Source organism: Lycium barbarum, chromosome 2 (genome assembly GCF_019175385.1).
Source record: "Lycium barbarum isolate Lr01 chromosome 2, ASM1917538v2, whole genome shotgun sequence".
NCBI lineage: Eukaryota > Viridiplantae > Streptophyta > Magnoliopsida > Solanales > Solanaceae > Lycium > Lycium barbarum.
In genome coordinates, this window is record NC_083338.1 from 57491520 (window position 1) to 57635698 (window position 144179).

General features: G+C 39.1%; 3 protein-coding genes and 1 long non-coding RNA gene across 7 annotated transcripts; 2 read left to right on the top strand and 2 right to left on the bottom strand.

The window, feature by feature from the left end:
- Window positions 1-25286: 25286 nt before the first annotated feature.
- Window positions 25287-29031, bottom strand: LOC132626530 (uncharacterized). Of its 2 annotated transcripts, XM_060341445.1 has the most exons (5): window positions 28905-29031; window positions 27580-27902; window positions 26315-27479; window positions 25997-26231; window positions 25287-25638 (listed from the first exon to the last, which is right to left on the bottom strand). In XM_060341445.1, exons 3-5 carry the CDS (start codon window positions 26618-26620, stop codon window positions 25586-25588), a joined length of 594 nt encoding a protein of 197 aa, XP_060197428.1. In that variant the 5' UTR covers window positions 26621-27479; window positions 27580-27902; window positions 28905-29031; the 3' UTR covers window positions 25287-25585. The 2 variants fall into 2 exon arrangements, with proteins under 2 accessions (XP_060197428.1, XP_060197427.1); XM_060341444.1 differs by lacking the exons at window positions 25287-25638; window positions 25997-26231 and having other exon boundaries at window positions 26750-27479.
- A 1920-nt stretch (window positions 29032-30951) lies between these two features.
- On the top strand, window positions 30952-31248 carry LOC132628594 (mavicyanin-like). The gene has a single exon (XM_060344362.1). It carries the CDS (start codon window positions 30952-30954, stop codon window positions 31246-31248), a length of 297 nt encoding a protein of 98 aa, XP_060200345.1.
- Window positions 31249-32964: 1716 nt separating this feature from the next.
- On the bottom strand, window positions 32965-80552 carry LOC132626532 (uncharacterized). 3 transcript variants are annotated; one of them, XR_009577373.1, is made up of 9 exons: window positions 80147-80552; window positions 69499-69570; window positions 68555-68605; window positions 55794-55865; window positions 53775-53861; window positions 41356-41438; window positions 34893-34975; window positions 34282-34334; window positions 32965-33355 (listed from the first exon to the last, which is right to left on the bottom strand). It is a non-coding gene; the product is annotated as an uncharacterized LOC132626532 (long non-coding RNA). The 3 variants fall into 3 exon arrangements; XR_009577374.1 differs by lacking the exon at window positions 55794-55865; XR_009577375.1 differs by lacking the exons at window positions 53775-53861; window positions 55794-55865.
- Window positions 80553-93055: 12503 nt separating this feature from the next.
- On the top strand, window positions 93056-93913 carry LOC132628595 (mavicyanin-like). The gene is made up of 2 exons (XM_060344363.1): window positions 93056-93200; window positions 93510-93913. The coding sequence occupies exons 1-2, from the start codon at window positions 93056-93058 to the stop codon at window positions 93911-93913; spliced, it is 549 nt and encodes a 182-aa protein (XP_060200346.1).
- The last annotated feature ends 50266 nt before the right edge of the window (window positions 93914-144179 follow it).

Consider the following 144179-nt stretch of genomic DNA (forward strand, 5'->3'; position numbering starts at 1 on the left):
GAGTCTTCTGATCTGAATATTCTCTGTATGTCTTAATGTTCTTTATGTACGATCTCGGATCGCTTAAAAGTCCGAAGAGGTTTCTGTATTTCAAATGCTCATAACTTCCTGATACTAACTTGGAAGAACCCGAAACCCGCTTCTGAGCCTTCGAATGTCGGCAAGTGTACCTATCCATCGAGTCTGGATTTATGTGCATATGGTTTCTCATGACTCTGCTCGTGCATGACTTAATGTCTCTTTCACTGCGTCCCGGGCCAGGTTCTGTTATCGTGCCTTTCTTCTGCTTTGTCCACTGCGTCCCGGGCCAGGTTCTGTTATCATGCGTTTCCTCTGCATTGTTCACCGCGCCCCTCGGTGGGAGAGCCGGGTTCTGTTATCTGTATATGATGATATGGGGATGGCGGCCAAGATGGCATATGATTCTGTTCACCGCGTCTCTTCCCAGAGGGCCGGGTTCTGTTACCGCGTCCCATATCACAAGGCCGGGATCTGTTATTTGCTATCTGCATATGTATATATTGACACATGATTTTGACATATGATGATTCTGTTTAACGCATCCCTTATCACAGGCCCGGGATCTGTTATCTGTGAAAATATTATATGATTCCGATATGCATAATTTGTGTCCGGAAAGTAAGCACTCTGGTATTCTGTACGTTCTGTGTTCCGTCCGATACATGACATCATCTGAGCATTCTGTAAGTTCTGTATTCCGTCCGATATATGACATCATCTGAGCATTCTGTACGTTCAGTATTCCGTCCGATACATGACATCATCTGAGCATTCTGTACGTTCTGTATTTCATCCGATATATGACATCATCTGAGCATTCTGTACGTCTTGTACCCCGTTTGGCGTGTGAAATCACCTCTGTACGTTCGGTACTCCGTTCTGTATTCTGTATTTTCTGTACCTCTTCGGACATGCGATCTGTAATTGTAGAATAAGTACTTTGGTACTATGGTTAACGCCCTTACTTTCTGTATATTTGCTGATATGTGAGACGGGTATGTATGTCTTGTGTCTGAAAAGTAATAAGCGTCTGGTACTCTGAATACCGTATTGGTTTGTTAGTTCTGTCTGCTTCTTTGTGATGCATGCTTTACATACTCAGTACATATTCCGTACTGACCCCCTTTCTTCGGGGGCCGCGTTTCATGCCGCGCAGGTACTCCCAGATGAGCTGAAGTTATTATAGAAGATGTTCCAGCGAAGATGGCAAGCCCCATTCTCCCGGAGGGCTGCCAAGTCAGAGTTTGTTTGTTATGATTTCTGGAATTGTGTTAGAGACTTTGCAGACAGCGTCGTGGGTATTGGTTGTCAGTCTGTAAGCGGCTCTGTCAGCCGATATGTCGGTCTTTGTTATGTACTGAATTTTGTATGATTATAGATTTGTTCGGCTTGGAAGTTACGAGAAAGAATATTTCTGAAAAAAAAATTACTATATATTTTATCTTAGTTGATTTAAAAAGTTTGACGTGATTTTATGTGCAGTAAGAGTCTGAGGGTTCGCTCGGCCCTAAGTAAGGGTCGGGTGCCCATCACACCCTAGTAAGGTCGGGGTGTGACAAACCCAAATAGAATCATACCTGCGTGGAGTGCGCGGTAACCCAACAACGAAATCCATATTAATCATCTCCCATTTCCAGGCTGGAATTTCCATCTCCTGTAATAATTCACCGGGCTTCTGATGCTCGATCTTAACTTGCTGGCAGTTCGGGCACTGACTAACAAACTCAGTAATATCTTTCTTCATGCCGTCCCACCAATACAAACACCTGAGATCCCGATACACTTTAGTGGAACCAGGATGAACAGAATACCGTGCATTATGGGCCTCGCCCATAATCTGCCGCCGTAAGCCCGCAACGTCCGGTACACAGAATCTGCCGTCATATAATAATACTCCTTCAGGCGAGATCTCAAACTGAGTCTTTGCTTTATTAAGAGCCACATCTTTGTACTGAATCAAAAGAGGATCTTCAAACTGGCGCTACTTTACCTCCTGAGTAATAGATGATTCAGCTACTGCACGAACAGAAATCCCAGAATCTCCAGAATCCGCCAAACGAACTCCGAGACTGGCCAGCTGATGAATATCACGAACCAAATTTTTCTTACCAGATGGTACATCAGCCAAGCTGCCCATAGACTTGCGGCTAAGTGCATCCGCTACCACATTGGCTTTCCCCGGATGGTACAGAATATCAACGTCATAATCCTTCAGTAACTCAAGCCATCTTCTCTGCCGCAAATTCAATTCTTTCTGCTTAAAAATATACTGGAGACTCTTATGGTCCGTATAAATATCGACATGGACCCCATATAAATAATGCCGCCAAATCTTCAAAGCATGAATTACTGCGGCCAACTCAAGATCATGGGTGGGATAATTCTTCTCGTGCGGTCTGAGCTGCCGGGAAGCATAGGCTATGACTCGACCGTGCTGCATCAATACACAACCTATCCCAATACCAGAGGCGTCACAATAGACAACATACCCGTCGGGTCCCTCTGGAAGAGTCAATACTGGGGCCGTAACCAATCTCTCTTTCAGCATCTGAAAGCTGCGCTCGCAGGCATGATGTCCACTGAAATTTTGCTGCTTTCTGAGTAAGCCTCGTCAGTGGTGCTACAATAGAAGAAAAATCCTCCACGAACCTGCGATAATATCCGGCCAATCCCAGAAAACTGCGCACCTCCGTCGGTGTAGTAGGCCTGGGCCAATTCTGTATAGCATCAATCTTCTGCGTATCGACCCGAATACCGTCTGCACCGACAATATGGCCCAAGAATGCCACAGAAGTCAACCAGAATTCACATTTGGAGAATTTAGCATATAACTTCTGCTGACGGAGAATGCCAAGTACCGTCCTCAAATGATCTGAATGCTCCTCGGCTGATCGCGAGTAAATCATAATATCATCAATAAACACAATAACAAACATATCCAGAAAAGGCCGAAATACCCGATTCATCAGATCCATAAATACCGCTGGAGCATTAGTCAGCCCGAAAGACATAACTCTGAACTCATCGTGCACGTACCGGGTCCTGAAAGCAGTCTTCGGGATATCTGACTCCCGCACTCGCACCTGATGATAACCTGAGCGCAGATCTACCTTCGAAAAATATTTAGCACCCTGCAGCTGATCAAACAAGTCATCAATCCGGGGGAGGGGATATTTATTCTTAATAGTCACCTTATTCAGCTGCCGGTAGTCGATACACATCCGCAGTGACTCATCTTTCTTTCTAACAAACAATGCCGGCGCCCCCCAGGGTTATGTGCTGGGTCTGATAAAGCCCTTATCCAACAAATCTTTCAGCTGCTCCTTCAACTCTTTCAACTCAGCCGGTGCCATCCTGTACGGGGGAATAGATATAGGCTGCGTATCCGGCATCAACTCTATAGTAAAATCAATCTCCCGCTCAGGCGGAAGGCCAGGAAGCTCGTCAGGAAATACATCTGGGAATTCACTAACGACCGGAACGGACTGAAGGGTAGGTATCTCCGCTGCAGTATCGTGCACACGAACCAAATGATAGATATAACCCTTCTGGATCATCTTCTTAGCCTTGAGGTATGAAATAAACTTACCCCTCGGCGATGCAGTAGATCCGAACCACTCTATGACTGGTTCCCCTGGAAACTGAAAACGGACTACCTTTTTCTGGCAGTCAACATTAGCATAACAGGAAGACAACCGGTCCATACCCATAATGACATCAAACTCAAGCATGTCTAACTCTATAAAATTAGCTTTAGTGCAACGATCATAAATAGTCACAGAACAATCTCTATAGATCTGTCTCGCTATAACAAAATCCCCAACTGGCATAGCTACCTCAAATGGCTCTATAGGCTCAGACACTATCCCAATTTTACTAGCAACGAGCGGGGAAATATATGATAAAGTAGAACCAGGGTCAATCAATGCATATACAGATCTGGAGAAAACCAGTAATGTACCTGTGACGACGTTTGGCGAAGCCTCCTGATCCTGGCGGCTGGTCAAAGCATATATTCGGTTCGAGGGACCGCTAGAACCTGAAACGCCACCGCGGCCTCGACCGCGTCCCGCCGGTGTCGGCGCACCTCGCCCTGCAGGGCGTGCAACAGATGGAGCAGATGATGAACCGGCGGCTGACCCTGTCGGCTGAGCCACACTACCAGAACCGCTAGCCAACGGACAATCTCTCATAAAATGGCCCTGACCACCACACGAAAAACAAGCTCCAGTGGCTCGATATCACTCCCCAGGATGAGACTTCCCGCAATGAGAACAACGGGGCCTGGGTGGTCTGGCCTGGCTGGGACCTCTAGATACCTGTGAACCTGCCGCTCTGGAGCTCTGACCGGCCCCAGACGGTCCCGCACTATCAAATCTCCGGCTGCCTGACTGAGTACTCCGGCCGGACGGAGGTAGCTGTCTACCTGACTACTGCTGCTGAGGCGGTCCGCCTCGAGAATCCCCGGAATAACCTGCGGACCTAGCCCTCTTGGGCGGCCTCCTATCCAGATCTCTACCAGAATGGTCAGACCTGTGACGGTCCTCCATACCCATCGCATAGGCCTGAAGTCGGGCAATGTCCATATCTGTCTGTAATGACACTACCATACAACCATCAATCAAATACCGATCCAATCCCATAACATATTTGTGCATCCGATCGGACATATCTGCTACCACGGCTGGTGCATATCGGGCCAGAGAATCAAACTCAAGATTATACTCGCGAACACTCCGACCCCTCTGCTGCAGATGTAAAAATCGGTCAGCCCGCGCCCGCCGTAACTCTGGGGGCAGAAAGTGGCGGGTGAATGCTGTCACAAACTGATCCCACGTAGCTGGAGGAGCGCCCTCACCCCTAGATAACTCTCAAGTCTCGTACCAGTGAGTGGCAACATCTCGAAGTCTGTGGGAAGCCAGTTTGACCGACTCGGTCTCTGAAGCCCTGACCAAGTCCAGTGAGCACCGCATCCCCCGAATAAAGTCATGGGGCTCCTCGTCGGGCTTAGACCCGAAAAACTCTGGAGGGCCACATAATAAAAACTACCGAACTCTCAGGCTGTCCCGCCTGTCATCATCATCATCGTCCTTCCGCCCGCGTCTGCGAGCCTGTCCTGCCACCAGTGTAGTCAACAACTGTACAGCCTCCCTCAGGGTCCTATCCTCCTCCCCTGGCTGAGGAGCTGGAGTCTCGGGAGCGGGTACACGGACCTCTGGAGCTGCTGAAGGTCCTGCTCCAGGCTGTACTAGTGGGGGTGTAGCAGACCCCTCAGAATGAGGCACAACCTCAGGCAAATCATAAACACGAGCCCGGGTAGATCGCTGTGCCTGACTAGTCTCTCCCATCCTCGCTTTGCCCTTCTGGGCCGCCGTTGCATTTTTCAGAGGCATCACTGCAAGCACAAGAACGGGTCAGATTAAAATCACCCTAATAGCACAGCTCTATCGCACGATCTAAGATTCCAAAGAAAGTAACATCCTAATTGCCCTGTAGTTCCCTGTTTATAGGTGTGGTGCACAACACATCGATAAACAAGACTCTACGAGACACGGCCTGTAGACATTCCGAGGACAAACTGCTCTGATACCACTTTTGTCACGACCCAGCCCCGTGGGCCGCGACTGGCACCCTACCTGGGTACCCAGACCAAACCACATATTCCTTTACCAAATCCGAGCATATTCCAAAATTCATAAAAGTCATATCAAACAGAATTTATATCAAAATATGTCTTAAGCGGTCGCACAAATCAAAATGTCATATCGAATTCAAACTGAGCGGCGGAATAGACATCGCCGGTCAAAAGTGCAAATATAAGCATAAGGGCCATTTAGGGCCATCATAACAAACGGACCGCTTTAAGACCAGAAAACAAAATCAAACAAACATATATAGGACCCTCGCCCCACATATATGACTACAGGCCTCTACAAATTCAAAACAAAGACATATGGCGAGACAGGGCTCCGCCGTACCCAAATAGTCAAATGCACAGAGTATATACATAGCACAAGAAGTCTGTACCAAAAGTGGACTCCGGATCAGAGGGAGTACTCCAAGATAGCAGAAAGTGAAGCCTACAGTGGAGGATCACCAATGTCTGTACCTGCGGGCATGAAACGCAGCCCCGAAGATAGGGGGTCAGTACGAAATATGTACTGAGTATGTAAAACACGGAGTACAGAAATATGGCCCAAACTAAAAGCAAATCAGATAACAAAGTGGAGTACAAATCGGTATGTCAAAATCCGTATCAAATCATATACATATACATAATGCAGACGAAATCATGCAAACGCTCAAGAACGTGGTCGCCACTCCGACGCTGGCGCCACACACAGCATAACACCAGAAGGTTTCAAATCTCCGTACATCCCCGAACACAAACATATGGGAGCGTATCGCATCACCAGCCATATCACAACATAGCTCCAAGCGGAATCCCGGCCCTATGGCGAGGTCTCGGGAACCGGAACACAGCATACGACCGAATTATCATAGGGCGCACGAATCATAACCGGCCCGGGAACCGGTGAACGAAGTCATAATAGGGCACGAGCGGAGTCGTGATCAAACAAATGCAATTCATATTTCAAAATAGCCTTTCAAAACATAATGAGTTCATATATCCTTTCATAAACCAAAATAGTCAAATCGTTAGTTGGTACGAATGTTCATTTCACAAAACGTTTCCAAAGTGGTGCATATAGCTCAAAAGCGTAATTTAACATATCGCAGTAATCGAAGCATATCTCATAGAGGAACGTTTCGAGATCAAAGGGTTCATATCAAACTTCGTTCAAAAGGAGAGCCCGATAGGACAATTAGGGCGTCTCGGGGTTAGCGGGCCCACCTCGGGTCAAATCGAGGTGGCGAACATAATTTATGAACATTTAGAGGCAAAATGGTCATACATAATGATTTTCAAGGTAACCCGATCACATTTCGATAGGTTTCGGGCATTGGGTCTCATTCTATCCAAAATAGAGCCTTTAGGCTTCAATCAAATTGAATGAATAGTAGTCGTTTTATAGATCGGGTTTCGAGGAGCAGAATTGCTCCGGAAGTTCCGATATTCACCTAACATACTAAGATATGCCAAACGAAGAAGTGGGAAGCTTTACATACCTTATAGACGTCTTATGCTCTCCCAAAAATCAAATCCCGTTTCGTCCGAAATCTGCAAATGGTCAAAGTTACCAATTTGAGATTCTTAGGCTTAAAGTTCCATTAACTTGATTTTTGTCTACCGAAATTTCGGCAGCATTTCCCCTATAAATCTAACATCTCCGAGACTTAGCTTGGCTCCAATTACACCAACAACAACAACCCAAACATCACAAACAACATAAATCACAATCAAATCATTCTAACTTCAAAGTTCTACCTTACTACACAAGTTGACAATCTTTCATTCAAACTTCACAATTCCAAATCTATATCCACATTATTGTATTCATTCACTCGTTCAAGATTATGCAATCACATCCCAAATATATTCCAAACCATGTACAAAATTTCCCAAAATTCATTACTTTCCATATTTCTTTCTAAACATCAAAACTTACAACGAACGTTCTAACTTGCGTCGTTTCATTCCGAATTCACTAACATCAACCATAAGTCATATTTAAAGTCTTTAGTATCATAAATATACAATGATATACACAAATATACCAAAGGTGTATACTTTCCGATAATGTTCCGAAATCCTTTTCCAACGCCAATTCAATTCATTAATCAATCATTTACGTTATAAAGGTCACAACGACGCAACTAACAAACTAAATAGAATGCAATTCGCCTTCCCTTCCAACTAATATGGCTCACGGCCAAACACACCCTTCTCACACACACACGCCATGCACAAACACAACACCATTCCTTAATCTTCATGCAACATCAATCACTATAACATATAAACCCATTTCATAACACAAAACATAAATTTCTCACCTTTTTCTTGAAATTCCGATTTGCCGCAAACGTGGTTCTTGTGCCAAACAAATTGTACCCCGTTGAAGAGGGTCTTGAGTACTTCACAACTATGTAGAAACTAAGATTTTTGGATTAGAATCAAAGGCTTGGGAATTTTTTTTTTCCTTTTCTCCTATTCGGCCTAGAACCCCTTCTTGGGTGTTCTTCAATTTTTCTTTGTGTTTATCTTGGTTTTCTTGAAAATTCAAAAGGAGCATAAGGATATATATCCAATTATTGGTCATGTGCATAGCACATGATCATTAAGAAGGGGCTTGGGCCTTGGCTATGGCCGGCCACCCCATCAAACTTTGGGCCTCATTTTGATTTATATTTTCTTGGCCCAATTCATAAAACGTCCCGTTTTGTAATTCCCGAAACTAATTTCCGAAATTCCAAATTTACCCTCGGCCTTCCCCAATGTCCTACCATCAATGATTTCATAACCAACATAGCCATATTCACTAAAATCACAATATTTCCTCATAAAGCACAAATCTTAATTATTTCTCGATTTCCACTTATACGAAAACACGGGACATAACACTACCGGGGCTGTGTAGTGATAGTTTGCAATCGCCATACCTTAACAGATTTGATTGAGTTAGACATGATTGATTTCGATGTTATTATAGGTATTGATTGGTTGGCTTCCTGTTATGCTAATGTTGATTGCAGAGCAAAGATAGTTCGATTTCAGTTCCTAGGCGAGCTAGTCTTAGAGTGGAAGGGCAATGCTGCTTCGTCGAGGGGTAGGTTTATTTCCTACCTTAAAGCAAGGAAGATGATCAGAAAAAGGTACATCTATCACCTGGTTCGGGTTCAGGATGTTCAAGCATAGTCACTGACCCTTCAGTCTGTTCCTGTGGTTAATGAGTTCCCAGAAATATTTCCAGATTAGCTCCCAAGCATTCCTCCAGAGCGAGAGATTGATTTTACTATTGATCTACTGCCAGATACTCAGCCAATATCTACTCTTCCTTATAGAATGACACCGGTAGAGTTGAAAGAATTGAAGGAACAATTGAAAGATTTACTTGAGAAGGGCTTTATTAGACCCAGTACATTGCCGTGGGGAGCGCCGGTATTATTTGTAAGAAAGAAGGACGGCTCTTTACGAATGTGTATTGATTATAGGCAATTAAATAAAGTGACTGTAAAGAATAGGTATCCGCTCCTGAGGATTGATGATTTATTTGACCAGTTGCAAGGCGCCAAATATTTCTCGAAGACAGACCTGAGATCGGGGTACCACCAGGTTAGAGTGAAGGAGGAAGACATTCCGAAGATGGCATTCCTGACTAGATATGGCCACTATGAGTTCCGTGTTATGTCGTTCGGGCTAACTAATGCTCCAGCTATATTCATGGACTTGATGAATCATGTATTTAGGCCCTTCTTAGATCTGTTGGTGATCGTGTTTATAGATGATATTCTGGTTTATTCACCGTCAGAGGCTGATCATGCAGAACATCTACGAGCAGTGCTTGGAATTCTTCGAGGTTGAGAGTGGTATGCCAAGTTCTCCAAGTTTGAGTTCTGGTTGAACTCTGTGGCTTTTTTGGGTCACATTATTTCAGATGAAGGCATTAGAGTGGATACTCAAAAGATTGAGGCTGTGATGAATTGGCCAAGGCCCACAACACCAACAGAGACATGTAGTTTCTTAGGCTTGGAAGGTTATTACAAAAGGTTTGTAGGAGGGTTTTCTTCTTTTTCAGCCCCGTTGACTAAGCTGACTCATAATTCAGCTAAGTTTCAGTGGACAGATGCTTGTGAGTAGAGTTTTCAGAAATTGAAGGACAAGTTGACTTCAGCACCCGTTTTAACTCTTTCAGAGGGAACAGACGACTATGTAGTATATTGTGATGCCTCAGGTATTGGGTTGGGCTGTGTATTAATGTAGCACGGTAAGGTTGTCGCTTATGCTTCTAGAAAACTGAAGCAGCACAAGAAGAATTATCCAACTCATGATCTTGAGTAAGCTGCAGTGATTCATGCCTTGAAAATGTGGAGGCACTATTTATACGGTGTTCATGTTGATATCTATACTAATCATAAGAGTCTCCAGTACATCTTTAAGCAGAAGGACTTGAACTTACGTCAAAGGCGATGGCTAGAGTTGCTAAAGGATTATGATGTTTATATTCTGTACCACCCTGGAAAAGCTAATGTGGTAGCCGATGGTCTTAGTCATAAATCCATGGGCAGCCTCGCATATGTGCAGCCAGAGAAAAAGGAGATAGTTCGTGAAGTTTGTCAATTAGCTAGCCTCAGAGTCCGATTGATAGACTTAGGCAATGCAGGAGTCACGGTTCAGAACACAATGGTGTCGTATTTGGCAGCAGAGATAAATGAGCGTCAGTATGAAGATCCTGTTCTATCCCATTACCGAGATACAACACCTTAGAAAGAAAAGACACCCTTTGTGATTACAGGAGATGGAGTACTCCGATATAGAGGTAGATTGTGCGTCCCTAATGTTGCAGGGCTTCGTCAGCAGGTTATGGGGAAAACTCATTATTCTCGCTATTCTATCCATCCAGGCACAACAAAGATGTACCATGATCTCAAGGAAGTTTATTGGTGGGATGGTATGGAAAGAGATATAGCAGAATTTGTTGCTCAATGTCCGAATTGTCAGCAAGTTAAGATAGAGCACCAGAAGCCCGGAGGTTTATTGCAAGCTATGGAGATTCCGACATGGAAATGGGAGATAATTAATATGGATTGTATTGCAGGTTTGCCCCATACTCAGCGAAAGTATGATTCGATATGGGTCATAGTTAATAGGTGAAACACCCCGTACCTTTAACCTAATCTTTGACCATGATCCTAGACTTACAAAATCAGATAAAGAATGTGGGAATTGGAATTTCCCTGTTCAGTTGTAAGATGGTGGTTTACGCCCATGAACAGTGACCGTATTTCAGTATACGGGCCGTATTTCAGGTCGTAAACTGTTACCAAGGATTTCTGAGCATTCTGGAATCTGGCAGTTGGATGTCATATGGTTAAATACGGACTGTATTTCAAAATACGGCCCGTATTTCAAAACCTATTTGAAATTTGGGAAAACCTCCTTCATGAAGGTTGTATAGCTTTGAAATACCTTTCCAACGGTATATTATGGGCGTCAAACGGACATCTGTCCAAAGAGTTATGACCATTTTACTGAAGAGACGCAGTGCAGTCCGTATTTCAAAATACGGTCAGTATTTAACTGGGCCGAAAATTTAATTTTCCAGAACAGTATATATTCGTCCATATCAGTTCAAATCATTATTTTTCATTCCTTCAAGCCCTAGAACGACCTCCTACCCTCCTCCATCATCAAGAACACCAAGGTAAGCCTACTCTAATTATTCCAAATCAATTCTAATACATATCCTTGTAACCTAAACAATAAATTATCATTCAAAAACTAGGGTTTTCAATAAAACCCATCTCAAGGTTCAAGAATTCAAGATTTTGGAAATCCTTTTCAAAGCTCAAGTCTCTAATTCAAGTTTTGGAGCGACTAAGGTATGTAGAGTTACTATCTACGTGTGGGAACATCATCGTTCTTCCCCACGCCTCATAATCCATAAATTATGATTCTCTGCGAAAACTAGGGTTTCTATACCATGCTCATGATAACCCTAAGTCCACGTCCATGATTATATTATGTATGAATTTTTATAATTCCATCATTGAGTTCTTAATATTTCTTTATGATTATTAAGAATATGTCCATAATCTATGAAAAATCCATATATCTCATTCCATGGATTCATGCATGCTAGTTTATCATATATTATGCTATTTTCAAGAAAATACTATACATGTTTTACAGGTTCATGCAAGCAAGCTATAATTTATGATATCCATGTACAAGCAAGTTATATTCATGAAAACCATGGGCAGCAAGTGCCACTTATTTTACATGTTCATAATTTTGGGAGTTACTTTAATTACCAAGGAAGGCTTCAGATAGCCTGAAACTACGTAGCCATCGTAGGATGAGGATCGCTCCACCCTTGTCCCGGACGATCTCTCATAATGACTGGATCCTTTCATATTTTATTAAATCTCATGTTCCCTGGCAAGGACTGAGTGTTCTGCTGGCAGGACGCAAGCACTAGACCATGGATCGGTTATAAGTTATTGCTCTCCCTACTTATGATATTTTTACAATGTTAAATATATATATATATATATATATATATATATATATATATATATATATATATATATATATATATATATATATATATATATATGTGTGTGTGTGTGTTCATGTTCATGACCAGGTTTCAGTTCCTATCATTATCATTTCATGTCCCATGTTATTTCATTCAGTTACTTTACATACCAGTACATTCAAAGTGCTGACGTCCCCTTTTATTGCCCGGGGGCCTGCATTTCACGATGCAGGTACTGATATACAGGACGACACATCTGCTTAGTAGAACAGCATTCGTATCAGCTTATTGGTGAGCCCCATCTCATTCGGGGTTTAGTCAACTTTTGTTTTATGATTAGTTATGCATCTAAGGTATGTTGGGAGCCTTGTCCCAGTAAGTATGCTTTCCAGTCAGACTCATGATAGAGGTTTTACAGACTAGACAAGTCAGTTATGTTATGTCAGACATTCGGAGTCGTATAACCATTTTGGCTCATTCATGTTATTTCCGCACTCATGTTTAAACAAGTATTTTTATTAAATATTATGACTTACTACGTTTTATAAAGGCTCATCATGCATTAACGTTATATTCCACTCATGTTATGCCTCTTGATGATTCAGCAAGCCATGTGGTTCGCTCGGTCACATGCAGTAAGGCACCGAGTGTTGTGTTTCGCCCAGGCCATGGTTCGGGGCGTGACAAAGCTTGGTATCAGAGCCATAGGTTCAAGTGTCTTAGGGAGTCTATGAAACCGTGTCCGGTGGGGTCACTTTTATATGTGTGTGGCGCCCACACATATAAACAGTTAACCACCAAGACATTTAAGATTGTTCTCACTTCTTTCAACTCTAGATCGTGCAATAGAGCTATGTTCTCAGAAATCATTCGGACTCGTGTGTTGTTTCCCGTTCTACCGAATACGCCTCATCTCAATAGATGAGGAAGATGTAAATCTAATCATTATCGATGTGTTGCTTTCAGATAGAGTCATCATGAATTATTCTAACTCATGCCATGAAGCTTAGAGCAGTAAGTAACATTCTTTTTCCATCAAATTCTGAACGTACCAAATGTGTAAGCGGCAAGAAGGAAATTCGAGACCCAAGGCTTGCCAAATAGTGCATGGTGTGTTTATCAGGTGTTAGTACCATTTGAAAGACGAATTTCGGTATGGTAGCACACGTAGGTTATATACCCTATAGAGTAAGTTTATTTGGACTCTTTGACCGTTGAGCTATAGTATAAGGGTGATGGTTCATATTTAAGACCCCACGAGGTAGGATGTTATGAAGTTAACCGCAGCAGGCATAAATTGTCCACGGTAGTTTTGAGCAGGAAATAGCCTAAGAGTCAACCACCTGTAATACTAGAAAGTCTCGACCTTTTCTAGGATATATATATTTTTGCCATATGATCTATGCACATGAATAGGAAGGGACTGATGCGATGAGAAAACCACGAGCAGACGATATTGAATTTTTTTTAGGGATAGTTTTAAATTATTTAAGCTTATCTAGATCAGACCTAGAGAGTATGATGCTAGTAAGTTACTACAAGGAGCAGATATTACTATGAGATAAAAGATATGACAATTCCCTCATAGGTTATGTGATTAAGTATTTATCCCTGATGTGTATAGTATGATATAATTTTGAAAGTGTATAGGGAGTTTGGGGTTAGTTATTCCAATTCCTTATTTGAGACAGATGAAATTTCCCTAAGTGTGATCCATGTCTATAGTTCAGAAAGATAGTCTACAACCCCATAATAGAGTCAGATAAGGAGGAAAAATTAGAAATAACCTTATGCTTCACTTTAGTACTCAGAGAAGAATTAGAGAATATGATGCTAGCAAGTGGTTAACAGAAGCATAGTGAGTAAGTTTGAATAGATACAATGAATTAGAAATTTTCAGCAGTAATTTTGTACCATGTGGTACCTATGCCCAGGCGTACTCTATTTATGCCTCCGTGCTATTTCATGCCCAAGTTAGCGTCTTACACTCCATGCTTATAATTCAAGAACCAAGACTCCATAATGATAGTAATCTATGCAAAAGAAATATTCTTTCATGTTTTGCACATCAGGTTGTGCTCATGTCTAAAGTTAAAAATTGCATTCAGGTCTCACGTATCTATCATGCTTTTATACTCATGTCCATGTTCTAGCATCTACGTGCTTTTCAAATCTAATGATGATCTTGACTCCTATGATTATGTTATCCATGTTACCACATACTCGTGCCCCAATTCATTTCGCTATGCATTCCACTTATAGCGGTATCGTAACAATGATTTTGTGAGATAATAATAAAAGTGAACCAAGATGGATGTCCTACCCATGATTCTATGTAATTCATGCTTATGTTCCTCTAGCTAATATTTTACGATCATAATGAAATGATCCCCTTTTCTTTCGTTATGTTCAAGGTGACTTTCTATCCATGTCTTAGATGCTCGAGGAACGAGTTATACATACCTTTAATCCACTCCTTCATGTGTCTTATTTATAACAAGGGCATTTACTCACGATGATAAGAGTAAGCTGTGTTGAACCATGTCCTATTCTTTCGGTATATCTAAATCCTAAAGGTAATATTTTTATCCATGCCTTACGTCTCTGAGTACCCAAGAGTTAGCCTACAATTGTACTCCACGCAAGTCACACTAATACCTTAGTCTTACTTCAATGCTCATGAACTCAAGTCTATACTTATGTGAACGCCATGTTTTTCATGTACCCATGTCCCATGTCATGCTATTCACGTATTCACATTTCATGCCATATGAATCACGTCCCCATGTACGCATATTCCACGTTACGTCCTCCATGTACAATGCACCATGTCATGTCTGTTCTCTAAAGCAAAGTATCTTATATGAATAGTACCAATAATTCCTCTTTCTCAGTCCTCTATAATTCGCTCACGAGAATGAGCAAGATGAGCTAAGGTATTCATAATCATGATTAACAGCTAACAAGATAATCAGAAATAAGGTGCATTCCTATATTCAAATAGATAAATTTTCATATAACCTGTGGTACTTATCTCAAGAGTATTCTACTCAGATTCGATGTATTCATGTCATGCCTATGCTAGAGATTTATGAATACCTATGTTAGGATCATATTCTTGTTATACGATTCAAGTCTGTCGCATTCGCATCGAGTTGCGCTTACATTCAAAGCCTAAGTCATACTTCTATCTCATATTACCATGGTGACATACGAACGTCTGTGATTAAGTCTCTAAGTATCCAAATCCTACACGCGCTTAGTATTCAACCCACATGTTGTAACAATCATGTTTGGACATTCAAATCCCTTGTTACGATATCCATTTTCACACGTATTCGTATCTCATGACAGTTTAGCACTCATGTATTCATGTCATCCAGTCTTCGTGTATTTATGTCCCACATCATGCGTCTCACGCCCAGTTAATCATGTCATGTTCGTGCCTATTTCCAGTACTCATGTCATTCGTGCCTACGGACTTTCTTCCAAACCCCATATATAGTAATTATGTAATCATTCAACCGATATTCGTGTGTTCAAGCCAGCTCAGTAATTATGTTAGATACATTCAAGATTCAGTAATCACGTTATGTCACATCATGCGTATTAAGATGCTATGTGAGTTGTGTGTTGGTACTTTAGTTAGCTGGCAGGCGTTTGAGAAATGTCGTGAGGGTCCGAATTATGAAGGAAGTCCTACCATAAATTTTGTAGATTCCAGAGTTAGTAGCGATTCTTAACCACTAGTCATAAATTGAGGACAAATGTTTCATGATTCTCATTCATGTAGGTGCTACTCAGTTTCATGTTGCCCATGTACACGTTTCCATGTAATCACGTATTCAGTTCTCATGATCCATGACCATGTTCCCATGTAACCATGTCAAGCTCTTATGTTTTACGTCATGTTTCTTTTATGTTCACGTATTCAAGCCATGTCCAGCCATATTCTTAACCATGACCCATCATTCGAGGACGAATGATCCCAAGGGGGAGATATTGAAACACCCCGTACCTTTAACCTAAGATTTGACCATGATCCTAGACTTAGAAAATCAGATAAAGAATGTGGGAATTGAAATTTCCCTGTTCAGTTGTAAGATGGTGGTTTACGCCCATGAACAGTGACCATATTTTAGTATACGGGCCGTATTTCAAGTCGTAAACTGTTACCAAGGATTTCTGAGCATTCTGGAATTTGGCAGTTGGATGTCATATGGTTGAATACGGACCGTATTTCAAAATGTATTTGGAATTTGGGACAACTTCCTTCTTGAAAGTTGTAGATCTTTGAAATACCTTTCCAACGGTATATTATGGGCATCCAATGGACATTTGTGCAAAGAGTTATGACCATTTTACTGAAGAGACGCAGTGCAGTCCGTATTTCAAAATACGGACCCTGTATTTCAAAATACGGCCAGTATTTCAAAATACGGCCAGTATTTAACTGGGCCGAAAATTTAATTTTTCAGAACACTATATATTCGTCCATATCAGTTCAAATCATTATTTTTCATTCCTTCAAGCCCTAGAACGACCTCCTACCCTCCTCCATCATCAAGAACACCAAGGTAAGCCTACTCTAATTATTCCAAATCAATTCTAATACATATCCTTGTAACCTAAACAAGAAATTATCATTCAAAAACTAGGGTTTTCAAGAAAACCCATCTCAAGGTTCAAGAATTCAAGATTTTGGAAATCCTCTTCAAAGCTCAAGTCTCTAATTCAAGTTTTGGAGCGACTAAGGTATGTAGAGTTACTATTTACGTGTGGGAACATCATCGTTCTTCCCAACGCCTCATAATCCATAAATTATGATTTTCTGCGAAAACTAGGATTTCTATATCATGCTCATGATAACCCTAGGTCCACGTCCATGATTATATTATGTATGAATTTTTATAATTCCATCATTGAGTTCTTAATATTTCTTTATGATTATTAAGAATCTGTCCACAATCTATGAAAAATCCATATATCTCATTCCATGGATTCATGCATGCTAGTTTATCATATATTATGCTATTTTCAAGAAAATACTATACATGTTTTACAAGTTCATGCAAGCAAGCTATAATTTATGATATCCATGTACAAGCAAGTTATATTCATGAAAACCATGGGCAGCAAGTGCCACTTATTTTACATGTTCATGATTTTGGGAGTTGCTTTAATTACCGAGGAAGGCTTCAGATAGCCTGAAACTACGTAGCCACCGTAGGATGAGGATCGCTCCTCCCATGTCCCGGACGATCTCTCATAATGACTGGATCCTTTCATATTTTATTAAATCTCATGTTCCCTGGCAAGGACTGAGCGTTCTGCTGACAGGACGCAAGCACCAGACCATCGATCGGTTATAAGTTATTGCTCTCCCTACTTATGATATTTTTACCATGTTATATATATATATATATGTATTCATGTTCAGGTTTCAGTTCCTATCATTATCATTTCATGTCCCATGTTATTTCATTCAGTTGCTTTACATACCAGTACATTCAAAGTGCTGACGCCCCCTTTTATTGCCCGGGGGCTTGCATTTCACGATGCAGGTACTGATATACAGGACGACACATCTGCTCAGTAGAACAACATTCGTATCAGCTTATTGGTGAGCCCCATCTCATTCGGGGTTTAGTCAACTTTTGTTTTATGATTAGTTATGCATCTAAGGTATGCTAGGGGCCTTGTCCCAGTAAGTATGTTTTCCAGTTAGACTTATGATAGAGGTTTCATAAACTAGACAAGTCAGTTATGTTATGTCAGACATTCAGAGTCGTATAGCCATTTTGGCTCATTCATGTTATTTTCCACACTCATGTTTAAACAAGTATTTTTATTAAGTATTATGACTTACTACGTTTTATTAAGGCTCATCATGCATTCACGTTATATTCCGCTCATGTTATGCCTCATGATGATTCAGCAAGCCATGTGGTTCGCTCGGTCACATGCAGTAAGGCACCGAGTGCCGTCTTTCGCCCAGGCCATGGTTCGGGGCGTGACAATAGGTTTACAAAGTCAGCCCATTTCCTACCTGTTAGAACTACTTATTCAGCTGAAGATTATGTAAGACTTTATCTAAAGCGATTGTAAGACTTCATAGTGTTCCTACAACCATTATTTCAGATAGAGAAGCATAATTTACAGGTAACTTCTGGAAATCTTTCCAGAATAGATTGGGGACTCAAGTGAATCTTAGTAATGCATTTCACCCGCAGACAGATGGACAAGCGGAGCGTACTATACAGACCCTTGAGGATATGCTTAGAGCTTATGTACTTGATTTTCAAGGCAGTTGGGATGACCATTTTCCTCTTATTGAGTTTGCATATAATAACAATTACCATTCTAGTATCCAGATGGCTCCTTATGAAGCTTTATACGGGCGGAAATGTAGGTCGCCTCTAGGATGGTTTGATGTCGGAGAAAATTAGCTAGTCAGCCCAGATTTGATACAGCAAGCAATTGACAAGGTGAAAGGCATTCAGGAAAGATTGCTAGCAGCTTAGAGTCGACAGAAATCCTATGCGGATAATCGACGACGCAAGTTAGAGTTTGAAGTAGGCGATTGGGGTTTCCTGAAAGTTTCACCTATAAAAGGAGTGATGAGGTTTGGCAGGAAGGGTAAGTTGAGCCCTCGATATATTGGGCCATATAAGATCATGCGTACCGTGGGTAAGGTGGCATATGAGCTAGAATTGCCTTCTGAGTTGGGGTTTGTACAGCCGGTATTTCACGTGTCTATGCTTCGTAAATGCATCGGAGACCCTTCAAGAATTGTACTAGTAGCAAGTGGAGAAGTAACTTTACAATACATACCTACGCGAGAAATGATAGTTGATCCCTTTACAAAACCTTTTACAAAGGCGATATCTAGAGACCTATTTGAGAAACATGTTATGGCTCTAGGTTTGCGTAGGATATGATTATATTTATGTATTGTAAGATGACTTGGTTGTTATAATATTTTCATTAATATTCGACTCTTGAATTTATGTTCATATTTGATATGCATGCGATGATGTAATTTTATTGATAAAGTGTGTCAAACAAGTCGCGAGATTGGCTCTTTCACACGAGCAATCGCCTCTTAAGTCGAGGAACGTGAAAAGATGAGTTTCACCACCATGTTATGACTTGTTTTGAAAGCCAGATATGAGTTTCTTTGACTTGTTTTGAAAGCTAGATATGAGTTTCTCTAAAAAGATGGATTTGAGGATCATTTAAGAGAGAAGCCTAGGTTAGACATCTAGAGATGTCTAGATCAAGATCTGTACGGTGTTGGAAAAACAAAGAATTAGACACATGCACCAATATAAGGTGAGAATACCGTAACTCGTGTTTCATACCACTTGTACTAAGCGACCAATCCAATAGGTTAATAGAGAATGGATCCCTGCTTCTTCATTGTGTGAGACCCCAAAAAGTTACATTAACTTTTCAATGGAATTCCCTTTGACCTTTGACTGCTTCTTGAAGTTTCAATCAGTGTTGCTACTTTAGCATGTTACTAATAGCCATGAGTGATTCGGGAATGCAGTGCATGTCTAGGAAAGCAGTTGATTTGGAATAGATAGATTCGAGTAGAAAGGGAAGACAATTAAAATGATTAATTTAACTTGTATTCACAGGCCGACCACTACACTTACCATAAGGATGTCAAGTGTAATTGTGGATATAAAGTTAAACGTGAAATCGAGTTCACCTCTTAGGAGGATGAGGGATCGGATGAATGGCTACTGGTGTAGCAATTGATGTCTGGGGTATTGTGAGTAACATGATTCTTATATTTTAGTGGATTCTTTCTGCATGTGATTGGATTCCTACATTGAGCTTCTGTAAAACCTTAATAGGTATAGATCTTGATGCTCGCTGGTCGCACAAACTATTTGTCTGTATGAATTACGTGTGTTATTGATATGGTACTGGTTTGAGCCTAGTCCACCATGTGCAAAGTGGGAGATGTCGAATATGCGGGTTTAGATCACGGGTCGCCCATGTGGACTGACCCGCCCGTTTTGGAGGGGATAAGTGTGCGAGAAGTTATCCTCTAATTGAAAAATAGGAAAACTGCTCCTGTAAACGTGTATACAGGATGGAATCCGTTTCCCCCCATGACAGTTTTTGTCTTCTTCGTTAAAAAGGATAATTGTGTATCCTTTCTTAAAACTACGGGAAACCATACGTAGAAAATCTCTCTATTTTCTTCCATAGAAACACACATAAGTTAAAGGCATATAGTTTATGGGATTTTTACTTTGTTTCCATGAGATTCAAAGTTCGACTTGGGGCGATTCTTTTGGTGGCAAGTTCAACGATTCTTCCGCTGCATTAAGGTACACAATTCGTTGTCCTTGCTCCGTATTATTTTTTTGACAAATATCAAAAATATTAATATTGTAACAAGGTAACATGAAATTTCTTAAGAATTCAACATAGGTTAATTGTTTAACAAAAAGAATCATCCAGCTAAATAAATCTTGTTCCACTTCAAATGTTGTGTATAAGATAATTTAAATAATAAAATACAAAACAATCATATCAAATTTTCACGTTTAAACACTATAAAAGAATTTGAAATAATGAAAATATAAAACTCTCAAGTATTTCCTCTTCTTTGCATTAGTTGAAGTGCAAGTTGTTCACGCATATTGTGTATTATCTGCTAATCTTCAGCTGTCCAACTAGGTCCATTTGTTTCATCTAACACTTATGCATGTTCTCCTTCTTCCTCATCAAATATTAATTGAGGTGAATCATATTGATTAAACGACTCATCATTTATACGCTCCTTCCTGATAAAATTATGAACCGCAAAACATGCAATAACATCATTTCTCTGGACATCAATAGAATATGGAGGCATCTTATTCAATATCAGAAATCTTGCTTTCAAAACTCCATAAGCACGTTCGATAACATTTTTGAGTTGTGCATGAGCATGATTAAACTTTTCCTCCTTATTTATGGCCTTCCTACGCTGATAATCTCCTAAGCAATATCAAACATTACGATACGGTGCTAGAAATCCTCGAGTGTTTGGATATGCCACATCACATAATTTTCCATTAAAATAAAAAGGTTAAATGGTCATAATAAAGAGAAAGCATTGTTTCATAATATTTGAAGTTGCATCACTTACTAGAAGGAGGAAATGGAAAGCCATTTTCTAGATTAGATACAATCTCTGTAAGAACTCGTGCATCATGTGCTACTCCTTCCCATCCAGCGTAAACATAAGTGAAGACCATGTTAAAATCACATATACTTAATACATTTACCCTTTCCTCTTCCTCTGTAAACAATTTGTTGATTAGCGGGAAAAATTGCATGTACTAATGTCCCATCAAGTACACCTATTTCTCCCTACAAATACACACACACACACACACACACACACACACACACACACACACACATATATATATATATATATATATATATATATATATATATATATATATATATATATTAAAAATTATGAAAAACGTTTTTAAAAATTCTATAATAATATATAACTAGTACCTTAAAAAATTTACGTAGCCTTTTATGAGCACAGGGAATATCTTGATTTGGATCGGATGTTGTAGAGGATATCATCTCTTTTGCAAACTCTTCATTGCTTCAAGAACCTCGTGAAAATATTTGTGAATCGTTTGCGAAGAATGTTGGAATCTTCTCTTGATAATCACAAAACGCTCGTCATGCCCTATAATGGATAAAAATAGTACTATCTTTTCTTCTACAAATACATATTTACTAGGTGTCACCCATCCATTATGTCTAAAATTTTGACACAACCGCACATATGCATCACGAGACATGCGCATCAACTCTAAACATTGTCGACTAGAGCCAGACAATAATTCCAATGTGTAATTCTGACCAGATAAAGATGATGCTAAATCTTTATTTCTTTGAACATTCTTGAGTTTGAGAGGTTTTCTACACCAATACAAGATCATCAACCATAGTATCTGATCTTCAGTGTCCATGTCTAAGCTATTTTAACTTGGAAAATGTATAATACACGATAACAAGCATAACATGTTACATATTAGGTCAACATAAAAGTTACATAACCACAAATTATCCATAATTATCAAGCATAACCCAAACGAGGCATTTGAAAAAAATATGTCACTAACAAAAATGGTTCCAGCATAATATAATATCGAAAAGGTTCAATATGCATGATAGATACTAGTGGAAAAATAATAAAGAAGGTTTCACATTATCAATGTCTAATGCATATTCTATCTAATTAGCAAAACTAAAGAAGTCCCAATTTTTTTCCCCATGACCTTAGCCCAATTTTCTAACTTGTCAACCTCTAGTTTCATTCATGCTTTCCCGTAGCTCTCACTTTCACAAATTATAGCAAGAGTTGTAATGAATAGTGGATCTTTCCAGCCAAGTCCTTGTAATTTGTCCATACATTCTTCGATGTCAGGTCCACTGTTTTTTTAATCAATAACTCAAATGCAGTACTCATCTTCTCATCAATTTCCAATTGAGACGATGAGAATTTTCTCTTCTTTCCCGAAGCTTTCCTTTCAATCGAAACTGAAGATTGGGATGGAGAATCTTTAGGCGCTTCATCATTTTTGTCACCAAATAGATCTTCAGCTCCATCAAGTGTATCTCTATCGATAGGAGTAGACACAAAAGACACCAGGTCAAGGATAGGTACAACTTGGACTCCAAGCATGAATTCCTATTGTAGTAGAACCCTACAAAAATGTTTTGCACAGGTCTGGAAAGGGTAGAGGTGAATTCGTCAATGTCTTTGCTTTTGGATGAGCCTATATTCAAATATAAAATATTATACTTTTATTTAAGCCTTCTTCTTAACAGCCAAATGAAGAAAAAATTATCAAATAATGGACTAACCTTATGTACTCATCCCACTCACTATTAGACATTTGAAAGATATTGGTTGCTGGATCACAAATATTGCCAGTCTTTTTAGTTAATGGTAGCCAAGCTTGATATTTTTCTTTTAGATAATCTTAATAATTCTTCATCTTCTTTTGGGGAACGCTAAAGCAATGAGAAGTCTCCATAGATGGTTTAACCTTGTTCCATGAGTCTGGCTTCAAACTACTACCAAGTCTCCCGTTTAAGGATACTTCTTGAATACAATTTTCTGAAAAAGTCTTTACTGCATCCATATCCTTCAAAATCACTCTTGAATTTTCACTAGATTGTTCCATAGCTGAAATATTGAAAAATAATAATTATAACAGATGAACTGACGCAACCAAAAGTAAATAAACAAACACAATCGAGAATAGCTCTTTTACCTTCTTTAGAAACTAACATAATTAATGTTTTAGCATTTTCTTTACCATAAACCAACTTACACATTTAGTCCTTTAACTCATGACATGTCCTTTATATTAGTTTAACGATTCTTTTACGTGCGGTAATAGATTAGGAAAAAGACATCAGATCCAAGACAAATACAACAAAAGGATAAGAAGAAGTTGGGGCTTATTGTCAGTAGTCCATAAAAACACTTTCAACCTTATAATTATAATGATATATACATAAGTTGATGTAGAAAGAACGATCCTATGGCTCTGATGTTTTTAAACCAAACCAAACAGGAACATTGAATAGAGAAGACACGTACACAAACATCACTCACCTTTGTAGCTAGACCTCACAAACACACATACACAAAAACAAAGGTGGTTACTGCTTAACATAATTAGCCACCCCTGTAGCTGGAATTCACACACACACAAAGACAAAGGAGAAGAAAACATATAATAACTGTCTCATTTACTGCCTTTTTACAACCTAGATTACATATATTGTCACATTATTCGAAAAAAGATTGCAGGGAACAAATTGTGATCTAAGAATAATTACCTTTATGGAACTAATAGTTGATTACTAGTTCATAAGAGTTTTCTATTCAGTAGCCAAATATAAAGTCCAAACATCAACTTTGACTGAACAAAATGATCTAATAAGAAACTATAATTCATGTAAAATAATCCAGCCCATCAATCACTAGACAAACAAAACTTTGTCTAATGCATAAATTAATCTACCCACTTCTAGCGGGACAAAAAGAACAAAACAAACGTTACCCTACTTGTCAATGTCACCTAGAAGACAAACAACAAGTTATTTGCAAGAAACGTTAAACAGTATGAACTGAATCATTTTAAAACTACTACATATCTGTTCAGATATACCATATATTTATTTATCTTTTTGGAACATGTTGGTTGTAGGCTAAGTTTTCTTCTTCGTAAATGGGGCAGCAAAAAGATCACCGTAAAAAAAGCTCAACAAGACAGCAGGTAAACACATCTTCATCATTGATGGAATAACCACAAACTAAATAAGCTTTTTTTCCTAGATAAGTTGATACAACAAGAAGATTATTTTGCTATCAGATTTATGGCCAACGTTTCCCTGTTTGTTCAATGCAGTCCCCAAAATTGGACGACCATTATATTCATTGAACCATAAAAGTATCTAATAATTCTCTATAACAAAATTGAACAGTTGAAAGTTGGAAGTTATGGTCCTAAGCAACAGGCAGAATAAAAATTGATAAAGAACTTACCAGTTCAACCAGGAAAATAAATGTATTTGGTTGAGAAAGCAGAGTGGGAGACGTGGAAAGTTTTTGCCGCCAAGAGGAGGAGGCATGAAAGGTTTTGTGAGAATAATGGTACTTTTTAATGAGTCTAAGGCTGCATTTGTTTTTTTTTTATTAAGACGTCTGAATCTGAATACACATCTGAATATTAAAATGTGGTATGTAGATCTGAACACTGAACGATTAAGACTGTTTGTTTTTCATCATCTGAATCTGTATAATATATCAATATTTAAGCATAATAAATATATAATTCAAATTAAAAATTATATCAAACAAATATTAAGATAAGGAAAAAAAATATTATTTGAGAGATAAATTAAAGTATTTAAAGATATAAATGAATATTTTATGTTTGATACAATTATTGAACTATCTGAATTATTCAAAAAATGATATATCCTTAAAAATAAATTGTTTATAAAATGCAATCAAAAAATTTTAAATTTAACATAAATTAATCTATAAATCAAACCTATCCAACAAAGTAAAACAATATCTCAAATACAGTTATGATATAGACACATAAATATTAGAGTATTTGAATAATTAACTAACAATCATCAAATTGTAACACTCCAACACTGGAAAAAAATTCAAATAACTAAAATATAGAACTCTCAAGTATTTCATCTTCTTTGCATTAGTTTGAGTGCAAGTTGCTCCCTCATATCGGTCATTATCTGAGAATCTTCAACTGTCCAACTAGGTCCATTTGTTTCATCCAATGCTTCTTCTTGTTGTCCTTCTTCATCAAATATCACTTGAGGCGTATCAAAATGATTAAACAAGTCATCATTGATGCGCTCCTTCCTGATAAAATTATTAACGACAAAACATGCAATGACAACATCTCTTTGGATATTAATAGGATATGGAGCCATCTTGTCCAATATAGGAAATCTTGCTTTCAATACTCCATAGGAACGTTCGATAACGTTTCTAAGCTGTGCATGAGCATGATTAAACTTTTCCTCCTTCGTTATGGCACGCCTACGATGATAATCTCCTAACCAATATCGAATATTACGATACAGTGCTAGAAATCCTCGAGTATTAGGATATGCCGCATCACATAGATAGTATTTATCTGACATTAAAATAAAATAAGTTAGGCGATCATATCGAAAAGCTAAATAAGCATTTCAATTTTTTAAGCTGTATGACTTACTAGGTGGAGGAAATGGAAAGCCATTATCTGGATTAGATGCAATCTCAGTTAGAACGCGTGCATCATGTGCTACCCCTTCCCATCCAGCATAAACATAAGTGAAGACCATATTGAAGTCACATATTGCCAGAACATTCTGATAGCATTTACCTTTTCCCCTTCCTCTGTAAACAATTTGTTGATTAGCAGGAACAACAGCATGTACTAATGTCCCGTCTAGTGCACCTATTGCTCCCTGCCAATATATAAATATATGTCAACAAAGTGAATAAAAAAAAAACTTGTGAAATTCTTTAATGATCGTTTAACAAATAATACCTTAAAAATTCTTCGTAACTTGTTATGAGCACCAGGAATATTCATATTCGAATCAAATGTTGTAGGTGCTATCATATCTTTTGCAAAATTCGTCATTGCCTCAAGAACCTCGTGAAAATATTTGTGAATTGTCTGCAAAGAATGTTGAAATCTTCTCTTGATTACGACGTAACGCTCGTTATGTCCTATAATAGTTAAGAATATTGCTATCTTCTCTTCGACGGATATATGTTTGCTATCTATGAGCCATCCATTATGTCTAAAATGTTGACATAGCCGAACATATGCATCACGTGACATGCGCATCAATTCTATACATTGTCGATTAGAGCCAGATAATAGTTCTAATGTATACTTTTGACCAGATAAAGATGATGTTAAATCTCTAATTCTTATATCATACTTGAGTCTATAACGATTTCTTTGCCAATACAATGGTTATAAAAAATTATTCTATACTCATCAAGCATAACAAGACATACAAGTAGCATTTTTCACCAATAAAATACGTTCCATAAGCATAATATATTACCACAAAGTTCCAGAGGTTATAATTTAAAAAAAAAAAAAAAAAAAACTAGATTCCATAAAATCTTCATCTAACATAGATACTAGCTAATTAGAAAAATTAAAGAATTCCCAATTTGTTCCCCATGGTTCTGACATAATTCTCTAATTTATCGACCCCTCTCAGTTTCATCCATGTTTTTGTGTAGCTATCACCTTCACAAAATATACTAAGAGCTGCAGAGTACAATGGCTCTTCCCATCCAACCTTGTCTAGTTTTTCTATACATTCTTCAACATCAGGCCCGTTGTTTTTGTTAATCAGTAACTCCAATGCAGCACTCATCTTCTCATCAATTTCTAATCGGGACGATGCGTTTTTTCTTTTCTTTCCCAAATTCTTTTTTTCAATTGGAATTGAAGATTGAGATGGAAAATCTTTAGAAGCTCCATCATTTTGGTCACCAAGTAGATCCTCAATGTCATCAAGTGAATCTATGTCTATATTAGTAGCTACAGAAGAGGCACCGGGCCGCGGAGTTGTACAACTTGGACTCCAACCATGAATGCCTGTTGCAGTAGAACCCTCAAATAATGTTGTACAAAGTTCCGGAAAGGGTAGAGGTGCACTCCTCAATGTCTTGGCTTTTGGATGAGCCTATATCCAAATATAAGAGATCATACTTTCAATATACACTTCAAACCGTTTCTCCTTAAAACAAAAAAGAGAAAAAAAAATTACTAGATAATGAACTAACCTTTATGTACTCATCCCACTCCTCATTAGACATTCGAATGGTATTGGTTGCTGGATCATAAATATTACAAGTCTTTTTAGTTATTGGCAACCAAGCTTGACATTTTTCTTTTAGATAATCATAATGGTTCTTCATCTTCTTTTGTGTGACTATAAAGTCATGAGAAGTTTGCAGAACAACCTTAACCTTGTTCCATGAATCTGGCTTCAAACTACTTCCTTGTCTCCCATTCAATGACACTTCTTGAATACAAGTTTCTAAAAATGTTTTTACTACCTCCAATCTCCAAGTCAATCTTGAATTTTCATTAGCTTGTTCCATAACTGAAATATAAAATTCTAATGATCATCATAGCATATTAGACAAAAAGAAAGGTCATAGTGAAATGCACAAGCAATTTTCTTTTTCTGGAATGTGATATACCCCTCATAGGAACTTCTGAAAGTTATTCTTCAAGTACTTCTTTAAGTACTTCTTTAATCTGTGCAACTACTTATTTACAATCTCGAGAAAAGCATAGTAGTCTAAAGTTGAAAAAGCACAAGGAACAGGGAATACCTAGATTATATTATAATATCAAAATTCAGAGTGCCAATTCTTTCCGCTATTTGTATATATATGCGCAGAGGATATCGTATTCCTAATATTATCAATCTCATTGCAGGCGCCACTATAACTAAAAAGTGGAGTTTGGACTGCTCATCTGATTTTGTTCAATTAACAAGTTTAATATAACAATCACATTTTGTATCTGATTATGTTTCTTCCTCAACAAATAGATCGGCCAATTGTTGGGGGAACGAATTAAATACCAGACGCATAGATGTTGCAGAGGAACTGAATAGGAGACGCATAGATGTTGCAAAATTTAGACACATCTAGTTCAAGCATTTTATCAAACACCTTACATGCACATCCCAACTTATTACCTTTCACATACATATGAACTAAAGAAGCTTCAACAAACGAATCTAACGTTAACCCAGTTGTTAAACCATACCCATGGACTTGTTTCCCAATTTTAACGTAGCTAACACTACACAAGATTCAATAGCACCAGGAAGAACATTTACATCACCCAAAATGCGTACAGATAATAATCTTGAAAAAAAAAAAATAGATAATATAGGTTTTCTTGGTTGAAACTAAATAATGCACAACTCTAATACAAAAATTAGCAATTGGCTCATGAGGATAGGAAAAACAACACCAAAACAATCGAATTCAAAACTTAAGAGAGGAAAAAGAACACTCAATTCATGTATTAATTAACGAACTAATGTTTGTTAGATAGGTGAATACTTGTAAAAAATTCAACATCTTACCTGTTCAAGAAGAAAGAATTTGATGAATAGCTTACTGATAAAGAGGGAGATAGAGGATCGTTGATGCTTGTGGATAAAGAGAGAAAGGTAAATTATAAAGAGAGAGAGAGAGAGAGAGAAGGTAAATTATAAAGAGAGAATAAAAAAACAGACGTGCAGCTTTTTAAGCAAATAAATTTGGCATTTTTGAGAGTCTGAATCCCATTAAGATTCTTTTTGAAATCTGACCGAGTCAGATGTTTTCAGATGTATTAAGAGACTATTTAAAAAAAAAAAATGCACTTAATGGGCTGAAATTTGAACCATTCAGATTCAGACCCCCATTAAGTGCAAACAAATGGGGCCTAAATGGAATAAGACTCTTTAGGATCTGATTTATTCAGATCTATTAAGAGGCTTTATAAGGGAAAAAAATAAATGCTGGGCTAAATCTGAATAATTAAAATTGTCCGATCTTAAAACAATGCACTTAATGGGCTGAATCTTAACCATATATATTTAGATCCCCATTGAGTGCAAACAAATGAGGCCTTAATAGTCCTCCAAGTATATTCTTAAATGCAACTATATTCAGGACTTTTTTTAAATTACGTTTCTAAAAATAATTTTCTTTTAATCTTGACCTTATTAATTTTTACGGTTTTATATATTTAAAATTGTACATATGTGAATGATTCCTTTATGATATTCTAATATTTCTTCATAATACATGGTAATTTTCTCCATCATAATCAACAAACAAGATATGAAATTGCATGTATATACATTAGTAGCACTAGGGGTGTACATGGACCAGATTGGTTCGGATTTTTCAAATACCAAACCAAACCAATTGCATCGGGTTTTTAATTCTATAAACCAAACCAAACTAATAAAAATCGGGTTTTTCAACCTTGGATTTTTTGGTTTTTTTCGAGTTTTTTTCCCGATAAAGTCTTCATACAAAATATATAACTTGTACTTCAAATATCTCTTTAGTTCTAATATGATACGACTATCTAATTAAGATATTTTAAAGAAAATAACACAAAATGTGAAATGAGAGATGATATTGTACTAAATTATTCAACAAAAAAGTAATGAAATCGCATAAAATAAAATGATCATAATCTTAAAGTACTAAGTCATGGTATAATAAATACAGCTAATTTATAAGGCATATAGAAAATGATCATAACCTAAGGGATGGATAAGCAAAATAGTCCTGGGATAAAAATGTAGTACCGTCTTATCCCACGTTTGGTTGGGATAAAATCGAGGGATAACTAATCCAGAGATTGTAGTGTATTTTTATCCTGCATAGAGGGTGGGATAACAATCCCAGGATAACTAATCCCGGGATAACTTGTTCCCCAACCAAACGAGCCCTAACAGTACTAAATCATACTAAAATAAGTACGGCTAATAAGTAATAATTACGTGACTAAATATTAAAGAAACAAATAAAATTATGTTATTTATTTTCACTGTCTAAATCAATATAAAACAAAAGAATAGATATCCAACATTACTGTTATTCTTAGTGTTAAAATTGAATTTTTTTTTTGTTAGAATTAGTATTGATTTGATATTTTTTGGGTTTTATTCGAGTTACTAATATATATGGGCTATAAAACTTATTGGACCATTCAAAATTCTAATTTCAAGCTTGAAATAATATTTAAAGACAAAAAACTATGAAAAACTTTAAGAAATATTTATAAATGACATTATAAATAAATATTTTTATGTATAAAATATCTTTGAAATTTATACTTATAATGTCGGGTTGGTTTGAATTTTTCTTAGATAAACTAACCAAACCAAGAGTAGTTGGGTTTTTTTTTTTAAATCAAATCACTAGTCGGGTTTTTTTCTCGATTTGGTTCGGATTATCGGTTTGGTGCGGTTTGTCGATTTCTTTTGTACACTTCTAAGTAGCACCAACATTTTACACCCCCCGCCCCCCACCTCAAAAAAAAAAGAAAAAAAAAAGGTTTCAACCAACAAGTTCTCAAGTAATTGAGGGTGTGAACTAACGTGCAGTTTTCAAGTGCACCACTATGTGATGCAAGTGAGTAGTCCAGAATATGATTCATGCACAGTTAGAGATCCAATTGAAACATTCACCACAGGCAAAGACTCAATTACTCTTCCAGCCTCTGGTGATTACTACTACCTTTGTGGGAAACCTGGCCATTGCCAAATTGGGCAAACAGTTCATATACATGTTGTTGCTTCTCCACCACCAACTTCTCAAGGAAGTGTTATTAATCCATCTAGAACAAGTGTTGCATCACCCCTTACCTTTGTGTGGTTCTCCATCATGGGCATGTTTGGATTCTGCTTCTTCTTGGCTTTTTAGATTTTTAGGTATTTGTTTCAATGTTTAGTTGGTGCTTTATTACCGTATAGGTTTTTTCTTTTCCTCTACTTTGACACAATCATAAATAGTACTCCCTCAGTGCTAATTTATGTGAAGGGGTTCTGAGTACGAGGGTCAAAACACTTAATTTGACTATGAATTGGAGTTTAGTTTCTTCATATGTCTTAAAATAAAAGTTTACATGTTACACCCCGTACTTTCAGTGTTACACCCCGTACCTTGGAGAAGCACTGGTTAAATTTGAATGTAAGTATATCAAGCTATGGCTAGGTAAAACAATTTTGGAATGTGAGGAACGCAACATTATTAAGTATATTGTTTAAGTAAATGATGAATTATGATCTTGTAAGTCGTAACCGGGAAGGACAACCTTGGAACCAAAGGACATGACCATTTTCAAGTATGATTAGTGGTAAATATCATGTATGAGGAGTTTCAGAAGATTTCGGGATCAAGAAAATAAGTTTGACAAAAAATTTTAAAAAGTTGGCAGGATTTTGGGCAGATTTTTAGTCAATATTTTTTTTGGGGGGGGGGGGGGGGGGGGGGGGTATATCTCCCAGTATATTAGGAGTTTTTAGGTGTTTCAAAAGTCTAAGATGAAGTTCGTCGAGTCTAGTTTCCAACGCAACAAACCGCTCGTCGATACGACGTCGGAGTAGAGAATTATGGACGTTACAAGTTAGGCGGACAGAGTAGGTCGCATTGCTACAATGACGCTACAGTGATGCCGAATTTGGCACACTATATAAGGGGCAAAACCCCATTTTTTCTTCACAAAAAAATTTCCAAAATGCTCTAGAGAGTTCATCAAACATATGAGAGCCTATATATCATATAAAAGTGAGGATTTTGAGTAATTTCAAGTTACGGAGTATTAATTGAGGTTTGGGCAACGTATAGTCGCGCTTATGGTATCGTTTTGTGGTGGATTTTAGCTTGGATTCAAGATGGATATTGGATATTATTGTTCTAACTAGGAAAAGGTATGAATCTCTCCTTATTGGTATTAATTTCGACTTCTTTACGGAAATAAAGTTATTAAATAGTCGTATCACAAGTTGGATAGTTGAGAAATTTAGAAAACATCGTGTGGGATGTTTTAGGAAATATATTGGTATGGATAATGGTGTTGATGATGTTGGTATTTTTGTTGTTGATTGGTTGTTGATATTATGATTTCGGGCTAGGCATATAAACAGGGGAGATGCTGCCCGAATTTCGGCAGATTCTAAATGGATTTAAATTAAGGGTTTAAGACGAACGTATGACGATGAGCCTAACGATAGTATGAATGGTTGTATATGTAGATTACGAGGCTACGAATGATCTTAAGTGAATTGCAAGACAGGAAGTAAGTTGGAAGTCGAGAAATTACCTTCCAGGTATGTTAAGGCTATTCCTCTTTGTTTTAAAGGCATGATTCTTTTTCTACCAAACCATGCATGATTTCCATGAAAATCCTCATTTCCAAGAATGTTAGAGATGTCACGACCCAACCCCGTAGGCCGTGACTAGTGCCCGAGCTGGGCACTCGTATACATACCTGTTAGCTATATGATCAATCCACAAATAAACATAATATGGAACTCATAAAGACCAAAACATAGTCTCAGAACTGTCGCATAAATATACATATATATCAAGCAACCTGTCTCCTGAGGAGTCACAACTATCAACAGGTAACACAGTACATAAGCCGACGAGGCTGTCATAGCATGTGGGAACGTCCCATCTATATGTATATACGCAAGCCGACAAGGCTGCCACTACACACAACATCCCAAAACATATATGCATATACGCAAGCCGACAAGGCTGCCACTACGAATGGGAACGTCCCAAAATATAAGTCATACTAGCACAGCTGGGCAATGTCTATTTACAACCCACACATATGTCTACAGACCTCTAAGAGTAACAACAGTAACATATGACGGGACAGGGCCCGCCGTGCCCCTGGACAAAACACATATATACAACAAAAGGTTCTATACAAAAAATCTGGGCTCCGGGACAAGGGAGCACTCCAAGATAGCTGAATAGGAATCCTAAGCTGGCGGATCACCAAAGTGAGCGTCTGTACCTGCGGGCATGAAACGCAGCCCCCCGAAGAAAGGGGGTCAGTATGAGACATGTACTGAGTATATAAAACATGCAATACAATAAGAAAGATCATAACTGAAGTAGAGATTCCAGGAGACAAGTATGATAATCAAGAATTCACAGTACCTGTGCCTTACGAACAAGATCATGCATATCATTATCATGTACCATACCTGGCCCATTATGGGACTCGGTGAATAGAATCATATTATCATATAATCATATCATCATATACATATACCGTACCTGGCCCTCTAGTAAGGGACTCGGTGAATAAAGTCGTGTACACGTATACCGTACCCGGCCCATCATGGGACTCGGTGCCATAATCATAACATCGTACCATCACATCATCATATCATCATATAACATACCCGGCCCTCTAGTGAGGGACTCGGTGAATAATGTAGTGAAACTGTGCATGATAACATACCCGGCCCGGGACTCGGTGAAAGATGTGACAACAGTATGCACGAGCAGAGTAGTGAGTAACCATATGCAATTAAATCATTATCTGAGACTCGATAGACAAGTAGACTAGCTAACATTCGAGTGTCAAAGCGATAGTCATGTTAAGTACTCTTTAAATATCATTATGGACTATATCAAAGGGAGCCTCAGGAATCATAGACATGTATCGAGATAATGTGAAATAACTTATGAAGTCAGAGACATTAGTCATCATAGAGCCTTTAGGAATAGAAACTTATACATCCGATTACACTATCCAACATATAGAAAGCTCATGGGTAGTAGCTTAACTACTTTAAAAGTTCTAACATCAAAAAGTGAATAAGAATCATGAATCATATTCGGAACTTATGAATGGAGTTACCCCAAAGCTCATATCATTCATCACTTACGTCTACAACATGCCAAAAGAAAAAAGGGATAGGCTTTACATACCTTTAGCGTTTATTCGCATCACAACATATATACGCTGCCCGAGTCGTCTTAGCCTATATTAAAACGTCAAGAACTATGGTTAAGCTACGGAGAGATTCAAAACGTATTCCAACGTTAGTAACTCCTTCCTAGATAATTAGACGACGTTGCCCTTATATTCAAACCAATTGTTACGCCCTATTTTGAACAGGGTCCAAGATAGTTTGCAACTTCACGGTTCTTCTAACTGGTTTTAAAAGGGTTAGAGTCGCCACCTTATTTTTTAGGAAAATCAGGAAACCTATATGTATTTGTGTGTCTACTCCATTTTAGTCCACGAAACCTATGAGATTCTAGATAAGGGTTTTATTTACCCCGAGGGGAAGGTATTAAGCATCCCTCAGAGCCTGTCCGAAGACAGTCCTTAAACTTAGTTTAACTGAACACTAGAGGGAGATTATCTATCTGTTTATCATTATTATTACCTGTTTTCAAAATGTTATGATTTCATGAAAAGCTACACTAAGTGATAATATACTAAGTATATACAGTGTATGAAAATGTATTTATATCAAGTATCAAGTGTTTATAAAGAATGTATATTAAAAAATAATATATAAAAGAGAATGTACCTCGTAAGTATAAAAGTGTATAAGGATTCGATGAAGCCTTTGGGTTCCTTCCGAGTGTCGTCTTCGGGATGTGTCTCCGGGTACTTGTATAAACACTTAGTAAAAGTGTTAGTAAGAGAATAAATAACTATCGAATGAATTAAAGAAATAACGAATAAACTTAACATAAAAACCCGTCTTTTGTACAGGGGAGGCCTTGGAAATCGACGGAAATTTCTTCATCGGCCAAAAGTGTAGTATTTGTAATAAATTGCAAGATGAAAGAAAAATGTATTATTTAAAATAATTTGAAAAGTCAATAAGTAAAGGATGTGACATAAAGTCTTAAAAAGGGTATTTGACAAAAGTGAGGGTGAAATTTGATTTGACCTTAGGATGTAGTGTAAAAGTGTATATGTAAATGATGTATATAAAGGAAATATGTGAATATAAAAATGAAAATATATGTAAATGTAAATATGATGTAGAGAAAATGTAAAGAGCAAAAATGTGTAAAGAAAAATAAAATAGGCATGTAGTGTGGTGGTACAAAAAATGTAAAATAAAATGCTTGAAAATGTATATATGTATAAAAAATAAAAATAAAAATTGTAAAGACAACATAACAAAATATAAAGATAATGTATGAAAAATATAAGGATAATGTAGAGACAATAAAGTGCATTCTCTTTAATGAAAAGTTTCTCCCTTTTTCACTTAGCAGTTAGGTAAAGTATGTACATGTATATGTATATAATGTATGGTATAAAATATATAAAAGAATATAGAGATGTAAAATATGTAAAGGAAAAAATGTGGGTTAAAGTGGAAAAAAGATGTATGAAAAATGTAGAGAAAATATATGAAGAAAATGTAGAGAAAATATAAATAAAATGCATGAATAAATGTAAAGGCAATACATGAATAAGTGTAGAGACAAATGCATGACTAAATATAAAGAGAAATGCATGACTAAATATAAAGACAAATGCAAGAATAAATGTAAAGATAAATGTATGAATAAATGTAAAGACAAAATGCATTAATAAATGTAAACACAGATGCATGAATAAATATAAAGACAATGTATGTTATGTATATAAAAAAATATAAAGACAATGTATGAAAAAGAAGAGAGAAACGAAAATATAAAGAGAGAAAGAAGATGCTAGCCTTGCTAGTCTTCTTATGAAGAGTGTAGAGAGAAGAAAAATATATATATATGTGAGGTAGTGTGAAGTGGTGAGAAAAATGAGAGGAGAAGTCCCGCTTTATATAGGCAAAGGTAAACCACTTTTTATTCAAACCCATGTGCCAAAACCATGGGCTTCACAAAACCATGGCTTCTCAAAACCATGGGTTCACAAAACCATGGGCTAAATTTTATCTGTGTTTAAAATTAGTTCCTCCGAATTCCATGTAATAATAGACTGTAACTAAAATAATAAAGTATAAAAATATATTTAAGGTAATTTCGTGAATAAAGTAAAAAAATGTGATTTGAATTAAGGAGACCTGCTAATTAATTGAAGTAAAACTGTATTAGCATGTTGTTTATATACAAACGACTGTAACAAAATAATTATTTAAGATGAAAAATAAATTGATAAAAATTCCTATTATTTAAAAATAAGGACAATCATCAATAAATTATATTAAAGTTAAAAAAATGTATAAAAACAGTATTTTGTGCTATTTAATGACTAGGAAGCCTAAAGAAATTAATTTTTAGATACAGAGGGCCAAAATTGGGTGTCAACAGCTTGTCCCTCTTCGACCGGAGAAGATGAAAGAGTTTTCGGACGAAGACGTTGACGTGTAGCCAATTTTGGCTCGGCAAGGGATTGTTAAAATGATATGTACAGAGAAAGTAGTCAGGCGTTAGCAGAGCTTTGACAATACTCTCCTTTCGTCAGCGGGGTTGTGATAAAAAGAAAAATGATAAAAAGGGAAGGATTGTTCAGGGCCGAAACATTCACGTACCCATGTCATCGCTTCCAAAATTGCCCCAGTGTCGAGCTAGGAGACGCTGGGAGGGTGCAAGATTGTATACTTGCTGGGGAAAGAATGATTCTCGCCCCGATGTGATCGAACTCTGCATAAAGCTTCCTACATATCTCGTCAATCACGAGAATCATGTCAATGTAGTTCGAAAAATGATGACTAATGGATGTTGTGGCAAATTTTGATCGTCCGATCAAAATTTTGCCCCAGTGTTGTTGGAGTGGTCCTAGCCGGTGTGGGACGAAGAACGGTCGTGCTCGAATTCGAGTTACCTACACATCCCTAAAATGGGAGTCAGACTGATTGTAGTTCGGGAAAATGATTTGGGGAGGAAAATGATGTATTGCTATAGGGGTGACCAAACTCAGAGCCATGGATTAAAATGGACTACAAAGTTGTATGTCGAGACCCTGGTGAAAAGATCGGGTTGTGTGCCGAAGCTTTGAATGAGGAGGAGTCCTGGATTGAGTGTGAAGACCTTGATGCATACTCCGGTTTGTGTGCCGGAGCCTTAAAATGAAATGAAATCTCGTGTTGTGTGCCGAGGTCCTGATGCATACTCTGCTTTGTGTGCCAGAGCTTTGAAATGGAATACCCGCATTTGAAGGTGGGCGCCTAAAAATAAAAAAAATCAAAATAGCCGTATTTGAAGGTGGGTGCCTGACTGAAAGTAAAATACCCGCATTAGAAGGTGGGCGCCTGAACTGAAATTTAAAATACTCGCATTAGAAGGTGGGCGCCTGAACTGGGATTAAAATACCCGCATTAGAAGGTGGGTGCCTGAACTGGAATTAAAATACCCGCATTATGAGGTGGGCGCCTGACTGAATTTAAAATACCCGCATTAGAAGGTGGGCGCCTGAACTGAAATTAAAATACTCGCATTAGAAGGTGGGTGCCTGACTGAAATTTAAAATACCCGCATTAGAAGGTGGGCGCCTGACTGAAATTAAAATACCCGCATTAGAAGGTGGGCGCCTGAACTGGAATTAAAATACCCGCATTAGAAGGTGGGTGCCTGAACTGGAATTAAAATACCCGCATTATGAGGTGGGTGCCTGACTGAATTTAAAATACCCGCATTAGAAGGTGGGCGCCTGAACTGAAATTAAAATACCCGCATTATGAGGTGGGTGCCTGACTGAATTTAAAATACCCGCATTAGAAGGTGGGCGCCTGAACTGAAATTAAAATACCCGCATTAGAAGGTGGGTGCCTGACTGAAATTTAAAATACCCGCATTAGAAGGTGAGCGCCTGACTGAAATTAAAATACCTGCATTAGAAGGTGGGCGCCTGAACTGGAATTAAAATACCCGCATTAGAAGGTGGGTGCCTGAACTGGAATTAAAATACTCGCATTATGAGGTGGGTGCCTGACTGAATTTAAAATACCCGCATTAGAAGGTGGGCGCCTGAACTGAAATTTAAAATACCCGCATTAGAAGTTGGGCGCCTGTGTTTTTTTTTTTTTAATGCATTTTTTGTTGTTTTTGTTGTAAAGAATATTGGAAAATGAAGAAGTGAAGAGAATCGTGTCTTGACTTCAGTTGGTACCAACAATTAGTTTTGTGCATAAGAATTTCATCATTTTCTTCTCAGCTAACCGAGATTGACTTCGGGATAATTCCTATAGCTTCAAGTGGTACCTCAGACATACCTAAGTATTAACAAGATTTGTTCATCTTGCTTTAAGCAGAGGTTTTGAACTATACCTACCCTAATGTTTCAAGTGCTCTCACTAGAAAGAAAGTCCCTTTGCACACATATTCAGTATTTTTGAACTTTGGGACGTCTAGAGAAGTACACTCAAACTTAGAAAGATGTTCAATGCATGCAATTGTGATACCATAGGCTTGGCCGTCATGTAAGTATCCACTAATGTGAGAACCCTTGGCATAGGATCATGTAGGGCTTGTTATGGGTTTGTAATGTAGGCTTGGGAAAAGGGTAGGATATCATTTGGGTAATGAGTGACTAATTCTTCCCTGAGCATTGCACTATGTCTGTGCTTGGTATTTTGTGCTCTGACACTGATCTGCTTCGTTTTGTTGTCCCTTTCTTTTGTATTTGTGCGACTTCTTTTGCAAGTTGGAGCCCTTTTTTTTTTTTTTTTGAGTTCGGGGTTGTATGCCCGAGACTCTGTGGGGATTAAGAGAATTGACCTGGGTTGTATGCCCGAAGTCCTGATGTTAATTCCGGGTTGTATGCCGGAATGTGAAAAATAAAGATGAATGACGGGTTGTATGCCCGAGATCCTGAATGATGTCTGATGATTTTTTTTTTGTTGGGCTCCTTCTTGCTTTGGAGGTCGTTCTTCATCTTTGTTTTTATGGGACTTTTGTATCCTTTTGTCATTGGAAGCTTCACCTTGGATCTTTATCAGAGATTGCACATTTCTAGTACGCTAGCTCAGGGAGGTTGGGCCAAGAGAGGGCTAGTGCATGTAAGCACTCAGAAATGGTATAGGCTTATGATGTGGTTGTCAAAGAAAAGGCTTTAGGATCAAAGGGGGAATGCTAGGGATAATGTCATTTGGTAGGCTAGAAAGGCTCAAACGGGTCAAAGAAGGCCTACGATCCTTTCCTATGCCGAGTGTTACTCATAATTTCGCCTCAACAGACATTCAGGCCAAGTTCTAGATCACAATGCAATGCCATTGAACGCTATCTAAAGCTCACCACACAATGCACATGAAACAATGAGGTTGGTTTTGTTCTTGTCTTACAAGAATGCAAGAGAATTTTTCAAGTGTCACTTAAAGTGTGAATGAGAGGTACCAAAAGAATCTATGGTTTACCACGAAGTCAGTCCTCTCCATCATATTGATTGTTACTTGTTTTTTCCTATGCACAATTCTAACTATGTTGGTACCAACCAAGTCAAAGATATAAATCTAAAAAATATTTTTTTGTATTTTTTGAATAAGGGGTACCGAACCCAAGAAGGGTTGCCTACGTATCTCATCTTTGATGAGAATTAGGTGTGCGTAGTTCTTGCAGATAGGATAGAAGGAAATAAAATATTTTTGTGATTTTTCAAAATAAAGGATTTTTTTTTTTGAATAGGGAATACCGAACCCAAAAGGGCTGCCTACGTATCTTGTTAGGACAAGAATCAGGTCAGACGTAGTACGGGCAGATACGGTGTTGTATGTGATTTGTATGATTTCTATGAATTGGTGATTGTATTGAAAAGAAGTGAGGCTATGAATAAGAATTCGGACCTGGAAAAGTCTGTTCCGGAGATGGAAAGAATGTACAAGGCTGTTTTGTATTAAAAAAGAATGGTAAAGTCAAAATGATGGTAGCAAAGGCCGAAAATGGGTATGAAAAATAATGTGGCTGTGAGGGTGGTCGTAAAGACCAAAAAATGGGTGTGAGGGTTTGGAAAGGATCCAAGCTCAACACAAGTCAACCAAAATTGTCCGATAAAGCAGACGAGGCGGAAGAAGATATGTCTAGTATATATGTACAACTAAAGAATGTCTAATATATACAGTATGTGAAAACAATAAAGAATATGTAAGATACAAAGAACATGTAGCAAATAAAATATATGTGACAAATAAAGAATGAAATTAATCCGGCTAGAGCAGTGATCAAATTTATACGTACAACGGCCTAAGAAATCTAAGAGTAGATTCACCTAAGCTGATAAAGAATATTCGGATAACTGCGAGATGGCAAGTAGTAAAACTAGCCCACCAATATCTGAAACTAAGGAGTTTGAAGAAGGTTCGGAGGAGTGCAAAGCACAACTCGCGTGCACAATGTGTGTATGTGTACGGCCAAAGACTCAATTGAAAGTGCGATGATAGTATAAAGAAAGCAGTAACATTTAGTCTTCAAACAAATAAGGAACACGAGTTTGGCTTTGCTCGCGTCCTTTCAAAGATAATATTGTAGCAGTTCATGATATATACATAACAAGTAATAATAATAAAAACAAATAAATAATCACATATCCCTGAAGTGTTCACTTAAACTAAGTCTGTTAAGGTCAAAACCTAGGTTATCCCCAACAGAGTCGCCATTCTGTTACGCCCTATTTTGAACTGGGTCCAAGATAGTTTGCAACTTCACGGTTCTTCTAACTGGTTTTAAAAGGGTTAGAGTCGCCACCTTATTTTTTAGGAAAATCAGGAAACCTATATGTATTTGTGTGTCTACTCCATTTTTGTCCACGAAACCTATGAGATTCTAGATAAGGGTTTTATTTACCCCGAGGGGAAGGTATTAAACATCCCTCAGAGCCTGTCCGAAGACAGTCCTTAAACTTAGTTTAATTGAAAACTAGAGGGGGATTATCTATCTGTTTATCATTATTATTACCTGTTTTCAAAATGTTATGATTTCATGAAAAGCTACACTAAGTGATAATATACTAAGTATATACAGTGTATGAAAATGTATTTATATCAAGTATCAAGTGTTTATAAAGAATGTATATTAAAAAATAATATATAAAAGAGAATGTACCTCGTAAGTATAAAAATGTATAAGGATTCGATGAAGCCTTCAGGTTCCTTCCGAGTGTCGTCTTCGGGATGTGTCTCCGAGTACTTGTATAAACACTTAGTAAAAGTGTTAGTAAGAGAATAAATAACTATCGAATGAATTAAAGAAATAACAAATAAACTTAACATAAAAACCCGTCTTTTGTACAGGGGAGGCCTTGGAAATCGACGGAAATTTCTTCATCGGCCAAAAGTGTAGTATTTGTAATAAATTGCAAGATGAAAGAAAAATGTATTATTTAAAATAATTTGAAAAGTCAATAAGTAAAGGATGTGACATAAAGTCTTAAAAAGGGTATTTGACAAAAGTGAGGGTGAAATTTGATTTGACCTTAGGATGTAGTGTAAAAGTGTATATGTAAATGATGTATATAAAGGAAATATGTGAATATAAAAATAAAAATATATGTAAATGTAAATATGATGTAGAGAAAATGTAAAGAGCAAAAATGTGTAAAGAAAAATAAAATAGGCATGTAGTGTGGTGGTACAAAAAATGTAAAATAAAATGCTTGAAAATGTATATATGTATAAAAAATAAAAATAAAAATTGTAGAGACAACATAATAAAATATAAAGATAATGTATGAAAAATATAAGGATAATGTAGAGACAATAAAGTGCATTCTCTTTAATGAAAAGTTTCTCCCTTTTTCACTTAGCAGTTAGGTAAAGTATGTACATGTATATGTATATAATGTATGGTATAAAATATATAAAAGAATATAGAGATGTAAAATATGTAAAGGAAAAAATGTGGGTTAAAGTGGAAAAAAGATGTATGAAAAATGTAGAGAAAATATATGAAGAAAATGTAGAGAAAATATAAATAAAATGCATGAATAAATGTAAAGGCAATACATGAATAAGTGTAGAGACAAATGCATGACTAAATATAAAGAGAAATGCATGACTAAATATAAAGACAAATGCAAGAATAAATGTAAAGATAAATGTATGAATAAGTGTAAAGACAAAATGCATGAATAAATGTAAGCACAGATGCATGAATAAATATAAAGACAATGTATGTTATGTATATAAAAAAATATAAAGACAATGTATGAAAAAGAAGAGAGAAACAAAAATATAAAGAGAGAAAGAAGATGCTAGCCTTGCTAGTCTTCTTATGAAGAGTGTAGAGAGAAGAAAAAAAAATATATGTGAGGTAGTGTGAAGTGGTGAGAAAAATGAGAGGAGAAGTCCCCCTTTATATAGGCAAAGGTAAACTACTTTTTATTCAAACCCATGTGCCAAAACCATGGGCTTCACAAAACCATGGGCTAAATTTTATCTGTGTTTAAAATTAGTTCCTCCGACTTCCATGTAATAATAGACTGTAACTAAAATAATAAAGTATAAAAATATATTTATGGTAATTTCGTGAATAAAGTAAAAAATGTGATTTGAATTAAGGAGACCTGCTAATTAATTGAAGTAAAACTGTATTAGCATGTTGTTTATATACAAACGACTGTAACAAAATAATTATTTAAAATGAAAAATAAATTGATAAAAATTCCTATTATTTAAAAATAAGGACAATCATCAATAAATTATATTAAAGTTAAAAAATGTATAAAAACAATATTTTGTGCTATTTAATGACTAGGAAGCCTAAAGAAGTTAATTTTTAGATACAGAGGGCCAAAATTGGGTGTCAACACCAATTACATAACAACCAAGCCAATATCAATTGTTACATCCGACGTTTTTGCTTATTCGAAAATTCAAGATAAATTGACTTGTAATGAATAAGGCCACAATTGGACATTTCTTGGTGTGAATGTGCCGGTTATAAATACGTGGGTGTGGAATTACGGAAGGAGGCCAAGGGCAAAATTGGAATTTTGGGAACTTGCTTCATGAATTACAAAATAAAGCCAATTGGACTAAAAAAAAAATAAGAAAGTGAGGCCCAAATTTAAGGGCCCAACCGGCCACACCATTGATCCAAGCCCATGGATTAATTAAATTCCATGGGAAATTATATATCATGGATAAGTATCAAGAAGTTTCAAGAAAAAGGAAAACAAGAACAACAACAAAAAGAACAAGAGGGTTCGGGTGAGAGAGAGAAAAAGAAAGAAAAGAAAGAAAATTTTTTGGAGCCTAATCCTTGAGTTTAAAATTCAATTCTTGTTGGAATATTACCAAGTGAGAAGCCCTCTACAAGTTGATATAAGTATTGTGGCAAGAAAGCAATTTTATCCTCCAAGTGAAGAACTTGAAGAAAGGTAAGGATTTTATGCTTTTGATATGTTATGGAAGGTATATGTATGTTGTAGTATGTGTGAATGAATGAAAAACATGGAAATTTTGTGTGTTGAAAAATATGCATGTTGGCCGAATACATGTACATGTATTACATGTCTTGGATGATTTGAATTCATGTTGTAATTTAGTTGTAGTATGGTGGAAATTGTATTAGAAATGGAAGTGGAATGAATTAGTGAAAATGGAAGAATGTAGGAGGTGGCCGTGTGGTATTGTTATGTGTTGATGGAGTATGAATTTGATCTTGTTTGTATGTTAAGTATGTTATGGTGAAGTGAATGGAAAGATAACAATCTTTATTGTCTTGGAAAAATGGTTATCAAGTTGTTGTAGGAAAGTATGCAACTTTGTTATGATTTATGTAAAAATGGAAATGAATGTATCAAGAGGCAAATTATGATTATTGTTGATGAATTTGGAAGATGGAATTGTATAATGAACTTGCATGTTGAAGGTTAGGAGAATTGGATAAATTGTGGCTTTGATGGAAAGTTTGTAAGTTTGCATATCTTATGTATATCTTGTGAGAATGGTATGATATGCCTCCAAATCGTGTTGTAATGAATTTGATGGGTAATGAACATCAAAATAATAAGTTTGGTTTGGAAGTGAAAGGTCGGAACGGAAAATGTTAAGTTATGACGGAAAGTTGGCAAATTGTGCCTTATTATGTATTTTGAGCTACTTGTCGTTATTATGAATATTGTTGTTGGGTTGTGTTGATTGTTTGGCTGTGTTTAACTTTTGGGGATGTCATATATACAGAGGAAATGCTGCCGAAATTTCGGTAGGCAAGTATGTGTTAAGTTTGGACTATGGAAAAGTTGAAACTAACAAATGGTAAACTTGACCATTTCTAGATTTTGGACGAACTTGGGATCGACGCCAAGCGAGCGTGAGGCGCTATCGAGGTATGTGAAGCATTTCCCTTTGTTCCTAGGCATGTTCTGGATGTGATAGGCTCGGCCGCGAGCCTTAAGTACGACTCCGTTCCCCGGAATTCGAGACGGAAAACCGCTCCAATTCCTTCAATTCAATTGAAGCTATTTTCTTACAAATTGCCTGTAAAGTGAGTTTTTGTACAAAACTTCCCTAAACGGAGTCGGAACACTTCCAAACGATTATGGATGACCTCATAAGGTCTATTAGCGATAATTTACATATGTTGCCTCGAGTTGGTCCGAGGCGGGCCCGCAAGGCCCGATATCTTCTGTAATACTTTAAATACTTCCGTTTTGTCCGATTTTCTCAGAAACCATCTGAACTATTATTTTGATTATGACAACTATTTTTATGAAATTCTTACAAAATGATTTCTGAACATCTGAGAATCTGATTCTGATAATAATCTGTCGTGCCTTCCCAAGTAGGATCTAGGCGCGTACTATGCATACTATCTGTATACTCTGATTTTGACTCGCCGTTTAGCACCCTTCAGTTTGATTGAGTCTGTATGTTGAGTCTGTATGTAAGTAGTTTCTCATTTATCGGTTCGTGTCTGTCTCAATGCATTCCTTCACTGCGTCCCGGGCCAGGTTCTGTTATTGTGCATATTTCTCTGCATTGTTCACCGCGTCCCTCGGCGTACGGGCCGGGATCTGTATGTCTGTATGATATTATGATCTGTGTATGGGGATGGCGGCCAGGATGGCATATGATCTGATCTGATTCTGTCTGTCCACCGCGTCCCGTACTAAGAGGGCCGGGTTCTGTTACCGCGCCCCCAGACAGGACGGGGATCTGTATGAATGTATGCGTGTGCCATCTGTATTTATTTAAGCACATGCCTCTGTATGACTCTGTACTACTCTGCATGCATAATTCTGTCCGACATACTTCTGTCTGTCCGTCTGAATTACGACTATGTCTGTATGTCCGTATGGATTCTGATTCTGTATGTCCGTATGGATTTTTATTCGGTACGCCCGTATGGACTCCGATTCTGTACGTCTGTATGGATACTGATTCTGCTCGTATGTCCGTATTATGATTCCGTCTGTCTGTCCGAACCATGATTCTGTTTATCTGTATGAACCACGACTCTGTATGTCTGTCTGGATCATGACTCTGTCCGTCCGTCTGATTTATGGGTCTGTCCGTTATATTTCTGTGACTCCGGTTCGGACTATGTTTATATTTGCTATGTTTCTGCTTTACATACTCGGTACATTTTTCGTACTGACCCCCGTTCTTCGGGGGCTGCGCTACATGCCCGCAGGTACAGACGCACCAGGTGATACGCCGCCAGCGTAGGTTTCTGACTCTGCTGTTTGAAGAGCTCCTTCGATCCGGAGCATATACTTTTAGTATATATCTTCTGTTCTTCCGTATGTTCTGTATGTATGGAAATTCTGGGTACGGCGGGGCCCTGTCCCGTCATATGATTCTGTATGTCTGTAGAGGCCTGTAGATAGATGTGTGGGTTAGGGGTTTCGTCGATATGTTGGCCTTATCGGCTTATATGTAAATGTCTGTATGTTCAGGTATGTATGTATATATATATGTATGTTGCGCGCGTGTCGTATTGGTATCGACCTACTTCTGTAACTTCTGTAAAAACAAAAAAAAAATCCGTATGATTCGAAAGTCGGTCGGGTAGGTATGTACGGGTACTCAGATAGGGTACCAGTCGCGGCCCACGGGGTTGGGTCGTGACATCAATAATCACACGTTCAAGTACTAATCCGATACTATTCAAGACAAGACTCGAGAACATTCCGGACAGCCCGCACAACATCCCAAACAGCTCACATTCATAACGTTCGAATACAATCCACATACGATTACTACATATTCAAGTTACCCTTAATGATCCGTAGTCGTAACATTTTTATCTAAATAACCCTACAACAGCCCAACCAACACACAACACAACATATAATCTTAATTATCATTAATCTTCCAAGCTCAACAAGAACAAGAACAACACATCAAACAGCCCCTAACTAGCAACATAAGGATGCCCGATAACCTCACGAACGTCTACGGACATCCCAAGCAAACCATTTACGTTTATTATACATTCCTTAACACATTCTTTCCATCCAATTTCATGAACTATACCAGCAACCACACATTAACAACATCATCCGTTTAAATGCAAGAAAACTATTTTAACATCACACTAAGTTCTACAACAGCCCACAAACAAACTTAACTTCAACTTGAACCATTAAATGCCTTCATTCTCATCATAAAATCCATAACAACAACAACCAAAATATTAATAAAAATCAGTTCACCAATTTCCACTAAACAGCCCCTACACGGTTTCAACATCAACATCCAAAATTCCATGGGTTCAATTCATATCTACCAAGTTACAACCAGTCCAAATCTTTACTTAAACGTGTAAAAAGAATGATCAAACCTTACCTTAACACTTGACTTCTCAGCTTGCTGAATTTTGTGAATTGAAACGTTAAGCCTTCTTGCTGCTCCAATGGTTAGTTCACGTCATTGATGACCTTCCAAATGATTGAAAAGCCTTGGAAAATATTTTTTTGAATCAAATTGGAGAGCTCAAGTTCTGGCCAGCCATGGTCGTGACCCTTTCTATCTCTAGACTTCAATGTTATGTTGAAGATGAAATGATGGTATTAGTCATCAATTTGCCCTTTATAGGCAGCACATAATGGTGACACATGTCCAGCCCTTGACATGTGTCCCATTAACATCCAAGGGCCAATCAGATTTTGCCACATTTTTGTGGGGCCCACTTAGTGGTCTAATTAACTTAATTAATCATAATTAATCACTAATCCCCACATAATAATCTAATCATGGTTAATTAATCCCTAATCTCCATTAATATTTCTACACCAATTAAAATTTACAAGTAATCCGTGTACTAATTAAAATCGGGGATTAAAAGTCTCTATTTCATATCCCAAAATAATCTTGTCCTTGACTTATATCGATTAGCTTAAAATACTCCAATGTACAAAAATACGGGATATAACAAGGGATTCATGACTCTTAAAGTTTTTATGATGCTAAAGATGAATAATTTTTTTATAATAGCCATGATGATGATTATGAGGGATTTATTTATCCAAGCTCCAAGGCATAGGGATTTCATGTTATTATGAGATGATTTTATTCATAGAGATTTCCAAGAACATGAGATTTATATTATTATGAGATGATTGAGCTTACTTTACAATTTCTTAATTTCCTTCATTGTTGGTAATCTTACCTTATGACCCTTGTTCCTTCAAGGTGGGATAAACGATGATGATTGATCCATAATATAATTAGAGGCTACCAACCTTACGTCACTCTGATATAGTTGTGGCTTTTGATTGGGTTCTAATGCATGCTTTATATATATATATATATATATATATATATATATATATATGTGTGTGTGTGTGTGTGTGTGTGTGTGTGTGTGTGTGTGTGTATTTTCTCACACCGCGCCGCGCTATAGTCGGCCGGGCATAACACGTAGATGTGCACACCACTGCAGTGGGCATGTTATGATATCACCTCGGACGCGGGCTAATAATGATAACACCGAGTCTTAATGGCCGTGCATGATACTATATATATATGACACCGAGCCTTAATGGCCGGGCATGATACTATATATATATGACACCAAGCCTTAATGGTCGGGCATGGTACTATATATATGTATAAAAATACTTTTTTTAAAGGCTAAGCATGCATGACATCCGCCTTATGAGGCATCCAGATGTACAGGTTATCTCTCTTATTCCATGTTACCTTGCATATCTATATTATGTTGTTACTCATGCCTTACATACTCAGTACATTATTCGTACTGACGTCCCTTCTTGTGGACGCTGCGCTCATGCTCGCAGGTAGACAGGGAGACAGATCATACCCGTAGGTGTTCCATTAGCAGATTCTCAGGAGCACTCCACTTCCTTCGGAGCTGCAGTCTATTTGGTATTGTTTTTATGATCATTTGTATTCTATGTAGAGGCTCGTAGACGTGTGTGCACAATTAGATGTTTTATAGCTCCACCGGTTCATATTATCGTATAACATATTGGTGGCCTTGTCGGCCTTATTTTGAGCTCTTGATACTTTACTGTTAGCCTTGCCGGCTTTATGATATACGTTATGTTGTGGCGACCTTGTCGGTTTGCCTATGTACATATGTGCTGGATGATCGGATATTCCTACGTTGGGCCTTTTCTGCGTGCAGGTGTTCTTTGAGTTATGGTTTATAATGTTCAAAGTAACGGATAAGTCAGGTGGTTCCCGGCCTACGGGTCGGAGCCCGTCATACTCCTCGTAAGGGTGTGACAAATTGGTATCAGAGCAGTTCGTCCTAGGGAATGTCTACGAGACGTGTCCAGTAGAGTCTTGTTTATGAGTATGAAGCACGCCACACTTATAAATAAGAGGCTGCAGGTCATTTAGGAACCATTGACCTTTCTTTCTTATCTTAGATCGTGCCATAGAGCTAAATCATAGGATATGATGTCCCTGATTCTAACCCTAAATGTTTTGATCATGGATAAGCAGTTGATTCTGCAACTACGAGGTAATTGCTGAGAATTGAAGTTGTTCAATTCGAAAGGTATGTTTCCTATTTTATTAATATGGATAGATGTTGATATAAGAACTTGAGCAAGATATTATGGGTATTTGTGATTGCTCTATGGGGCATTGAATGTGTTTTTTGGGCTGTGTGCAGGAATGAGGTAGTAAGAATTATAGAGGAAACTTTGCCAAAATTTTTACAAATTGAATTGTTTGCATGTCTATAGAGAAAGAGTAAAGGGAAAATGTGACCATCAGCCATTTGGTAAGTCATGATTGAAGGAACAACTATGCGATGCTTTCAAAGAGAGGTTTTAGAGTGATTTTAATTTAATTTAAAGGAGGAACCCTGGAGGGAAAAATGATTAGTAGTTAAGAAACTGGGAGGAGTTGCATCTGAGATTTCAGAGGATTGGGACCTATTGGAAACATAAAGAAAATTGACATTAGAAACTCAAATACAGTATTACGATTTATAGATTAGATTGGTTAGTAAGTGATAACAAAGAGATATTGATATGGGAAAGGAAGTTAACTAATACGAGAAAGTTCCACCCTAGAAGTATATATATATATATATATATATATATATATATATATATATATATATATATATATACGAGATCAAGATGGGTTTGTATCCATTTTGGAATGTTCTGCAAACTTCCGGGTAGATATTATTAAGTGGCAAACGGGAAAGAGCACTTTAAGAGCAAAGGAAATCAAGGAGGACCTTAAGAACAGAAGCACGAGAAAGTGTGGTTATAAATTGATTAAAGGAACTTATATGATCGATGACGATAAGACGAAGCTTAATAAATTAGTAAGGTTGGCCAAAGGTAGAAGTGATTGCATACGACAGTGGACTTGGAATAGAGGTGCGATTATAAAGGAAACAGGACGAATATACGAGGAATAGACATATATACGAGCAAGCTATGGTATCGTAAAGGGAAATAAGAAATGAATGAAGGAAGAAAGAAAAGGGCATATTTTACTAAAATTTCATGATGAGAACGAGAATCGACGGGACATTAGAAGGATTATGATGCATGATTATGATACAAACAATTAGTTAAGAGAAACTATGGGACACTATGAGCTAAATTAAGGAAAGGACAAATCGTGAGAATGAATGAGAGGGAGTATCGACTTTTACTGGTATGGTATAAACCCAACTCGGAATCGGGAACCAAGAGTAAGAGGAATCTCAAGGGTACTAGTGAAAGGATAGCTATGAAGGAAAATTGCGGCTGCAGAAGCATGGTGTAGTCGGGCATTCTATAAGGAGCCTAACGAATTCCGGTGTCACCATTGATTCATTAACCTAGGGGACTATTAGGCATGAAAGAAGGAAGTGGTTTGAGTTGTGTCCAATATGTATGGATGACTTGATACAAGAATCCAGTTAACAAAAGAGAAATAAGTCAACCCATGCGATGGAAGTAACTCTTCATTATATGGACTAGAGGAGTTGAAGGATAGCTAGGGTCGACCAAATGACTACCAAAGACGGTCAATACTGAAATGTTACTGGTATATGAGAACATTCTTAGACGAACTAGAATATTCCCAAGTACAGAAGAAGGAAATGTACTGGTTTGCAGGAGTCGAAATTCGAGATGAACTAATATAGCAAGGATGTGCTAAAGAAAAGTGGAAATGGACTAAATGCAAGTATATTATGAGACAAACATGGGAAAGGAGGCATGACAAGATAATAAAGGTTTAGCAAATCAAGGAAATAAGTTTTGTCGATGCAATACGTTGTGTTCCGGGCTATGATTCGAATCGCTCGTACCAGAGAAATTTTTGTTACAATTAAATATGCAGACAATATACCCCAAAAAGGTAATAGAAGAAGTGAGAAGGTCTACAAGTGACCAAGGATAAGTATCAGGGACAGTCGAGATTAGTAAAGAGAAATCGTAGCACTAGAAGAGATGAGAGTTTTAAAAGAGGAATATTTTTAGGAATTTCAATGATCGTTAAAAGAAAGGAAGATAGTATGCCTATGGATAGCATGACAGCAGTACTACCTGAGACTAGAAAGTATCTCCTGCGTCGTGAAATCATAAGTCACCGTTTATATCAAATCGTGAGAGTATATGTCATAGGACCATATAAATGTAAATAATCGTCCTGATGAAACAGCTAGTAAAATGGTGTGGGGACGACAATAAATATTTAAAGAAGAATGGAAGCCAGTTAAGTCTCAATTAGCCGTTGGTATAAGAGAGCCAAGGACTTAAAGAGGGAAGCACACTCGTATTGAAAGGAAGTTGTGATTAAGTAAGATTTTATTTTAGTCTCATGCTTATGAGTTATTTCGTAATGATGTTAAGATTGGAGAAGAGGAAATTGGAGGAAAGATTCAAACATAGATTTGAAGATATTTTGAATAATAGATTAGCCTTAGACATGATCATTGGTATGTTGTAAGTATAATCCTGTGATGGGGGATAACAACGATGATAAGAAAATGATGTATACAAGTGCATAAGGAATGGTGCTAAGGATTGTTGTATGGATCGAATGGAGTCCTATTTGAATATAGATCCCTTGGCTATGGTATTTTTGACGCATTGGATGAGTAATCTGAAGTAAAGTAATTAATGAGAATAATAAGCCATTAGCAAGGAAATGCTATGACAAACCATCTGGGCGCTACCATAGGTGGAACTATGATGACAATGCAAGGAATTAAGAAGTCCGACCAAATAATTGACAAGGAGATGAGATGATATGTATGTAAAATCAATTAGTACTAAGAGGGATAATCTAAAATAGCACTAGAGAAGCAAACAAGGAAAAGTGCAACAGCCGAATAAGAAAGTTGCCCACTAATAGAGAAATAAAAGGCTACGAAACAGGAGGGACTGAGTCAACGGAAGGTGAAGTCATGGAAGTAGATTAAGATAAGATTGCAGGAAAAGGATTCAAGGATATAAATAAAGAAGATGGACATTTAATGAATTAAGAGATCTGCTTGATTAATAAACCGAAATGAAAGATAATTGCGTCAAACTATGGGAAAGACTTATTAAGTGAGAATCGGGCAAAGGTTAAAAGTAGAAAGAGAACCCCAAAGGAATTAATCAAAGGATATCGCGTTTGATTGGAACAAGCGGGTGACAATGAGAACTCGTGGAACGAGAAACATAATGGATCTTATTGGAAAAAGGGATGAATGAAGGTTACTGACAAAGGAAAGAATGAAAAGATTCGAATTCGCTGCATGAATCGGAATCTTGGTAATTCTTCGATGAATTTCTGAATTCACCCCTAAGTTATTAGCCGAACTAAGGATCAGAAACTTTAAGAGTAAATTGAAGGAAAGGAATCATTAAAGAAGAAGTTTGAGATGTTTTTTATACACGTACAAGAATTACTGTTAGTTAGCTAAGTGCCAGAAGTCCAATTGAAGGAAAGAGAAATTAAGCGAGACATTTCTGTGTTAAACAAGTTACGATAAAGTACCGCAAAGATTAATTCAACTGCTATAGAAAGCAAAGGATGCTAAAATGTGACCAGTCTTGAGGTTATGTTTAAGGGAGGAAGAACAAGAATAAGTAAACTCCAAGAAGACAAAGGCCTGGGACATCTGTAAAATGTAAGAAAGATACGTGGAGATCAAAGAGAACAAGAAATTCTGAATAAAAAGAAGATGGGATCAAAATTGGATAAAAGTATGTGGTAAGTATGGGATGAAAGGGCATACAAGAATGTAAACAACGAAGGCTGAAGAGACAATGAGAACAATAAAGCATAAAGAGTTAGTAGACAAACAGATAATAAGAAAAGAGATGACCTTGAGCACGGGCGTAAATTTTGGCTACAAAAGAAAAAGGATAAACTGCGTAATTCGGATAGGTTCAGTTTTAAATGAACAAGTAAGACTGTAAGTAAGTAAAGTATATACCGACAAATACAGGTAAGAACATTGACATCTACCTCAGAGCGAACTCTACCACAACATTCGAGGACGAATGTTTTTGAAGAGGAGGGGGGGGGGGGGGGGAGAATGTTACACCCCGTACCTCGGAGAAGCACTGGTTAAATTTGAATGTAAGTATGTCGAGCTATGGCTAGGTAAAACAACTTTGGAGTGTGAGGAACGAAGCATTATTAAGTATATTGTTTAAGTAAAGGATGAATTATGATCTTTTAAGTCGTAACTGGGAAGGACAACCTTAGAACCAAAGGACATGACCATTGTCAAGTATGATTAGTGATAAATATCATGTATGAGGAGTTTTGGAAGATTTCTGTCACGACCCAACCCCGTAGGCCGCGACTAGTGTCCGTGCTGGACACCCATACGTACCCAATAACCCAAATCAGCATATCAGCAGAATATTTTTAAATGTAAAAGTCAATCGACGTTAGTAATTATCATAAATGAACCGACATAGTACATGGAAGCCGATAAGGCTGTCACAGATCATATCATCCCAAACCATATACAGAACCCACACAACTATGTCTACAAACCTCTACAGAACATAACAGAATCATAAGACGGGATAGGGCCCCGTCATACCCCTGAATAGCATACATATATACAATAGCAGCAGACTGTACCAACATATAGGCTCTGGACAAAAGAGCACTCCCAAAATAGCAGAATAGATATCCTAGGCAGGCGGTCAGCAAATCTATCGTCTGTACCTGCGTGGCATGAGAATGCAGCCCCCGAAGGAAGGGGGTCAGTACGAAATATGTACTGAGTATGTAAAGCACGGAACGTAGTAAACAAAGTCATAATCGAAGCAGAAGATACAGAAAATGAACTGAATATCCAGCTTAGAAAAATGTTGATCATATAGCATAAATAGTATTCGCTGAAAACATATGTCGTACCTGGTCCCATTACGGAACAAGATCATAACCGAAACAGAACTTACAGAGCAGTGAGTGTAACATCCGAAGTATCAAATGCATATTTTCAAAACATGAGGAGTGTGTACAGAAACATATACCATATCATATCCGACCCCTGCTAAGGGACTCAGCAAACAGAACGTGGTCACCCCCCCGACGCTGGTGCCACAACACATAAGGAGCAGAATAGGGGATAACCCCGTAACATAACATATCATATCAGATGGCCATATCAGATCATATCATATCAGAATGTGTGTACATGGCACAGCATATTCCACAACCCATGTACATATATACCTGCCCCCTCACATCGAGGCACGGCGAACAATGCAGTGGAAGTCACTTGAGAACATATCCTGGCCCGGGCTCAGTGTGGGAAACATTGGGGCATTCACGAGTGGAGTAGTGAGAGACTAAATGCAATTAAATTATCATAAGTATTTTCAGAGACTCGATGAGGAATACCAATGACAAACCAATCCAATGAAGTCAGACGGGATCATAATAAGTGAGTTTCAGATGTCATAATGAATTACAGAAGCATAATATTTCTGAAATTGTTCCGAGTGCCAAAAAAATTTATAAGACTTGATGAAATATTTAAAATAGTTTTTGTTTAGTAGTTAAAAGAGTAGTCAGAACATTTCTTTCAAAAACTGCTCGAAAACAAGCCTTAAGTACAATAAGGGTAAAACCGGGAATAGTGGGCCCACCTCGGGACAAGCAAGGCGGTGGGCTCAAATTACGCATTTTAAGCTTATGGGGTCACCTACGAAGGTTCTACGGACATTCTATAACCTTTCAAATAGTTTGGGGAAGGTTTGCATAATTTTCAAGAAAACATACAAAAAGGGTTCAATTCTATTGAACAAAAATGTGACAATTTCAGACGCGGATTCCGATGAGCAGAATATTCTTCGATGCATATAGCATCCCCGAGAATTTAACTCGACCAAAATAATTCAACAACAACCCAACAACAACACCAACAACAACAACAATCACTACACAACACAATATAGCATAACTAGTCCTCTTTCCAACATAGTGCAATAACTTTCATTCCAACTTCACATTTCCAAACCAACCTCAATCTTTTTACTTTCATTACTAATCAAGATCATTACAATATAATTCGGAAGCATTTCATATCATTTCTTCAAAATATTCACAAGATATACAAAATATACAAACTTTCCACCAAAACCATAATCCATCCAAAACTTCTAATCTTCAATCTACATATTCATAACATATTTCCATCTTTCAATTTCATCAACCATAATCATAATTTACATCTTAACAACTTCATTTTCACAATTACATGAATCTACCATAAAATCACAAAACTTCCCATAACAACTTAACAACCAATCTTTCATGCTATTATGGACTTACATCCCTCCAAATCCACCAACTAACATAATAATTCAAATTTATAACTACACTTCCATAATTTCATAAAAACTACATTAAAATCACATAATTTTCTATAACCATTTTCAACAATTTTCCATACCAACTTGAACCATTTCCTTCCATTTCCATTACAAGGCTTCAACAACACAATTAACATAACAAATAAAATTGGTTCATCCTTCTACACACATACATACCCACTTTGCAAACTTCCATATTTCCATAATTTTCACTCATTTCTACATACTACAACATAAACAAACCTTCATAACATAAGAAAAAGGAATTGATTCTTACCTTTTTCTACAAATTTCTTCACTTGAACAAGTTGTCAACTTGAAGAAATAAGTGCTCCTTCTTCCAAAACAACTACACCAAGTTGTAAAGGACACTTAATTTAGTAGGAATTCAACAAGAAAATAATTTTAGAGGCAAGATTTTGAGGGGTGATTTTCCTATGGCCAAACCCGAAATGGCCTTATTTTTGCTCTTCTTTGTGTTTTGTTCTTGGTTCTTGAAGTTTCTAATGAATAAATAATGCATATATGGCCCCTTATATTAATTTGGCACATGGAAATTAATCAATTTGGTGGGCTTGGACCAGGTATGGCCGGCCACCCTCTCACCTTGGGCCAAATTTTTCTTTTCATTTTTTTTGGGCCAACTCGGTTGGTCCCGAGTTGGGCCTAGCCCACTGACCGTTCGACCTTAAAACATCCATATCTTCTTGTATCGAGGTCACCTTGGAACCCACGACCTATGGATGGAAAGCTAATTCAATTATCTACAACTTCTATTTCATGGTATTTTTCAAAATTCCAAACTTATAATACAGTTTTTGCCCCCCAAAGTCAGGTCACCCGAAAATGTTTTCTTAAAAATATTCGTTTGGAGGACTTCCACTTTGATTTGGCCCAAGGGTCTGTTACATCCGACATTTTCGCTTATTCGAAAAATTCAAGATAAATGGACTTGTGATGAATAAGGCCACAATTGGACATTTCTTGGTATGAATGTGTAGGTTATGAATACAATGGTGTGGAATTACGAAAGGAGGCCAAGGAAAAATTAGAATTTTGGAAATTTGTCCCATGAATTTCAATAATTAGCCAACAATTTTGGGCTCAAAAATTAAGTGAAGTGAGGCCCAACTTTAAGGGGCCCAACCGGCCACAACTCACCCAAGCCCATGGATTAATTAAATTTCATGGGAAATTATTTTATATATGGATAAGTATAAAGAAGGTTCAAGATAAGTCAAGAAGACAAAACAAAAAGAAATCAAGAACAAAGAGAGAGAGAGAATTCGGGTGAAAGAAAGAAAAAGAAAGAAAAGAAGGAAAAAAATTATTGGAGCCAAATCTTGATTCAAAAAAAATTCTTTTGTTGTGAGATTAGTACTAAGCTCAAAGCCCTCTACAAGTTGATATAAGTATTGTGGCAAGAAAGCAATTTTATCCTCCAAGTGAAGAACTTGAAGAAAGGTAAGGATTTCATGCTTTTGTTATGTTATAAAAGGTATATGTATGTTGTAGTATGTGTGAATGAATGAAAAATATGGAAATTTTGTGTGTTGGAACTAAGTAGGTGTTGGCCGTGGGTATGCATGTATATTGCATGGTTTGGTGACTTGAATTCATGTTAGAATCTAGTATGTTATGGTAAAAATTGTATTAGAAATGAAAGTGGGATGAATTAATGGAAGTTGGAGGATATTGCATGTTGGCCGTGTGGTGCTTATGTGAAAGTGGATGGGTTGAATTGATTTAATGCAATACTTGTGTTGTTATGACTTTGTGGAGTAGATGCAAGGATAATGGTTAAGCTAAAACAAAGAATTTGTTGGTTAAGTTGTTGTCGGAAAGTATGTCGCTTTAGCGTGATTTCTTGAAATTATGATTTATGATAATGAACTTGGAATATGAAAATGTGTTTATGAACTTGTATGTTGAAAGTTAGGAAAAGATTGGAAAAGTAGTGACTTAATGGAAAGTTTGAATGTTTGTGTATCTTATTAATATTGTGTGAAAATGGTATGGATGCCTCCGGTGTATGTCGTAATGATTTTGATGGATAATGGATATGAAAATAATAAGGTTGGTTTGGAAATGCAAGTTTGAAACGAAAAATGTTTCGTTATGTCGAAAGATGGCTAATGATGCCTTAGTGTATGTTTAATGTCCATTGATGTTTTGATGTCATTCCTGGGTTGTTGTGTTGATGAATTGAGCCGAGCTAAGTCTCGGGGATGTCGTATATACAGAGGAAATGCTGCCGAAATTTCGGTAGGCAAGTATGTGTAAAGTTGGAATATGGAAAGAATGAAACTAACAAATGGTAAACTTGACCATTTCCAGATTTTGGACGAAATTTGGGTTGACGCCAAGCGAGCGTAAGGCGCTATCGAGGTATGTGAAGCATTCCCCTATGTTCCTAGGCATGTTCTGGATGTGGTAGGCTCGGCCGCGGGCCTTAAGTACGACTCCGTTCCCCGGAATTCGAGACGGAAAACCGATTCAATTCAATTGAAGCTATTTTCTTACAAATTGCCTTTAAAGTGAATTTTTGTACAAAACGTCGCTAAACGGAGTCGGAACACTTCCAAACGACTATGGATGACCTCATAAGGTCTATTATCAATAATCTACGTATGTAGCCTCGAGTTGGTCCGAGGCGGGCCCACAAGGCCCGATACTTTCTGTAAAATTTTAAATACTTCCGTTTTGGTCAGATTTTCTCTAAACTTCTAGACTATTATTTTGTGTATGATATGGCTATTTTTGTGTAATTTATACAAAATGATTTCTGAACATCTGAGAATCCGATTCTGATAATAATCTGTCGTGCCTTCCCAACTAGGATATAGGCGCGTATTATGCATACTATCTGGATATTCTGATTTTGACTCGCCATTTGGCACCCTTCAGGTTGATCGAGTCTGTATGTTGAGTCTGTATGTAAGTAGTTTCTCATTTATCGGTTCGTGTCTGTCTCAATGCATTCTTTCACTGCGACCCGGGCCAGGTTCTGTTATCGTGCATATTTCTCTACATTGTTCACCGCGTCCCTCGGCGTGCGGGCCGGGATCTGTATATCTGTATGATATTATGATCTGTGTATGGGGATGGCGGCCAGGATGGCATATGATCTGATCTGATTCTGTCTGTCCACCGCGTCCCGTACTAAGAGGGCCGGGTTCTGTTACCGCGCCCCCAGACAGGGCCGGGATCTGTATGAATGTATGCGTGTGCCATCTGTATTTATATAAGCACATGCCTCTGTATGATTCTGTATGACTCTGTACTACTCTGCATGCATAATTCTGTCCGACATACTTCTGTCTGTCCGTCTGAATTACGACTATGTCTGTATGTCCGTATGGCTTCTGATTCTGTATGTCCGTATGGCTTCTGATTCTGTATGTCCGTATGGATTCTAATTCTGCTCGTCTGTCCGTATTATGATTCCGTCTGTCTGTCCGAACCATAATTCTGTTTATTTGTATGGAACACGATTCTGTATGTCTGTCTGGATCATGACTCTGTCCGTCAGTCTGATTTATGGTTCTGTCCGTTATATTTCTGTGATTCCGGTTCGGACTATGCTTATATCTGTTATATTTCTGCTTTACATACTCGGTACATTTTTCGTACTGACCCCCGTTCTTCGGGGGCTGCGTTACATGCCCGCAGGTATAGACGCGCCAGGTGATACGCCGCCAGTATAGGTTTCTGATCCAGCTGTTTTGAGGAGCTCCTTTGACCCGGAGCGTATATTTTTGGTATATATCTTCTGTTTTCTGTACACTCTGTATGTATGGATATTCTGGGTACGGCGGGTCCCTGTTCCGTCATATGATTCTGTATGTCTGTAGAGGCCTGTAGATAGATGTGTGGGTTACGGGTTTCGTCTGTATGTTAGCCTTATCAGCTTATCTGTAAATGTCTGTATGTTCAGGTATATATATATATGGTCGCGCGCGTGCCGTATTTGTACCGGCCTACTTCTGTAACTTCTGTTTTGAAAAAGAAAAAAAATCCGTATAATTCGAAAGTCAGTCGGGTAGGTATGTACGGGTACCCAGTTAGGGTACCAGTCGCGGCCCACGGGGTTGGGTCGTGACAATAGTGGTATCAGAGCGGTTAGTCCTCGGAATGTCTACAGGCCGTCTCTAGTAGAGTCTTGTTTATCGATGTGTTGTGCACCACACCTATAAACAGGAAGCTACAGGGCATTTAGGATGTTACCCTTCTTTGGATTCTTAGATCGTGCGATAAAGCCATATGATTAGGATGATTCTCCCCTACGAATTGCTGTATCTACAGCGAGGCTCCAGAAGAGCAGAAGTGTCGGTATTTGGGGAAAATGTTTCTGACCCACTTCCTGCAGGTGATCGTAGGGTGATAAATAATGAAGAGGAGCGCTTCGGATGATGGGGATGGGGGTGCTAATAAGGCCCCTAGGACATCACCAGGACCGAGTAGGCAGATCCCCAGCTACTCGATTGAGACAGATCCTTCGGAGGATCCAGAGACAATTCCTCCAGAGTTTTTGATCCCCAGAGCAGAGGCTCCCAAGGAAGACAGTTATGACACCGACCCTTCGGAGGACCCAGCGACGATACCTCCAGAGTTTCTTACTCCCAGGGAGGAGGATAGCCCCGAGGCTGAGCCACTAGAGCACTCCTCTGGGACGCCGGAGGAGGAGATTCCCGAGGATGTGCCAGCAGCTCCGGTAGTGGAGCAGTATGTTAGACAGGCTTCCCCCGAGAGTGTTACGCCCTATTCCAGCCCTTTGTCCTGGCCGTCGGTGAACCAGGAATTGCCAGGCTACCTACACTACTCCGATTCAGATGCAGGTAACAGTGGGGGCTAGACCGACGACGATGATGAGGGACACAGTTCCCACGGCAGCTCCCCAGGTTAGACCCGAGTTGATCAGTTATGAGTACGTAAGTTTCCTAGAATTTTCGATATGTGTATGATATTTGTAAAACGCTGTTCTATGAAGACGACGGAAATTTAAAAGGATTAGAGACCTAGTGACCAAAGGCAAGGGCGACTGAGATGTCCCCACCGTCAATGTGAGTCTAGAAATCCCGGATGAAAGTAAACAGGAAAGTGCCTCCGATGCTGTTGAGTTGGGCACGTGTGGTAGGTGTCGACGACGTTATAATTCTTACTTGAGGTTATCAGCCCCGTGTGGCTGCGATACGACATGATATGATATGTATGTGTGTGTATATGTGTTGGCCCTGTGAGGCATAATTGGTATTTCTGGTGTACAGGTTTCGGATAGTAAGAAAAACAGAGGAACCTCTGCCCAAATTTTTCCAGAAATATGGAAGTAAATATGTAGACTAAGTACAAAAAGGTCCCGCAATACTTGTCGGACTTTAGTTTTCTTCTGCCAGTGGCCGGAGAACACCTTACGGTGATATTTTATCAGATTCCACCGATTATTTGGAGGCGGAATTCGTGGGACGAAGACTTAAATCCGTGGGTTATCCGTAATCACATGTATATGTGTATGAAGGTGAATGTTTAAGATTCAGAAAGGCGACATGGTAATGGTACGACTTAGCCGGGGGTGGGACCCGCTACAAAAGTTTTCCGAAAATTTGCTAAGACCCCGATCTGCCCTAAAATTATGTGACAAAGGCCCTGCGGGGTAATCGACGGAATTATATTAGCCCTAACGCGTCAAAATGCATGAAAGTTTCGGGGTTAAGCGTGCTCAAGCCAGAGCAATTCTGGGATGGGTGACCCCCTGGGAAGTAATGCAAAGTTTTGCACAAGTGTAAGTATGATAGATGTAAATGAAAATTTGGGGTAACCAAAAGGACAAATGGAATGTGTGGAGTGATTAGTGCCCTTACAGGAGTCGCGCAGAGCGAGGCGGACTAAATGGGCAAAGAAAAGGTACAACACCGCTCGGGAAATTGAGCGAATCTGAATAACAGTCAGAGACGTCCGCCAGTAAGACATTAGTAGATATATCTGTATGTGTGTATGTGTATGTGTGTATGTATGATTTTCGTTTGGTGCCCATATGGATTAAGGACCGAGTCCCGGCAACTAATGTTGTGAACGGCGAAGGGCTTTACTAAACCGAATACATGAAACGAAGCGGGGGCGAGGACACAAATGCTGTCAAGGACTAGAAAAACCCCTATTCCATTATAACTCAGTCTGGTATGACGATGTCTGAAAAGGAAAACGAGTATGGATGGTAGGAAAGACAAAAAATAAGAAGTGTGAATAAGCGGAATCTTTGAAAGAGTCGACAAGCGGCACGCGAGACGATTTGTATGATAGCTTGGCTAACCAGGTTACCAATAAGGGAAATTTTCATGAATCACTAGAGCCTTAATAGGAGTGATCTGACCCTAATTCGGATTCTCTCTGTTATGAATAAGGCCACAATTGGACTTGTGATGAATAAGGCCACAATTGGACATTTCTTGGTATGAATGTGTAGGTTATGAATACAATGGTGTGGAATTACGAAAGGAGGCCAAGGGAAAAATTGGAATTTTGGAAATTTGTCCCATGAATTTCAATAATTAGCCAACAATTTTGGGCTCAAAAATTAAGTGAAGTGAGGCCCAACTTTAAGGGGCCCAACCGGCCACAACTCACCCAAGCCCATGGATTAATTAAATTCCATGGGAAATTATTTTATATATGGATAAGTATAAAGAAGGTTCAAGATAAGTCAAGAAGACAAAACAAAAAGAAATCAAGAACAAAGAGAGAGAGAGAATTCGGGTGAAAGAAAGAAAAAGAAAGAAAAGAAGGAAAAAAATTATTGGAGCCAAATCTTGATTCAAAACAAATTCTTTTGTTGTGAGATTAGTACTAAGCTCAAAGCCCTCTACAAGTTGATATAAGTATTGTGGCAAGAAAGCAATTTTATCCTCCAAGTGAAGAACTTGAAGAAAGGTAAGGATTTCATGCTTTTGTTTTGTTATAAAAGGTATATGTATGTTGCAGTATGTGTGAATGAATGAAAAATATGGAAATTTTGTGTGTTGGAACTAAGTAGGTGTTGGCCGTGGGTATGCATGTATATTGCATGGTTTGGTGACTTGAATTCATGTTAGAATCTAGTATGTTATGGTAAAAATTGTATTAGAAATGAAAGTGGGATGAATTAATGGAAGTTGGAGGATATTGCATGTTGGTCGTGTGGTGCTTATGTGAAAGTGGATGGGTTGAATTGATTTAATGCAATACTTGTGTTGTTATGACTTTGTGGAGTAGATGGAAGGATAATGGTTAAGCTAAAACGAAGAATTTGTTGGTTAAGTTGTTGTCGGAAAGTATGTCGCTTTAGCGTGATTTCTTGAAATTATGATTTATGATAATGAACTTGGAATATGAAAATGTGTTTATGAACTTGTATGTTGAAAGTTAGGAAAAGATTGGAAAAGTAGTGACTTAATGGAAAGTTTGAATGTTTGTGTATCTTATGAATATTGTGTGAAAATGGTATGGATGCCTCCGGTGTATGTCGTATTGATTTTGATGGATAATGGATATGAAAATAATAAGTTTGGTTTGGAAATGCAAGTTTGAAACGAAAAATGTTTCGTTATGTCGAAAGATGGCTAATGATGCCTTAGTGTATGTTTAATGTCCATTGATGTTTTGATGTCATTCCTGGGTTGTTGTGTTGATGAATTGAGCCGAGCTAAGTCTCGGGGATGTCGTATATACAGAGGAAATGCTACCGAAATTTCGTCAGGCAAGTATGTGTAAAGTTGGAATATGGAAAGAATGAAACTAACAAATGGTAAACTTGACCATTTCCAGATTATGGACGAAATTTGGGTTGACGCCAAGCGAGCGTAAGGCGCTATCGAGGTATGTGAAGCATTCCCCTATGTTCCTAGGCATGTTCTGGATTTTCTCTAAAAACTTCCGTTTTGGTCCGATTTTCTCTAAAAACTTCTGGACTATTATTTTGTGTATGATATGGCTATTTTTGTGTAATTTATACAAAATGATTTCTGAACATCTGAGAATCCGATTCTGATAATAATCTGTCGTGCCTTCCCAACTAGGATATAGGCGCGTATTATGCATACTATCTGGATATTCTGATTTTGACTCGCCATTTGGCACCCTTCAGGTTGATCGAGTCTGTATGTTGAGTCTGTATGTAAGTAGTTTCTCATTTATCGGTTCGTGTCTGTCTCAATGCATTCTTTCACTGCGACCCGGGCCAGGTTCTGTTATCGTGCATATTTCTCTACATTGTTCACCGCGTCCCTCGGCGTGCGGGCCGGGATCTGTATGTCTGTATGATATTATGATCTGTGTATGGGGATGGCGGCCAGGATGGCATATGATCTGATCTGATTCTGTCTGTCCACCGCGTCCCGTACTAAGAGGGCCGGGTTCTGTTACCGCGCCCCCAGACAGGGCCGGGATCTGTATGAATGTATGCGTGTGCCATCTGTATTTATATAAGCACATGCCTCTGTATGATTCTGTATGACTCTGTACTACTCTGCATGCATAATTCTGTCCGACATACTTCTGTCTGTCCGTCTGAATTACGACTATGTCTGTATGTCCGTATGGCTTCTGATTCTGTATGTCCGTATGGCTTCTGATTCTGTATGTCCGTATGGATTCTAATTCTGCTCATCTGTCCGTATTATGATTCCGTCTGTCTGTCCGAACCATAATTCTGTTTATTTGTATGGAACACGATTCTGTATGTCTGTCTGGATCATGACTCTGTCCGTCAGTCTGATTTATGGTTCTGTCCGTTATATTTCTGTGATTCCGGTTCGGACTATGCTTATATCTGTTATATTTCTGCTTTACATACTCGGTACATTTTTCGTACTGACCCCCGTTCTTCGGGGGCTGCGTTACATGCCCGCAGGTATAGACGCGCCAGGTGATACGTCGCTAGTATAGGTTTCTGATCCAGCTGTTTTGAGGAGCTCCTTTGATCCGGAGCGTATATTTTTGGTATATATCTTCTATTTTCTGTACACTCTGTATGTATGGATATTCTGGGTACGGCGGGGCCCTGTCCCGTCATATGATTCTGTATGTCTGTAGAGGCCTGTAGATAGATGTGTGGGTTACGGGTTTCGTCTGTATGTTAGCCTTATCGGCTTATCTGTAAATGTCTGTATGTTCAGGTATATATATATATGGTCGCGCGCGTGCCGTATTTGTACCGGCCTACTTCTGTAACTTCTGTTTTGAAAAAGAAAAAAAATCCGTATGATTCGAAAGTCAGTCGGGTAGGTATGTACGGGTACCCAGTTAGGGTACCAGTCGCGGCCCACGGGGTTGGGTCGTGATAGGGTCCTTCTTGAGTTGTGTTTAACTTCACATATGCGATTCATATAATTTGTCACATGTCCCAAAAAAAATCTTGACGTGTGGGCCCCACCTCAACTTACAGTTAATCCGACGTTCAAAAATACGGGATGTAACATCCTCCCCCCCTTTAGAACATTCGTCCTCGAATGTTCTACTAGCCTTATGGGGTATTATAATATGTCGGAGAGGTCTCTTTCTTTCCTTCAAAATTTCCCAAACGTTACTATTACTATCCTCCTTTTACGTACTCGTTTTCTTTCTATTTCCGAACATCGTTGTACTAGAACGTCCCGGCATTAGCTAGCGACGGAACTAGTGTCAGTTTACTTGTAATATCTGTACCATGTCTTTCGCTTTGTCTCTCAAATTCTGTTCAGTTAATATCTTTCATACCTCACGACACTGGCTGCTGAGGTCCACTTGTCGGTCGGTACAATCATGAATGGGGTGTCATATGCACACATACACATTTACTACCATTTTGCTTACAAAAGAATTCCCAAACGCTTATTCAAACTTACTCTCATTCCCAAGCTGCATTGCGCTATCTTCTTCCTCACTAGCTTATCTTGTCTTAGTCTACCCGACTTCTTGAGGGTTTCTAATCACTCCGCATATCCTAATTTCCTTTAATTTACCTCAAATTTTCCATTCGTCCCTTATTCCTATACTTGTGAAAATTTTAGTTTACTTCCCAGGGGGTCACCCATCCCAGAATTGCTCTGGCCCTAGCACGCTTAACCTTACAACTTTAATGCATTTAGGTAAGTTAAGGCCGGTATAATTACACCAATTGCCCCGCACGTCCTTTGTCACGTAATTTAAGACAAGTCGGGGTCTTGACAACTTTTCAAAACGTTCTCGTTGCGGGTACCACCCCGACCTAGCGAGAATTCTTTTACTTTTCTGACTATATAGTTACCATGTCGCCCCCTGTAAATCCTCAATATTTACCTTCATGTATATATATATATATAATTCTAGACAGCCCACGAGTTTAAGTTTTTATTCCACAAATTCCATCTCCAATCCGTCGATGAAAACTAATGGAATGTTACTGTAAGGCATCTTCCGACCACCAGCAAAAGAAAACTAGAGTCCGACGAACTTCGCGAAATCTTTTAGTACTTAATTCACATAATTACCTCCATATCTATATATATATTTTTGAGTCGTGAGCGAACCACTCAATTCCCAACTGCCTGTCATACACTTTGTATCCTTCCAATTAGAGGAAACGTAATCGTTGGACATTTTTGCCCTTCCACATATTTTTGCCCTTCACATGGGCTGTGCTAAAGCAAAATGGGGTTGGAACCTATTTCTGGTCCATTTAAATAAATTGCGAATTTGCTACTCGTATATGCTTTCTCGAGATAAAATTTTCCAAACAAAGATAATGCTTCTTACGAATGCTATGGAGGGTATCTCTTAAACTTTAATCCAACATAATGGGTTTGCCCTATCGGTATCGACCCTCAAGACATGTTAAGAATTTATATCGCATTTTCCTCTTTATATTCCTAGAAAAATTTGGGCAGAGGTTCCTCTGTATTTCTTACTATCCCAAAACCTGTACACAGGAAATACCAACCATGCCTCACAGGGCCAACACATATACGTATATACATATCATATCATATCGCCTCATAGCCACACGGGGCTAACAATTTCAAATAAAAGTATAAAGATACCGAGGCTTACCTCACATGCCCAACTCAAACTGCACCTGCTACACTTTCCTGTTTATTTTTCTTTTCAATCTTCAACTTTATGTTTCAATCGTATTTCAAACACCTTACCCAGCATACATCTTTCATACCATTACTTACCTGTGTACTGTGTAGCTTCCAATATCATCAGTCGCTGTCATACGTCGATACCGTTCTCCAGCTGCAATCAAGGGTTAGTAAAAAAAAAAAAAAAGGGGTTCATTTCCTACAGCTGGCTCTATCGCACGATCTAAGATCCAAAGAAAGGTAACACCCTAATGTCCTGTAGCCTCCTGTTTATAGATGTGGTGCACAACACACCGATAAACAAGACTCTACTAGACACGGTCTGTAGACACTCCGAGGACGAACCGCTCTGATACCACTTTTGTCACGACCCAACCCCGTAGGCCGCGACTAGTGTCCGTGCTGGACACCCATACGTACCCAATAACCCAAATCAGCATATCAGCAGAATATTTTTAAATGTAAAAGTCAATCGACATTAGTAATTATCATAAATGAACCGACATAGTACATGGAAGCCGATAAGGCTGTCACAGATCATATCATCCCAAACCATATACAGAACCCACACAAGTATGTCTACAAACCTCTACAGAACATAACAGAATCATAAGACGGGATAGGGCCCCGTCATACCCCTGAAGAGCATACATATATACAATAGCAGCAGATTGTACCAACATATAGGCTCTGGACAAAAGAGCACTCCCAAAATAGCAGAATAGATATCCTAGGCAGGCGGTCAGCAAATCTGTCGTCTGTACCTGCGCGGCATGAGAACGCAGCCCCCGAAGGAAGGGGGTCAGTACGAAATATGTACTGAGTATGTAAAGCACGGAACGTAGTAAACAAAGTCATAATTGAAGCAGAAGATACAGAAAATGAACTGAATATCCAGATTAGCAAAATGTTGATCATATAGCATAAATAGTATTCGCTGAAAACATATGTCGTACCTGGTCCCATTACGGAACAAGATCATAACCGAAACAGAACTTACAGAGCAGTGAGTGTAACATCCGAAGTATCAAATGCATATTTTCAAAACATGAGGAGTGTGTACAGAAACATATACCATATCATATCCGACCCCTGCTAAGGGACTCGGCAAACAGAACGTGGTCACCCCCCCAACGCTGGTGCCACAACACATAAGGAGCAGAATAGGGGATAACCCCGTAACATAACATATCATATCAGATGGCCATATCAGATCATATCATATCAGAATGTGTGTACATGGCACAGCATACTCCACAACCCATGTACATATATACCTGCCCCCTCACATCGAGGCACGACGAACAATGCAGTGGAAGTCGCTTGAGAACATATCCTGGCCCGGGCTCAGTGTGGGAAACATTGGGGCATCCACGAGTAGAGTAGTGAGAGACTAAATGCAATTAAATTATCATAAGTATTTTCAGAGACTCGATGAGGAATACCAATGACAAACCAATCCAATGAAGTCAGACGGGATCATAATAAGTGAGTTTCGGATGTCATAATGAATTACAGAAGCATAATATTTCTGAAATCGTTCCGAGTGCCAAAACAATTTATAAGACTTGATGAAATATTTAAAACAGTTTTTGTTTAGTAGTTAAAAGAGTAGTCAGAACATTTCTTTCAAAAACTGCTCGAAAACAAGCCTTAAGTACAATAAGGGTAAAACCGGGAATAGTGGGCCCACCTCGGGACAAGCAAGGCGGTGGGCTCAAATTACGCATTTTAAGCTTATGGGGTCACCTACGAAGGTTTTACGGACATTCTATAACCTTTCAAATAGTTTGGGGAAGGTTTGCATAATTTTCAAGAAAGCATACAAAAAGGGTTCAATTCTATTGAACAAAAATGTGACAATTTCAGACGCGGATTCCGATGAGCAGAATATTCTCCGATGCGTGAATCCGATCCTAGTACTTCTAGGACATGCCAAAAGAAGAATCGGGATAGCTTTACATACCTTGTATGCTCTTTACGCCTTTCCAAATTCAATTCCCGTTTCCTTCAAAATCTACAATTGGTCACAATTACCAAATATCAACTTCAAGCCTTTAAGAATTCAATCTTAATTCATACTTGTCTACGGAAATTTGGGCAGCATCTCCCCTATACATATAGCATCCCCGAGAATTTAACTCGGCCAAAATAATTCAACAACAACCCAACAACAACACCAACAACAACAACAATCACTACACAACACAATATAGCATAACTAGTCCTCTTTCCAACATAGTGCAATAACTTTCATTCCAACTTCACATTTTCAAACCAACCTCAATGTTTTTACATTCATTACTAATCAAGATCATTACAATATAATTCGGAAGCATTTCATATCATTTCTTCAAAATATTCACAAGATATACAAAATATACAAACTTTCCACCAAAACCATAATCCATCCAAAACTTCTAATCTTCAATCTACATATTCATAACATATTTCCATCTTCCAATTTCATCAACCATAATCATAATTTACATCTTAACAACTTCATTTTCACAATTACATGAATCTACCATAAAATCACAAAACTTCCCATAACAACTTAACAACCAATCTTTCATGCTATTATGGACTTACATCCCTCCAAATCCACCAACTAACATAATAATTCACATTTATAACTTCACTTTCATAATTTCATAAAAACTACATTAAAATCACATAATTTTCTATAACCATTTTCAACAATTTTCCATACCAACTTGAACCATTTCCTTCCATTTCCATTACAAGGCTTCAACAACACAATTAACATAACAAATAAAATTGGTTCATCCTTCTACACACATACATACCCACTTTGCAAACTTCCATATTTCCATAATTTCCACTCATTTCTACATACTACAACATAAACAAACCTTCATAACATAAGAAAAAGGAATTGATTCTTACCTTTTTCTACAAATTTCTTCACTTGAACAAGTTGTCAACTTGAAGAAATAAGTGCTCCTTCTTCCAAAACAACTACACCAAGTTGTAAAGGACACTTAATTTAGTAGGAATTCAACAAGAAAATAATTTTAGAGGCAAGATTTTGAGGGGTGATTTTCCTATGGCCAAATCCGAAATGGCCTTATTTTTGCTCTTCTTTGTGTTTTGTTCTTGGTTCTTGAAGTTTCTAATGAATAAATAATGCATATATGGCCCCTTATATTAATTTGGCACATGGAAATTAATCAATTTGGTGGGCTTGGACCAGGTATGGCCGGCCACCCTCTCACCTTAGGCCTAAATTTTTCTTTTCGTTTTTTTTTTGGGCCAACTCGGTTGGTCCCGAATTGGGCCTAGCCCACTGACCTTTCGACCTTGAAACGTCCATATCTCCTTGTACCGACGTCACCTTGGAACCCACGACCTATGGATGGAAAGCTAATTCAATTATCTAAAACTTCTATTTCATGGTATTTTTCCAAATTCCAAACTTATAATACAGTTTTTGCCCCGCCCCCCTCCCCCCAAAGTCAGGTCACCCGAAAACGTTTTCTCAAAAATATTCGTTTGGAGGACTTCCACTTTGATTTGGCCCAAGGGTCCTTCTTGAGTTGTGTTTAACTTCACATATGTGATTCATATAATTTGTCACATGTCCCAAAAACAATCTTGACGTGTGGGCCCCACCTCAACTTACAGTTAATTCGACGTTCAAAAATACGGGATGTAACAATTTCGGGATCAAGCAAATTGAAGAAAATAAGTTTGACAAAAATTTGGAAAAAGTTGGCAGGATTTTGGACAGATTTTTAGTCAATTTTGGGGAGGGTATATCTCCTAGTATATTAGGAGTTTTTAGGTGTTTCAAAAGTCTAATATGAAGTTCGTCGAGTCTAGTTTCTAATGCAACAAACCACTCGTCGATACGACATTGGAGTAGAGAATTATGGACGTTACAAGTTAGGCGGACAGAGTCAACAGTGATGCCGACTTTGGCACACTATATAAGGGGCAAAACCCCATTTTTTCTTCACAAAAAAAATTCCAAAATGCTCTAGAGAGTTCATCAAACATATGAGAGCCTATATATCATATAAAAGTGAGGATTTTGAGTAATTTCAAGTTACGGAGTATTAATCGAGGTTTGGACAACGTATAGTCGCGCTTATGGTATCGTTTTGTGGTGGATTTTGGCTTGGATTCAAGATGGATATTGGAGATTATTGTTATAACAAGGAAAAGTTACGAATCTCTCCTTATTGGTATTAATTTCGGCTTCTTTACGAAAATAAAGTTATTAAATAGTCGTATCACAAGTTGGTTAGTTGAGAAATTTAGAAAACATCGTGTGGGATGTTTTAGGAAATATATTGGTATGAATAATGGTGTTGATGATGTTGGTATTATTTTTGTTGATTGGTTGTTGATATTATGATTTCGGGCTAGGCATATAAACAGGGGAGATGCTGCCCGAATTTCGGCAGATTCTAAATGGATTTAAATTAAGGGTTTAAGACGAGCGTATGACGATGAGCCTAACAATAGTATGAATGGTTTTATATGTAGATTACGAGGCTACGAATGATCTTAAGTGAATTGCAAGACAGGAAGTAAGTTGGAAGTCGAGAAATTACCTTCCAGGTATGTTAAGGCTATTCCTCTTTCTTTTAAAGGCATGATTCTTTTCCTACCAAACCATGCATGAATTCCACGAAAATCTTCATTTCCAAGAATGTTAGAGATTCGTGACTCTTAAAGTTTTTATGATGCTAAATATGAATAATTTTTTTATGATAGCCATGATGATGATTATGAGGGATTTATTTATCCAAGCTCCAAGGCACAGGGATTTCATGTTATTATGAGATGATTTTATTCATAGAGATTTCCAAGTACATGAGCTTTATATTATTATGAGATGATTGAGCTTACTTTACAATTTCTTAATTTCCTTCATTGTTGGTAATCTTACCTTATGACCCTTGTTCCTTCAAGGTGGGATAAACGATGATGATTGATCCATAATATAATTGGAGGCTACCAACCTTACGTCACTCTGATATAATTGTGGCTTTTGATTGGGCTCTAATGCATGCTTTATATATATATATATATATATATATATATATATATATATATTGTATGTATTTTCTCACACCGCCCCGCACTATAGTCGGCCGGGCATGGCACGGATGTGCACACCACTGCAGTGGGCATGTTATGATATCGCCTCGGACGCGGGCTAATGATGATAACACCGAGTCTTAATGTTCGGGCATGATACTATATATATATGACACCGAGCCTTAATGGCCGGGCATGATACTATATATATATGACACCGAGCCTTAATGGCCGGGCATGGTACTATATATATGTATAAAAATACTTTTTTTGAAGGCTAAGCATGCATGACATCCGCCTTATGAGGCATCCAGATGTACAGGTTATCTCTCTTATTCCATGTTACCTTTCATATCTATATTATGTTGTTACTCATGCCTTACATACTCAGTACATTATTCGTACTGATGTCCCTTCTTGTGGACACTGCGCTCATGCCCGCAGGTAGGCAGGGAGACGGATCAGACCCGTAGGTGTTCCATTAGCGGATTCTCAGGAGCACTCCACTTACTTCGGAGTTGCAGTCTATTTGGTATTGTTTTTATGATCATTTGTATTCTATGTAGAGGCTCGTAGACGTGTGTGCACAATTAGATGTTTTATAGCTCCACCGGTTCATATTATCGTATAACATACTGGTGGCCTTGTCGGCCTTATTTTGAGCTCTTGATACTTTACTGTTAGCCTTGCCGGCTTTATGATATACGTTATGTTGTGGCGACCTTGTCGGTCCGCCTATGTACATATGTGCTGGATGATCGGATATTCCTACGTTGGGCCTTTTCTGCGTGCAGGTGTTCTTTGAGTTATGGTTTATAATGTTCAATGTAACGGATAAGTCAGGTGGTTCCCGGCCTACGGGTCGGAGCCCGTCATACTCCTCGTAGGAGTGTGACATTACATATTTGAAAACCGCACGAAAAGTACTACAAATCAACATAAATAATGATTCAAATATTTTTTAAAAAATAATTTAAAAATCTTAATCAAAGAAATAATTGTTTGACTCCTAAGAAGGAGGGAGTATAACCAACCAGAGAAATGCAATACAGTTGGTGACGACTACAAATAATTTGTTAAATACTTCTTTAGAATACGTTGTGAATTGTTATGCATTCTATTTCATTTTTAATTTCTTTTAGCTGTTGCAGCACAAAAAGATCAAGTTACAGTGTTTCATATCACACACACATATATACAGTGCTTCATACAAATTTCATAAAGTCTGAGAGATAAAGAAGAGATGAACAATTCTTGCCATCTCTTAGATCCCAATTTAATTTCATGGAATCTTTTGTTCAGGTTTTTTTTACCGAGAACGTTTTCTAAATAATCTTTGAACATATAAGTACGATCAGTAATTCTTTTATACTCTTAATGAATAACACTTGAGATATGATAGACCTTGAAAGTGTATTAAACAATTGTCATACCTTTAATCTAGTGGTCAATCCTTTAACAATTGTCATACCTTTAATCTAGTGGTCAATCCTTTCTTATTCTAGCACTAGTAATCGTGTTCAATTATTGAGATTTAGCATATGATTAGCTTTCTGGTCAATTCTCAGACTGTAAGAGAATTCCTCACCTCTTTTTTCATTTCAAATAGTCACTTTCATCTCACATGGCTCCCGGGAATATATACTTTAATATCTTTCAATTGGATACCAATTACTTGGATGCGTTTGAAAGCCTCAAAATTGATCTCTCTTTGATTTGAAAAATAACGTTCTCTCTTGATAGAATGTAGTAATATTATATAGGCCGATGAAATCATATTAACATGGAGAAATCCAAAGGATCAGTCAACTTGTCCGTGACTAACTAGCCCACTCTTCTCTGCTTTCAATTTTCCAATAAATAAAATTTAACAGTAGCTAAGAGAACGATATCTATGATGGAAAATATCGCCTCATGCTTGTGACTTACAAAAAAAGAAGGAATTTTTTCCCAGTATTAGATTCCTTTTATATAATTTTGCTTTGGAATATAATTAAATTTCGTGGTTGAGTTTCTCCACAGTAATTTACCATGGTAAGTGATGAATTGAGGTAGGAAATATAATACACTAATTAAGCATTAAGTGAGAGGAGGACACATATTACATATTAATCGCTTTGTATTACATATTAATCGCTTTGACGAAAGCATGACAGGTCGAGTGTGGGTAAGGTTTTTTTTCCGACTGATACTTCACCTTAGTACTTTATGTCAAACTTCACCTTAGTACTTAAGTCAATCAACTGTAACGACCCAAATTTGATAATTAAGCCGTGATAGGACACCCAACGAGACACTACATGTTAAGTGAACCCACTATGCAAAATATGCTATCAACGGTAAAATAAATAAGATAATAATAATACTAAGTTTTATTGGAATAAAGATAAGTGGGGAAACGAAGATACAACTGAACAGTTAAACGTCCCATAAAACCATGTGTTAAATCGGCTGCTACCTACGCACTCAAAGAATCAGGTTCTTTGAGAAACTACGCAAGGAGGTAAAGTGCGGAAAAAAAATCAATACAAGTATTTAGTGTGGAAAACTCCTTGCTCAAGGGAGGATAAACCACGCGACCTACCTTCGTAGGAATTTGCCCAACTTTCTACTAAAACTTGAGCAACTTGTTTAAGGTTACAACGACTTGTACACATAAGGAATTGTTCCAAACAATCTCTACCCCAACTCTCTCTTCCTCAATAGTTCCAAACTGTTGGCTCTCTCTACTCTCTATTCAATGACTCCACCACGCCAAAGAAGCCCCTTACAACTCGATAAACACCTATTACAATTACTAAGAAAAGTAATAGATGGAGCAACTCTATTAACCTAACTATTACAACTCAAGAACTGAATGACAAGTCTTAATAGGAACAGGGTTTTTGTTGCTGCTCTAGTTGGCTCCTTCGAGACTCTGGTGTTGATTCTCAATTCACTTTAGATCTCTCTCTCTCTTTGGTTGTAGTCAAGCTCGAAAGCTTTTTGATGTGCTATATTTATATGAGTGTATGCCTCCTTCAATTCTTTGAATCCACCTAAGACTTTGTTTCAAGTTGTACTAAAATCAATCCTTATTTGATATGGATTTCCTTCTTTCCTTGTTTAAGCGCATACCATTTTCTTCTCCTATTTCCAAGCTAATTCCATGTGTTCAACTTATTGTAATCTTTTTATAATTTGGACTCTAGTTCTTTGTCGAATAGGAATGAAACAAAACTTCCAATTCTCCAAGTCTGCACGAAACAACTCTTCGATAGTCTCTAGTTCTTCTAAGGACTAGTTTCTCTAAGTAGTTCCTCTCATGTTGTGACTGATTCACTAGTACCTTTTGGAGATTTGGTTCTTCTCCTTCTTCCTTCAAATCTTCCTTGTACTTGATTGTCTATTGATACATATTTTATCAATCATCAAAACTTTATTTAAGGTCTGAACTATAATTGAGACAACAACATAAATATAAACAAAGTCATGAAGCTACTAATATCTGAGTACACAATATGAGACACAACTCAACATAAAAAAATAATAGTAAATAGAAAATGATAGAAGGGCTGGAATGGCCTCCAAGACTAGGGGTGGCTCACCTCAGTTGGTAAGATTGACACTAGCTAGAATCAATGTTTGGCAGCTGGATCACCTTCAACAGTACCCACACAATGCAGTAATTGTGAGTCTAAAAGACCCAACAAGATCACTAACTCGCCTTGTAAAAAATGACAAACTCTTCACTTGAAGTGCTCAAAACTACTCAAAAAATTTCCAACGGATTCAATCCATTCAAAATAATAAATAACAGGTCCAAATTGATCTAGGACAATTATTTCTATAATTTTAGGACATTTAAAAAGACAAAGTTAATGCTCATTAACCTCAAAAGTTAACCCTCGGGCCAATTAGTCAAAATCAAAATAAATTTCATGAATGTGTTAATCATTAGCTATGCAAATAGGAATTTATAATCACAATCTCATTTTGATTTCATTCTAGTAGAAAGGTCCAAATTTCCTATTTTACGGCTTGGGCAAAATACCCAATTTCTCTTGAAATTTATATTTTATGGTTCAAATCTTATAAAACTAAGTATAACTTCAAGGCTAGTGAGAAAAATCAATACCTTAATTTATAGCTTGAATCCCCACCTTCTAGAATCCGTAGTTCAAGCGCTTCCTACTAAAAAGTCCGACAATGGCTACTGAAATTCGTAACTGCTCAATATATAGCTATAAATCCTTCTCGGCGATCATGACACTTAGAGCGTGATCGTGGCATAGAGATAATTATTTCATTGCGATCGCTGCCAAGTCTACACGACACACAGAAGGCTTGTACTCCGTCAATGCTCCCCTATCTCTTAACGTTCGTGATCATGGTAGCCTTCATGATCATGTTGAAGGCTGCACTAGCGAAAATCTACAAGTTTTCAAACTGATGCAAAGGTGCCGAAACTCATCTAAGCCCCTCGGCTCCCATTCAAAACCATTTGAACAAGCACCAAATGCTATTGTTGACTTATATACAATCTCAAAACACACTTTAAAGCATAAGCACTCAAAAAGAGTTGTTGAGTTGTTAGATTTTCCCCTAGTTTAACTATCGTTCATCCTTGATCGAGTCTAATAGTGTACCTAAGGCCTCAAATAGTTGCGGGTATCTCTCACAAATATCTTGCTCTGCTACTCACAAATTTATTTTGTAGTTTGACCATGGGGCTCGAGGTTGACTTTTTGAGAGTTGACTTTGTCGAGTTTTATTGAGTTTGACCTAGACTGCATATTAACCTATAGGAATTGTCTCTTTAGGTTCGATTGATGTTGTTGAATATTATTTTTTCTAGTGTTGAGCTATCTGGACGCGTTTCAGCATGGTTAGACAGTCATGAGAGGTTGAAAGTTCACTTGATTCTAGGTAAGTGAAGACTTTGTCCTCAATAGAAGCATTTTCCTAAACTTAATGTGATATGCATGCTTTGTAATACGGGGGATAGCATATATGTGTCGTGACAAGCATATATGTGACTATGGGGTACTTAAAGGGGTTTACTTGAATTTCTTAAATGTGGTGTTGTTTCTCCTAGTTGTGTATCTATGACATGAGCATAATATATACCTTGTCGATAAATTTGCACTATTTATAGACGAAAAAAACATAATTTACCTTTTCTCCTTATTTGTAATGTGATAATATTGTGCAACTCTGAAATGAAAATTTTGGACTATGTAAGTCCGATGTTGATACTGTAATGGGGACCATGTGAGTATGATTTTGATACAGTGATGGGATCATGTGAGTCCAGTTTGATATAGAGATATGGGGACTTTTGAGTCCTGTTTTGAAAGTGATATGTGGAAAATATTGAGTCCGTGAGATCATTTATATGATCGATGCATGTGTGGATATGTATTTGTACCCCATGAGTCACCCACTTGGTGCTTCCCTTGCAGTGAGCACACTCGTTGTGAAAGAGTTGACCAACTGAGTAAAAAAATTGGTTTCTATTGATAAAGATCCAATCTTTACTGCATTTCTTGACTATTATTTCTTTCTAATTGATAATCTGCATTGGACATGTCTATCCGTCCATACTTTAACTACAATAACTGTCGAAATGATATTAAATGTTGATTAAATGCTTACATCTCTCATTTATTTCCTTTTCTCTTTTATCTAATATACCGCATAGGTTAAAGGTAATGGTTGTCTTTTAGTAACACTCCCCCTACTCTGTTGGGAGCGTTCTATGATACTTACTGTGTATATGTTGACGTACTCATATTATATTTTTGCACATTTTTGTTCAGGTTCAGATCCTAGTACTAGTGGAGTCCCTGAGTTTCAATTCGAGGATCCAGCTTTAGTGGTGAGCCGTTTTCCTTGCCTTGTAGTGGACATGATGTCTGTTTTATTTCAGTTTAATGTACTTTCAATCAGTCATATTATGTATTCTTTTTTCAGACTCAGATGTATTTTCCATTCCTAGCTTGCTCATAACCAACATAGCTAGTCCTTAGGGTATTTTGGAGTTTTTGCTTGGGCATTGTATTTTGACTTTATTTTCATAATAACATTTTCATCTGTTATAGTTTAATACTTTTTTTTTCCGCTTAATGAATTTCGGGTCGGCGTATGCCTCGGTTTGCCAGACATAGGATAATCGGGTGGCATCAAAGCTAAGGGATTTGGATCGTGAGAACATGATATTAGAGCACTAGGTTCCTAAGTCTTGCAAATTAGAGCACTAGGTTCCTAGGTATTACAAGTCATGAGCAGTGTCTAGAAAAGTCCTACAGAACGATACAGAGATATCTATCTTAACTTTGAGAGGCTACAGTGATATTTAATTAGGAAAAATTTCCAATTTTTCTATTCCTATTGTACGATATTGTTTTAGCTTAAAGTTTGAATCTTTCTTTTGTATTCACTCACAAATGGTGAGGACATGAACATGTGCAGCGAGAGCACGAGGCATAGTACTGAATGTTTCTGTCACTACCAGAGATAGGGGTAGGCCAAAAGGACGGGCTGGTACTCAGACCAGGGCTTGCGCTGTGGCTCAGACTAGAGCCAGGACACCTGCTCTACTCAGTGACATGCTAGAGTTGTATCAGGTCATCCGCCCATTATTCGAGAGGTACTTCCGATACCAGCTGAGGCATCAAAAGGTTTTGTCGTTACACTCTTACTTCAAGATATGCTTTGGTCTGTATCTTGGGTTTGTTAGAGACTTTTGTTGTGAGGACACTTGTAGTTGCAGCTGGTTCATAGTCTCAGGGTGGAGTAAGAGCATAGACTCTCCATACTCCAATGCACTAAGATGCACCCATGTTTCAGATAATTGGAGTTTAGCCTGCTATGGCACTACCTGTTATTTTACCAGAGCCTATTACAGTTCCTCCACTAGTGATTCAGGATCCTATGACTGGGGATGAGCATGACATGCTGTTTTGATTCCAGAAGATGAATCTTCTCTTTTTAATGACTAATGGACTATGATAGCCATTCAAGATTTCCTGGATTGCAATGATGAGCTATTTACTATGGGTTTGCTGGAGAGCTATAGGGTTGAGTTCACTACCTTTCAGTTTAATGGGAAGGCGACACAATTGTGGAGATTATACAAGAGCGAGATATTAGTTGGCTTACCTCCTTTCACTTAGAATCAGTTCGAGCAGATATTCTTGAAGAGATTCATTTCTGCTAGTCTACGGGGTGATTTGCGCAGAAAGTTTGAGCAGCTTTGCCAAGGTACCATAATTATGAAAGAGTATTAGATGAAGTTAACAGAATTGTCCCATTATGCTGCAATCTTGCTACTGATTGAGGAGGAGGTGAAGAAAGTTTATCAATGGTCTTGGGTATGGCTATAGAGTAAAATCTGTCATGGGAGGTTCGGGCTGGTAGTCCTTACATGCAGGTTGTTGATACGGTCAAATAGAACAAGGCGGTCTGTAGGCAGGAAAGAAAGAGAGAGAGAGAGAGAGAGAGAGAGAGCGGAGGCAGGGGGTGTTGGGGGAGCGAGAGCAGGGGCTGATGGAGCATTATAATTTGGGGTTCTATTAAACCTCAAACTTTTGATGTGGTGTACAAATTTATATGTAAAAATTTACTAAATTTATAATAAATAGTAGATATGAACTCATAACTTTAGAAATATAATGGTTCAATGCTAAAAAATTTAAAAAGTTGAACTCCAAGAGTTTAAATTCTAGATCCGCCTCTGAGCGAGAGGGCAAGAGACCCCACAATTCTGATGATTTTACTGGTTCCTCATCTGGATGGAGAGGTTTCGCTGTTAGAGGCCCATCTAGGCCCATACTTTTAGCTTTGCAAACGTCTTAGATGCACGACTAGATATGGTGCACACAACGCTCCTATGGTTTCTCATGGGCAGTCTCAGCAGCCACGTCAATAGTGAGGTATTTCCAGAGCTTTTTATGAGTGTGGTTAGTTTGGGCATATTCAGAGGTTTTGTCCCAGGCTTTAAAGTTGTTCCACAAGCAAGATTTCCTGTCAGTCAACCTCTGGCTATTACTGCAGCACCACCACTAGCTTGGGGTGCTTCATAACCTTCTAGGCGTGTGGTTCTCAAGCTGTTAGAGGATATGGTACAAGGGTGAGTTGAGGAGAAAATTTGGAATGATAATTGATGCCCATTAATTTGCGCTCTACGAAATCTAGCTCAACTCACTTCGAGTTCATATAATGGACTATTGGCCTTATATCAATTAGAAACATCATTTTTTTCACAAGTCATGCTTAATTCAATACTCTTTGACCACTAAGCTATCAAGATTATCAAGAATAATATTTAACTCATTTTCCATTCAAGGGATTCTATTCATCGTCTTCTTCAATGTTCTTTTAACTCAAGAATCATCCGATTATAGGGTTCATAATATACCTCAGTACAACTTAAATAAAATTCACAAAATATCAACCCATAATATAATATATCATGTATATGGGTTTCAAGTGATGGGATTACCTCTTTGAAGTCAAATCTTGAAAATCACAACCTTGTGAATTTTGAACTCTTGAAGATTTGATGAAGAAATACAATGATTTGTATATAAAAAGGATGTTAGATTCCAAAATTGCCTCTCCTAGCACAAGAACCCTTCTCCTTTTAAAATGAGTGTTTTGCCCAAAATTGTGATTTTATAACCAAGAGATGCACCGGCCCATTGCGTGCGTAGAGATAATTCTGTTACTTTTTGATAAAAAGGTCATAATCTTTTGTACCTAATTTGAATTAACGAACGGTTCGAGCCGTTTGAAATTAGACTTGAAGAGTTACGAATGTTTATTAAGGAATATTTGCAAAATTGTTTATAAATTGGGGATATATCCTTTCAAAGTCAGGTCATTCATTGTCTTGAACATTATTTTCTATTAACATTTCTAACTTTATTTTCTAGCCTCATTTGATCACTTTACCACTTCAATAACCTCCCGACCAATCCCAAAGATATGTTCCCGCATTCTCATGAGTCATGACAATAACACTCTTGTGTGGGTCCGGATACACTTCAGTTTTACTTCAAGCATGTCATTAAAATTTTAATTGGCCCGAATTAACGTCGAAAAACTCATGGGGCTTCACATTAGATAAAGGATGTATTAGTTTCGTTTTCGTGAGGAGTGAGACTTGTTAGGGATGAGATAGAAAAGGGAGGCTACAAGGTGTAAAAAAAGTTGGGAACCTATACTCTTATGTTTATTTGGAGAAAATATTTACTCGAAATGACCCATATTCTAATCTCACCCGAAATGGCCCAATTTGTACACTTTGAAATTTTTAACTTTTCTTTCAACACCTCTTATACATTATTATACACTTTCATACAAGAGTGATACAATGTCTACGGTACGTGTATAACGTTGTATAATATTGTATATCGTGTGTATAAACATTGTTGCAAAAAGTTGGCTATGCGCATGTAAATTAAAAATATGGCTATGTGGATGTAATATTTTATGTAGGATTGTATATTACTTAAGCTATAAATAACACTCTATGTCCATTTGGAGAAAATATTTATCCAAAGTGGCCCATATTTTTAATATTACCCGAAAATGACCATTTTATACATTATTATACTCTTTTATACAAGGTTGATACATTGTCTACGATAGTGTATAATGTTGTATATCGTGTGTATAAACACTGTTGCAAAAAAAAAAAAAAATTGGCTATGCTGATTATATTAAAAATAAGGCTATGTGGATTTAATATTTTATGTTAGAATGTATATTATTGAAATTGTTTACCCCAAATTTGGATAATCAATTAAATTTATGAGTGAGGTATAGGATATGTGGTTAAACTTTAATCTATTCTTGATTGAGAGAAAATGGTTTAAAATGAGCTATGAATAATCTGAATAATGATTGGTGGCTTATAATAATGCGTGTATTAAATAATATATGATATTGCTTTATTGAACAAATCTGAGAAGAACACTGTGAATCCGGACCAAAATCAGATAATAAGTAGTAGAATGTTGTGTATTTTGCTATTACAATATGTTCTAGATTTGAGAAGCCAACCCCTAAAAGTAGGATAATGACCCCTATTTATAGTTTTGCCTCATGGGCTGAATACAACATAAGGCCCTAAAGAATAAAGAAAAACCCTAAAATGGATAAGGTTGGTCGTACGGTCTGACACCCGTACGATTGGCAGTACAATGTGGCAGAACGGTATTGACGCGTGGCAATTGTGTAACGGATCAAACGGACCAACGGCCACGAGCAACTCGGCTATGGAGAAGCCGGACCAAATGATGCCATTCCTTTTCTTCGGTTCAAGCACTCCTCCGGTTCAGAAAGAAAGTCTTCGTGCACATACTTGTCCCTTTCTTCCCTTGGTCTCTGGTCTTACCGATTCAACATATATCCGATTTTTACCGTATACAGATAGTCCCCACACTTCCCGGACCGTAGTTTTATCGAAGTAACGGGAAGTGGATCAATAAAAAACTGGTGGTTCCGAATGCTCGTTCTTATCTTTTCATTTTGGCGGGAACAGTTGCGTCACATCCCGTCTGTCATCAGCCACGTGTCTCGCACCGGACGGCCAGCTCTGACAACCGCCGTAACGCACGTCGTTTCAAGTCGCTTCTCATTAATTATGGGACACGTGGCACTCCCCGGTTGGCTGGGATCTGCAACTGCCTCCATCCCGTATCTATATAACGTCTTCTTCCACTTCACTTTTTCATTTTACGATCCATTCTATTTCATCATCTTCAGTTCTTCATTTCACCTCCTCATTTCGTTTCTTCTAATCACCTTTCATTCTATATTTCTCGTTGATTCATTACTGACATTATGCGAACAGAAATAACTTTGCCAACTTCTTCATCTAACCATTTTTGTTGAGTGTGTTGTTGCTTCTTCCTCTTGTTCTTGACCATTTTTGAATTCTAACTGTTCCCCTAATCCACTTTTTAACTTCCTTTTCGAATTCACCCAATCTCTCTTTTCCATATTTTCAAATGTCTGCCAACACCGAAACCACTTCCCATGATGTTCCCTCGGTTTCTTCTCACGGAACCGAGCCAACTTCACCGCCTAAGGCAAAAATCACCTTCGAGCCTACTGCTTCGGACATTGTGCCGGCCAAACCTAATTTCAACAAAGATTTTGAGGTTGAAAAACCTTCTCCGGTATTCGATAGAGGGTTTGATGTGAGACGATATTCCTCATCCATTACCGAGGGAAAACTCGACTTAGTCCGGGCTGATTGTGGATGGGACACCCGTTCAGTTCAAGTTTTTTCCCCCGAGCCAGGCGAATCAGTCAACGACCATCGAGAAGGCTTCTTATACATTTATACTTACCCTTTCACCCTTAAGCTCGACCCCCGGTCGATCCGGTCATCTTAGACATGTGCCGGACTTACAACGTAACCTTGGCACAGATTGGTCCGATTGTTTGGAGGACCGTGGCCTGCCTCCGGCTGTTGGCCAATAATACAGAAAAGGAATTCACGCTGGCTCACTTAATACGGTTATACTCCCCGAGGTTGTTCCAAGGTGGTGTAATAAAACTCGCAAAGCGTAGCCGGAATCCATTTTTCTCAAAAATGGACGAAGATAGAGACCGGGGCTGGTTGGAGCGATATGTCCCGGTGTGGACCTCGGACATTATTCCGGACAACTACATGCCTTTTCCGGAAAGGTGGAATACTAGTCGTAAGTCTGAACTCTTAATAATTTCTTTTGTATGTTTTGTCGAACTTCAGTTCTTCCACCTTCTCACTACTTGTCTTCTTATTTATATTAGCTATGGGTTGGATTCATCCGGTTGTCCAGAATCTCAACGATTGGGTTACTGCTCTCCTCAGCCAACATGCCCATGATGATCGGACGTGGGGACACCTGTCACGTGGCCGATAGGTCGCCCAGAACCACGGTAATACTTTGCTTATATCCGTATTCATTGCATCACCTACCCTTTTGTAACATCTTCGATTTTCAGGTTTACCTAAGGGCTCGGTGGATCCCAGGCCGGAGTCAGCGGCTGAACCAGCAACGTCGGCACCCGAGTTCGATTCAGCGGGTGCATCTCGTATCCTTGCTGCCGCCGCCAAAAGAAAAAGGCCCTCGGACAAAGGGCAAAAATCGAAGAAGAGGGCGAGGAGCGTCGCTAGGACTTTAAGGGATAAAACTGAGCCCGAGCTCCTCGTTCGGAGGATCAGTGTGGACCCTTCCGTGGCTCCCATTCCGGAGGAGGGTATCACCGTGTCACCGTTTCCTTCAGCCGGGGAAGGACCTTCGGCTCCGGCATTACGCACAGGTGGGGAAGAAATTCATTACCTGGCTCCTTTAAGGTCGATTGAATTTGTTTATATTTCAGGTGATGCTTCTTCCGAAGAAACCCCTTTGCAAAGGACAAGAAGATCCGGGGAGGCACCTGCTGCCGGAGCCGGTCCCCGAGACCGAAGTCCCCACGGATGTTGATCCGCTGCCCCACTACGAGAGTGCCGCAACTTCGGAGATCCCTGCCTTTGCCGAAGCTGCTGAAGTCCCTCCGAGTTCTCCAACTCCGGCCTCAAGACCGGATGAATTTGATGACATGTTCTCGGACACTCCTCCCGCTACCGGCGAAGTTGCTGGATTCAGACATCTCCCGATCCCTCGGGCCACGAGGGCGGCTAGTCGGACCACCGAGTCCGGTGCCAGGGATTGCTTGGTGCGCACCTTTCTGGCCCCAAGTGTGGAACCGAAGAGGACAAGATCAGCTACGATCACCGTTCCCGAGGATTACAGCTTTCTTTCTCGCCCGGTGGGTGTGGCAAGCTACCTGAGACCCCTTGTCTCGCACTCGGACAAACGAAATATGAACGGAGTCCCTTGGCAGTGCCTCATTAACGAGGGTATGCATGCGGGCAATCGAGTAAGTTTATCAGCCATCCTTGCATGATTTCATTGAGAATTTTTATCTCGTTAATTCAAGTGTTTAACTTGCTTCATTTTTTAGAGTGTGCTGCTCGTTAACGAAGCCTTCGTCCGTGCCCAGCAAGAGGTGGACGATCTCAAGGGCTAACTGGATGCTCAAGGCCGAGAAACGGAGAAATATCTGCACCTTCTGCGGGTGAAGGAGGACGAGTTGAACCGAGCAGTTACTCTTTCCAACCTCCAAACCGAGCTCGATGCAACAAAGGCCGAAAATCGTCAATTAAAGGGTGAGCTGGCCGAGATGGTCGAATACAACCGGTGTCTCGAAGCGGACAAGATCGGCCTAAGCCGAGACAACACCCGTCTTTCCTCGAGGCTTGGTGAGCTCGAAACCACCATCTCTCAACTCCGGGAGGAGCTGGACTCTGCCAAGTCCGATGCTACGAGCATGGCCGAGAGGAATCGGCTTCTCGAATCTGAGAGTGCCCGGTACGAAGAGCGTATGAGGGTGTTTGAGGAGAAGGCGGAGAAGAGGGCCCAGCTATGTGATGACCTAAAAACCGAGCTTGCGGAGACGGTTGATGCTAATGACTCTCTCAAGGCCGAGCTCGAGTCGTACATTCAAATGCAGAAGGTCCTCGAAGAAGATTGGACGTAAGGGTGGCAAAGTTAGCCCAGGCAGAAGCCGATTTGGAAAAGCTCTAAAGAGTGTGGAGGCCGCCGAGGCTTAGGCTACTATTGCTGCTGAGTATGAAAAGTGGAAGTCTCGGAGTATCACCCTTGAGCAAGTCGAGCATGGCTTTGCGGATCTTCCGGCCCTGATACTCGAGGCTAAAAGAGTTGAGGAAGAGGCTAAGGGTGCCCTCGGGGCTGACCCGACGACTCCGAGCGGACAGTGTCCGAACACTCCGAATCCAGCCATACCGGATAGATTAGGGCCTGTACTTAGCCTTTTATTTTTTTGCCTTTGTAGGAGTCTCCGATGTAAAATATTTTGTATAAATAGAACATGCATTTTTCTTGATTCTTTACTTTGTTTGAATGTTCGTTATGACTTCTGCACGAATTGTCGGTCCGTTTTAAGGAGTCATTATTTTTTACTGTGCCTGAATATCGGCTTTTCTCTTCATCCGGTACATTTCGTTCGGGAATTTTATGGAGTTTTTTCCCGTGGGACTTATCTTATGCTTTGTGAATTCAGACGTCTCCGAATCACGATGGGCATTTTTAGGGCTGGTATTTTTCGGCTATTTTTTAGGGCCGGTATTTTTCGGACACCTGAATCTCAACCTTAGCTAAATTTTTATGTAACAGTCCCCGTTTGAGGGATTAACGATTTTGGTTCGGTTCACTATGGTCTTGTTGCCTTTGTCGAATTTCGACCGTAGTGCCCGGAATAGGGTATATGAATGAAGTAATGTCGAAATACGACGATCGGGGTAGAGTGTTTTAACAAGAAGACATCCGAGATATCGTTATCCGAACTTTCAATGATTTTTATTTTGCAAGTATTTGTACAAGATATGAGAATTTTTCCTAAATGGACACGATTCATTCTGATCGTTTGGTCCTTACATCGAAACCTAATGCGGAAGGTTCGATTCTTGGCTTTGCCGTAGCAAATACTGAGTGGATACTATTCATTCTGATCATTTGGTCCTTACATTGAAACCTAATATCCGATTTTGTTTTGTTGAGCTCCTTCGATTTCTGCTAACTGGGGTAAACTTCGAAGTGGGTATAATAGTCCCCTAGCGCTAATCCGAGCTGCAAGATCGGGTAAGCGCTATTAAGTCCCCGTTCGTAGGGTGTGACCCCGAGTTTCCTAGCGTTTGTCCTTGTCTTCGTCGAGTAACACGTTGTACTTGTTGCCTCATTAAAAACCTTGTCGGAAAATCCATTTTGGGACAAAACCGTACTAAGGAAAAGAGTGCAACACGTGATTTCAGACCTAGATTCTAACTTTATCCGGTACTTGACTTCCTGCAAAAAAGAAAGGTTAATAGAAAAACACGGGGAGTCCATACCTTAGCAGTAGTATCTTTTCAGATGAGCCACATTCCAGTTATTGCGCAACCGTTGCCCGTCCATGGATTCCAACTGGTACGATCATTTGCCCGTTATCTCGGTTATCTTGTACGGTCCTTCCCAGTTCGGACCCAGTTTTCCTTCGTTGGGATTCTTGGTGTTCAAGGTAACTTTCCGAAGCACCAAGTCCCCAACTTGGAAATGCCAAAAATTGGCTCTCTGATTGTAGTACCTTTCCATTCTCTGTTTCTGGGCTGCAATACGGACCAACGCGTTTTCGGAAAGTTCATCCGTGAGGTCGAGTTTTACGACCATGGCCTCCTCGTTTGACTGCTCGGTGGTATAGCGGAACCGGAGAGTCGGTTCACCAACTTCGATGGGAATAAGGGCTTCGGCCCCATAGACCAACGAGAAAGGAGTTTCTCCCGTGCTTGATTTCGATGTGGTTCTGTAAGCCTACAATATCTCCGATAATATTTCCCTCCAGTGATGCTTTGATGCTTCAAGTCTTTTCCTCAGATTTTGGATTATTGTCTTGTTCGTGGATTCCGCCTGTCCGTTCGCACACGGGTGATATGGAGTTGATACAATTTTCTTGATCTTCAACCCTTCGAGGAAATCGTTGTCTTTGCCGCCCACGAACTGGGGACCGTTATCACATGTTATCTCGGCGGGGATGCCGAAACGACAAATGATGTGGTCCCATATGAAGTCAATGACCTCCTTTTCTCTAATTTTTTCGAAGGCCTGTGCTTCCACCCATTAGGAGAAATAGTCAGTCATAAACAAAATAAATCGGGCTTTACCTGGTGCCCATGGCAATGGACCAACAATGTCCATTCCCCACTTCATGAAAGGCCACGGTGACACCACCGAATGTAGCAACTCTCCGGGCTGATGAATCATCGGCGCATGTCTCTGACATCTGTCACATTTCCGGACAAAATTCTTTGAATCTTCTTCCATCCGGTTCTAATAATAACCGGCCCTGATAATCATTCGGACTAGAGCTTTAGCACCGGAGTGGTTGCCGCAGGTTCCTTCGTGCACCTCTCTCATAACATACTCCGTTTCTCCGGGACCCAAACACTTGGCTAGGGGTCCGAAGAAAGACCGTCGATACAATTGGCCGTCTACCAAGAAGAAAAGCGCAGCTTTGGTCCTTAATGACCGTGATTCTTTTGGGTCATTCGGGAGCTTTCCATCACGCAAGTAATCGATGTACTTGTTGGGCCAATCCCAAGTTAAACCCATTGTGTTTATTTCAGCATGCCCGTTTTCTATCGCCGTATTCAACAAGTGCACCGTAGTCCCGGGGTTGATTTCTTCCCCTTCGACCGAAGATCCCAAATTCGCCAATGCATCGGCTTCACTGTTCTGCTCCCTCGGTATATGCTACATGGTCCATTCTTTAAACCGATGTAGATACCTCTGCATCCATTCGTCCTTGACCTCGAAGACGCCGTTCACCTGGTTTACGACCAAGAGCGAATTGCACTTCGCCTTGATTATTTCGGCCCCCATACTCCGGGCTAATTCCAAACCTGCAATCATAGCCTCATACTCGGCTTCATTGTTAGTCAATTTAACAGTTCTAATGGATTGTCGAACAGCATTCCCGGTCGGGGTTCTAAGGACGATTCCTAGCCCGGAACCATTGAGGTTCGAGGCTCCATCCGTGTGTAGCGACCAAATACCTGAGGCTTTCCCCGAGGTCAACAGAAGTTCTTTCTCAACCTCGGGTACCATAGCTGGGGTGAAATCCGCCACAAAATCGACCAAGATCTGGACTTGATGGCCGTCTGTGGTTTGTATTCGATATCATATCTGCTAATTTCTATGACCCATTTAGTTAGTCTACCAGATAATTCTGGTTTGTGCATGATGTTTTTTAGGGGGTAAGTAGTCACTACACATATTGGATGGCATTGAAAGTAGGGCTTGAGTTTTCTAGAAGCGCTTACCAATGCCAATGCCAATTTTTCCAAGTGGGGATAACGGGTCTCCGCATCCCCTAAAGTTCTACTTACATAATAAATAGGGAATTGCGTACCTGATTCTTCTCAGACCAAAACGCCACTTACCGCTACCTCGGAAACAGCAAGGTAGAGAAAAAGCTGCTCGTCCGCTTTTGGTGTGTGCAACAGCGGTGGGCTGGACAAGTATCTTTTTAATTCTTGCAAAGCTGTTTGACACTCCAGTGTCCAAACAAATTCGTTCTTCTTCCTCAGTAAGGAGAAGAAGCGGTGACTCTTGTCCGAGGACCTCGATATGAAGCGACTCAGCGCCGCTATCCTTCCGGTGAGCCTCTGCACTCCTTTGACGTTATTCACTACCTCGATATCCTTGATGGCCTTGATCTTGTCCAGGTTAATTTCAATCCCCTAGTTTGACACCGGACACCGAAGGCACATTTTTCCGGGTTGAGCTTCATGTTATACTTGCGGAGTATATCGAAGGTTTCCTGCAAATGCTTTACATCTCATGACCACCATGTCGTCAATATAAACTTCTATTGTTTTCCCTATTTTTTCTTCGAACATCCCATTAAGTAGGCGTTGGTAAATTGCACCGGCATTTTTTAATCCAAAAGACATGACATTATAACAGTAAGTCCCATATCAGGTAATAAAGGATGTTTTCTCTTGATCCTCCGGGTGCATCCGAATTTGGTTATACCCAGAGTAGGCATTGAGAAAACTTAACATCTCATGCCCGACCGTCGCATCGATCATTCTATCGATGTGAGGCAACAGAAATGAATCCTTCAGGTATGATTTGTTTAGATCCTTATAATTAATACACATTCGAAATTAATTACCTTTCTTCGGCACCACTACTACGTTAGCTAGCCAGTCCGGGTACTTTACCTCTCGGATAGAGCCTATTTTTAAAAGATTTGTTACCTTGGTTCGTTTCATCACCGGCCCTCGTGGGGTATCAGTGCCCCCGATTATCATGTTAATTATATGCTGGGGTTCTACTGGCTCGGCCCATTTATGAGTCTCCCTTTCCTTGTAGTGACCTTTGGCTCGATCACTCAGGAATTCTCGGAGATAGCCATTCTTCAGTAACCAGGCTATCTCATCTCTTAACTGGCGACAATCCTCAGTTCTATGTCCATGGGTTCCATGATATTCACACATCATTTTCGGGTCCCGTTGACCCGGGTCCGACCTTAGAGGTCTCAACCATCTTACATCCGGGATACGGCCAATAGCCGAGACGAGGTACGAGGTGTTGACGTTGAAGTTGTACTCCGATATCCTCGGCGATTCCTTGTTGGCGGCAGAGCTTCCGGCATCACTCCTGAATGAGAGACCTCGACTGTTCGACGGGCGCTCGACCCGTTTATCACCTCGATCGGAGAAATGGCTCAGGCTAACCCTGGATTTCTCCGACCTGAAGCTTGGTTTTTCCGAATGAGAATATGGCTGATACCTTTCCCTCGATAATCTGGCCTCCGGTTTGTAATTTTTCCTTGGTCTCTCAAAACTTTTGTTCATATTTACTGGCCCCGGGGAAGCTCAAGTTGGTCATCCTCCACCTGAATCTTCGACTCGTATCGGTTATGGACATCTGCCCATGTCACAGCCTCGTATTCCAGCAAGCTTTCCTTCAATTTGAACGAAGCCGTCGAGCTCCGAACATTGAGCCCCTTTGTGAAAGCTTGTGCAGCCCATTCCTCCGAAACCGGGGGGGGGGGGGGGGGGGGGGAGCTCCATTCGTTCCCTTTGGAATCGGTTGACAAATTCACGCAGTAACTCATCATCTCTTTGGGCTATACGAAAAATATCCGCCTTCGGAGCCTGCACCTTTTTGGCTCCGGCGTGTGCTTTTACGAACGCATCGGCGAGCATTTCAAAAGAAGTGATTGAATGCTCGGGCAGATGGTCGTACCAAGTCAATGCTCCTTTCGACAGAGTTTCCCCGAACTTTTTCAGCAACACGGATTCGATTTCATCTTCTTCCAAATCATTGCCTTTTATAACGCAGGTGTATGTGGTCACGTGTTCGTGAGGGTCCGTTGTGCCGTCATATTTCTGGATATCCGGCATTTTGAACCTCTTCGGGATCAATTCGGAGCCGCACTCGGAGGAAAAGGCCTTTGGATGTACCTCTTCGAATCCGGCCCTTTCAAAATAGGTGGAGCCCCGGGATTTGATCCACCCGAGAGTTGTATGTTTCCACCCTCTTTTCGGTCGAGTCTACCCGCTTCGCCAATGTTTCGAGCATTCTCAGAACCTCAGTGGATGAACCAGCTCCGGACCCATTGCTTTCAACCATCCGTGCCTCATCTCTTCTGGGTTCAGCAACACCCTTCGCCTTCTCCGGGGTCGTTTTATCTCTTCCGTTTTGCAACTGGGCTATCGCGATTCCTTGTTCGGCAATCGCCGCTCTCTGTTCTTGCAACATTTCAAAAATTAAACGTAAGTCAATATTATCATTCGGGGTATCCAGTTCTTTCCAGCCCTGTGTCCGGGACAAAGTAATTGAATTGTGAGTATTTAAAGGGTTAGTGGCCGGTTGGGCGGCATTCTCCTGGTCCACGGTATTTTGTCGGTTGAGGCCCTCCCTTGAATTAACGGGGTTAGGGTCAGCGGGGTTTGGTAATCCTCGTGGCCCGCTGTCTTTATTTTCGGCCACGATTTTGAGGTTGTTGATGTGACCAGATTGTCCACTGTTAGCCATTTGGTCCGTTTTCACAGAGAACGAATTTTTTCGATTCTGACGGGTAAGAGATGAGTAAAATAAAAGACCACTATTATCCTAGCCCCACGGTGGGCGCCAAACTGTTTACCCCAAATTTGAATAATCAATTAAATTTATTAGTGAGGTATAGGATATGTGGTTAAACTTTAATCTATTCTTGATTGAGAGAAAATGGTTTAAAATGAGCTATGAATAATCTGAATAATGATTGGTGGCTTATAATAATGCGTGTATTAAATAATATATGATATTGCTTTATTGAACAAATCTTAGAAGAACACTGTGAATCCGGACCAAAATCAGATAATAAGTAGTAGAATGTTGTGTATTTTTCTATTGCAATATGTTCTAGATCTGAGAAGCCAACCCCTAAAAGTAGGATAATAACCCCTATTTATAGTTTTGCCTCATAGGCTTCATACAACATAAGGCCCTAAAGAATAAAGAAAAACCCTAAAATGGATAAGGTTGGTCGTACGGTCTGACACCCGTACGATTGGCAGTACAATGTGGCAGAACGGTATTGACGCGTGGCAATTGTGTAACGGATCAAACGGACCAACGGCCACGACCAAATGGACCAACGGCCACGACCAACTCGGCTATGGAGAAGCCGGACCAAATGATGCCCTTCCTTTTCTTCGGTTCAAGCACTCCTCCGGTTCAGAAAGAAAGTCTTCGTGCACATACTTGTCCCTTTCTTACCTCGGTCTCCGGTCTTACCGATTCAACATATATCCGATTTTTACCGTATACAGAAATTATGTCAAAAAAGTTTAGGGCTAAACCGGGTGTGATGAATTTGTAATGGGCGGCTAATTATGTTTTTTCCCAATTAAATAAGCGCCCGAAAATCATATAGAAACAGATTATGTCATTTTGAAATATATTTCTCAATTTATGGAAATTAATGTAGTGGAATTAAAGTAATAATTACTTAAGCACCACGGAAAAATGTAGCAAGGAAAAGAAAGATCTACATCATAGCATAATTTTTCTCATGGAGATCGATGAATATAATGGGAAATTGTCCAAACTAAAAGCTTACCAAAGGTTTAGTTACCTTCTTTCATCCATAGAAACACTGAGTTATAATCTTACTTTTTTCCTCATAAAATTAATCGATTTTTTTGCCATAATTCTTTCATATAAATTGCGTATTAGGGCACTTGGGTATTTTGACCCTTGAAATTGTTTTAATCAACGGCGATAATTTAAAAAAAATTCTTAACATATTGAGACTTTTGACGTATAAAGAAAAACTTAACACGGGCACGTACCATATATGCTTCACTCCGTTAATTTAAAAAACAAATATGGTAAGTACTTGTTACAGATTCTTGTCTCTTTTTTATTGGCAATATATTTAGTATACCTTAGTTTCATTGGAACATCAAAACTATACATGGTAAATACTTGTTAGAGATTCTTGTCTAGTTTTTAGTGGCAATATATATTTAGTATATTGGTAAGTTTCATTAGAACTTCAAAACAATATATGGTAAGTTCAGTTACCTTAGTTTCGGTGGAACTTCAAAACTATATTTGGAAAATAAATTTCCAAAAACAGTACGCCTGTTACGTTAACTCCAGTCCTAGCAAGGCAAGGAGACCATTAACTACGCCTTTAAAAGCCTTAGTTCGGAACCTCAGAGCTCATTCATTCAAATCGTTAGTATTATTAACATTGGCATATATTTAAAATTTATTTATTATTTATATATATGGCTTTCTTCAGAAAAACAATGATGGTGTTATTGGTGGTGATGATGGCTACCTTGGGATCCACCATGGCTGTTGTGTATCAAGTTGGTGATTCTGTTGGATGGACTTTCAACTATAACTATGAACAATGGGCTTCTTCCAAGAATTTTCAACTCGATGATGTCCTTGGTAAGATCTTTCACTACTTTTGTAGTTAAACAATAAAACTTATTGCTAATCCTATTTAGTGATGTCTAGCGACAGGTTATCAAAAAATTCTGATACCTACGAATTATTTAACGATGAATTAGCTATGAAGTTCCTAACTAATTTCAGTTTTATTTTCTAGTATTAAATTGCCTCTCTTTTCGTTTTTAATACTGCATTAAAAATTCCTTAGTATCTATAGATATTTAATAAATTCAACAGTTATTGTAAATTAATTTGAGATTACTCGGCCTCAAGACTTAACTTACACATACTTTGTGTAACATGCAGTTTTCAATTACAACCCACAACTGCACAACGTGAGGCAAGTGAACAAGACCAGCTTCGACTCCTGCACTGATCATGATCCAGTTGCCAGCTTCTACACCGGCAGCGACTCACTCACCCTCATGACTCCGGGTGATTACTACTTTTTGTGTGACATTCCTGATCATTGTGCTTCTGGACTCAAATTTCACTTCAAAATCGCTATGCCAGCGACTCCCGGGGGTACTAATACTAATACTCCTCCGGAAAGTACAACTCCTCCTCCTGCTCCAAAGGGTTTTTCTTATTTTCCTGGTTCTGCGGGTATCACTCCTAGTAGAAGCAATGCTTATTCATCCAAATGGTTACCAATGAGCATGTTATTGCCATTGTTTCTTGCTAGCTCTATGCTTCTATTCATGGTTTAGACATTAAATTGATGTTTGTTTTGCATTTGGAAGAGTTCTAGGTAGTCGTCATTTAATAGTATTACTTTGTAACTGAGTTTTCCACCATTTATTGTTATCTAAGTAGTGAATTAATAGTATTATTTTGTAACTGAGTTTTCCACCATTTATTGTTATCTAGGTAGTCATTTAATAGTAGACAATTTTGGATTATGATTTATTGCTGTTAAATTCAATTACTCTCTCTCCGATTTAGTTTATGTGTATGTGATATAATTTTATTTATTAGCCGTTTAAAGAAGAATGGCCGTACATTTTTTAAATTTAAGACAATTAAATTAGTAAAAATAATTCGACTTCATAGCACTTAATTACTATATCAAATTAGGATTTAAGTTATTCAATGGTAGTGCAAGGATTTACTTACATCATCGGTGCAGTTTAACCTATGGTAGCTAACTAATTGATGATCATCATAGAAATTTATTTTAGCTACTTAAATTTCTTTGAGAATGGACCCCATTACATGGGCTCGCATAGTTCATGAATAAACTCTCTCAAAAATATTTTATTTTTGAAGTCCGCATTTCAAGACAAAAAAATTGATTGTGTAAAAACAATTTACACCATCACTCGGTAAAACATAAACCCATCAAACTACATGTAAAAACAAAAGCCCTTTTTCTTCGCCAATCATCCCATTACTGCAATAAACATGTGCATTTTGCCCTTACTTGAAGTTAGAATTGGGTAGGACTGATTTGCAATGTAGAGTGAAACTAATAAGAATCCACTAATTCTCATTTTTAAATAAGCTCCGTGAGAAATCGCTTCATAGGTGATTGTTTACCGCGAAACAAATTTCTGAGAAAAACTGAAAATGGAAATATAGAAAATAAATCTGCGGGGTAATCTAGAAAATAAATTACTTCCTTTGTCTTAATTTTTATGACACTGTTTGACTAGACACAAACTTTAAGAAAGGAACAAAGCTAAAGACTTTTGAAAGATGAGATCTATAACAAACCATAGACATTTTTGTGTTTATAAATAATTCCATTAAGGGTAAAAGAGTTTGAATCGTATGAGGCCCGCAGGCTGATATTCAAACAGGGGAAACAACGGGAGTGGCTGAGGTATCCTAAATAGGGCTACCCCACGCCCTTCAGGATCGGCATCAAAAGGGGCTGAACCTCTGAAGTTCTCGGATCATAATTATAAAATAAATGCTGCGGAGCTTGTCACAATAATGAGGGTGATGAAAGAAGCTTGATTCCCCGAGGAGATCCAGACCAACCCGGAAAGAAGGAACACCGGCTTGTGGTGTCACTTCCATTACACCCACGTACATACCATGGAGGATTGTATGTGTTACACCTCGGAAATTTCTCCGTGAATGTACAATGAATAGACCAACAAAGAGTATGAGTCTACGATGTTTTACTAAGAAGGGGATGACTACTTATGAGTTTTGAAAATGCGAAAGTCGCAGATTTGCACTTCAGCCCAGTTGGTGGTAAAATAGAATACGACCCGTAAAGTGGTTTACGGACCGTAAACTGCTATCGTCTTTCAACATTCCAAAACATCAACTTTCTGCCAAATGTCTAAATGGTTAAATACGACTCAGAATACGGTCCGTAAATCGAAATACGGCCCGTAAACTGTGACAGTAAACCACCATGACCTCCAACAAACCTTTCTGGTTCTGTTATGCTTAAATACGGTCGTGAAAGACGGACCGTAAACCAGAATACGGCCCGTAAACTGGGTTTACGGCCACTGTGCACTTCGACTACTGTTCATAAAAAATCAGATTTTAAGTTAAGTATAAGGGACCCTTTTTCATTCCATTCATTTCATTTTCACTCCACACTTCAAGAAATATCTAGAATACTCTCTAATATTCATCCACAAGAGAATCAAAGGAAAATCAAGATCAACAACACCAAATCCATGAAATCAAGAGTGTGAAACTCATCAAAGTTCATCTACACCAAGAAATTGCAAAGGAAGTAAAGTAGGGTTTTTGGTATAGAAGAGTATTTCTACTCAAGGTTCGTTCCTACCACATCTAAGGTAAGTTTTATGACTTTCTCATGATGATTGAAGTATTTATACGTTGAAACACTTGGATTATAGAAGAGTGTAGTAAATGGGTCATAAAATGTGAATAGTGCCATGGTTGAATGATAGTTGGATTGAATTATGAGTGTTGATGAGTTGGGAGTATAAATATGTTATAAATGACATGTAGACCATGAAATAGGTGTGATGTATGAGAAAATGTGATGATGAGCTAAAACCCATAAATGTGGAGAAATTGGAGAAAAATGGTGGAATGTGGTAAATGTAGATAAATGACGATTGTTGATACGATATTGTGAGTGTTGTTGTGAATGTTTGGTAGTTGAAATGAAACATGGGAAAAGTAGTAGAAACAAAGGAAATGCTGCCCAATTTTCCCTAGAAATAGTAGCGCGTTCTTCTTGTCGATTGACTAACGATGGTACGAATTCTCTCTTGAAGGTAGAGACGTGACATCAAAGGAAATCAAGCAAACGATAACATAGTTAAACGACAAAGGTATGTGAGGCTGATTTTTTCTTTCAAAAGGCATGAATCCTTCAAGTCTTATATAATCCTTCTACAAAACGAAGCCTATGAGTCCTTCAATATATTGAATTACATATGAATATGATGGTGATGATAATGAGCTAGAGTATAGCGATTCAAGAAATTGTGGCATGATGTTCCTATAAGGCTAATGATGTTATCTTTGTTAACACTCGCCTTATGCTCTATTTCCTTCAAGGTGAGGCATGATACTCATAAATGTTCATAATCTAATCGGGGGTTCACGACCTTACGTCACCCCGACATAGTGTGGTTGCCCTTAAAGCTTAACGTATGCTCTTAATGCTAATATATGATATGTCTATGAGATTATTAACAATGCTAGTTTGTAATACGATGATGATATGTGTAAGATACCAAGGAATGATAAGATGATGCTATGTTATGAGATATGTAATAGTGATGTGTTATGATTGATTTTGTGATGATAAGATTTCACCGTGCCTATTTGGCCGGGCATGTCACCGTGAATGCGGGCTGCGTATGATTCCACCACGCCTATATGGCCGGGCATGTCACCGTTAATGCGGGCTTCTATGTTTACACAGAGCCTAGAGGGCCGGGCATGATCACTACTAGTGGGCGGCATATGAGGATTACTCGGACGCGGGTAATGATGCGGAGTACGATGTGACGATGTACGTGATGAAGTATGTGATGATGTATGTGATGATGAATGTGATGATATATGGGATATGACAAAACATATACTATGATGATGTAAAATATGATATATGTAAAAAGTATGTTGCTTATAACACTCAAACAGGTTATATCTTTTCTTATGATTCATGATGCTTCTATGACATTGTTCATTTCATTCCTGCCTTACATACTCAGTACAATGTTCGTACTAACGACCGTTTTCTTTGGACGCTGTGTTCATGCCCCCAGGTAGACAGGGAGGAGACCTTGCTCCGGACTCTTAGAAGCTGTTAGCTGACTGAAAACACTCCCTTGTTCCAGAGGTGCTCATGATGAATCTTTTGTGTACAGTTGTATGTGTAATCCAATAGAGGCTCGTAGATACTCAATGTGGGTTATGTGGTTTCACGATGTGGATATTGTGTAAATATATTGATATATGTTATTGTATAAAAGAATTATGTTTTGTAATGAAAATCAGTTTCTTTTGGGAACATGAGCAGGAAATCGACAAATAATTGTTGAATGAGTCTAAGAAGTAATAGTACGAGCGGTGCTCGGTGGTTAGCCCCGGGCACCCGTCGCGGCCCCTAGCTGGGTCGTGACAGAAGTGGTATCAGAGCAGTTCGTCCTAGGAAGTGTCTACGAGCCGTGTCTAGTAGAGTCTTGTTTATGGTGTGTTGCGCGCCATATCAATAAACAAGAGGCTACAGGGCATTTAGGAAAAATGACCATCTTTCTTCTCATGAGATCGTGCGATAGAGCCGTGTATAAGATTTGATCCTCCCTAATAGTGCGTTATGATTTCAGAATGCCGCCAAAGGGAAAAGCTATAGCCGCCCAGAAGGGCAAGACTACGACAAAGAGGCGGGTAGAAAGAGAGCCTCCGGTGAATATGGGATAAGGCGAGTCACAAAATGAGACTCCATCTAGCACTTCCTATACCCCGCCTAATGTGGAAGAGCAAGGAGGAGCTCCAGCTCCAATTCCTCCGCCGGTTGCTTCGGGTCAAAAAATGACCGAGGCCATTCAGTTATTGACACAGTTGGTTGCCGCCCAGGCACAGCGGCAAAATGCGGGCCCGAGTGATCGATCAGCCAGTACTAGAGCCCGTGACTTCATGACTTTAAACCCTCCGGAGTTCTTTGGGTCAAAGCTGGATGAGGATCCGCAAGGCTTTATCGATGAGATGTTGAGGACTTTAAAGATTATTCATGCCTCCGAGACTGAATCCGTGGAGTTGGCCTCTTATAGACTCCGAGATGTGGCAGTCTTATGGTATAATAATTGGGTATTATCAAGAGGAGAGAATGCGCCTCCACCCGTATGGCAAGAATTTGCGGATGCTTTTGTTCGTCACTATTTACCACCCGAGATTCGCCGAGCTAGGGCGAATAGATTTCTAAATTTGAAGCAAGGAAGTATGAGTGCCCGAGAGTATAGTATGCAATTTAATTCTTTGGCCAGGTACGCCCCGGCTATGGTGGCTGACATGGGAGATCGTGTTCACAGATTTGTGAGTGGTTTGGGACCACATTTATTCAAAGATTGTTTGACGGCTTCATTGCAAGATGGGATGGACATTTCCCGTATACAGGCCCATGCCCAGAACTTAAAGGGGCGACAACAACCATCGAGGAGTGATCGTGATATGGAAAGGAGGCAAAGCAAGAGGGCTAGATCTATGGGAGCGAGCAGAGAGTACAGAGGGGGATAGAGGCAGAATTATTCTAGGTAGTCAGGCCAGACGGCGACTAGCGCACCTCCCAGATTTCCAGATAGAAGATTTGACCGCTCTTTTCGCTCGGGGCAGAGTCAGAGCTCGAGGGTTCAGGTTCCCAGTTTGAGGGTGATTATAGTCAAGGGAGACCCCCAGTTCCACGATGTAGTCGGTGCCGCAAATTACACTCAGGGCCATGTCGCCAGGACGCAGATGCCTGTTATGTTTGTGGGCAGACTGGGCATATGATGTGAGATTGTCGCTCACGGTATGGTAGAGGTGGGGTTCAGCCCACAGGCTCAGCAGCTGGTTCCTCGTCAGCGCGCCCGGTAGGGCAGGACCCCCAGATGTCAGCAGGACGAGGTAGAGGCAGAGGGGCAGCATCTACTTCAGGTGCCACCTAGCCCCGCGTATATGCTTTACCCGGACGATAGGATCTCGAGTCCTCCCCGGATGTGGTTACAGGTATATTTTCTATATTCTCCCGTGATGTGTATGCATTGATAGATCCCGGTTCTACATTCTCTTATATTACTCCATATGTTGTTGGTTGTATTGGGGTGAAACCCGAGTCAATTAAACCTTTTGAGTTACTCACTCCGGTTGGTGATCCCGTGATAGCGAGGCACATGTACAAAAATTGTGTCATTGTGATATGTGATCGTCAGACCAAAGCTGATTTGATTGAGCTGAAAATGATAGATTTCGATGTAATCATGGGTATGGATTGGTTGGCCTCGTGTTATGCAAATGTTGACTGCCGCACAAAAGTGGTTCGATTTCAATTCCCGGGAGAGCCCGTACTTGAATGAAAGGGTAACACGGCATCCCCAAAAGGTCGGTTTATTTCCTACCTTAAGGCGAGGAAGATGATAGCGAAAGGCTATATTTATCATCTAGTTCGGGTGCATGACACAGAAGCAAAGTCGCCAACATTCCAATCTGTTCCGGTGGTGAATGAATTTCCGGATGTATTTCTAGATGAACTCCCAGGTCTTCCCCCAGAAAGAGAAATTGATTTCGCCATTGATGTGTTGCTGGACACCGAGCCCATTTCTATTCCTCCTTATCGAATGGCTCCGGCAGAATTGAAAGAGCTAAAGTCACAGCTGAAAGACTTACTTGACAAGGGGTTTATTAGACCCAGTTCATCGCCGTGGGGAGCACCAGTCTTGTTCGTGAGAAAGAAGGACGGTTCCCTACGAATGTGCATTGATTACAGACAGCTGAACAAGGTGACGATGAAGAACAAATATCCTCTTCCGAGGATTGATGACTTGTTTGATCAGCTGCAGGGTGCCAAGTGGTTTTCTAAAATCGACTTGAGGTCGGGTTATCATCAAGTAAGAGTTAGAGAAGCGGATATTCCCAAGACTTCTTTCAGGACAAGATATGGCCATTATGAGTTCCGAGTAATGTCATTTGGGTTGACTAATGCTCCGGCCGTGTTTATGAACTTGATGAATAATGTGTTCAGGCCACTCTTGGATTTATTTGTAATAGTATTTATTGATGATATTCTGGTATATTGTCGCACTGAATCAGAACATGCAGATCATTTGCGAATTGTTCTTGGCATTCTTTGAGCCCGGGAATTATATGCGAAATTTTCAAAGTGTGAGTTCTGGCTGAATTCTGTAACATTTCTGGGCCACGTCATTTCAAATGATGGCATTCGAGTCTATACTCACAAAATTGAGGCTGTGAAGACTTGGCCAAGGCCTACGACACCTACAGAAGTCCGTAGTTTTCTGGGGTTGGCAGGTTATTACAGAAGGTTCGTAGAGGGTTTCTCGTCTATTTCAGCCCCATTGACGAAGCTAACCCAGAAGTCAACAAAATGTCAGTGGAACGATGCTTGTGAGTGTGGTTTCCAAGAGTTGAAAGACCGATTGACCTCAGCTCCAGTTTTAACACTTCCAGAAGGACCGGATGGCTATGTTGTGTATTGTGATGCTTCCGGTGTGGGATTAGGATGCGTATTGATGGAACGTGGGAGCGTTATCGCATATGCTTCGAGACAACTGCGGAAGCATGAAAAGAATTATCCGACTCATGATCTTGAATTGGCTGCAGTGATTCATGCGTTGAAGATATGGAGACATTATTTGTATGGTGTGCACGTCGATATCTATACAGATCACAAGAGTCTCCAACATATTTTTAAGCAGAAGGAGTTGAACCTGCGGCAGAGGCAGTGGTTAGAATTTTTGAAAGATTATGATGTGAACATTTTGTACCACCCCGGAAAAGCGAATGTAGTAGCTGATGCGCTTAGCCGCCGATCCATGGGTAGTCTATGTGAAGTTCCTTCAGAAAGGAAAAAAATGATTCGTGAGCTCCATCAATTAGCCAATCTTGGAGTACGTGTAGTCGATTGAGGTAGTGCGAGGGTCAGCATTAACGACCCTGCAGTTTCATCTTTGAATGAAGAAGTGAAGGAGCGACAATATGAAGATTCCCAATTGTGCCATTGCAGAGACCTATCTCATGAAAAGGATAAGTCTCCATTTGAAGTTTCTATTGATGGAATTCTTAGGTTCCGAGGCAGACTATGTGTGCCGAATGTGGCAGAATTGCGCCGGCGAATTCTAGAGGAAGCACATTATTCTCGGTATTCCATTCATCCAGGTGCGACCAAAATGTATCATGATCTCAAATTGATATATTGGTGGAATGGCATGAAGAGGGACATAGCACAATTTTTAGCACAGTGTCCAAATTGCCAACAAGTAAAAGCCGAACATCAGAAGCCAGGGGGCTTATTACAAGCGATGAAAATTCCTATTTGGAAATTGGAAGTGATTAATATGGATTTTATTGTGGAATTACCCCATTCATGAGGGAAATATGATTCTATATGGGTGATCGTGGACAGACTCACAAAAGCAGCTCATTTTCTTCCAGTCAGAACTTCGTATTCAGCGGAAGATTATGCTAGGTTGTATTTAAAAGAAATTGTGCGACTTCATGGAATTCCATTATCTGTTATTACATACAGAGGGGCACAGTTTACAGCCAAGTTCTGGAAGTCCTTTCAAGAAGGTCTTGGTACTCAAGTCAAGCTTAGCACGACGTTCTATCCGCAGACTGATGGACAAGCCGAGCGTACTATTCAGACCTTGGAGGATATGCTACGAGCGTGTGTGCTGGATTTTGATGGTAGTTGGGATGAGCATCTACCCCTTATTGAATTTGCATACAACAATAGCTATCATTCCGGTATTCAAATGGCTCCGTATGAAGCTTTGTATGGAAGAAAGTGCAGGTCTCCAATTGGGTGGTTTGAAACAGGAGAAGCACAATTAATAGGCCCCGAATTGAGTCAACAAGTAGTCGAAAAATTCAAGGTGATCCGAGACCGATTGTTAACAACCCAAAGTCGCCAAAAGTCTTATGCAGGCAACCGCCGACGAGACCTGGAATTCCAGGTTAATGATCGGGTATTTCTGAAAGTATCGCCAATGAAAGGGGTGATGAGATTTGGAAATAAAGGGAAGTTAAGTCCAAGGTACGTTGGACCCTATAAAATTATCCGTAAGGTAGGTCGTGTAGCTTATGAATTGGACTTGCCTTCGGAACTTGAATCAGTTTATCCAGTCTTCTATGTTTCGATGCTCCATAAGTGTGTTGGAGATCCTACGAAGATTGTTCCAATTGATGACGTTCAAGTGACAGAAAAGCTTACCTATGAAGAAGTGCCTATGGCCATTCTAGACAGGCAAGTGCGAAAACATTGAAATAAAGAAGTAGCTTCAGTCAAAGTGCTGTGGCGAAATAACAACAGGGAAGAAATGACTTGGGAAGCGGAAGAAAAGATGAAATTCAAATACCCGTATTTGTTCCTGTTATAGCCCGTATTTTGTTCGCTTGGATATTTCAAAGTTGTCGTGGAAAGTTAAGGGTGAGATCATTTTCAAAAAAATTATTTTAACGTACATGTGGTTATGAATATTATTTATGAACATTAGTGTTATGGAAATATTGAGAAAGGTTAAGGGTAAAAAGAGAAACTCACAAAATGGTACATGGTAATAATGTGGAAGGCTAGGGGCGAAATGGTAATATTGAGGAAAGTCGAGGGGCAAAATGGGAATTTTACAAAAGGAGTTCATGAAGGTTCCAAAAAGGGCATATTGGCCATGTGATGGAAATATATGGACCAAAGTGTACATGGTAAGACAATGAGTCATCTTTTATTTCTTTAAGAAAAATTCAAGAAAAAAAGAAGAAAACTCTAGGAAAAGAAAGAAAGGGAGACATGTGGTCATTTCATATTAAGTGGGGGGCTAATTGTAAATAATATAAACACATGGGGTCAAAGCTTGCATAAGAATACAATTAGTCTTCTTTGACCAATTTAGAAAAAATTCAAGAAAAAAGAAAGAAATTTCTAGAGAAATTGAGAGAGAGGCATGTGCCCCTCACATGCTTAAGGAATTACTTATATATATATATATATGAGAGCTTACCCTTTAATTCAAGACAAGCAAGAACAACAACAACAAAAAAAAAAAAAAAAAAAAAAAAAAAGGAGAAAGACTAAGGGGGCTATTCGGCCCCTCCCCACCAACAAAAACCTTGGATAATTTTTCACCAAAAATTATTCTCTCCTAGCCAAACAACTAATTGGAGGGTCCTTAGCAAAGTAGAGTGTTCATTGGAGCAAGAAAAACACAAATTCTTGAAAGTTACAATCTTGGCCAAGAAGGAAGATAAGAGGAGAAGGTAAGAATTCATGATCTTTTACATGTTATGGATGTTTATGTATGTTGTAGCATGTGGAAATGAATGAAATTCATGAAGTATGTGTATGTATGGTGTTGGCCGAATGGAGTAATTGTTGTGTAGAAATGATGAATTAATTTATTTTAGTAGTTTGATTGTTGTGTCGTGAATTCCATAATGTAAAATGGATGAAGAACATGAGATCATGCATGTTGAAGTTGTGGCCATGTATGTAGTATGGTGGCCGAAAATGGTGGGGTTGTGTAAGACAAGTGAATTGATTTTATTTAGTACTTTGGTTGTTGTGTTGTGGATTTTATGTTGCGAATAAAAGCTTAATGATCTTAATAAAGTTGTAGTAGTTGGAGACTTGTTTTAGAGGGTTATGTAAATTGGACATAATGTTCTTGCATGCATGGAAGGTAATGTTGTTAGTGTATAACTCATGAATTTAGAAGTAAAGGATGTGGTTGGAAGATTGTAAGGTTGGGGTTGTTGAATTGAATTGAGTTGAATTGAATTGAATTGAATTGAATGTTGGAGTGTTGCTAGAATAAATTTCTAGCATTGTTGTTGGTTTGGCCGGGTTGAATTCCCGGATTGTTGTTGATTGAAATTGACCAAGATAGATTCTTGGGGACGGTGTATTTACAGGGGAAATGCTGCCGAAATTTCGGTAGACAAAGTGTTACTTTAAGAATCAACTTCTAAATGCCCTAATTAATGTTTGGTAAATGTGACCAAATGTAGATTTTGAAGGAATTGGAACTTGAATTTGGAGGAGCGTAAGGAGCGGAAAAAGGTATGTAAGGCTTTACCCTTCCTTCTTTGGCATGTCTTAGACATAATAGGATTGGATACGAGCCTCGGGGACAACCCTATTCTCCGGAATCCGCGTCTAAATTTGCCCCTTTTTCATTCAGTAGAATTGGATTAGACATTTCATGAATAGTTGGAAGAATTGCCTAAATATCTAGAACTTGCACAAATGAGACCCGACTACCTTAAAACTCTCACAAGTGACGTCATAAAAATGTAACGTACGTAAATTGTGTACGCCGCCTCATTTGACTCGAGGTGGGCCCATTGTTCTCGGATTTTCTTTATTGTTCCGTTTATCAAACAATAAGTGTTATAACTATTCTAATGAGAATATTTCTATGATGACAATGGTAACGATGATGTTAAGGAAGAGAAAATGTCTATGATGAGTATGACAAGAATGATTCCATGACTAAGAGTCTCAAGTTAAGGATTCAATATGAGCATGAAAGTATCAGACTAGATCTTGATCTTTAATTCTATTCCTTGGTTATGACCCTATTTTCTAAAGATTTCAAAGCATATGAATTGACGTTTATGATGTCCATGATTTCATTCTATGTTTTCTTTTAATGCTATTCTCCGTTGATAGTCTCGCCTTATGATTATCGTTCCTTCAAGGTGAGACATGACAATCCTGGTTACTCCATAATGTAGTCGGAGGTTATCGACCTTACGTCACTCTGATGGACACATGACCTTCTTTGGGCTCTCCTGCATGCTACTATATGATATATGTATATGTATATGAATATGTATATGGGGAAGATGGGAAAAGGGCAGAACGTTATATACGCGTAGCCACCTGATCAGTTGGTATCAGAGCCGGTGGTGGGGCAAACCCAATGGTGGGGCAAACCTCAGTAAGAACGCTGAGTTAGGCAAATCCCACATTGGTTTAGGCAAATCCCACATCGGGTAATATCGTCCCGTACGCGGGAGATACGTGGGCCAGCCGACGTTGTTCGGCGCTATGATATGATCTGGTATGATATGATACGATATGATATGATAAGATATGATATGATATGATATGATATGATATGATAAGGTATGATATGACATGGTCAGATAAGCATGCATGGCATCCGCCCTCAGGGGCACTCATATGTACAGGTTACTCTCTATCCTATGATATGTTTTATGTTTCCATGCAGTCATTGTTCGTATGCGCATTTCTTACTATGTTACTATTCATGCCTTACATACTCAGTACATTATTCGTACTGACCCCTCTTCTTCGGGGGCTGTGTTTCATGCCGCGCAGGTACACCCAGATGATGCGAAGTTAGCATAGAAGATGTTCCAGCGGAGTTGGTAGGCTCCACTTGTCCTGGAGTGCTGCCGAGTCAGAGTATATGTACTATGATACCTTGTTCGAAGTTAGAGACTTTGCAGACAGAGTCATGGGTTTCGGGAGTCAATTTGGAATATGATACAAGTTTTACTCAGTTACAGATTTTATTTGATTTGAAAGCAACCAAAAGAATATTTCAGTAAATTTTATTATGTGTAATTGATTTAGGGGTTCAAAGGGATATATTAGTAACAAGAGTCAGCGGGTTCGCTCGGCTCCGAACACGGGGACGGGTGCCCATCACACCCTAGTAAAGTCGGGGTGTGACAATTCCAACACCCGGGAGAAATTCAAAGTGAAACGCCAACAACGTAAGGTATGCATGCATTAAATGAAGTGTAATAATTAATGTATCTGAACACCCTACTCCCATCATTTCTCAGAATTTTATTGTGTTATGGCCCTATGAGGCAATGATGTGATATTATGGGTTGTTGTGACAGGATGGTAGTGCCATATTATAAAGGAAACTCTGGCAAAAAAATTTCTAGAATCCTCGCCGACTTAACATTCGAGGACGAATGTTCCAAAAGGGGGGAAGAATGTTACACCTCGGAAATTTCTCCGTGAATGTACAATGAATAGACCAACGAAGAGTATGAGTGTACGATGTTTTACTAAGAAGGGGATGACTACTTATGAGTTTTGAAAATGCGAAAGTCGCAGATTTGCACTTCAGCCCAGTTGGTCGTAAAATAGAATACGGCCCGTAAAGTGGTTTACGGACCGTAAACTGCTATCGTCTTTTAACATTCCAAAACTTCAACTTTCTGCCAAATGTTTAAATGGTTAAATACGACTCAGAATACGGACCGTAAATCAAAATACGGCCCGTAAACTGTGATCGTAAACCACCATGACCTCCAGCAAACCTTTCTGGTTATGTTATGCTTAAATATGGTCGTGAAAGACGGACCGTAAACCAGAATACGGCCCGTAAACTGGGTTTACGGCACTGTGCACTTCGACTACTGTTCATAAAAAGTCAGATTTTAAGTTAAGTATAAGGGACCCTTTTTCATTCCATTCATTTCATTTTCACTCCACACTTCAAGAAACATCTAGAATACTCTCTAATATTCATCCACAAGAGAATCAAAGGAAAATCAAGATCAACAACACCAAATCCATGAAATCAAGAGTGTGAAACTCATCAAAGTTCATCTACACCAAGAAATTGCAAAGGAAGTAAAGTAGGGTTTTTGGTATAGAAGAGTATTTCTACTCAAGGTTTGTTCCTACCACATCTAAGGTAAGTTTTATGACTTTCTCATGATGATTGAAGTATTTATACGTTGAAACACTTGCATTATAGAAGAGTGATGGGTCATAAAATGTGAATAGTGGCATGGTTGAATGATAGTTGGATTGAATTATGAGTGTTGATGAGTTGGGAGTATAAAAATGTTATAAATGACGTGTAGACCATGAAATAGGTGTGATGTATGAGAAAATGTGATGATGAGCTAAAACCCATAAATGTGGAGAAATTGGAGAAAAATGGTGGAATGTGGTAAATGTAGATAAATGACGATTGTTGATACGATATTGTGAGTGTTGTTGTGAATGTTTGGTAGTTGAAATCAAACATGAGAAAAGTAGTAGAAACAAAGGAAATGCTGCCCAATTTTCCCTAGAAATAGTAGCGCGTTCTTCTCGTCGATTGACTAACGATGGTACGAATATTGTCATAAAGGTAGAGACGTGACATCAAAGGAAATCAAGCAAACGATAACATAGTTAAACGACAAAGGTATGTGAGGCTTATCTTTTCTTTCAAAAGGCATGAATCCTTCAAGTCTTATATAATCCTTCTACAAAATGAAGCCTATGAGTCCTTCAATATATTGAATTACATATGAATATGATGGTGATGATAATGGGCTAGAGTATAGCGATTCAAGAAATTGTGGCATGATGTTCCTATAAGGCTAATGATGTTATCTTTGTTAACACTCGCCTTATGCTCTATTTCCTTCAAGGCGAGGCACGATACTCATAAATGTTCATAATCTAATCGGGGGTTCACGACCTTACGTCACCCCGACATAGTGTGGTTGCCCTTAAAGCTTAACGTATGCTCTTAATGCTAATATATGATATGTCTATAAGATGATTAACAATGCTAGTTTGTAATACGATGATGATATGTGTAAGATACCAAGGAATGATAAGATGATGCTAAGTTATGAGATATGTAATAGTGATGTGTTATGATTGATTTTGTGATGATAAGATTCCACCGTGCCTATTTGGCCGGGCATGTCACCGCGAATGCGGGCTGCGTATGATTTCACCGCCCTATATGGTCGGGCATGTCACCGCTAATGCGGGCTGCTATGTTTACACTGAGCCTAGAGGGCCGGGCATGATCACCACTAGTGGGCGGCATATGAGGATTACCCGGACGTGGGTAATGATGCGGAGTACAATGTGACGATGTACGTGATGAAGTATGTGATGATGTATGTGATGATGAATGTGATGATATATGGGATATGACAAAACATATACTATGATGATGTAAATTATGATATATGTAAAAAGTATGTTGCTTATAACACTCAAACAGGTTATATCTTTTCTTATGATTCATGATGCTTCTATGACATTGTTCATTTCATTCCTGCCTTACATAGTCAGTACAATGTTCGTACTGACGTCCGTTTTTTTTGGACGCTGTGTTCATGCCCACAGGTAGACAGGGAGGAGACCTTGCTCCGAACTCTTAGAAGCTATTAGTTGACTGAAAGCACTCCCTTGTTCCGGAGGTGCTCATGATGAATCTTTTGTGTACAGTTGTATGTGTAATCCAATAGAGGCTCGTAGATACTCAATGTGGGTTATGTGGTTTCACGACGTGGATATTGTGTAAATATATTGATATATGTTATTGTATAAAAGCATTATGTTTTGTAATGAAAAGTAGTCTCTTTTGGTAAAATGAGCAGGAAATCGACAAATGATTTTTGAATGAGTCTAAGAAGTAATAGTACGAGCGGTGCTCGGTGGTTAGCCCCGGGCACCCGTCGCGGCCCCTAGCTGGGTCGTGACAGTATGAACCTGAAGGTTGAAGTGGCCTAGTGTTACATCTTGGGAATTTCGAGTTGTTTGCATTATGAGTAGACTAACGTGAGCCTAAAGTAGACATGAAGTCCTTATATGGTTAAGGAAAGTATTTGATAACTTTAAGCGCGTATTTTAAGGTTTTGGAGCCATATGAATCGGTGAAAGCAAGTTCATCGAAGGAAGGGAAATTTGAGTCATGTTTTGGGAAGATTCCGCATTTATTAAGCTATACCTTGTTTAGTAATGTCTTAAGGGGGAGATATAGGGCCCCTTAGATAGTTAATGAAGTGTTACACTAGTGCCAAGAAGGTTCCATAAGGATTGGAAGTCAAACGAATTGAAGGGAGCAACTTATCGGAAATGGGCAGGTTGATGGACCATTTGATGGACCATAGGGTGTTTGAAGGCCTGTCAAATGGTGGAGCCAACACCGTGAAATGGTCACAGTGAAGCCTGTTTGGCTGGGCTATTTGACGGTCCATTTGACGGATCGCAGGAAGTTTGATGGTCCGTCAAAGTGGACGTCAAAATGGCCGACGGGATTTTAAGTGACGCTTTATATATTTCGTTTTGCCTCATTTGGGTTCATTATTTCCCCAAATCAGATCCTAGAGCTCTCCAAAACCCTGTCCCCAAGTCTATAAACTAATCCATGCTAAACCCAAGAGGATTAAGAGATTCAAGTGCTAAGAAGCTCACTAGGGTTTGTGAAGCTCAAGTTTTCCTTTGGTGTTGATGTTGGAGACTTCACTTTGGTGGAGTAAGTTAATCCAAGGCTTGTTATTTGGTGATTAAGGTAAGTTTTTACATTTCTTGCATATAGTTAAGGTTGTTGGATTGTTGTGCCATTTAGTTGAAGGAAGAAAACTGAAAAGAAAGTTCAAGTATGAATTTGAGGATATCGTGAGCTATAAGTTAACTTGAATTAAAATTCTTGGCATATTATGAGTATAATATTGTTGTGGGTGTACTAATGATGTTGAGGAAGTGTTGTATACAAGTGTATATGGGGATGTGTAGAAATTATTATTATGAGTGATTATGAAAAGGAGTTTTGGGGATTGAATGAAGCCTAACTTGAATGAAGTCTCTTAATTATGGTATTATTAACAATGTGGTTGTTGATTGGGAGTTGTTTTGAAATTTGTTGAAATTTGGTAGAAGTACATGAAATAGGGGAAATGCTGCCCAATTTTCGCTAGCTTATGAATTATACTAGTTTGAACTTAAGAGTGTGTTTGAGACCTAACCTTGCTATGAACCCTCTTGAATGTAGATCCTTCGGGATTTTGAGGAAAACGTTAAGTAGTTAAGAAGACATAAAGGTATGTAAGGCTAACCCTTCTTTATTAAGGCATGATTCCATTGTTGTACACCTATACACGAAATTCATAATGTCTTCTATAATGACCCCATTCCTAGAAGTGCTAAAGCTCATAGTTCTTGATACTCTCATGATATCATTGATCCCATCCTATGATAGTTGATCCTCTAAGGAAATATATAGTGGTAATGATGATGATGATGTTGCTTTTACTTATGTAATCCTATATGTATATATATGAAGCTACGTTGTGACACCGAGCCTATATGGCAGGGTATGATATCTATTGCGCACACACCACTGATCAATTGGGTACAAATAACACCAATCCTTATTATGGCTGGGTATGGCTAACACCGAGCATTATTATGGCTGGGTATGAATGACACCGAACCTACATGGTCGGGTATGGTATTATTATATGTATATGTATATGTGTGGAAGGTCTTCTTTAGAGAAAGGGGTAAGTAAGTGTGATGTAACGTCTCAAGAGGTATAAGTTGCTCTTCTATCTTATGTTATCTTTCGTGTTTTTATCATGTTATTACTTATGCCTTACATACTCAGTACATTATTCGTGCTAACGTCCTTTTGTTTGTGGATGCTGCGTTCATGCCTACAAGTGGACAGGGAGACAGACTCGACCCTTAGGCTGCCTCATCAGAGATAGTCTAGAGGAGCTCCATTTGATTCGGAGCTTCAACCATTGGTACTATTCTTTTGTGCATTTATATGGGCATGGCGAGGCCCTATCCCGCCTTTATGATGTTACATACTCTTTGTAGAGGCTCATAGACAGTTGTGTATAGCTAGATGTTTCTTAGCCTTATCGGCTCATATTTTGTATATCATTTTGTTAGCCTTGTCGGCTTGTGTGTGTATATATATATATATATATATATGGGCATAGTTGATGATGTTGATATAAAAGTGCCTTAGTCCAATGGAATTTGTATTATTGATGCATGGAAATTATGAGTTAGCCATGTGGCTCACCTAGTTAGGATTGTCAAAGCATGATGAGAGGTGCCCGGTGGGTTAGCCCTGGGTGCCCATCATGGCCCTCCGGTTGGGTCTTGAAAAAAGTGTTATCAGAGCAGTTTATCCTAGGTAATGTCTATGAGCAGTGTCCAGTAGAGTCTTGTTTATCGGTGTGTTGCGCGCCACACTTATAAAGAGGAGGCTGCGGGCATTAAGAAATGAATAACCCTCCTTTCTTCTTAGATCGTGCGATAGAGCCATGATATAAGAATTTCTCCTTTCTTAACCGTGTGTTATGTTTTTCAGCGATGCTTGTAAAGAGAAAAGCTACAGCAGCCCAAAAGGGAAAGACGATGGTAGGAAGGCGGACTGAGAGAGTACTGCCAATAGATATAGAGGAGGGTGAGGCCCATAATGAGGTTCCATCTCGGTCCTTTCACTCGTTGCCTATTTCAGAGGAGCATGAGGGAGCCTTAGTCCTAGCTCCGACACCCCCAGTTCCTCTAATTGAGGCCGCAGGCCAAGAGATGAAAGAGGCCATCCATTTGCTAACTCAGCTAGTCGCCGATCAGGCCTAGCGGCAAGGTACAGGTCATGGTGATAGGGCTGTTAGTGCCAGAGCCCATGATTTTATTAGCTTGAACCCTCCAGAATTCTTCGGGTCAAAACCGGATGAGGACCCTCAAAGCTTTATTGATGGAATGTTGAGAACACTTCAGTTAATCTATGCTTCGAATGTCGAGTCAGTAGAGTTGGCCTCCTATATATTACGGGATGTTGCGGTTCATTGGTATACGATTTAGATGTCTTCTAAAGGAGTCAATGCACCTTCCCCAGTATGACAAGAGTTTGTGGATGCTTTCCTTTGACACTACTTGCCGCCAGAGGTTCGGCCGACTAGAGCTGACAGGTTCTTGAATCTTAGTCAAGGAAGTATGAGTGCCTTAGAGTATAGCCTCCACTTCAATTCTTTGGCTAGGTATGCTCCGGCCATGGTAGCGGATATGGAAGACCGTGTTCATCGGTTTGAGAGTGGCTTAGGGCCATATTTGATGGATAAGTGCTTAACTGTGTAACTTCAAGATAGTATGGATATTTCTCGCATTTAGGCCCATGCCCAGAATTTGGAGGAATGGAAACAACAGCAAAGAAGTAAGCGTGAGCATGATAGAGGTTATAGCAAGAGGGTTAGATCTTCGGGTCCGACTAGTGAGTTCAGAGGAGGGGAAAAATAGCAGTATTCTAGGCATTCAGGCCATTCCATGACTAGTGCGCCTCCGCAATTTGCGGGCCAGAGATTTGATAGACTTATTCACTCTGGACCGGGCCAGAGTTTCAGAGCTTCGAGTTCTTAATACAGGGGTGACTCGAGCCAGTCAAGACCACCCTTACCACGATGTTCTCAGTACGGGAAAATACATTAGGGTTAGTGCCGATTACGTTCAGATGCTTCTTATGCCTTCTGTCAGCCAGGTTATATGGTGCGTGACTGCCCCTCGAGAGGTGGCAGATGTACGGTTCAGGCCACAGGGTCAGCAATTAGGTCTTCATCATCTATACACCCTCTGAGGCAAGGCTCACATATACGAGTTAGTCATGCTAGAGGTAGAGGAGGAGCGCCCAGTTCGAGTGGTCCTCAGCACCGAATTTATGGACTGGCTGGGCGATAAGATTTTGAGTCCTCCCCTGATATTGTCACAGGTATATTATCGGTATTTTCTCATGATGTATATGCATTAATTGATCCAGGCTCCACATTGTCTTATGTTACTCCTTATATTGCTGGTTAATTTAGAGTGAAACCGGAGTCAATCAAACCTTTTGAGCCGTTGGTAAACCGGTGATAGCTAGTCGAGTATTTAGAAATTGTGTAGTTGTGATTTGTGATCATCGTACTATGGCTGATCTACATTTGTTGAAAATGGTCGATTTTGATGTTATCATAGGCATGGATTGGTTGGCTTCTTGCTATGCTAATGTTGTTTATAGAAAAAAAATGGGTCACTTCCAGTTTCTAGGAAAACCAACTTTTGAATGGAAGGGAAATATAACGTCTCCGAGAGGTAGGTTTTTTCCTATCTCAAGGCAAGGAAGATGATTGCTAAAGGTTGTATTTATCATTTAGTCCGGGTTTAAGATATAGAAGCCAAATTGCTGACTCTTCAGTCCGTCCATGTAGTGAATGTGTTTCCGCATGTATTCCCGGATGAGCTTCCAGGCCTTCCCCCAGAGTGAAAGATTGATTTTGCTATTGATGTGCTACCGGATACTAAACCCATATCTATTCCTCCTTATATGATGGCTCTTGCAGAGTTGAAAGAGTTGAAGGAACAATTAAAGGACTTTCTTGAGAAAGGATTTATTAGGCCTAGTTCATCGCCGTGGGGAGTACCCATATTGTTTTTAAGGAAGAAAGGTGGCTTCTTGCAAATGTGTATTGATTACAAACAACTGAATAAGGTGACGATCAAGAATAAATATCCACTTCCAAGGATTGATGATTTATTTGATCAATTGCAGGGTGTCAAATGGTTCTCAAAGATAGATTTAAGATTCGAGTATCATCAGGTGAGAGTCAGGGAGAAGGACATTGCAAAGACAGCCTTCAGAATCAGATATGGTCATTTCGAGTTTGGGGTAATGTCATTTGGATTAACTAATGCACTGGCAGTATTCATTGATTTGATGAACTATGTGTTCAGGCCTTTCCTAGATTTGTTTGTGATTATGTTCATTGACGATATCATGGTATATTCTCGGTCCGAGGCAAAACATGCAGATCATTTACGTACTGTCCTTTGAGTTCTTCAGGCTCGGGAGCTATTTGTAAAATTTTCAAAGTGTGAGTTTTGGTTGAATTTGGTGACCTTTTTGGGGCATATTATTTCAGTTAACGGTGTTAGGATGGATGCCCAGAAGATCGAAGCTGTGAAGACTTGGCCAAGACCTACAATACCTACGACGGTTCATAGTTTTCTGGGCTTTGCAGTTTATTACAAAAGATTTGTAGAAGGCTTTTCTTCTATTTCTGCACCATTGACGAAGATGACTCAGAAATTAGCTAAATTTCAATGGACGGATGCTTGTGAATGCAGTTTTCAAGAGTTGAAGAATAGATAGACTTCGGCCCCGGTTCTGACACTTCCAGAGGGATCGGAAGGCTATGTTGTCTATGGTGGTGCTTCTGGAATTTGGTTAGGATGTGTGTTGATGCAGCATGGTAAGGTGATTGCTTATGCTTCAAGAAAGTTGCAGAAACATGAGAAAAATTATCCAACCCATGATCTTAATTTAGCTGCAGTGATTCATGCATTGAAAATGTGGAGGCATTATTTGTATGGTGTTCATGTTGATATTTATACGGATCACAAGAGCCTTCAATATATTTTCAGGCAGAAAGAGTTGAATTTACGGCAAAGGCGATGGTTGGAGTTTTTGAAAGATTATGATATTAACATTCTATATCACCCAGGGAAGCTGAACGTTGTAGCTGATGCTCTTAGCCGCAGATCTATGGGTAGCTTATGTGATGTTCAACCAGAGAAAAGAGAGTTAGCTCGTGAGCTCTAGCAGTTAGCTAGCCTAGGGGTTCAGGTAACTGACTCAGGCAATATGGGAGTTACCTTTCAGAATTCACTTGTCTCATCAATAGTAGTTGAGGTGAAAGAGCGCCAGTATGAGTATCCCATACTAGTTTATTACAAAAATGCACTTCCTCAGAAGAAAAAGTCATCCTTTGAGATTTCTGAAGATGGAGTTCTCCGATGTCAAGGCAGGTTGTGTGTTCCCAATGTTGCAGGATTACGTCATCAGATTTTGAAAGAAGCCCATTGTTCCCGTTATTCTGTTCATCCCGGAGAAATGAAAATGTACTATGATCTTAAATCCATATATTGGTGGAATGGAATGAAGAAAGACATAGCGGAATTCGTGTTTCAATGTCCTAACTGCCAGCAGGTGAAGATTGAGCATCAAAAGCCTGGCAGATTGTTGCAACCTATAGAAATTCCGACTTGGAAATGGGAAGTGATTAATATGGATTTCATCGCAGGATTACCTCGTACTCAGCGTAAGTATGATTCTATATGGGTAATTGTGGATAGACTTACGAAGTCAGCTCATTTCCTACCAGTCAGAACTACATACGCAGTTGAAGATTATGCAAAGCTTTATGTCAAAGAGATAGTACCACTCCATGGTGTCCCAGTATCTATTCTTTCCGATAGAGGGACACAGTTTACAACCAATTTTTGGAAGTTTTTTCAAGAGGGTTTGGGAACTCAGGTGAGTCATAATACAACATTTCATCCACAGACTGATGGACAAGCTGAGCGTACCATCCAGACTCTCGAGGATATGCTACGGGCGTGTGTGTTGGATTTTGGAGGAAGTTGGGATGATCACTTACCCCTTATTGAGTTTACTTATAACAACAGTTATCATTCCAGCATCCAAATGGCCCCGTATGAGGCTTTATATAGGCGCAAGTGCAGGTCACCAATTGGGTGGTTCGAAGTGGGAGAATGTTGTACCTCGGAAAAATCCTCCATTGTTGCACAAGTGCATGAACTAGTGAGGAGTATGAGTATACGATATTTCCATGAGTAAGAAATGACAATTGGTGGCCTTAAGTGAGATTTCAGAGGCATACGATGTTAGACGAGAAAGTTGGCCAAGAGAAGGCAAGGCATGCGATGAGTAACGGAAAGTAAATACGAGTAACGAGTTAACGAGGCTTTAATGATGTCTTGGAGAAGAGTGATAACTTCCCTTAGATTTGTATTGAAGTGTTGAACAAGTGTTAAGAAGGTTCCATGAGGATTGGAGATCAAACGCATCGACGAAACGAACTTCGGAACCACTGGGGGTTATACGGCCAAACATACTGGCCATATAAATTATACGGTACGTATGTTTGGGACCATATAATCAGCCCAGAGAGGCAAAAGTTCTGGACCAAATATACGGCCAAACATACGGCCCGTATAAATTATACGGACCGTATGTTGGTCCGTATATACGGTCGGGCAGATTTTGTGTCATTAAATAAAAGGACCAAGGTTTATTTCATTTCACTTCTACATGACACCCCTTCTCTCTAAAAAATCTCTCTACATATATTCCACAAGAATTCAAGGATATTTGGTGATCAACAATATAAACCACGTGAATCAAGTGTAAGAAAACCATCAAAGATCATTCAAGGTCAAGAACTCTCATGGAGGTAAACTAGGATTTTTGCTCCAGTGGAGTATTATCAACCAAATCTTGTTCCTACAACATCTAAGGTAAGATTCATGATATTTCTATGTTGTTTAATGTATTTAAGAGTTGAAATACTTGGATTGTAGAAAGGTATGGCTAAATGGGTCATGAATGTGGAATAGTGCCATTTTGAGAAATAGTTTGAATTGAGTTATGAGGCTTGATGTATTGTGATGTAAATATGTTATAAGTGATGTTGAGACCATGAGATGAGCAAGGTACGTGAATGGACATAGTCGTGTGTTATAGCCAGGGATATGGGTAATTGAAAGCAAATTGAGAAATGTGGATAATGTGGATGAAAAATGACTATTGTTATGGTATTGTGAATGTATTATTGACGTTTGGGAGTTGATATACGTTATGGAGGAATGTCGTATAAATAAAGGAGATGCTGTTATATATGCTAGCTATCGATTCTAATGATAGTATGACTTTAATGAAGGTAGAAACGCTAGCATTGGAGGAGAAAGCGCAAGTGTAGAATAGTTGAACGGAAAAGGTATGTAAGGCTAACCCTTCTTTCATAAGGCATGGTTCTTTGGCCAAATATCTAAATCTTCTATGAGACTATGATATCCTTCAAATGATTTGATCTTCTGAGCTAGTAAGCTCACGCTTCTTGATATGCTATGATAGTATTAAACTCATCGTATGACGAGTAGGCCTATTAAGGTAAATGTGATGAATGACGATAATAGTAATAATGATGTTGATGACGATTATGATGATGATGTAAATAGTAAAGATGCTTATGAGCTATTATGTATATGTATCTATGTATGACTATTATGGAACCCCGAGCTTATGAGGCCGGGTAAGATATGTAAATGAGTATGTATATGATTACATAACGCGCGCACACCTCTGCAGATGGTACGGATAACCCTGACGCCTTGGTAGGGCCAGGTAGATGTAACCCTGAAGCCCTGGTAGGGCCAGGTATGAGTAACCTTGAGCCTTGGTTGGCCAAGTATGTATGAAACACCGATCCTGCATGATCAGGTATGCTATGTAAATGCTATGTATATGATATGATTATGCATATGATATGGATATAAGTATGAATACGAGCATGACATGATATGAATGCGAATGAGGGTATGTATACGAATATGAGTACAAATATGGAATGGATACGGATTTGGATGTATATACGTAAGTACGCATTAGAAACGGAAAGATCCTATGTAAGGCAAGTAAGTGCCTATGACGATGATAACACCATCTCCCATCTTGTGCTATTTCTTATACTGCTTATTATGCTTCTATATTGATATTGATCATGCTTTACATACTCAGTACATTCTTCGTACTGACGCCCTTTTGTTTGTGGACGCTGCATCATGCCCGCAGGTGCACAGGGAGACAGACTTGATTCGTAGCTACATTCTCAGAGACTGCATAGCAGAGCTCCACTTCATTCGGAGCTATAGCTTTTGGGTACTTATTCTTTTGTGTATATAATTATGGGATAGCGGGGTCCTGTCCCGCTTATGTGATATGTTATACTCTTCTTAGAGGCTCGTAGACATGTGAATATGGTTAGATGTGTCTGGCCTTGTCGGCCTATATTTTGTATATTATTTTGATAGCCTTGACGGCTCATGTACATTGACATGATATGAAAGCATTGTCGTCCAATGGGACTAGTATGAATGGTGATTAGAAATATATGTTTAATTATGTGGCTCACCTAAATGTAAGTGAAGTGTAAGCCAAGGGGTGCCCGGGTGGGCTAGCACCGGGCGCTCGTCGCGACCCTTTAGACGGGTCGTGACAGAGAAACTAACCTAATAGGTCCATACTTGATCCAACAAGCCGTAGAAAAGGTCAAGCTTATACAGGATTGATTATTAACAGCTCAGAGTCGTCAGAAATCCTATGCAGATAATCGTCGATGAGACTTAGAATTCCAAGTGAAGGACTCGGTATTCTTGAAGGTGTCACCAATGAAGGACGTCATGAGGTTTGGTAATAAGGGAAAGCTCATCATGAGGTTTGGTAAGAAGGGAAAACTTAGTCCTCGGTACATTGGGCCTTATGAGATTGTACGCAAGGTAGGCCAGGTAGCTTATGAATTAGATCTACCTTCGGATTTGGAGTCAATCTATCCGGTTTTCCATGTATCGATGCTTCACAAGTGCATTGGAGATCCTTCCAGAATTGTACCGGTAGATGATGTCCAAGTCACCGAGCAATTGTCCTACGAAGAAGTTCCCATTGCCATTCTAGATAGACAAGTTCAAAGGCTCAGAACCAAAGATGTAGCTTCAGTTAAAGTTTTATGGAGAAACATTAATAGAGAGGAAATGACTTGGGAAGCTGAGGAAGATATGAAGTTCAGGTATCCACATTTATTTCCACCCCCAGAGGAGACTCAGACAGAGACGCCATTGTCCTCCGGTATGTAATGCTTTTTTCGATGATTTCTTGGTCATGTGTGGCCATTGTTGTTATAACCCTCTGAGGTGATGTATATTTTGGGTTGCTGTAACAGGGTGGTAGTGGCATATTATAGGGGAAACTCTGGCGAAATTTTTGTAGAACCCCTAAGAGGGGGGGGGGGGGGGGGAAGAATGTTACATCGTAGGAATTTCGAGTTTTTTGCATTATAAGTAGACTAATATGAGCCTAAAGTGGACATGAAGTCCTTATAAGGTTAAGGAAAGTATTTGATAACTTTAAGAGCGTATCTTATGTTTTTGGAGCCATATGAATCAGTGGAAACAAGTTCGTCGAAGGAAGGGGAATTTGAGTCATGTTTTGGGAAGATTTCGCATTGATTGACCTATACCTTGTTTATTAATGTCTTGAAGGGGCGCTATAGGTCCCCTTAGATGGTTAATGAAGTGTTACACGAGTGCCAAGAAGGTTCCATAAGGATTGGAAGTCAAACGAATCGAAGGGAGCAACTTATCGAAAATGGGCAGTTTTACGGACCATTTGCGGACCGTAGGGTGTTTGATGCCCCATCAAATGGTCGAACCACCATCGTGAAATGGTCACAGTGAGGCCTGTTTGGCTGGGTTAATTGACGGTCCGTCAAAATGGACGTCAAAATGGCCGACGGGATTTTAAGTGACGCTTTATAGATTTCGTTTTGCCTCACTTAGGTTCATTATTTCCCCAAATTAGATCCTGGAGCTCTCCAAAACCCTGTCCGCAAGTATATGAACTAATTCATGCTAAACCCAAGAGGATTGAGAGATTCAAGTGCTAAGAAACTCACTAGGCTTTGTGAAGCTCAAGGTTTCCTTTGGTGTTGATGTTGGAGACTTCACTTTGGTGGAGTAAGTTGATCCAATGCTTGTTCTTGGGTGATTAAGGTAAGTTTTTACATCTCTTGCATATAGTTATGGTTGTTGGATTGTTGTGCCATCTGGTTGAAGGAAGAAAAAGGAAAAGAAAGTTCAAGTATGAATTTGAGGATATCATGAGCTATAAGTTAACTTGAATTACAATTCTTGGCATGTTATGAGTATAATCTTGTTGTGGGTGGTACTAATGTTGTTGAGGAAGTGTTGTATACAAGCGTATATGGGGTTGTGTTGAAATTATTATTATGAGTGATTATGAAAAGGAGTTTTGGGGATTGAATGGAGCCTAACTTGAATTAAGTCTCTTAATTTTGGTATTGTTAATAATGTCGTTGTTGATTGGGAGTTGTTTTGAAATTTGGTAGAAGTAGACGAAATAGGGGAAATGCTGCCTAATTTTTTTTTTTGGTAAATAAAGAATTCTTATTTATACCAAAGTGAAACATTACAAAGCAAAACCAGGGCTGACCACCTGATATCTCTACTCAATCAGACAATGTTAAACTTTACATGTAGCCTAACTACAGCTAGTGCCAAAATATCTAACTTTCGAAGAAGCAGTAGAACTCAATCAACCAAGCAGTGATAGACAGGAACAGATTTGGTAGTCTTCAAGGCATGACATTAAGGGAGGCCAACTGATCCTGCCATTTCGGATAGAGATTACCCTGAATGTGGATATGTATAGTAATTTCCCTGCACACTTTATCACACTTGTACCTCCCATGTTGGAATCTCATCCCATTTCTCTCCCTCCAGATAGCATTGATCACACAGGCGAAGACAGTACTCACTATCTCCCCTCTGCCAGTTCTTCTTTTAGCCCATCTAGAAACCCAATCAAGTTCCTCATGCCATGCTCCTATATGTCTGTGAAATCCTAGCCATATTAAGAGCCTGTGCCACAGTGTACTTGTAGTAGGGCAAGAGAAAAACAAGTGGTCAAAGGTCTCAACTGGTGCACTGCAGAAAGCACACCTCTGAGGTACATGAATGCCAAACTTCAGTAACCTCTCAACTGTTGCCAATATTTTTTGAGTTGCCAGCCATAAAGTGAATTTATGTCTAGGAGTTATGCAAGGTAATAGAGTTAAACACTTCCATGGAGCTCTTGGGAGCATGGGAAGCAAGGACAGGTACACTTTTTTGATGGAGAACTTACATCCCTTGACCATAGTGGCCATTCTAGAGTGTAGGTTGCCTTGTAGATGTGGATTTTGGGTAAACAGTTTCCTAGTTTCAATGATATTTCTTATCACCCATGTTGCAATAGCAGGTATGTTACAATGCTCTACTGTTTCTTGCTTTAAGTAGTAGCTATGTTACCCACTTGACCCAAAGGCAGTCCTTTTTTTCACTAATTGCCCACAGCTGTTTGCTTACTGCTGCTTTGTTCCATAGCCCTATGTTCATGATATTGAGTCCCCCAGCTGCTTGAGGGGTGCAGGTTTTTTCCTATGACACCAGTGCCTTCCTTGTCATTTCAGCAGTGCCAGACCAAAGAAAGGATCTACAGACAGCCTCCACTAACTTCAGGACTCTTTTGGGGAGCACAAAGATTTGGCCCCAGTAGGTCTGTATACCAAATAACACTGATTTAATCAGCTGTAGTCTACCAGCATAGGATAGCAGCTTAGCAGACCAACACCTTACCCTCTTTGTTATTTTTTCCACTAAGGGTAGGCATTGTGCTAAAGAAAGTTTCTTGGATGATAAGGCACACCTAAGTATTTGAAGGGAAGGGCTCCTTCATTGTATCCCAGGGCATTCAGAATCTGTTGTTTAACTTCAGGATTTGCACCAGACATGTATATAGAGCTTTTGTCTGTATTTGATTGGACCCCAGATGCTGCAAAAAACCTCCTAAAAGCACCTTGGATCAGTTAGACAGATGGAAGTTCAGCCTTACAGCAAATGAGCAGGTCATCTGCAAAGCATATATGAGTTACCCCTAAGCTTTTACACCTTGGATGAAACTTGAAGGCCCTGTTAGTGATTAGTAAGTTCAGTTCCCTTTGCAAGTATTCCATTGCTATCACAAATAGATAGGGTGACATTGGGTCACCCTGCCTAATACCTCTCTTGCCAGGGAAAGGTTTAGCCAATCCTCCATTTATGACCAAGGAGTATGAAACTGTAGATATACACTCCATGGTCCATTTGATGAATTTGTAGGGGAAGCCAAGCTCAGCCATCATAATTTGCAGAAAGCACCATTCTATGGAATCATATGCTTTCCTCAAATCCACCTTCATTACACATCTAGGGGATAATCCTTTCCTTGAGTACCACTTGAATAGTTCATGACTAAATAGGATATTATCAATGATGCTCCTACCCTCCACAAAGGCAGATTGAGAGGGACTGATAATTGATCCTATAACAGTCTTGATTCTGTTGGTCAGCACTTTTGTTACTATTTTGTAGAAGGTGGTACAATAGGCAATGGGTCTATAGTCTTTGACATGGGTTGGATTTGTAACTTTTGGGACAAGGGTGATGGCTGTACCACTAAAAACTTTAAGCATTTTACTAGAGTGGAAGAATTCTGTCACAGCTCCCAACACATCCTCTTTCACTATTTCCCAGTTCTTGGTAAAGAATTCAATGGGGTGTCCATCAATCCCAGGGGCCTTGTTATGTGGCATATCCTTTATAGCACTCAAAATTTCAGTATCTGTGACCTCTCTAACCAGTTCACACTTCTGACAGTAAGATAGACATGGCCCTCTCCTTATAGTTTCAGAGTTTGGAACAGGCATTCCTTCAGCATTAGACCCCATCAATTTAGTGAAGAAAGAGACAAACTCCTTCTCAACTTCCTCAGGATCAGTAATCTTAGAGCCCTTTTCATCATATATAGAGGTGATATGGTTTCTACTTGCCCTTATTTTGCATTGAGCATGAAAACATTTAGAATTTGCATCCCCACTTTTGATCCAAGTGGCCCTAGATTTCTGTCTCCAGGCTAACTCCTCAATAGTGCTCCATTTAGTGATTTCCTCTAGTACTTCTTTCTCCCTCTCAATCAAATACTGGTTAGTTTGCTGATTATTCAAAGAGGATTGAATAACCTCCAGTGTCTGTCTAGCATTTAGTAATCTCTGACTATAAGAGGCCATATAGGTATTTATCCCTCTCAGCTGTTCCTTAAGTGTTTTCAATTTCCTCCACAGTATAAAAATCTTTGTGCCATTCACTCTCTGTGCCCAAGTTGACCTCAAGATCTCAGTAAATTCAGGATGCATCATGACTGTGGTAAACAGTTTAAATGGCTTAGCTTTGGTTTGCAAGTGAGGGTGATAGTGCATTAGAATGGGTGAGTGATCTGACATCCCAGCGTTAAGGAAGTCAACGTCCACATGGCCATACAACTGTAGCCACTGAAAGTTACCTAATGCCCAGTCAATTTTAGAATACACTCGGCTGTCAGCTTGTTGTTTGTTGCAGAAAGTAAAGTGCCATCCTGTAGATTTTAAGGGGGTAAGTTGCAAAGTATCCACACAATCCTTGAAGTCATGTGTTTCAGTAGCTAATACAGGGCCCCCCAGCCTATCTTCAGTTGATAACATGGTATTAAAGTTTCCACTAAGCAACCATGCTCCTTGGACCTTGGTACCTAATTGTACCAGTTCATCCCATAAAGTCACTCTCTGCTGGGCCTCATTCTTTGCATATACCACAGTAAGGAAGGTAGAAAAAGTAGGTCCTTCCACTTTGCAATGGATAAGCTGTTCAGTCACTAAGATTACCTGCACCTGAACACTTGTCTTCTAAATTAGCTAGATTCGACCATCATAGGCCATGGGGTAGTTACAAGCATAACCCCATCCCCTGGCCACCTTATTCAAAATTCCTGCAGCCTTTGGTTCGTTGACTCTAGTCTCTAGACATCCAAATACATCAATCTTATACTTTTGCAGAAAGAGTCTGAGCTCTTTCTGTTTGAGGGGTTGGTTTAAACCCCTCACATTCTATGTGGAGATGATCATGGGGGGTGAATAACCCCAGTAGCAGTGGTGTCCATCTAAGAAGAGCATCCATGGGCTCCATTCTCTTCAAGCACCTCAAAAGCATTGCTAGTCACAACAGCATGGTGCTGCCGTGCAGTGGTGTCAGTCCTTAGTGGTTCCATTTAAGTGTTTGCTTCTTTTGCTATATCTTGTGGGGGTCATTTGGAGTAGGAGCTGGGTGTACTAGTTGATCACTCCCCTCCTGTTCATCTCCTTTTGGTTCCCAAGTTTGGATTGGAACTCTGGTCCTTCTATTCCTTCTTCTTCTTCTTCTCCTTCTAGGTCTTTCTTGAAATTCATTTTCCTCTGGGTTTTGGACATTGTTGCAGTAATTTTCCTCAAGGTGACCATACTTCATACAGCTTGCACAAAACTTAGGCTTCCAGTCATAGTCAACAGTTTGATGAAGATGACCTTGTGGTGTTTGCAATTCAATGGATTCCTTGAGTGGTTGAGAGACATCCACATCTACCAGCATCCTAGCATAGGCTATTTTCTCTATTTTGGCAGTAAATGTGTCTGTGTATCTAGGTCTTCTAATGGTACTGGCCACCTTACTCAATGCTTCAATGGACCAGTAGCCTACAGGAAGTCCAGGAAATATTACCCATAGGGGTATGGTAGTGAGGCAATCCGGATCAAACTGGAAATCAATGGTCCATTTTTGTAGGATAAAAGGCTTATTGTGAAATGTTTAAGGGCCTGCATCTAACACCTTCTCACAATCTTCTACAGAGTCAAATCTAAATATATAATATCCTTCATCGTGTGCTAAGATTTGGGGTTTTTTGACCCCCTTCCAAGTATTAGCAACATACGCTTCCAGTGATTTCACATAAGGCGTGTCTCCAACAATATACCTAATTAACGCAGTTTTCATGTAGTCTTCTTGAGGTTTAATGTCCTCCGCATCTATATGAATAAAGATTTTCCCATCCTTAGTTGTAAGAGGATCATAGTTGAGTGACTTACCCTTCTGTGGTAATCGATTGGCTCTATAGTCAGTGAGCTCCGGTGGAGTCGGTTGAGCTGAGGAGTCGGAGAATTGAAGGCGTCGCACCGCCGGTGTCATGGTGGTCGTTGGCCCGCCAAATTATTCCAGGTGTAATGAGGCTTGTGACGCCGACTCCGATCCACTGTCCTCATCTTCTTCCACAATAGATTGGAATTGTGGAGGTAAGAAACTGCCAAATGTGAGTGGCGCCAACCGAGACGATGAAGTTTCATGAGGTGTGACCATCATTTTCGTGTTCGTTGCAATTTTTCCGGTGAGAGATGACCGTTGGGGCACTGTTTTCAGTGATCAGTGTACGTTAGCAAGCCTCGCTTAACGTGCACCTAGAGAGAGAAAACATTCCCCCCCTGTTGGCCTTTTTTTCAATACTGCCTAATTTTTGCTAGCTCATGAATTATACTAGTTTGAACTTAAGAGTGTCTTTGAGACCTAAGCTTGCTATGAACCCTCTTGAATGTAGATCATTCGGGCTTTGAAGGAGAACGTTAAGTAGTTAAGAAGACATAAAGGTATGTAAGGCTAACCCTTCTTTCTTAAGGCGTGATTCCATTGTTGTACACACCTATACACGAAATTCATAATGTATTCCATGATGACCCCATTCCTAGAAGTGCTAAAGCTCATAGTTCTTGATATTCTCATGATATCATTGATCCCATCCTATGATAGTTGATCCTCTAAGGAAAGATATAGTGGTAATGATGATGATGATGTTGCTTTTACTTATGTAATCCTATATGTACATATATGAAGCTATGTTGTGACACCGAGCCTATATGGCCGGGGATGATATCTATTGCGCACACACCACTGATCAGTTTGGTACGAATAACACCTAGCCTTATTATGGACGGGTATGGATAACACTGAACCTTATTATGGCCGGGTATCGATAACATTGAGCCTTATTATGGCCGGGTATGAATGACACCGAACCTACATGGTCGGGTATGGTATTACTATATGTATATGTAGATGTATATGTATATGTATATGTATATGTATTGAAGGTCTTCTTTAGTGAAACGGGTAAGTAAGTGTGATGTAACATCTCAAGAGGTATAAGTGACTCTTCTATCTTATGTTATCCTTCATGTTTTTATCATGTTATTACTTATGCCTTACATACTCAGTACATTGTTTGTACTGACGTCCTTTTGTTTGTGGACGCTGCGCTGCGTTCATGCCCGCAGGTGGACAGGGAGTCATACTCGACCCTTAGGCTTCTTTATCAGAGATTGTCTAGAGGAGCTCCATTTCATTCGGAGCTGCAGCCGTTGGTACTATTCTTTTGTGCATTTATATGGGCATGGCGGGGCCCTGTCCTGTCTTTATGATGTTACATACTCTTTGTAGAGGCTCATAGACAGTTGTGTATAGCTAGATGTCTCTTAGCCTTATCGGCTCATATTTTGTATATCATTTTGTTAGCCTTGTCGGCTATATATATATATATATATATTTATGGGAATAGTTGATGATGTTGACATAAAAAGGCCTTAGTCCGATGGAATTTGTATTATTGATGCATGGAAATTACGAGTTAGCCATGTGGCTCACCTAGTTAGGATTGTGAAAGCATGATGAGATGTGCCCAGTGGGTTAGCTCCGGGCGCCGGTCATAGCCCTCCAGTTTGGTCGTGACACCCAGCTTTTGCGAGCTGGGCACCTTAAAGAGTACGTTATTATCTTTAATAAAACGGTGGAAAAACCCGCTGACGCACTGGTAATATCCTTACAAGTCTTGAATTTTAATGCTAAACGTGTGCTTATCGACCTAGGTAGCTCCGTGAATATAGTCCTCCTTCGAGTGCTCAAAGAGGTGCAAGTGGCAGAACAGGTATTCTCGGTGATAAAAATTCTAACTGGATCCAACCTGTCGAGCGAGACCACCCGAGGACAGATTAAGCTGATCATCTGTGTGGGAGGAATTTCCTCAGATCCAGGGAGTACCAGGAGGTAGTGGCCGCTAGCAATTACAGAACCTTGACCTTGGAGTCTGATCCCCGGTCAGGCTCAATGAGCCACAGGTAAAAATCACCCCCCTGGGGGAAGCAATAGGCAGAATACCCAGAGGGTATGTAGCATCAGAAGAAATGGATGCTGGAAGATCCGCAGTGGAGGAGTTGGAGTTGATTTCTTGTCAACCATATACCCCGAGGAGCAGGTATACCTGGGCTCGTACTTGAACACCGGGTCCCGGGGGAAAATACTTAACTTCTTAGCAAAAAATTCATATAGCTTCACTTGGTCGGGGGTGGATACTGCAGGTGTCTGGCGGGGTTGGATATTCACAAATTAATTAGGTATCCGGACAATCATATCGTAAGAGAAATAGGCACCCAAATTTCTTCCTGTTTTTGTCACAAAGTCTCTACCCAAGGCTGAAACGCGTCACCCATAAAGGGAAAATTTTTCCCTAGAACTAACGATTAGTAGACTATGATCTCACCCCCAGTGGCAATCTGAGTGGAACGATGGTAACGTCCCCTTTGCGGATTGTCTTGCACAAAATTCAGGCCCATGCATAAGTCGGCAGGGAACCAATAGGGAGAGACCCGATCCAAATCATGGTGTTATACCCCCATTTTAAACGGGTCAAATCGGAGTACAACATATTGGTGATTCCCAATTATTTATTTTAAGGAGTCGCCACCTAATTATTTTAACAGTGAATTAGGACACCTAATTATTAACTAAGGTAAAGCTAAACTAAACTCCGATTAACGGTCTACTCAACTTAATGATTCTAGGTAAGGGTTCTTAATTATCCTAAAGGAAAGGGGTAAGGCATCCTTCAAGAATCCGTTTAAATACGGTTAACCGGTCAAACTTAGGTTAATATAATATAGTCAGTAGTATGTAAAATAATAGATTGGTAAAGATTTATGGAAAATTTTATATAAATGTTTTAGTATGAACAATTGGGGAATTTACACTTAGAGGTAATACTAGATTGAATGATTTGAAAACCATTTGATAGCTAGACGATAGAAATTATTAGAAAAGTTTAAAACTTTTATTCAGCTAAGTTACTGGCATCTTAAAGAAAATTATTATGGAAAATAAAAAAATTGTTTATAATTTGGGCATTAACTGGTAGCCCCTTTAAAAAAAAAAGACTGATTTGACTCAAAGCTCCTAAAGTTAATTAAAAATAGATTAAAATCTCATGAATGAGCTAAATCTTACAGTTTTCTTTTTTTTTTTCTAATCACGTTATTTCTGAAAATTATGAGAAAACTTATTTATCTTTGCACAACAACCTATTTTCAAAAGAAATTTCCAAAAAATATTCAAATCATTATAAATATCTTCAGCTTCCTTTTTAAAAATATATAATTGATTTTGAAGCTTTTAGAGTCATAAAAAAAACATAGTTAAACCATTCAGGAGGTGAGCTCAATTAAGTTTCGAAAATAATAATAATACTTCTCAAGATTTTATAAACTAATACCCCCATTACCCCTCTTACAGTTAAAGTATTCTAATGTTTAAGGCCGGTAGTTCTAAATAAGTAAGATATACAATCAAAAACTTAAGAAACAATTGAAAATCCCAGGGTTTTCCCGGTGTTTCTGTTCAGGAGTGTTCGAGGGAACGAGAGGAATGAATGGAAATGCGCGTTGGAGGTCCAGTGGCAGCATAGTCTCAAAGTGAGACTGCTCGGGCCATGAGTCTTTATGAAGACTCCATTTCGCTCCGAAGTGTACATGTAAAAAAAAAAAGATAAAGATTAGTGAAAAGGGAATTTACACGAGGATATCAAAATCTTAAACGCACACTTAAGATGAATTTAGTATAACTATATAGGTACTGATTTCACCTGACACAACACAGCCCAATCCGGGTTATAAATGGCTTAAACATCAAGGGGCAGCAGGCCCACGTTCAGATTTAGACACCCACAAAGAAGGAAAAAGGGCCATGACACAAAGCAAACAAAGCAAAACAAACTACACGCGCATTTTGAACGTATAGGCCCAACAAATTATATATATATATAAAAGGTAATCGAATGGGATAGGCATATATTCTATTCAGCAGCCCAATTGCTAAAAGAAATAAAAGACAAAGCCCAAAATTTCCAAGACTCAATCAACCATTTTTACTGACAGGGTGGTATACTCCATATGTACTAAATATACCAACTGATATACACCCAAATGTATATGAAGCTAAATATCTTGAGCACACCCCACTTTTAACATTCCACAGAGGTCAACCATACCAAATAGAAACAACCAAAGGGGGAATCATGCTAAGGCATTTAAACTCAAAAATTCATGTATACGGTTGCATACAGAACCAAACAGAAGAAGCCTAAACAATAATGAGTTTGAAGGGTTCTTCTAAACAAGAAAGAAAGCACTTAGTAATTTAACTATCTATTTCCAACTCTTTAATCAAACTTAAACAGAAATGGGACTACCCTAAAAGAGAAACTCATGTTTTAAGATAGGAACTGATACCTTTAAGGATTTTGAAACTCAAACAACATCCAGTGAATTTTACAGCTATAAAGAAAGGAAAACAAGTAACATTTGATGTTTGAAGTTTTTCAGCTAGTTCTCAGAGAGGAGAAAAAAAAACATCAGATATATTTTCAGTTCAACATTTTTTCATATTAACAAAGTAAAATACTAATGACTATAGCAAAAGATCATAACTGTCAGTAGCTTGTAGTTCTACTCAACTAAAAGCTATAAATGACATCTTTTTAACCTTACACAAATCACAGGTTCATGCATCATGCTAAGCATTAGTATGATTTTTAGGTCAGATTTTTATTCCACCAACTGACCACTTTACTTTTATTCAAAAGAGAGATCTGAAGCTTAAAAATGGGTTTGAGACAACATCATAAAAGGTCAGCAGCCAACAAAACATGATGATAAGTTAAACCAAATTGTAATCGTTTAAAAATGAAACTTAACCATACTATTATTTCTGGGTAAAACAGATCCTAAGAGATGGCACGATATATTCAAGAATTTGAGGTTCATTCAAATTGTTCACTTTAAAAATAAAAGGGGACTAGCTAATGTAAACAAACATCAAAGGTGCTTATAAGCAGGCCTACTGCCAAGGCAAAACAGTTGAGCAAAGTTGTCTAACTACTGATTAAATATCAGGAAATTATATAACTGAAACATGCATTAGTTTGGGCCAAATCAGTTGGAAGAAAAGGGAAGAAGACTTCAAAAGAAATTAATCAAGTCTCACTGCTAGTTCACTGATTGTCTTTATAAACATAAAGTCATTGTGGTTTCAAGGATCGAAAATTCAGATTTTTAGGCATATAATTGCCCTTTTTGATAGTACACTTAACGGAAACTCAACTTGAATCTATTAGCATTAACACAACTACCTATCATCACATATTACAGACAAAACATGGTATTGATCCTTGTTAGATTTAAAACAAATGAGATTCAAACTAAACACATAAACATTCTAAACAAAGAAGAACTGGGCTAACTAATGCATAATCATGCTTAACTGAGTGAAATGTTCATATAAGACCTACTGGATTGAGCTAATCTAGACATACCGAGAAGGTTTAACTATTAAATAAGGTAGAGGGCATTATTCATCTGATTATAATCAACATGCTTAACAACCAACTAAGCTAACACACATAACCCTATTAAGGCAGATTAACTACACATGATATAACTCCTATATCTCGAACAAACTGGACTAGTAAACATACTTAGCAAAGTAACTAATCATCATGCCAAATCAGAACCACACTAAATTAATCTAATCTAACTATATAAGTTTACATAGAACAGAACTGAAGCAGAGGGAGAAGGAGGATTACTGACCTTCCTTGAGAGCAGTGAACAGGGGCCTTGGGTCTCGGATCTACGCTCGAAAAACAACGCTCGAATCTTTTCGAGTGCAACCCTCAACACACCCAAACACAACGAAACAAAAGAGAATTTAAAACAAAGGGAAATCAAACCAGACTCAACGGAAAATCTACCTAAAATTGATTTCTTAATCAAACGGGACTAAAAAAATAGACTTAATTCGGAATTTCTCTCTCCAGAAAAACAAAAACCTTCCTTCAACACTGGGATGGGGTTCTTTATATAGAACTCGAAAACCCTAGATCCCTTTTCCGTTCTTGTTGTGAGGCAAGTAGAAATGGAGGGAAAAATCCCTCCAATATTGACCGGCCAATCACGAGTAAGTATTCAAATTCGCGTTTGGACAAATCCCATTAAGGGGTTTCAGATGAAAAAGGAGAAAAGGGGGATAGACTCACCTCTTCAATGGTTGAGGCCTGACGGGGAAGGAAGAGCATTAATTTCCCTTTCCCAAAATGACCATGCATGGTCTGTAGGAGCGAAGGATCTCTGTGAATTCGCCATTTCTGTATAAGGAGAAAAAATCAGAAGAGAGAGAGCGCTGCTTGAGTTCGTTTTAGGTTTAAGATGGTGAAATGAGCGATATGGGCGGGGTCGGGTTATTTCAAAACGGGTGGTGGGCCGATTAAAATGGACTGGTCTGAAAAACATTTGGTCGATTGGGCTCGGATTTGGGCTCAAAACTTAGCTGATGAAAGAACCAATTTGGGCTTTCTAAAGAAAATAAATTAGGAAAGAAGGAGATGGGAACTACAAAATTAATTGCGAGAAATAGGTAGCTAGCTAGGTGGCCTTCTTCTCTCTCTTCCCATGCAAACCCTACTCTGAAACCCTAACGCAAATATGGCCACGCCGGCCACTGTCCAGCCGCCGCACCTGGTGGTTGGTCAGTCTCTTTCTCCCCAAGACTTCCCTCCTCTCTTCTCCTTGTCCAGCAATGCTCATCAATCACAAACAGTAATTCCTACGTCACAAAACTATTGTCAAACCCTAATGCATGAAACTGATAAAAATCCCATGCAAACGTGACATTCCTATGAAGATGGTTGAGATCATAGAGGGTAAACATGTTGTAAGATGGTCCTCTTCGGAAGTTATACGAATGGAAAGGATTGAAAATTTACAATATGCCATTGTTGGTAAGTTTTCCTATGGCTGGCCTGAACTAGAAGAGTTGCGATCCATTATTCCTTATCAGTGTGGTGCCAAAGGTAATGTTCGTGTAGGTTTTTTGAGAGATAGACATGTCTTGATAAGGTGTGATCTTAGGGAAGATTTTATTAATATATCATCAAAAAGTTTATTTTGGTTGAAGTCAAAGAATGGTCATTCATCTCAAATGAGGCCATTAATACATGATTCAAAATTCAGTGTGGAGAAGGAAACCTCAATTGCTATGGCTTGGATATCGTTTCCGAATTTGCTTCCTACCTTTTTTGTTAAGGAATCATTGTTTACATTGACTTCTGCTGTTGGTAAGCCAATCCAACTAGATGCTGCTACTATCAATAAGACTAGGCCAAACTGTGCAAGAGTAAAAGTGCAGGTAGATTTACTTGCTGATTTGCCTAAGTCTGTATGGATGGAGATTGAAGATGATGATACAAAGGAGGTTAGGTCGATCAAGGTTAATATTCAATATGACTACATACCAAAATATTGCACAAAGTGTTTTTTACAAAGTCATTCTAATGATGAGTGTTGGGTGCTATATCCAGAACTGTTGGAAAATGTGGTAACACATAATGGGGAAGGGTCTCAGAATAAAGGAAAGGTCGCATTTATAGTAGATAATAAGCCTGGAACAAGTGAACAAGGCCAATTCCAACAAGGAAGATATAGAAGAAACAAGGGGTGGAAAAAACCAGTGCAACAATATCTACCAAGGGTGTTATCAAGTGGTACTGTGGTAACTTATCCTGGTAACAAAGGGCAGTACCAGAACATAGGGATACCAACTGGAAGGGATGATGGTCATAAACAAGTGAAGGTATCAAATAAATTTGAGGTATTGAACCAAAGAGCTGATGATGTGGATGTTAGGAGGCTCGAAAATAGTCATGAGGAGCATGTCACTAATGAAGAGATGGCTGCAGTACAAGGGGAAATAGCTGAAAGTATAGATGACAAGGAGGAGCATAATAAGGTGCATGCTGGTGTGGATGTTGCATACTTGTGTTTGGATAAATGCCAGGCTACAAATGAAAATAAGTCATTGGAGGAAGGTGAAATGCATGAGTATGAAACTAACAAGAGTGGAACTGATCACAATGTAGTAGTTATTGCCAAAGTACAACAATCTAATGATGATTCTGTTCAAATAGAAAGTGATACTCCACAGCTGAATGGCAAAATAAAATGTCTGGAGGTCAAAAAAGATTGTGACTTAAATGTTTCTCATGAATGTAATGAATATGAGAATATAAAAGTTACTGCAGATGATCAAATGTCTGAACTGATACAGAGAAGAGTTGGAGAACCTGATCAACAACTGGGAGTTGAAAAAGGGGGTGGCAAGGATGCAGATGAACATGTTTCTCAAAGGCTGGATTGTAATAAAAGTCATGGTGGAAATGAGGCTTCTGACAATTCTATGCAAAATCAGGTGTCTGAATGTACTCAACCAGGTGATGTGTATTTGAATGATGGCCTTGTTGACAAGATGCAACATAGGACTGGTTTCATGGACCAGGAGGAGTCTAGTCAGGCTTTAATTCTGAAGGATAATGCTGTTGATGAGGTACTTAGTTCTAGCTGTAACTTGCAGTTGGTTGGCTATTATCCAGAGAAAGTTACTGATGCTGAATATAGGAATTTAGCTTTGGATATTATTCCAGATATGACAGAGATTCAACCTTTGAATCTTGCTGAAAGGGTATCACCAAATAAAGTTTTACATCAATTAGTTTCTCACAAGTTACAGGAGGAACATGATCAGTTAAAACTGATCAACAATAAGAAGGAAGATGCTGAGAGTGCTGCTATTGATATGAAACTACAACACGTGTGTAGAAGTAGTACTATCTCCAAAATCACAAAGCAAAGTGCCAAGGAAAGGAAGAAAGCAAAATCCTGAAGTTCAACAAGCTGGGAGGTATGCAACAAGGAGTCACATTAAGAAGTATGTTAAATGATTGTTAAAACTTTATTCTGGAATATAAGATCAGTCAAGTCCCAACAAGCATTTCATAGAGTTCAAATGTTACATAAGCATCACAAGTTCTTTATGATAGCTCTGATGGAACCTTTTAAACATCGGAGGCAAATTCAGAAATACAGAAGGAAACTTGGAATGCCTTATGCTGGTTCCAACTGTAATGGAAAAATCTGGTTCTTTGTTCAACATAATGTTGATGTTGAGATTTTATTGGATACTGAGCAATCTATTACTGTAAAGCTGCAGTTCCAAGATCATAGTAAGGATATGGTGGTCACAATGGTGTATGCTAAATGTTCTGAAGTGGAGAGACTGCAGTTGTGGGACAATCTATACCTCTTAGCTAGTAATATGACATCTCCCTGGCTGGTTGGTGGAGACTTCAATGTTTTATTGAATGAAGAAGAAAAAATAGGAGATAATTTTATCAAACCATTACTTGTATCATGTGGAGATCAAGTGCAAAAGTTTATCAAACCTTTCAGATTTCTCAAATTCTGGGTGGAACATGATAATTTTCTTGATTTTGTTAAGCAGCAATGGGATACAGTCTTAACTGATGATGCATTTCTGTCATTTAAGCTCAAGATGAAGAAACTGAAAACTGCCTTAAGTACTTGGAGTAAGACTACTTTTGGGGACATTTTTAAACAACTTGTTATGAGAGAGGAAATAGTTAAGATTAAAGAGCAGCTGTTTGAAGAAAATCCATCAGAAGAAAATAGAATGGTCATGCAAAGGGCATAGGCAGAACTTAAACTATATCTTCATTATGAGGAGGAATTCTGGAGGCAAAAAGCCAGGATGGATTGTTTTTTGAAGGTGATAAGAATACAAGATATTTCCATAGCCTGGTAAAAGGAAGAAGAAAGAGAATTCAGATCAGGAGGATAAAAGATGATGATGGTAATTGGCTTGAAGATGGTGATAGTGTTGCTGCACAAGCTGTCAATTTTTTCCACAAGCAATTTACTCATGAGGAGGTTAGTGAAGACTCACCAATACTTAATAACATTCAAGAGCTGATCAGAGAGGAGGATAATATTTTACTTGCTGAGCAACCTACCATGGAGGAAGTACAGAAGGATGTATTTGAATTAAATGGAGATAGTGCCTGTGGTCCTGATGGTTTTTCTGGTATATTTTATCAAAAGTGTTGGGAGGTGAAAAAGGCAGATGTATATAGTGTGGTTAAATCTTTCTTTGAAGGACAAACTCTTCCAAAATAAATAACTCACACACATCTGGTTTTACTGCCAAAGAAGAATGTTGTTGACACATTCTCTGATATGAGGCCTATAAGTCTTTGTAATTTTATCAATAAGGTCATATCCAGAGTAGTGCATGACAGACTAGATAAGCTACTTACAAGGGTGATATCTTCAAATCAGTCTAGTTTTGTAAAGGGAAGAAATATAATTGAGAATGTGTTGTTGACACATGAAATTGTTACTGATATAAGGAAGAGGGGAAAACCAACAAATGTTGTAATTAAGCTGGATATGGAAAAAGCATATGATAGGGTCTCATGGTTATATCTCTGTAAAGTCATGGGAAAAATGGGATTTTCTCCATTCTTTATTGATTTGATATGGTGGCTGTTGGCAAATAATTGGTATTCAGTTCTTTTAAATGGCCAGGCACATGGTTTCTTTCATTCTACAAGGGGTGTCAAGCAAGGAGATCCACTTTCTCCTGCTCTCTTCATCATTGCTGCAGAAGTTCTTTCAAGGGCCTTAAATTCTTTGTTTGATCAGTCTGGTTTTGTGGGATATGGGATGCCAAAGTGGAGTGCTGATCTGAATCATCTGGCATATGCAGATGATACAATCATTTTCTCATCAGCTGATAGCCAATCTTTACAGATGATCATGGACATTCTTCAAGAATATGAGAAAGTATCTGGACAGATGATAACTAAGAGAAAAAGTTCTTTCTATTTGTTCAGCAAGGTATCACAGGGTTAAGTGAGCAGGTAGAAACAATAACAGGATTGGTGAGAGGACACTTTCCTTTTACATATCTTGGAGTTCCCATTACTCATGCCAGAAAAAGGAAGGTGGATTATACTGAATTATTAAAGAAAATCAAAGACAAGTTACAAACTTGGAAGGGCATGTTACTATCCTATGGAGGAAAAGCAGTGCTGATCACTAGTGTGCTTCAAAGTATTCCAATTCATGTTTTATCTGCTATAAGACCTCCTAAATGTGTTATAAAGGAACTACATACGATATTTGCCAGGATCTTTTGGAACAATAAGGAGGATGGAAGATGCAGACACTGGGCAGCTTGGTTAAACATGTGCATTCCCAAACATGAAGGTGGTTTGGATTTTAGGTCTATCTATGACACATCCAAAGCTCTATGTGCTAAACTCTGGTGGAAGTTTAGAACCACTAGCTCTCTTTGGGATAATTTCATGTGGAATAAGTACTATAAAAAACAAATTCCTCAGGTGGTTCAATGGAATGTAGGGTCACAAGTCTGGAAGATGATGTTGGAGGCAAGGGAAAGTATAGAACAGGAAATCTGGTGGGAGCCAAAGATTGGATGTTCAAACATTTGGTTTGACAATTGGACTAAGCTAGGTGCTCTTAATTATGTGGTTCCCCAATCCTGGCTAATCAATGAGCAGGTTGAAAATGTTTCAGAACTTATGACAGATGGAAAATGGAATATCAGTAAACTAATGCAGCTGTTTCCTGAGGATATTGTGCAGCATATAATACACGAAATTGACATTAAGCATGCATCAAATGAATGGGATAGACCTCGGTGGATGATGACAAGCACAGGCAAGTTCAGTGCATGGCAATTACTGAGACAAAAAGCTAATGTGATAGTGCCATTTCAGAATATGTGGATTAAAGGGATGCCTTTTAAAATTTCATTCTTCATGTGGAGATTGTGGAAGTTTAAAGTCCCACTTGATGAAGTGGTGGCAAGTATTGGTATTCCATTAGTCTCAAAGTGTTGCTGCTGTCAAAATGCTCAGATAGAGACTATAAATCATATGTTTCTATGTGGGGAATTGGCTACAAAGGTCTGGAGATACTTCAATATAGGGGCAGGACTGAGCATGAACTGTGTTCAGGTCAAGCAGGCTATAAGAAGTCGGTGGGAAGAAAAATGCCATTTCAAAATGAAGACCATATACAAAGCAGTGCCTGCTTTTATAGTGTGGGAAATATGGAAGTGGAGAAACAATAGGCTTCATGGTGGAAATTGAATCTGAATAGAGTGTTGTATGACATAAATATGAACATTCATATGTTATGTAAACTTCAGTTCCCTGGGATGAACATTCCAACTATATGGCACCAGATGGTTCAATTCTTTTAAGGATATAAGCCTACTGTCATTTGTAGAATTATTGAATGGAGGAGACCTGCACCTGGAAGTTACAAGTACAATACAGATGGAGCTGCTAAAGGAAATCCAGGTCCAAGTTCTGTTGCCTTTTGTATAAGAAATGAAAAGGGAGATCTGGTGTATGCAGCTGCAAAAACTTTGGCAGATGGAACAAATATTGTGGCTGAGGCTGAGGCTATTAGAATGGGACTGAGGCACTGTGTGGTAAAACAACTTTTTCCAGTGATCATAGAGACAGATTCCATGACCATGAAGATGATTCTAAATGATGAATGGAAGGTTCCTTGGAGTATCTCAATGTTGGTGGATGATATAAAGAGGATGATGGCTGATCACACAGTTTTTGTGGAGCATATACATAGAGAAGGAAATGGGCTTGCAGATTTTTTAACTAACTTTGTTTTTGGTTTTGCAGGATCAGTTCAGTTTCATAACTTTCAGGAATTGCCAAGTCAAGCTAAGAGGATTTTGAATTTGGAGAAGAGAGGAATTCCAAACTTGAGAATAAGAAACATTCAAGATAAAGCACCAGATTGATGTCATCACTGAGCACAGTTTGTCACCTGATTATGAGTATTTGCAACATCTGCATTAGGGTGGTATTAGTGTGCTTGGCATGCTCATTCCTTAGTTCGAATGTTGTGATACACATGATCAAAGTAGCAGGCTGTGATAATTATGGATCAAATACTATACAAACCTGGTCTCATGATAAAGATTAAGCTGAACATTGACAGATTTCAATGACCAGCAAACTGGTAAGCAACAGATGCAGATTCAAATGATGTATGCACTAGTATGGACAGTACACATATCTAGTCTAGGATGTATGCTGCTCTAACACTGATGCAGATTTGAAAGTGGTTTTGGCTCCCATATAGATGATGGTTTGGACAGAAGATCACAGCAGTTTTAAGATGCCTGAAGAATGATTCAAACGATTTGAAACATGCCACCTGTGAGACTTGAAGGTGTGATAGATGTTATCAAGTCAAGTATTTTTTGAATAGCCGTTAATATTCTGTTCAAATTCATAGTCTGTATCTCCATGTTCCACTTTTCCTTTCCTTTTCATTTCTGTTTTTGGTTCATTTATTTATTTGATCAATCACTTTTGGATTGATATGTACATATTTTCTTTATCAATAAATTTCCACCTTTATGGTGGATTTGATTAAAAAAAAATTACTTACTATAAAATATATTTATTACTACTCAAATAAAATTATATGATGTCGTAATAGCCGTGCGATAATATTTTATAGTTTAACAGTAAGTAAATGCTATTATTTAATTGCATAAAATAAATGCGATGCGTGTGTGCATAAGACGGTAAGTAGAAAATGTTAAAAGTGATCATAATGAAAATCATAATAATAATGGTAATGATAATAATAATAATAATAATAATAATAATAATAATAATAATAATAATAATAATAATAATAATAATAATAATGATAACAACAGTAATAATAATGATAATAGGCGATGACTATAGTTGGATAACGAAAAACGATGATATTAATAGAAACTAATTTGTAATAAAATATTAACAATTATTCTTAAGTTAGCGCAAATAAATGTTTCGGAAGAGAGGCGGGACAAAATTGGGTGTCAACAACTTGTCCCTCTTTGGCCGGTAATGATGAAAGAATTTTCGGGCAAAGACATTGACTTAATAGACTATTTTGTCCCGACAAAAAGAATTTGGGAGATGATAAGGATAAAGAAAATTCAAGAGAATTATGGCCGAACTACGGTCTCCGAGTTGCCTACATATCTCGGGTTGGACGAGAATCAGGCCGTGTGTAGTTCTGGGATAACTACGACACCTATGAAAAACGAGCCCCGAGTGGTACGAATTTTTGAAAAATATTGTCCCAGTGTCGAATTATGATGACACTGGGTATCATGATCGAACTTGAGAATTCTTAAATATGAATATGCGTGAACTCGATGATCGGATTATGGATGTAACCGAAATATTCGGGGTTAGAGACGAGCGTTCGAGGTAGACCCTTGACCCTTGTCGGGAAGTCTGAGTACCCTTCCCAACGAATTGCCCCAGTTCATTGCCAAAGAAATAGTTCCACGTTTCGCTAAAGTTCCTGCGAAACTTAAACTAGATAAAATAGTTAGTAAATAAATATCGGAAGTAAAGCGATGTAAAATATCTTTAGTTGAGGCTAATGCAAATGAGGTTTTAGGCTGATGATTCATGAGAATGATGCCTTTGGCAATGGTTAATCAAAATGAGGCCTTAACCAGATATGAAGATGAGGTTATTTAAACCGAATGATTTATGAAAATGAGGCTTTCTGAGCCGACATAATGAGGTTTTCCTTTAAAACCCAATGATTGATGAAAATGAGGTTTTTCAAACCAACATGATTTATGGTGTAAAGCATTTATGCAGTGAATTTTAAATCATTTGTGCGGTGCATGTGTGTTTGAAAGCATTGATGCAAAGCGTCTGAAAGCATTTGTGCAGTGCGTGTGCAGTGTTTCTTATGCAAAGCATTTTGAATGCAATGCATGTGCAGTGCATTTGAAAGAAGTATTGCAAAATGTGTGCAGTGTATTTGAAAGCATTTATGCAGAGCATTCGAAGGCATGTGGTGCAATGCATGTGCGGTGCATTTGAAAGCATTTATGCAGAGCATTTGAAGCATAGCGCTATGCGTGTGCGGTGCATTTGAAAATAGTAGTGCGATGCATGTGCGGTGCGTTTGAAAGCATTTATGCAGTGCGTTTGCAGGGAATTTGAATGTAATAGTGCAATGCATGTGCAATGTGTTTGAAAGCATTTATGCAAGGCATTTGAAAGCAATAGTGCATGTACAGTGCATTTGAAAGCATTTATGCGGGGCATTTGAAAGCAATAGTGCATGTGCGGTGCATTCGAAAGCATTTGAAAGCAGTAGAAAATATTTGTGCGTCGATATATTTGAAAAATCATTTGTAAGACTTAAGCATTAATTTATCATAGATTTCGAGAATCATTGACATCTGAGAGGCATAATTTCTCTTAAATGTTATAAGAAAACTCAAACCGTTCAACATGTACCCCTTGCAAGGCTGTAAACGTTGAATATTTTCAGCTTCCGCAATTTGGAAACCTGCACTCAAAGAAAATTTGTAAGTTGGGGGGGGGGGGGGGGGGGGTTGATTCGCGTTGACTTTGAAGATCCAACGCTTGATGCTTCATGCTTCCAGCTTTGTCTGGACTTGTAACCTCCGCCTATTTCTAAGTCTTGGCCAACTAATAAAACTATTTGATTAAAAATCATATTATTTCAAAAGAGAATATGCATAGTAAAATATGTATATAGTGATAAATAATTTCTGCTGAACTTGGAACTGTGACACATTGTGAAACAAAGCGAACGTCCTTTCTCCAAAGTCTTTCCTTTGTCTGATGACTCTGTTGACCATATACTCTTCCTTGTCTCTTGATGTCGTCTTGCAATGATGCCCTTAAAATTGTCCCAGTTTCTGGCATAGGAGGATATTGATCTTTTAAAATGACGAGACCGAGCCTTATATAGGCTGCCTACGTATCCCACTAAGGGAATCAGGTCAAGCGTAGTTCAAAACATACAAGGCAAAATAAAATTGAGGTTTTCTAATAATGTGACCGAAGCCTATGTAGGTCGCCTACGTATCCCACCGCAGGAATCAGGTCAGGCGTAGTTCATGTTACAAACAAATGGAAATTTTCTGGAAATTTCTGTCTTAAAAGCCCAAACCTGATATAGGTTTCTTACGTATCTCGCCGAGGAAACGTAGTTTTCATTACATAGAAAGGCATTACAAGATATTACATATAAAATAAATGAAAAGCTCCTAGGCGTAGTATCTCTTGACGGCATCTGCATTGATAACTTTTGGCCACACTTCACCGTCCATTTCTGCTAGAATTAGTGCTCCTCCAGTCAGTACTCGATGAACCATGTAAGGCCCTTTCCAGTTAGGAGCAAATTTTCCCTTAGCTTCATTTTTGGTGCGGGAATATGCGCTTCAACACCAATTGCCCCGGTTTGAACTGTCTCCGTCTTACCTTCTTATTGAACGCTTTGGCCATTCTGTCTGATAAAGTTGCCCATGACAAATTGCATTCATCCTCTTTTCATCAATGAGCATCAATTGTTCATATCAATTTTGTATCCACTTAGCATCACTCAACTCAGCTTCTTGGATAATTCTCAAAGATGGTATCTCTACCTCTGCAGATACACAGCCTCTGTCCCATAGACCAAAAGATAAGGCGTTGCCCCAGTTAAAGTCCTTACAGTGGTGCGATAACCGAGAAGGGCCAATGGCAATTTTTCATGCCAATGTCTGTAATTATCAATCATCTTCCGCAATATTCTCTTGATGTTTTTGTTGGCTGCTTCAACTGCTCCATTCATCTGAGATTTGTATGGAGTGGAGTTGCGGTGAGTAATCTTAAATGTTTCGCAAATCTCATGCATCAGACCACTATTAAGATTAGCTCCATTATCTGTTATAATTGACTCAGGGATTCCAAATCGACAGATGATGTTATTGCAAACAAAGTCTACCACCACCTTCTTCGTCACTGACTTGTACGAAGATGCTTCTACCTATTTTGTGAAGTAGTCGATGGCTACCAAAATGAACCTGTGTCCATTTGACGCGGCAGGCTCGATAGGACCAATGCCATCCATGCCCCAAGCTGCGAATGGCCACGGAGAACTCGTCACATTCAACTCATTTGGTGGGACTCAAATCAAATCGCCATGAATCTGACATTGGTGACACTTTTGCACAAAACGAATGCAGTCTGATTCCATAGTCATCCAGAAATAGCCAGCTTGTAGAATTTTCTTAGCCCGAGTAAAACCATTCATATGAGGCCCACATGTACCGCCATGCACTTCTTCAATCAACTTGTTCGCTTCTTTGGCATCAACAAACCTTAACAATCCTAAATCCGGAGTCCTCCTATACAGGATTTCTCCATTTAGGAAGAAGTGGTTTGCTAATCTTCGAAGTGTTCTCTTCTGAACACTAGTTATGCCTTCTGGGTAGTCCCCCGCCTTGAGATACTTCTTAATGTCATAGTACCAAGGTTCTCCATCAGGTTCTTCATCTACATAGAAACAATAAGCTTGCTGATCTTGCACATTCACCTTGATAGGATCTATGTAATTCTTGTCTGGGTGCTGAATCATAGAGGACAAGGTTTCCAAAGCATCAGCGAACTCATTTTGAGCCCTTGGGACATGTTTGAATTCCACCTTGATAAATTTTTTTACACAGATCTTTCACACAATGCAGATATGGAAGTATCTTCACGTTCTTAGTGGTCCATTCGCCTTGTACTTGATGAACCAATAGGTCAGAATCACCTATAACCAATAGTTCTTGTATGTTCATATCAACAGCCATTCTGAGTCCAAGAATACAAGCCTCATATTCTGCCATATTGTTGGTGCACGGAAACCTGAGCTTTGCTGAAATTGGATAATGCTGGCCTGACTCCGAAATTAAGACTGCTCCAACGTTGACTCCTTTGGAGTTTGCAGCCCCATCAAAGAACATTCTCCACCCTGGATATTCTTCTGAGATATCTTCTCCGACAAACAATACCTCTTCATCTGGGAAATAAGTCTTAAGGGGCATGTATTCTTCATCTACGGGATTTTCAGCAAGATGATCGGCTATTGCCTGCCCTTTGACAGCCTTTTGGGTAACATATACAATATCAAACTCACTTAGCAAAATTTGCCATTTGGCTAACTTCCCAGTGGGCATAGGCTTCTGAAAGATATACTTGAGTGGATCCATCCTTGAGATGAGATAAGTAGTATATGTAGACAGGTAATGTCTCAACTTTTGTGCAACCTAAGTCAGGGCACAGCAGGTGCGTTCCAACAAAGTATATCGGGCCTCGTAAGGCGTGAACTTCTTGCTCAAATAGTATATTACTTGCTCCTTCTTTCCCGTTTCATCATGTTGTCCCAACACACATCCAAATGCATTTGCTGACACAGACAAATATAATAACAAAGGTCTTCCGGCTTCTGGAGGCACCAAAACAGGCGGATTAGAAAAATACTCTTTGATTCTATCAAAAGCTTGTTGGAAATCTTCTGTCCATTTGGTAGCAGCATCTTTCTTCAATATCTTGATTATTGGCTCACATATCACCGTCGATTGTGCTATGAACCGACTAATGTAGTTGAGACGACCGAGGAAGCTCATCACGTTCTTTCGACTCTTTGGGGCGGGCAAGTCTTGAATAGCATTTATCTTCGAAGGATCCAATTCTTTGCCCCTTCTACTCACAATAAAGCCCAACATCTTCCCAGCAGGAACACCAAATGCACACTTTGCGGGGTTTAATTTCAAATTGTATCGCCTCAACTTGTCAAAGAACTTCTTCAAATCCGTCAAGTGATCTGAACTCTTTCGTGACTTGATGATGATATCGTCCACATAGACTTCAATCTCCTTGTGGATCATGTCATGAAAAATGGTAGTCATGGCTCTCATATTGGTGGCACATGCGTTCTTGATCCCAAAAGGCATCACTCGATAATAGTATACTCCCCAAGGTATGATGAATGCTGTTTTCTCAGCATCTTCTCCATCCATCAGAATTTGGTGATATCCTACGAAGCAATCAACGAATGACTGCAACTCATGCTTCACACAGTTATCAATAAGTATGTGAATATTTGGAAGGGGGAAATCATCTTTCGGGCTAGCCTTGTTGAGATCCCGATAATCCACGCATACCCTGACTTTTCCATCCTTCTTTGGTACTGGCCCGATATTGGCTAGCCAAGTGGGGTACCTTGCAGCTCAAATGACCTTTGCATCAAATTGCTTGGAGACTTCTTCCTTGACTTTTAAACTCAAATCCGGTTTAATGTTTCTCTTCTTTTGTTTCACCAGAGGACAAGATGGATCAAAGGCAACTTATGCGAAACAATGTCTGTGCTTAG

What these genes read in the sequence shown, in the direction of transcription:
- LOC132628595 (XM_060344363.1), top strand. Translation starts at nt 93,056, where the DNA reads ATGGTGTTATTGGTGGTGATGATGGCTACCTTGGGATCCACCATGGCT. An exon ending in TCAACTCGATGATGTCCTTG is followed by an intron (nt 93,201 to 93,509) that starts GTAAGATCTTTC and finishes TGTAACATGCAG; the next exon opens with TTTTCAATTACAACCCACAA.
- LOC132626530 (XM_060341444.1), bottom strand. Translation starts at nt 27,900, where the DNA reads ATGGAACAAGCTAATGAAAATTCAAGATTGACTTGGAGATTGGAGGTA. An exon ending in AGTGGGATGAGTACATAAAG is followed by an intron (nt 27,480 to 27,579) that starts GTTAGTTCATTA and finishes ATTTGGATATAG; the next exon opens with GCTCATCCAAAAGCCAAGAC.
- LOC132628594 (XM_060344362.1), top strand. Translation starts at nt 30,952, where the DNA reads ATGCAAGTGAGTAGTCCAGAATATGATTCATGCACAGTTAGAGATCCA.